Source organism: Lampetra planeri, chromosome 38 (genome assembly GCF_965212315.1).
Source record: "Lampetra planeri chromosome 38, kcLamPlan1.2.h2, whole genome shotgun sequence".
Classification (NCBI taxonomy): Eukaryota; Metazoa; Chordata; class Hyperoartia; order Petromyzontiformes; family Petromyzontidae; genus Lampetra; species Lampetra planeri.
In genome coordinates, this window is record NC_136144.1 from 7,806,272 (window position 1) to 7,950,450 (window position 144,179).

Sequence of the window (144,179 nt, forward strand, 5' to 3'; positions counted from 1 at the left end):
AAATGGTTTAGTCCTAGGTTCAAATCCAGGCGGTCGCCTATTGCCTCTAATAAAAGCGCAGTTGCTTGTAATACACTGGATTTGCAACGGTAGAAAAAACATCACCAGACAATCATTCCTTTCTGTGGCAGAGCAATTGGGAAAGCGCTGCTACACACTGTGTCAAATAGTAGAGGCTGCTTGAAAGGATTTCTGAGATAGCTCTGCGTCATTGACTTTAGCAACGTGAAAGGCGACACTTTGCCGCGAGACATCTGGATGGCTTCTTCGTTAAAAACGCCCATAGCAGTTGGGATAGAATTTGGGCAAAAGACGAGGGGTGGGGAGTGACTTTGTGAAGTCATGTTGGCCACTCAGTGATTGACAGATAAAATGGAGGTACCAATGCATTGCAGACACCCACTTGCCTTGCAATGTTGTACCTGAAAAAGCCAGTACAGCATAGAGCTGCATGGTGGGCAGTAGAGGCAGTGCAGATGCATTGATTGCATTGTATTTATATAATTCCGAGTCACCATATACAACGACGAACACTGACCAGCGTGGTGAAGTATGGTCAGTAATCCTCACGACCGACGTGGCGTTGGGGAGGTCGTCATCTATACTCTTTGGTTTTTTCGGTAAAGTCACGTAGGTGAAAAAACCAAAACCTTTTTTATTTTTTATTTCTCTTTTTTATTTTGTTTTCACCTACGTGACTTTACCAAAAAAAATCTAAGAGTATGGATCCTTGCCGTCATGAAAACTTCAAATCTAGAATTAGGTCGTCATCTAGCATTGGATTGACAAAAGAGCCGTACACACGTGTCCATTTTCAGCTGAAACTTCTAGAAAGAATAAATCTCAGCCTGTGAACGTGTGGTTTATCAGTTTATCCTGAACGCAAGATGCAGGTTTTCAAGGGCCCTTGTTGGGAGCACTGGCATCGTGGTGACGTACTTCACTACGAACCCGGTGACCCAAGTTCGATTCTTGCTCCGAGCCAACCGGTCCCGGGGCCTCCCCAATCTCAACTCAAAAATAATAAAATTAGCACCTGGTGTAGTGCAAACATCAGCAATGGGAAGACAAAGGCGGCTGGCCATCCACCCCCCCCCCCCCGTGTGCCGTGCCGGCCTTAATAGGTGCTCGCCAACACTTGCCCCAACAGTCTGTTTGCAGGTATATTTGGGGGATATTTGTTTTTGAACACACAAGGTGCCCCTACAGATACGAGTTGTCAACTCTCTCGAACCTGAAGCACTCCAGCACGGGATATTGATTTTTAAATGAAAAAAAAAATAATTATCTCATCTTAAGAATGTGGTAAGATTGAATGTTTTAAAGGATGATGGTCTAAAGATGTCAATAGTTCCTGGCTTATATGAGCTTACTGGGGGGGTCAAAGCAGTCAGCCATACATTGTGCAGTGGTTAAGCTTTGAGCTGCATGGACAGGTGTTGCCATGGTTACACGTCACAATATGCTGTACAAAGTTGTTGGCATTTCGGAGAGTGACATAACACTATGTGCAGAAACACAGATATACATGTGTAGTGACGCAGATCGGAAGCAGTAATACTTGGAGTCACTTATTTTATTAAACAAGCACCATCGGGATAACACACACCCTACGTGGGTGCACACTATTATTATTCTTAGTTTTTTTTGGTAAAGTCACGTAGGTAAAAAATTTAAATTAATAAAAGTTAAATAAAAAAACCTAAGAATATGACTGTTTGCAGTCACGAAAGCTTCAAATCTAGAATTCACACTACTATTATTAAGACCGTCTATTGTCGACGGCACTACTTAGAACAGTTGGTAGGCTGTCTGACTAACAGCACCCCGGGATCGTGAAGACGTACACGACGACGAGATGGCGACGACGACGATGACGATGACGATGATCTTGAACAGCACGACGGGGATTCCACTTCCAGCAACAGCCCCGAGCCTCCGCTCAGGGCCCCCTCTTTTACTCCCAGCGTGGCCTTGTTCCGCCCCGGCCACGCCCCCCTTCTGGAACCTACTAGCGGGTTCCCGGCGCTCCCCGATGGGCCCCTTCTGTGACCTTTCCCCGAGATTGTCCCCCTATCGGTTATTTCGTGGCCTTCTGACGCGAGTACTGCCGTACACCGCAGTTACCCTTTTCCGCCAGCAGCCAGCGCTATTCCACTACATGTTCGGTTTTTAAAAAGTAGAAAATATCTATTGTTGATGTGCCCAACCAAGAACTCTCTGCATTACAATCGATGCCCTGGTGGGAGATGCTAATAGTTATAACTGCCAGTGAACGGCGGCATCGACGATGAAAATCGTACAAATTTAGCGTTGTTTTCTTTGGGTCTTTCGGTAAAGTCACGTAGATAGGTTCAAAGAAAATAACAAAAACCAAAAACTACGTTTCGATCGCAACACAAGCGGTCGTCTTTACCGAAAGACCCAAAGAATAGGAATTCCTGCAGTCTCGAAAGCTTTAAGTAAAGATTTAACGTTGGGTTGTACAAAAAATAATTCTCGGTTTACTTTAGTGACTTTGCACTGCTATAGAAATTAAGACGTGGAATGATCCATAAATTCATTAATATACATATCTCTGCTCATCAAGTTTCAAGGTTAAGAAGGTATGTTGTTCAAATAGTATACTAAATGTTGTATGCAATGGCAGTTCACTCAGCCCGTCATCATAAAACGAGTACGACTTTTTACAGAAGTCAAAAGTAGTTGGCCTATGACTCCGCTCCCTGCCATAGGAATTCGAAATTTCCACTACTGGCTCCGCTTCAAATACCACCTGCCGATGACATTCGTTATGACTGAAAATTGAAAACGGTTCACGGGGTTCATAGCGCAGTGCGCCAACCAATGCACCACCATGCCAACCCATTTTCCTTGAGCAAAAATGACAGTATATTAACTCGGACAATAACCGTTAACATATCCTCCCCTCTTTCTGATGTTGAGCAAAGTCAGACATCACCCGCTGGAAGGATTATACAGTGGTAGCCAAACTTATTGTTTAGCAGCACATGGCCAGTATACTGAGATGTAATTGCTTTTAGATGCGATACAAACCAACATCGTATTGGTAATGAGAAAGCAGCCGGAAAATATTGGTGGAAGGTAAATGCAGCCCTGAAATGTTTTGCTCATGCAACTGCTGGTGGTAGGGGTCACCACTCAGAGAGCGAAGCTCAGGATATGCCTCGTGCAAGGCATTTTAGCCAAATTCTACTTTCCAGATGTCTTGGAATTGTCGGGAGTTACCCACTCTGTACACCACGACAAGCAAACCTACCCAGTCTAAATTCATATTGGTTGGAACCTCCTGGTTACACCAGCCCACAGGGGATTGTGTATGTCCGTCATGCAGGGAGGGGCTGGGTGGGGAGGGTAGGGCTGGGTGGGGGGTAGGAGGGGTGGGGTTGGGTGGGGAGGGGCTGGTCACTCCGTGGTGCCCTTATAAAAGTCAACGTTTAACCTACTCACGCCGGCTTGTGCCCGCCCTCACAGTCGGGCATATTTGCGGAATACACCACGCCGCCGTTGACCCTGGCCATTGACCGAGCAACCCAACGTTCCTACCAGCTCCCTTCGCAGGAATGTTTTTTTTAATTAAACAAAACAGATCGGGACATTTCAAATTCGGAGAGAATGTAACATTTTATTTCACACATGCTGTACAAATCCTAAATACAGGGGACTTTTTTTAAACAATGAATAAAGCGATATGTCTATGTACAAGCTTCAAGGTCGACAACGTAGCAGGAAATGCACTGTGAATAAAAGAGAAAAAGGTACCAAGACAAATAAAAATCATAATATAACATCTGAAGAAAAATACTTGTTGATTAAATCCCATTAAAGCACGCACAGGGTTGGGAAAGCCGCTGTCCATGTCCTCATGCGATCAGCTTTAGTGCTGTTGCTCGTCAGGGCAACGTAAGATTAATTAGGCCTAGTGCTTTAATTACGATGAAGGCACGGATCTAGAAAGTAGTAGTAATTGGTAAATTTATCGATTAAATTAAAGACGTCAACAAAAAATATGTATAGAAGGCCAATGACCAGGTCCAAATTTGGTAAAGAAACGGTGCAGGTTCTGTGCAAACTGTGAAAAGTGTTGCTGTTTTGTGTTTTAATAGAAAGAGCTAGAGTGTGCATCATGAAGAGCAATAAAATAGAAAACAATTAATTTGCAAAAACCTTTTCATCTATACAAATATACAACACTGTTATTTATCTTACTTTCTTTCCTATTCGTTTTTTTACACACACGCTGTACACGGATTTTAAAAGAGAAGTCCGTTTGTTTTTATTTCAGCATCGCCGCGGACCTCCGTGCTTTTCGCGACTTCCATCGACGCTTGAGATCCAGAACAGGGAAAACCGTTGCTCTTGTAAAGTTGTCCTTCGACTGGCACTCCATTCACTGCCAGAGGGACATTGTAGGCCTGTAGTGTTGTTCAGTACCGATGTGTATTGTTCAAAGGAGTGATGTTGCAACTGAGGTAGGGGAAAGCATTTCACAAACTGGCTGCAACACTTCGTAGTACCGTTGTTGTCTTGGAAATCCTCTCCAACTGTGAATTCATATTTCCACGTTTTTAGAACATGCGGCCAGTCTTGGCGCTATTCAAGTCGTACAGCCTTCCTATCTCTGCTGAGCAGTACCATTAGTCGTGCTAAGCAAGTACCAGCACAAGTACCCACAATCCAGGGGTCACGCCCTTTGACGTACAAACACTTTCGCAGGATGCCAAGTACTGTTCTTGCTTGCATCGCGCAACCGTTGTGACACAGGCTTGCTGTGCTCTGCAACGCTGAGCTCGCGTACAACTGAAGCCAAAAACTTAAGAATAAGTTACCATCCCAAGAATCCTGGGCCAGGGTATGGGGAGAAACATATAATGCTTTCTTTCTGTGCAGTTTGACAAACCGTGTTTCCTGCGTCATTGCAAATAAGCGGCGTTAACAAGTACCAACTTGCGGTCACGGCAGCTGTTTACAGTCTTAAGCCGCTTAAGAGAAGGTCCGCTACCCATCTCTCAGTGAGCACGATGGGCACGGGGTGCTGCACGTCAGTCCACGTGTCCGAGACGCGGCTCGCCGGCCGCTCTACGTCTTGATTCGTCTCGGTTGTGGCTGCGAGGCTTCCCTCGTTCTCTGTCCGAGTGGTTCGCTGCGGCCCGTCGTCTCGGCGGCTGGGGGAACTGCTGCTGCCGCTGCCGCCGCCGGAGCAGCGACACCGCCGTCTGGGAACGGTGGCTCCTCGACCTGACCCCCGGGCGGGGGCTGGCGGGGGCAGCCGAGCGCGTGAGTGTCGGCCGGGGAGCGCCGCACCGAGCGCGCGCATGCCTCTGTAACGTTGCACGCACACGGAAGGAGAGCGATGTTGGAACGGTTAGCTTCGCAAAATCAAAAATGTGAGATTTGCGGTTCATCTTTGCCCAAAACAGCCAAAAGGCACCGTCATGCTGATGAATTATTCCCACCCCTCCCCACCCGCTGTTGGTGAAGGGTGTGTCGGTATGTTTTGGCCAACATTTTTATCCACACTAATCGAGCCAGAGAGAGGTGCTGGTCTTTTATAGGTGCTCTCACCCAGTGGTGGAAATTGCAGTCTTTCCCAAAGCAGAGCCACTTCTGCCAGTACCCACATGGATAACTACTGCACTGTCCTTGTAGAACCTATGTTAATACACTGTCCAAGGTACTCGTTTTAAGGTGGAGTCAACTTAGGGGAGATCCGCATCAAGTTTAAATTACAATTGAAGGTGGATGTCCATCAGGAAATCTAATCCAGGTTTATGGGTTTTGCAGCAAAATGCGACAGCCCCTTAAGCCACACACGCATACACAAACCAGTACTTCCTATGCAAGTAAGCTGACAAAATGGTATGCAGAATATTTAAACACTCCAGGGTCATCAAAAACATTATACTTGGTTCTCAAGCAACGTCAAGCGTGATTAATACCGCGGCTAAAAATATCTGACCCAGCGATGTCCACAGGCGACCATGTTTGTTAATTCATTATTTTACAGGAAGGCGGTGATTAATCAAATGTTGGCTTCCAGCAAAATAAATCTGCTTTCTCCGGCATCAAGTTCATAAACTGTGGTTCAGTTTCCAACCAAGGCTTGTACCTGAACACCTTTGGTGTTTTAAATTGGGACACCCTGTCTGTGGAGCCATTCATAAATGAGAACTTTTTTTAAATTGAAACAATTCCATCCATTCCCATTAGCTGCGATCAACTGATAATTCACAGGACAATCATCTTCAACTGGTTTACTTAGATGGTGACTGTCCCCAACAAAGGAATGTGGAATTTCCAATACAGCGTCAAGGTATCTAAAGACGGGCGCTTACCCCCATAATGAGGACACTATTTTAGTCATCTTATCGTTCAGTGGTGTAATTTTTTACTATTTGGCGAATGTTGAATTTAGTTACTCATTTTAGAGATCGTGTTTCGTCATTTGAAAAATAGTCGGCCATGGGTGCTGGGAAATTACTTCACCCACTTTTCAACCGCTCACAGAGGCCACTGGGAGTTCCCAAGCTAAACTACAACAGGGCTTTAGAACAATTGAGATGGCATGTGATGGAGAGAGACATTTAGGCACCGGGCTGGATCCAAGAACTCCCTCACACTGCCGTAGTAGTAACCTTGCCACCCAGCCCACCCACTCCCTCACCGGCCCATCCCTTACCGTCGGCGCACTTGGATGGGCAGCCCTTCCAGCTGTCGGTAGGCCCCGCTAACCGGTCGTGGTTGCTGGGATAGATGTGGCTGCCATTGCTGGTGGGCGGTGAGCACGCGGAGTCGGGCTGCTGTGGGGCCATCCCGTCATCCGAGCTCTCCCCGCCGCCATCCTCGTCTTCGCTGATGACGTCGTCGCAGTCGACTGGGTTTCCATTTGGGAGCAGGGCCGCGTCTGAAAAGCGAGGAGACATTAATCATATAAATTAACTGAGTCCGTCCCTCTGCAGATTCACCGTTGATATCCCACAAAGCTGTACTCATGTTAATGACCCCGGACGAAAGGAAAGGATGTGTACGACCCACGATCGGGATTTGAACTGTAGTGTAACGTTGCGATTGCGAGTCATGCACTTGAACCAGAGAAGCCACGCGCGTACCCCTGGTCATGTCGGCGGCTTGCTGCCTTGCCAGATGGCCCCGGGGCTCCCGCTTGCTGTACAGCACCCTGAGCTCGGCTCCGCTCGCCTGCGGCTGGAAGAGGAGGGGCCCGGCCGGAGAGTCCGCGTCGGATTCCATCTCCACGTGGCAGTGACCGCCGCCTGCACGGACGGAGCGAGAGAGACTCGTCAAACGCACGCCAACGATTTCTTTGCGAGGTACCCGTACAGGGTTGCCTCCTCACATGCCCTGTGTGTCCTTCGGCTTCCTCCCACAATGCGAAACACTCAATAATAATGTGGCCAAACTTCTAATGCACAACGCGCTGGAAATATTATTGACAAATCAGTGAAGCTTCCCAGTTTACTTTATTAGTGACAGTCGTGAAAAATGCAAGGCTGAAAAAGACTTATACTGCTCCATATTCTATTTGACAACCATGACCAAAGCATAATAATGTAATTTATTTATCTATTCGCTCACCGAGTCTGAAGGTTCTTTTCAGGAGGGTCCTGCACTGGGATGTATGGCCAATTAATTTTTAACCCTTTCCCGTGATGATGATGTAAGTATACGTCATCGTAACTTAACCGGAAGAAAAAATTAAATAACTTTACTGGTAACGAGGCTTCCCACAAGGCCATGTGGGAGAGCGTGGCACAGTTTGGCACCAGCTACTATAGAGTGCGGTCGTGTCACTCCAGTTCTCTATTGTGAGCACAATGGCTCTATGCCTCTGACTAAAATTAATTCTGAACCGCTTGCGCATTCCGAGATTAGTTTAGTTTTTGTATTTACTCACAAACGTCTCGGACCAGGAAAGGGTTAAGGAACATTTTGCAAGTGGAAGGAAACTAGAGCAACCTGAAGAAGGACACTGTTCTAAGGGTTCACGCAATTTTAATTGATTAAACTCAAGCATCGTTGCGTGCCTTATAAATAACAATGGTGACAGCAGTGAAGGTGAGGACATGGTTGATTGCACAACAGCAAAGCAAAGATTATGTGTTTGCGTGTCAACTCACCTCCACCGCGGTGCTGTGCCAAGTGTCCATTGGGTTGCAGAGCCCCAATGTTTGGCTGGTGGTTGGGACCAACGTCGCCAATCTGCCCCAAGACGTCCTGCCGCTCAGACAGCGCCCCTTGCGATGAGAGGCAGCTGGGCACGTCCGGGGGCACCATCGTCTCGTCTGTGTCGTGGGCGACACGCACGGGGGGGTAAGGCTTTAATCCACTACGATAGGCCTAAGCGAATGACAAAAATCTTCTTGGTTCTTTCGGTAAAGTCACGTAGAATGGAAATAATAAAATTAAAACATAATAAAATAATTCTCACGACGTTTCGGCCACAACACAAGCAGCCGTCCTCAGGTGGAGAACAGGTCTTTCGAGAAGACAGACCTGAGGACGGCTGCTTGCGTTGTGGCCGAAACGTCGTGAGAATTATTTTATTATGTTTTATTTTTATTATTTCCCTTCTACGTGACTTTACCGAAAGAACCAAGAAGATGAATCCCTGCAGTCACGAAAGCTTTAAATCGAAATTGAATGACAAAAAGTCACATTCGTCAACAGTACTGCCTTAAAAGGAAACTGTATGTAGAAAAGGTAATGGAATTGGCAATGGCCATTCTTCATAGCAGAAAAATGGAATTATGGATTTGTGAAACTTAAACCCACATGCCTATGAGGTGGGCAGCAGATGGAATATGAGCAAGTGGATTAATTAGCCCATCTGTGCAGACCCTTGGGGTGTTTATCATCTCATATGCCTGGGTTTAGGATAGTGAAATATTAACAATGAGGCTGGTTAATTTACATTGTTGATTAAATTGTACTTGGCAGTGCTGGATAGATGAAGGTGGAAAGTCCTTTAAATACTGTTTGTTCCCATTAGAGAAAGTGGCATCCAAAAAACAATTGCCACTACACAAACATGTTGGTAGCGAGGTTGTGTGTCCCACATTGTTCAACGTGATTTTCAATCTTCCTTCGTTTAGAAGGCATGGGGGTGGTAAACTTTGATCACTATTACAGAATTATTCGCTTAAATCACATTAAATTATGTAATCACGATTTGCAATTGACCCCAGCTCCGGTGATATCATTGGAGCCCACTTCTGTCAAGTGACAAATGCTCAAATTTGTGATGTTACACAACCTTGTCTATTAGGCGTCATTCACAAAACGGTCCCTCTCTGGCATTAGCGCAAATGAAGTGTGCCTGAGCGCACACACAGGCGGGCGAACGCCGTGTATTGCAAAAGTTAATCTATAATTGAGGGTTTGTAACAAAAAAATCAATCACAGTAACAAGCATGTAAAAACATTTGTATTTCATCGTGCCATTACAAAACTGGCTTGGCTGCTGGATTGCGTGGTTAGCGGTGAGAGGGGCTAGTATAATACATCCTTTGTGCAGCTGTAATCTGTGGTTGAGAACAGCCCAAAGGTCTGATATGTAAAAATCAGCCAAGAGGCCTAAATATTTGCTCACCTGTGTGAATGAAAATTCTCCTATTTCCCTCGCGTCAAAAGCCGCATTGAATTGAGTGCGAAATCAACACTTTAAACACTCGCAGAGCCTTATCGTACCGTTGGCACTCAAATCGATGTGTGCTCTGTGGTATTTTCCTATTCTCTTTGTCAATATGCAGTATTTGCGGCTGTTGTACAGACTACCTGCTCTAACACCCGTGGGATTCTGAAAGTCCCTTTAAAGTAATATTCCCGTTAATAAGGTTGTACATTGATGATGGATGGTCTGAAACTAACACACACTTTATTCCTCACTTATAGACTCAACTGGCTTTCCTTATAGGTTCGTATATTTCAAGCAGAAATAAGTATGGTTTTGATCGTGTATCTAAGTATGCATTTTAATACGTGACTGCAGTGAAGTCAATAGTGAACACAAGGAAGTCACGGGGCCGACTTTTTATCTTCCCAGTGATAATGTTTACACACCACACCAGGTCCTCATTTGAGTCAACGTAGGGGAGGCTCAGGACCAGCCTAGATATTCGTCACTGATATTGGCCATAAGCGGGACTCAAACTCAGGTCGTCGTTTGTATAGCACAGCGCACGAACCACAACATTACTGCACGCGTACCCACACACACGTTCGTTCATACTCCAAACGGTCTGCCCTGTGACAACACCCACGCGCACCTGGCTGGGTTTACTTTAAATCCAAGAACAGAAATTCCAAAGCTTGATAAACAAAGAAGAGAGATTGCTTGGGTCCAGTGCAGCTGGTTACCTTCCTGAGGTCCCACAAGGGTGAAAAATACTGAAGTTCTCAGAAGCAAATTGTAAAGTACTTAACCCAAGCAAGCCTCCATGGAGTCTAGTTTAAATGGACTTGATTAGCATGGTTCTGATTTGGGATATTAAACCAATTTCCTACGTAGCACTTTTTTTGTGAAGGCAGTTGAGCAGTGTCCTGAGGATACCCACTAATATTTCAGGGTGGGGCATAAATTTCGTACACAGGTAGACAATGCAATTGCACTGCCTAATACACACTGTTGTTAATTACAGGTGGATGACTGGTGGACTTAATGTCTTCATCAACCAACCCGAGTCACCACGATAACAACCGTGAGTCCACCACAACCAGAAAACAACGGTTATAGCATCTGTCTTGCTCACCAAAGCAATTGGGGAGAGCTCATCCCCCTGTTAGTGACCCTAAGCCAAAGGGGGAAGATTCTGCATTATCGTGGCAGGGGCCAGTTAGTTTACGCATGGGATGACAATTTTGACACTCTGGGCCCGATGCACGCCTCTTTGTCTGATAGGCACAGAAAATGCACTAATGTCCCTGTCGCGATCATCCGTGTGAAGCTGGCGCTTTTGTCTCGGCTTGAATCTCAGTGGAGAGTCACCAAGTGTGTGCAATGACCCCAAACTGCAGAGGGGGCGACGGTGAAAGCGCTGTGTGTGTTTGCAGCAACGCACTTCTCATCTCACCCGTGTTGGTGGAGCTGTACTCCTCGCTCTTGCGCCGCGTGTGGTAGATGATGATGACCCACACGAGCGAGGTGCCCACCACGCAGCACACCACGGCGATGGTCACGATTCCCAGCACCGTGCTGCCATCGTCAATCTTTAGGGGTGTCGCGGGCTCGCAGTTTGGAGACGGCGTCACTGCGGCACAGAGACCACGCTTAGGTTATATTACACGTCGCGTCCCAACGCTTCCTTTACCATCTGTGGCTACTACATCTTCTTTCGAAGGCAAGAGCCCCATTCATTATTTTAACACTGGGATGAATGTAATGTTGTAGGGGTTTTGGGCTATAGACGTAATAAGACTGTTGGGGCAAGTGCTGTCTGGTGAGCATCTACTAAGGCCAGCACGGCACAGGAGGTGGTTAGTAGTCAACACCGTGCCTTGTTGTCCGCTCCCCTACACAGCGCACCAGGTACTCATTTGAGGCTGAGTTTACAAGACAAATGATCCCTCGTATAGCCTCAGTAGGCTGTTGGGGCGACTGCTGTTAGCGAGCAACTATGAACGCCGGCACAGCACACGATGGGGGTGGGTGGCCAGCACCACGCTCGGCCGCCTTTGTCTCCCCTAGTGGCGATGTTTACACACCGCACCAGGAACTAATTTAAGGCTGAGTCGACCGAGGGGAAGCCCAGAACCGGTTCAGAGTTGACGCACACACTCGTGTTGCCTCCACCTTTGAGCACGATGTCTCCGCGCTCCGTGCCGAGCGTGTTGGACATCTCGCAGGTGTAGCGCCCGGCGTCCTCCGCGCCGGAGCCCACAATGATGAGCAGCTGGTTGCTGGCTGTGAAGAAGTGGCGCTCCGTCACGCTGAGCACGCCGCCGTCCTTGGTCCAGGAGATCTTGGGCGCGGGGCTCCCGCCGGCGATGCACTGCAGCACCGCCGTCTCGCCCACCACCACCGTGCGGTCCTCCAGCGGACGGACAAACGAGGGCGTTTCTAGAAGAGAGGCGGGACAGACATTGAGGGTGAATTACGCTCGTAGCGCGCAAGGGTTTGCTTGTTTGTTTTAATCGACCAGATTGAAACGCTTTCCAACTATGAGGTCGAAAGTGTTCATATGCAGGGTCGCAAAAAAAGTCTTGCGATGATCATCCAATATGAAATAAACTTCGGCGTTGCAGAGTTTGAGTTAATTTCATGTGTTACACAGATGATCCTGATTAGCCAGTTGTGCCGCAACAAAAACGCCAGTATCACAGAGAACGACTCCATGAATATTGCACAACTGACAATGTATTTGATGTCATACAAAAACTCAGTTCAACTAAACTCTAAATTTAGTAAAAGTAACATAAATACACGTGTGACAAACAGACTGATGTTGGCCACAACTCGAGTGGCATGGACAACAAAGACAGATCTCTCGTGTAGCCTGAGCAGACTTTTGGGGTAAGTGCTGTTAGCCAGTACCTTTGGAGGCTGGCATAGCACGGGCAAGGTGGCCAGCACCGATAATAACTTAAGGCAGAGACAATCTCAGGGAGGCCCAGGATCATGGTCACTGGTACTGGCCATAAGCAGGGAAACGAACTCTGGTTGTCTAGTTCGTAGCGCTACACTACCCAAGCGTGAAGTTGCCTTCAGTGTGCGAGTGTGCGTGGTTGACAAGGCCCCCTCACCGAGCACGGTGAGCGTGGCATTGGCGGTGATGGTGCCGGCGCCGTTCTGCGCCGTGCAGCTGTAAACGCCCATGTCCTCAGGCTTCACGTCCATGATGAAGAAGACGTCGTCCTTGGGCATGACGTGCATCCGCCGCTCGCGCGCTGCGGGGAAGTCCGTGCCGCCGTCCTTCTGCCACGCGATCTGCGGCACGGGGTGGCCCTCGGCCGCGCACTCCAACCTCGCCTTGGCCCCCGCGCGGATTGTGATGTCCCTGGGCAGCTTGGCGAAGGACGGGAAGACTGGCGGAGGGGAGGAGGGAGCGGAGATTGAAATTATGCTTAACACGTACACTCCCGCAGCCAGTATTCGTATTTGTTTTTTTGAGTTAGGCCACAATGTTCTGGCCAAATTTGTGTCGTTAAAAGACATTTGCCACCTGGCAAAGATAAAAGGACATCATTCTGGAAGTCATTCTGACTTCCTGGATGTTTTTTTCTGGAATTGGCAAAACTGAAAAAGTTATAATTGACCGGTTACAATTTAATTAGTTTGGCTGTCAGGTGATGGAGGGCCCTTAACGAAACAACCGCACTCCTATTTTTTTAAAAATAGTTTGTCGTAACTTTGACCCCATGCCCCTATTGGACATCTGTTGAAAAAGAGATTCATAACTCATAAGATTTCTCCTCGACAAATAAAGATTCTGAATTGGCCACATCATTGCATGGCCTAACCAAAACGGCAGCAAGTTAAGTCAAGCAGTAAAGTTGACTTAGCCGTCAGTAAATAACAGAAAGGTCGACCCCTGCCCCTCTTTACTCTGAAGGACGACAGACAACAGAAATGTTCAAACTGTTGTACAGCAAAAGCTCTGTTATCCGGTACCCATGGGGAACGGAGGGTGCCGATTAATCAAATATGCCGGTTATCTGAGAGTAATACTTATGGCGCATAAAACTTTTCAAGAAAGAAACTCGGCCTACATTTTAACTATGATATAGGAATTACTGTACTCTTTTAGAGAGGTACTCGCCAGTCAGTTGCAGAGCATCTTAAGTTCATTGTATAGAGAAGCAGTGGGACTGCTTAAGAGTACAGTAAGTACTGTATGTACAGACCGGCGCTACCAGCGTCCTAAATATTCCATAAACAATAGATCTACGAGAAGAGCACAGCAGGATGTCGTACGGACGTCGGAATTTTTCCGGATACGTCAAGGAAGATTTATATTGCCAGATGCCAGTTAATAAAGCATTCCGGATATTGTCTGTTCTAAGGCAGTGTCGGAAAGTGAGCGCCCAGCCCCTTACTATTGACAGTGAGCTTGGCCTTGTTGGAGTAGGAGGCCCCGAAGTGGTTGGAGATGACGCACTGGTAGCGGCCTTCGTGCTTGAAGTCCACGCTGATGAGGTGCAGCCGCGTCGTGTATTCCGTCACCTCCTCTTCCCGCTCGCGCACCTGGGGGTTGGGAGCACAAAGCCGCTCGTTGCCAAGGGTGTTTGGGCGCAGAGAATTCCAACTCGGCCCGGTAGTAATCCCAGCAATTGTAGGGGAAGCGATTGTGACGTGGTGCTACTCGTGTGTATAGTTGTGTGGGTGGGAGGCCGTAGCCTTGTCGCGGACCCACCTGTTGTTACCTTAAGCACAACTAATACTGTCGTCTAGACAAACTGGACGTCGTCAATGTGCATCCAATAATTGACGTGGCATCACATTGCAATGTGATTTCAGAGATCTAAGTTCAAATTCTGAACTTAGATCTCTAATTTCACGGTGGTTAACCCACTGCACTGTTAAGCCGTTTGTTGTCCTTCCCACGCACCTCAGATGAGCACAAGTTGCCTACGTATGGTGCGAAAGAAGTTTAACATACACACGCTCCAAATGAAACTAAGAAGCTGGTAAAGTTATAAAATAATGCCAAATAAGTTGCGCGAGTAAGTGGCGGTGGTTAAGCGGGCGAGTGAAATTGAACAGGTGGCCCCATCTCATTCCTTGCGCAGTGCCAACCACGCCATCAGCTGACGGACCGCCCCTCTCCTCTTCACCTGGGCGTAGTTTTCGACGTGGCCGTCCGAGATGACCTCGTTGTCTTTCTTCCAGGAGAAGGTGATGGGCGAGTCGCTGCTGGAGCGAGCCGAGCACACGAACGTCACGTTGCTGCCTCGCAGCGCCATGGTCGTCTCGGGCTGGACGCTGATCTGCGGCTTGGGGAACGTGTCTGCACACCCACCGCAGCAGCAGAACACGGGCGAGACACAGAAAGGGATTCACTCAGGGCTGGCTCGGCTCGGCAAAAAACCACCTGTTTCCCGCGAAGGACGCTCGCTGGCACAGCTTGGGTGAACCAATGTGAGCTCGGAAAATTCAACACGGCCATCCAAGCATTTCTACCTACCACACATTAACTGAAGCCATTTTCCTGGCTAACTAATCTGGACAGACTTCAACTTGCACGAGTTGTTATTCACCCAGCCACGTGCCGTCGCAAACACTGACCGCAGACGTAGGAGTCAGGCTCCACGCTGAAGATGTCCCTGCCCTTGAGCCACTCGGGGTGAGCGCAGTCGGCCTCGATCGTGTCCCGGAAACCGCGCTCCTCCAGCCACGGCGGCAGCCACTTGAGGGTGCAGTCGCACAGCAGGCTGCTGCTGTTCAGCCGCCTGCATGGCGTGGGAGATCCGGGAAAAAAAAGGCACGCAAGGGCGGTTAGGAAGGTTTAGTGCAATAATTACTAATTAAGCATCAAGCCAAAAACATGCTGCTCCAATCTTGCAAAAAGTTCAAGTCGCAAATTTGTCCCGCGCATTTTTTTGTTGTGTGGTTCAGAGTAGTGAGAAACCATAGACAAGTGGGAAGGCAGCCACAGAATCAGCGCCAAAAACTGTCCCGAGCTTTGGGGCCCTGAATTGGTATATTCGGCCAATTCCATTAATGAGTGATTAGACATATGGGACGAAACCCAGGAGTTTGATGGGGGGGGGGGGGGGCACAACTCTAAATCCACTTGCTCGCTATATATACTGTCAACTCTGCGCGATTAATGGGAAGGGAGCATACATTTGCGTGATTCACAAACCCTCTCCTCCACAGCCTTGAATTACAGGTGCGCGGCAGCAGCAGCACCACCGTGAATTATAAATGTCTACATATGTAGACGTGAGCTGTAACCAAACCATCCAGAATGCACCCATTCTTGTCAGATGCTATTCAGAATTTGAGCACAAGTGGCGGGATTGGCAACCACCATGCACAGCAGGTGATTAGAGACTGGAGGACGATGTCGTAGGCACCAGAGGGCGGTGTAGCATTTGTTGTGCTGTACTCCTACGCTAACACAAATATGCTCTCCACCTTCACCAACCAGCGCTATCGAGCGTGGTGAAGACGGTCAAAATAACGGCCATGACCCACACAGCATGACTAGACGAATGCTACATTTGTAATCATGCATTCGTTTTGGTGCTACCTTCATTTGTACTCACATTTCTGTCAGGGCTTTCAATGAAGAGAAGGAACCGTCTTGGATGGACATCAAAGCGTTGTTGCTCAAGTCCCTGAAAGGACACGCAGGAAGGTTACTTGACCGGTTTTCACACAGCCACACCAACAAAACTACTCAAAAGGAGGTTACTTTAGCAATAAAGACAATTCAACAAAGCTCCAAGTTGTTTAAGTACCCACTTTGTTTCACCGTTGTGCTTCCCTATACGCTATGTTCACTGGGTCCACTGATGGGGGTGGTGATAATTGTGCACGACTTGGGAGTGTGTGGATGATGCAGGTTTGTTAGCCAGGACATTGGCTGTGTTGTGCTGCAGCTGCAAGCATGTTTAACAAGTCTTTGACACTTGTGATTTCTTCAAGGCATCAGTCAATGACAGAGATACCCCATCTTCATAACTTTTGAATGGCAGGGAATCAAATCAAAGAGGTCACCGCCTGACAATGTTTGCTGATGCCACCACTTATCGCTGTCATTTTCTTTCGCGTGACGGATCCCTTGGCTGTTAAACAGTTAACGAGTGATGTCCGAGACCAACATTTGGCTTCAGGTCTTCACTCTGTTTACTGATCCTCTGGGAGCCACACCAATGCCTGTCTTGATAACCTGACCCTCTATCCTGCACATGCACCACCGCCATTACAACTGTCTCTCCGAGATGACAAATACAATGTTTTCATGGCACATGCTATTCCAAGATTTCAAATTGTTCGCACCAATTTTTCCAAAAAGTTCTCATCGTCCATGTGTGTCCAGACGAGATATTTCACTTTGTCTGTACTGCCCGAGGTGGCATGACTTTACCGCTTCCAATTTTACTCACGTGGCAAATTACGGTGAACTATCAAATCATTTAACTCGTATCCGCCGAGTAAATAAATCGGTTACTAAAGTTTTACAACCTTAGATGCTAACGATTTCTGCTCTGGTTCATGGACTGCAAGTATCCATTTACATGCACCTGCACTCAAAGAGAAAATTATTTTCGCGAGTTTTTCATTGTTAAAGTGAACCTCCCTTACCCAGAGCGTAACACGGCCATTCCTGATTCCAAGTTGCTCACCCAATCCTGGATTGCTATTGGTAGCATCCTCCTCTTATACCCGAGGGGCAGAAGCTGATTTTGGATTAATATTGCTCAAGAGGTAGTACATTTGAAATCAAGAGAATGCGGCTTATTTTACAAATTAAAGGCTTATTTTTCCCTATTTTGATCACTGATCTAAAGCACACTTTTTTCTGGCTCTGCCAACGCTGCTAACAAATGACTCACAACCGAGTCAGCCATGTGGTCTCTGCGCTCCCGGCAATGAGTAACGTTCGGCTGACTTAATACAGTGAGTGTTTCACAATTCGTGCCTGCCCACACAGTTATTTTAACACTAAATAGCAGGGTTTTTTCGTGTCATATAAGCTAAACCACAGTCATCGCGTTACATTCTTAACTACGATGTAATTCTTAACGAGCCAAGACCACTCGCGCCACACAATTGCTCATTAAAACTCTGCGCTTACAAAATACGCAGAGGAAAGACCTGCCTCGCAAAAATACACATCTGTCCAGCAATAACTGGCAACAATGGGCGATCTTCGAAGCGGAAACGAACTGGCCAACCATTCAGTCTTATTATGCCACCTGATACACACCGCTTGGAAGTTCCCAATACTCACAATTTTGTTATAAAGTAAAGGTAAAGGTGCAGCCTGACGGCGATCGCTTGCTCCTGCCACTGCTGGCTGCTGGGGTAGGAAGGGCATTCACTAGAGGGAGCTCTGCAGCCTCCTCTAGAGCAGTAGTGTTCTTCACTAACTTTCGCCGATAAGACATCATTAGTGTGAGGGCTGCCACACATTTGAAACCATTGGGGTTTGACAGCAGCACGATGATGATGATGGAGGGGTGTTTTCACATTTGTGTATTGTTGGGGGCCGCGCGTCAGGGGCCGCACTAAAGGCCACCACAGTGGCCTGCAGACCTTGCAGTGAAGGACGCTGCTCTAGAGGCTATTTGGCCTTCTCTCCCACACTTGCCAGATGCCTTGCAAGAGATGGGAGCACCAAAACTTCAACCCCCGCCACATGCGATATGCCGATCGACTAAGTGTGGAGGGCCTATTTATACTGCTGGAAGGACAGCGGATGATGGGGTTTAAGAAAGCGGATGATGAGGTTGAAGCAACATTATTTCAAATGGTGAGTCTGGAGAACGAACCGGCGACCTCTGGACTGCAAGTCCATTGTGCTTCCCGTCACACCGTGGGCAGCATCCCAATAATATGTTAATGAAGAATGCAAAATACAAAAAAAGTATAGAACTCCTACGCTTCGATGCAACACTCTACAGCTGCTGCACGGCTGGTGCACAGAAGTAAAGTGACGGGGGGAGGGGGGGCAGGAGGGGCATCCTTCGGCAATTACGTGACCAGGCTACGTCGTCTTCCAGTGGAGGCTATTGTGGCGTTTCGGTGGGCTCGCAATCGACGCTGTGGGGGAACGTTCGCGAACGCTAACGTACGTGACACCGACGCGAAGAGGGAAAAAAAAAACACAACAAAAAGACATTTGTCCCGCAAGAACTGGAAACGGCGCAACGCTCGCAGAAAAATAACAAATCCAGTCTAGACTCGCAGATGTGGCTAAAGCGAGGGCTGGTTTCGGAGCCAGATTGCCATATTACAAAAGCTATCTGCGCGCTCGTGCAACCGCCAGCCACATGTGTAACTCCTTCCTGGGCTTCGACTCGCTGCCAAAGTAAATGCGCGGTTACCCACGAGCGTCCAAAACGAAAGTGGAAATGTCGGAAGGGCTCCAACTTGAGAAAGAGTCGAGAAAGAGTTGGCGTAACGTGCACAGTAAAGCAAAAGCTACTAAAAGCATTTGCAAGCGGCTGAAGCCAGCAACAGCTGAATACTTTAGCACCTGTTTTGGCCACACTTCTGTATACCCCTTTTATAAGTTTTGGTCGCATTATTGTGATTGGCTTCCGAGCAACTTAGCGCATTAACGTATAATGTGTATTTGCACAGGGCAAACACGTACACAGTAACTCTCACAGAGATGCAATCTGTGGCGGAGAGTCTCTTCAAAGTCAGCCATGCTTATAATGCACTCTACGCGGTTATAGGCGCTCAATATCCAGTCACGTGACAATGTAGTGAGACCAACTTTTAGTCTACTTTATCGTCATCGGTTAATTTTTTTACATTAAAAAAAATCGTGGCAGCGGCAGTATATGTAAGGTAAAGGTGTAGCCCTGCAATTTTTTGCTCGCTCAACTGTTGGCAGAAGGGTAATTTGGCCTACTCTTCCACACTGGCCAGATGCCTTGGAAGAGGTGGGAGTAATGACACTTTCCCCCCTGATGCCCGACCTGCTGATCAACTTTGCTCAAGAATCAATACACTGGGTACCACTTCCACAACGGTACTCAACTCTTGAGCAGAGCTCTGAATCGGCCATGAATTGGGACTCTGAACTCGCGCATGTTTTGACTGCGAGTTGAGCGGTGTAACCACAGGGCCACTCAACCGTATTGTGACTACACAATTCTGCTCATCGGCAAAACAGAGACGAATAGTCAAAAGGCAGTCGGGAGTAACTTACAAGTACTGCAGTCTCTCCAGACCGATAAACGCCTTCTTGGCAATAGACTTGATCTTGTTCTCACTCAATACCCTGGAATCAAAGAGATACACAAACAAGCAGGAATGTTAAAAAGCTGTCCCATAAGTCACATTACCACATGCTTTCCAGAAACAACAGAGCGCATGCAAAGATGTGCACGCCAAATTTTATCCTACAGGGCGCAGTAAAAATACGGTGTGCAAGGTGTGACTGTTAAAAAAAGGTGTCTTTTTGTGGTTAAAAGCATTTAGAAATTTAGCACAAGGCACATGTAAAACAAATTGTGGACTGCGCGTGATAGATTAAAAAAACAAACATCTGTTTTAATACGTAGGGGTTGTCTGTAAAGACAGAAGCAGTTTGAATGGTGGGGCTGAATATTGGGGCTGTGTGAAAGACAAAAGTGTTTGCCAAAAAATGTATATTAAAAAAACACTTGAATGATTTTCGCAATGCACATAACAGAAGCATTTCAAACAATCACACCTGAGACAAAGGCCAGCAGCGCCTGGGACTATCAAATCTCGATACGACGAGTGTTGCCAACACTATGGCAGACATGTGGATGTTTAGAGGGATTAGACTTGTACGATAAAAAAAGTCATACTACCAAGCGCATGTTTTGTCTTATAGGCCCAGCTCTCACTGCTGTACAATTGGATTTTTTTTTTAGTTTCCTTCCCCCTAATTCTATTTTAATTGTACTTGTACTTGCATATAACTAACCAAAAAGCCACAACGTGCTTTTATGTTGATGCGTTTCAATGACGAGATGGCGCTTTGGATGGCAGACTTGTGCCAGAAAGGCACCACGTTTTAAACACCAATAACTTGACTAGCTGTCGGGGTCGTCGTTTGCCAAGTACACTTCTATTCGGAACTCTGCACCTAACCGTGTACCACTGCGTCTCAAAGAACGGCCCCCGAAAGATGACGTCAATTCAGTTACTTTGCAAAAGACCACTTTTAATCATGGGTGTCTGGTCCAGCTTTTGAAGCCAGGATCTCAGCAGTGCCGGCTCGGCAAGCTCAACTCTGAGCCACGCGGACAAATTTGAATACATTAGGGTGCATGCTGGGAGGTGGAGTTGGTGCTTGCTATGAAACAAAAAGATTGCACATGGAATTTTCTGTTTGCAGCATTGGATGCTATTAACTGTCGTACTGCATGGAAGAATCTTGAATGTGTTAGTCCCTAATATATCTGGGGTTCATCAAGGTGCTCCAGCTATCCCACATTCAACATAACAGTTAATAACAGTAAGTTATTTGTAAATCAAGGGCATTGTGAACATACATTAATTATCAAGCAAAGAGCATGAGGCAATGTTCACAACTTAGTGCCTGAACACAGTTTGCATTTAAAATATTTAATTCCTATAAAAATTAACGCTTGCTTCGCTAGCTCCCCAGTGTGCACTCTGCTCCACACACACGTGTCACAATGCAGCTAAACCTGTCAAACCACTTTGTGGGTGTCATGGCAAGAAGTCGCGCTATTAAGTTTTACCCCGGGGACAACGCCCATCCCCATGTCACTGATGAAGACCTCTTCGCTCGACGTGCGTCGACAGGTGCGAACACACCACCCGGCCACTCCATCCATCTCGGCCCCTCGACAAATTGCTTTGCGCGCCTCCGTTTTCCAGCGCCGGTGTTTGTGTGCGTGCACGCGCAGCGATATCCTCGCCAAAGCCAAATTGCTGCCATCTCCCTTATCGTCGGAAGCCAATCGAGCTCGCCGCCGCGTACGCCTGGCGTTGCACGAGGCGCAATCGAAAAGGCAGGGGCGTTCAAATCCCGAGGATTGACTCGGGCCTCATCATCCCTTTGAGGGTTGATAAAACGTCGGACTGATTTACAGAAAGACAACAGCGTCGAGCACCCCCCCCCACCACCATCGGAATGTGGAATTACCAACAAAGTCTGGCGGTGATGAGCATTTTTTATCTGAGCAGCATGACCACTGGGTTTATTTTCCCCCATTACAAATGTACATTGGTGCCTCGATAAATAAATTACCCCATCTTAGGTGTGGCATGATCTCTCCTGGCTATGCTATATTTTAAGTTTGTATTACAGAACACCTTTCTTCCACTGCAATCTTACGGCTTATTATGAATAATAGGTAAAGTGGTCCCTTCTTCATAGCACATACAATGATTCTTCATAGCAAATACAATGCTTCGTCAAGGCACATACAATACTTCTTCAAGGCACATACAATACTTCTTCAAGGCACATACAATGCTTCTTCATAGCACATACAATGCTTCTTCAAAGCACATACAATGCTTCTTCAAAGCACATACAATGCTATGAAGAAAGGTAAGAACAAGCAATCAAGGGGATTATACACCTACGCAAATACAATTTCTTATTGCTGCCTTGTTCAATGTTGACATAACTGCACCAACAACCAAATGGACGATTACAAATACCGCCCTTGTTGATTTGCTATGCATGAATATATATTGTTGAAGATTCAAGTCGGTAATAAATTTAAGCTCGTTTTAAAATGACGACCCCATCACCGTTTTACAACGCGGGAGGGTTAGCGTGTTATATTTCTAAAAGGAAACCGTCTGAAATGCACATTATGGGGAGGAAGAGCTGTCGAAAATGAATAGAGAAAATGAAAGATAAATGATGATGGTGAAGGCATAATTCAATCTAGACACATTAGACTGACATGTAGAAAGCCCTCACATCATCTCAGGTGAGCTTAAGGGCTCTGACATTTCGAGTGGGGCATTTGCTTTCAATGACAGCTAAAATTGCAAGTAGTAAAAATATTAGCAATTCAACTGTAGAAAAGTACTGTGTTACAAGTAAAAAAAAAGGAAAACGTTACAGTTTGCAGTGTCAAGCTTTTCCTTCCTACACCAACGTATGTTACCATCAATAAATAAGGCAATCTTATTTTTGATGTAACTCACTAAACTGCTTTGCTTAGTACTTTTAACATTTAGCATTATTTTGCTATGGTATCCACTCATTGTTATGTGACAATTGGAAGGTTACAAGCTTAAATAACCGGTTTGCGGGCAAACTCAACCCATCATCCCCCCAGGCTCACTAAAAGAGCACCAATTTGTGGAGTGTCATTAGAAGTCCACATTGAGAGACTGATCCCCTGCCATGAGAATGTGGAATTTCCCTCCACTCGCTCAGGGCTGTCAACGGTTAATGGGCGCCACTATTTCCACATTCGAGAAGGGAGACAATAACTTGTTTCTAGAACTCGCATAACGTCTGGTTAACAATGCCGAGCTGTCCACAGCAAGCGATACATATGTAAGAAATGTCTCGGGTCTAACCCAGGGTAATCTTCGCACGACGCCACTGAACAATGGTCTCTTCTCGGCATAAGTGTCAAAGCGAATCCTGAATGTCACAAGTGGACAGGGCAGAATTGTTGATCGATGTCTCTACTGTGATGGGGCTTGCCTTGTGACACCGTCTGCCTTTGCAGCTCACAGCCATGCGTAGCGTCTTATCTCATTGGCACGACTCATCTCAAAACGTGGATTTTGTTTTCCCTCTGCAGGCACTTCAGCCGCACCGAAAGGCGCGAGGATTTTTCAAAGTGGTCCTTTTGTTTGAAACGAAGAGCCGCGAAAAGGACAAAGAAACCAAAACAACACTCGCTGGACCGGCTGAGCCAAGGAATAGGAGCTGTCGACACCCGAGCTTGCCAACACGGCGCTAACGATCGCCCAAGCATGCCATGTGTCGACAAAGCTAGCTCCAAACACCACGTCAACTTTGCCCTCGAGCCTAATCCACGTGAAGCCATTCTTCACGGTGTACATATATACCCAGGTAATTATTCACCATATAATTGTGCAGACTGCAGGGGCAAGTGCTGTTGTAGCGAGCACCTATTCAGGGTATGGCAGACGCTACAGCTAGCCACCTTTAGTATTTCCAGTCCTCATTTTTACACAATGCACGAGGCACTCATTTACAACAGAGCTCACCTACGGGATGCCCAGAACAGGTTCAGAGATTACTGATGATGTGGCGTGGCTGTGGCTCGGTGCTTGAACCGCCGGTCAGTGATTGTACACACACGCACACCAAAAATGTGGATTCCTTCAGTGGGTGGCTGCACCAACTTTTGCTTTAAAATACAAGAATAAACGTGCGTCTTAGAAATTGTGGACTTTGGTAACAATAATCAAACATTCTCGCTCTTTGCCCTTAAGAGCAGGCAGGAAAACGCCTTGATACACACATCCCAATGTTGTCCCGCCATCTAGAAAATCTGTCACATTTGAGATGCTTTATAAGTCCAAACTGTGATGTTGGTAAATATATATTTTCAAGTCGATCCTGTAGATTTTCTTACACTTGGAAAAAACAAAAAAAACCGATACATTCACTACACTAACACATGATGACTAAAGCCGACCAATGCAACTTCACCAGTAAAAAATCTGACCGTTTTGCCTTTGCATCCTGTGCTATTATATATATTCTTACGTATTCCTTCCACACTGGTCTGCTTGCGAGCGCGCCTGCGTGTGTGCGCGCGCACGCAGATGTCCACCCTGTGACAGGTGCTGAAGCAATCTGGAGAATGTTAATCAGTCGAGTTGGTATTTTTTTCTCTGGTTGTTTGTTGAAATCTGGCCCTGCGTGGAGGAGGACGACAGCTGCGCAAAGCCAGTGCTGCTCTCACACTTCCTGCAGGTGCCTGTGCTTACATTTTCCAAGAGACACGGCCAGCCAAGCAGACACAAGAGCTCGCTCAGACACACACACGCACACGTGTTTCCCCACCACCCAAACCACTGCTTTGCCTCTTCCACTGCAAGCCGTCCACCTCGCAGGCATCGCTTTGTTCCCCAAAGACGCGAGGGGAGGGAGACGTGGGGCGAGTGCGTTCACGCAAAGGTTTGCGGTCCGAGCGCGCAGTGGCCGCCCTAGTTAATGCCGCGTGTGCGCATTAACGCACCAACGTACGACTTGATGTGGCAGAGCGGTGGGAGCTTTTGTTTGCCGCTTGCTGTAGAGGTTCGTGGTTCAAGCCTCACGGCCGCCCTGGTTAATGCCGCGGGTATTTTAACCAATAGGCGCCGTCTTCCTCACAAAGGATGTCAAGGTTACCGTGAAGCTCTTCAAAAAAGCGTGGGTTACAAGTGCCGGGATCAGCCCCCTCTAGCAGACTAAAGCCGTCTGAAACATAGCGCCTTAGAGATACCCTTGCATTCTAAGAATCGCACGAATACAAACTGTACTAAATGACTATTATTACAACTCACAAGACGGTTATTTTAAGTTTGCTTTATTTCCTTGTCTAACTTGAAATAACTTCATAGCTTTAGTGTGCACTCTATCATCTTTAATGTATGTTATGATGTTTATAAAACCAATGGATGGCAATTGTAGCGTGGTGGTGTTATGGAAATATAGTATGATTACAACTTCTACTTTGGCTGAAGCATAGATTATGATCGACGGTTATTGTAATTGTTAGGCATTGTCCAAGTGTTGCTAACATACATTCACGTAAAAGGAGTTATAAAAACGTCTTGTACAGAATGCTTCAACATTCATTTCTTCATTTAGACATACGGACAACTGTACTGGAACGGGCGTAACTTCACGAGCATCTATTCGGGCCAGCAAGGCACACGAGGGATGGATGTGAGACCAGCAACATGCTGAATCGCCTCCATCTCGCTCTCCATCCCCATCAAATCCACACCAAAAGAGGCTTTTGGCCCCAGCTGTCGATTGAGGTTATTGCTCAAGAACATTGAACCCAGGTTTTCCAGGATGGAAGGAAGCACACGGTGGAACCACTACACTAGTGCTCCCCCCGTGATCACGTATACACTCGTACAAAAATAATATTCTCTATTCAGCTCTCTAAACCAAAGGGGGCAAAAAGTGCTCCCTCGTGAACACTTCGCAAAGTTCCAGAGTGGCTCAGGTGTGGAAAGGGATGTCCAAATACGAAATTGGCCACCTTTGTCTTTCTAATGCAGACCATTTCACCGAGCGTCGGAGTCTTCCCAATCTTCTTCTTCTTTTTCCGTGTGTGTGTGCGTGAAGACTGGTACTGTAGTTGTTAGTACACTTACGTTTCTATTACAGCAACCAAGATTCGATTCTTGGCCCATGCATACCAGTTCTAAGGAGCACCTAAATTCTGCCCTCGACTTTCCTTCACCCAACTCTTACTTCAACCGATTAAATGTTGCCAAATGTGGTGCAGAATGACTCAAGGCGCACGCCCGAGAAGAGTTGACAATCTGAAAAATGCATCGCTGAGCTAAAGCCGATTGAAAAATAGAGTTTCGATTTAAAGCTTTCGTGACTGCAGGGATTCATCTTCTTGGTTCTTTCGGTAAAGTCACGTAGAAGGGAAATAATAAAATAATTAAAATAAAACGTAATAAAATGGAAGGGTAATAAGTATAACCCGTAAAAACAAAGTTTTTCACTATAAATCCTTTATATGCGTGGCAGCGAACTTAATATAAAGGATTTAAAAATATATTCGCCTGTGGAGGACGCGGGGATCGATCCCGCGAACTTTAGCATGGGAAGCGAGGGTGCTACCAACTGCGCTACTCCGCCACGGCCTGTGGAGGGGTTACGCTCTGGGCTCTTACATTGTTACGTTCAGCCAAAGCCATGAATGAGTTCTATTTGAATATATGTAAAATCATTTTTTTTGCCTATAAAGTGTACAATTTTGGGAATTTTTTTTCACGAACATTCATTGTCTCGCACAACGAGTCTGTGTGGAAAATGTCAGCTCGATTGGATCACGGGAAGTGGGTTAAAAAACGACCGAAATATTTGCACGGTCGTAAGCAAGCAAGCAAGCACGCAAGCAAGCAAGCAAGCGAACTTAATATAAAGGATTTAAAAAATCTATCATCATGTAAACTCCTTTGTCAAGGCGCTCTTCTCCTCCCACCCAGCTTAAATACGCTGCCAAGCTTAGCAGTATTCATTGGAGCGCTGTCTTTCCGACAGCTCTGTTTCTTCACCTGAGGACGGCTGCTTGTGTTGTGGCCGAAACGTCGTGAGACTTTTATTTTTTATGTTTTATTTTTATTATTTTATTATTCACCTTCTACGTGACTTTACCGAAAGAACCAAGAAGATGAAAAACAAAACTTCACGAAACAACAGCTTGAGAACAGGACTGCCCCTTGACTCAACATCAACATAAAAAAGAATTGGGGGCGCAGGTGGCACAGGTGCTGCATTCCTCACGACGGCCCTGCCAAAGGAGGTGGGAGGAGGTCTGGCTACTTCTCCTGCACAGCCGGGTGTAAAGTCAACGCAATTCCAGGAAATTGATTGCTAGCGTGCGTGCCTGCGTACATGCGTCCGCGGGTGGTTTTTTTGGCACCGTTAGTATAATGCTTCGTGCCGGTGCGGTGTGTGAATATTAGTCCTGAGAAGACAAATACGGCTGGGTATGCTTGATCCTGGCCTCAATAACCCCCCCCCCACCACCTTGCGTACCGTGCTGATCTTGCCCCGTTGCTCTGCAAGGTTTAACGGGCAGCGTTTGTCTTTGAGGCGGTTAGTCGTTCCGTGCTTTTATCATGGCAATGCGTATTTGACTCCCAGTCCGAACATCCATCATCATCAGTGGCAAATTTGTATTATGAACCAAGCATACGCCACCCCAAGGTCAACTCAGCCGAAAATCCTGATGTGGTCTCAACATCAGCACTGGGCGAGACAACTGTAGGCCAGGCCATTTATGGTTTTGCCGACGCAGCCCACTTGTGTGTGTGTGTGTGTTTTATTTGAGAACTCACAGTTTGTTGAGGTTTTCCAAGCCTGTGAAGGCTCCGTGCATGTCTTCTATTGTCCATGAGATTTCGTTTCCTGCCAGGTCTCTGTTAACAGGCACACAAAAAAACAAAATAAAGACATAGCAGCAGCAGCAGCTTACTCCCGAGCCAAAATTCCCAGCAGCCTTCCATGGTAATGGTTTCACATGCGATGAATAATGTTGGCAGGATAATGTTTTTGATGGGAAATATTGTCAAAGTGACAAAAAAATCCTTGTTTTATGCATTCAATCAGTCTCACTTTAAATGAGTGCTGAACACAAACGTTACTTTACAAGTTGAACGTTCATACCGTGTTCAGTTACACACGAATTGTAATAATTTAGCAGATAAATCCAAAGCCACCCAACTGTAACTATCGCACGTATTCGTGAGTAAAATACTGTCACCAAAATGTAACTGCATACGGCAAATTGTTTCCATTCTGTAATTCAGTAAAAGCACACTTTAGGCCACTCGCAAAACGTATAATCTCACTTTGGCAGTGGCCTGAGGGGCACGTAGACTGGATGGGATCGCGGTGTGGCATGTCAACTTGTCAGCGAAGTGAAAGGTTACCAGGTAGAATTCTTCTTGGGCGTAAACTCGGCCCATAATCCCCGCCGAGCAGATAAAACAAGAACCATTTGGAAGGAAGTCCACGTTGGACGTTCATCTTGTACCGCAGAGGGATATCCATCATCCGGTGGTCCCCCTCGGCTAAAAAACTGCGCTCCTAGACGCTCATTGCATTACGGTGTGCAATATAAATGCACGTTGTTGTTGTGGTCCTAGATATGTACTTGCCCCCACCGCGGAAATGTTGAATTTCCTGCGTTGGTTCAGGGCCTTTTATCCAAGTCAAATGCCCCCCCCCCATCCCCCCCCATTACTTGTTGGAGAAGCAGGACACTCCGAATTGACTCGACTTTGAATGGAAAACCCCTGAGCAGTAGAAAAGGCCAAACTCGTTTAAGTGTATTCCAGTGGTTCTCACCGTTCGTAGCCCCCCCAATGAAGACCACTAGCACCCCACCCCCAAGGTACTCGGGGGATCACTATTCACTAAGATCACTTGTCCACACCTCTAGTCAACACAGGGTGAATAAGTAAGGGATCTGTAACCTGAAGCATTACACCTTTTGTCGCCGCAATGCGGCGCTGACATTCGCTCGCGCGCAATCAAACATTTCTCCCGCACGGTATCCATACAGCAGCCTGGCACCACCCCCCCCTCAACTACTGTTCTAAACAGTGGCGGCTCTCGTTGTTGCACACGACAAAAAGGGTCCCCCCCCCCACACAACCCCTCTCCTGCCACCTCCACCGCCGCTACCGCAAAACGAAATCCCCACCCCCACCGCGCAAACAAACACGCCCTAATCGGAGTGCCTTCACGGCTGGCTGGACGCAAATGGCCGTGGGGTAGCGCAGCGTTAATCAGAGCCTCTCTCCCCTCTCCAGGGCCGTACGCTGCCCCAAAGCCGACCCCCGGGCCTCAATGGCCGCCTGTCCATGCCACTTTCACACCCACTGCCTCCCGTCATTTCCTCTCAACAATGGCACTTAATCAAAGCAGGCCTGCACCCAATTCTTTTTCCACTCGAAACTCTTTGACACAGAAAGAGGCCCCCCGTAAGGTTCGTGTGTGTCTCTCTCTTGGCTTTCCTTCTCCCCACTCTCTCCTATTTGCTGGCACCAAATAACCACCCCTTCTCAAGAGTTATACCTTTCGGACATTCAATGAAAGCCTTACCATTTCAAGTGATTGGCAAACAACTGTAATGCAGTCGACGAGGAATGCTTGCAGCTCGTGAAAAGACTGTCATTCCACCAAACTACGTTTAGCTGGCCCAAGTTTGTATGAAGTTGAACTTCTTTCGCACCGTACGTAGCCAACCGTGCTAATCGGAGGTGCGGGTAAAAGTTTGACGCTTTAATAAAATAAGCACCACTTTGGGGTAAAGTTGAGTGGTCCACTTTACGACAAGGGTTGACCCCCACTGGAAACGTAGAATTTCCTGCACTGGCTCAGTGCAGCGAGTAGAGACAACACGCACGGCCCCATCGCTCCTTGGAGCAGGAAGACACTGTTTGAATGTTGACCGATTTGCAAGGGCACTTACTGCAATGGCTACGGGCACCGTACAACAATTGGTGAAGGCGAATTGCATGACAATCTGCCAAGGTTGCTAAGGCCGTGTGAAAGGTGATGACAGTGGGGGGGGGGGGGTGGCAGGAGCAGACACGTATATACAGCGCGGCTTGCGGGAAAATGCGACGAGAACTTGGCATTTACGTCAAACGCGCGCAGTGATCGTGCCGAAACGGGGCAAGGCATGCAAGGTATGCGGCTTGCGAAAGAAATATTTCGTTCAGGTGAACACATTTGCTGAACGTGTTGCGGTTGCATGGTGCAATTAACTCACACAATCTTTGAGACCCTGCTCACCCTTATTGCTCACTGGTGCATTAAAGGCTAACAAAAAAGCAGGCGCCACGCTCAAGTGTAAAAACGGTATCTTTGTAACGAGCGGCGATTTTGCGTAACTCGCTATGAGCAATGATGATAACTGGGCGTGTATTTATTTACAGGGCATGTGGGCAGTAGCATGGTGTATGATATGCGAATAGATTTGTAAAGTCTACAGATCATCTGGCCGATGCAACAAATGGCATCACACCTCGCCATCACTTCTTTCCTTCTGCCATACTGCACGGTCCACTGTCACAGTATCCCACCAGCTGGTCTCCTAAGCTCTTTTACGGTGGCGCGATGTGAACTACCTCGCCCGGTATACAGGAGGTCGTGGGTTCGATCCCAACCCAGACCTCTGTATATTCCGAGTTTGGATGTTCTCCCTGCGGTCGCGTCGATTTTTCTCCGGGTACATCCGGTTTTTCCCTCCACATTTACAAACAAGAGTTTAGAGTATTTGGCCGCTATAAATCCCCACACAAGCCACTTCGTTGCAGACAGGTCACTTCTGAAAAAAAGCTTTTTAGCTCAGTGGGCCTTACCTGGTAAAATAAAAATGGTTTCGTTTTTTGTTTAGTTTTCCCCTTGAATGCCACTCCAATGCACATGTATTGACACCCAACCCTCCTCTTATCCTGCACATGTTCCTCACCGATCAGATTGTCCTCTCACCAATTAAAATCTACTACGCCGTCACACACACTCTAAACAATCGCGACTTGAAAGAACCTGTACGGCTGAGACGCGTATGGCCAGCGTGCATGACGCTTGCCCAGACAAAGGTTTTACCTCCTCCCCCTCACCACCTTCCACTCAAGCCATCAACGCACCTTACTGCAGGTAAAGTGAAGTTCAATGTTTATTTATTTCATTTATTCCATATATTTATTCATTTATTCCATTTATTTATTGTGTTTCTTGTTTTTTTAAATGATTTTATGCATGTCATTACTGTAAACATCGTGTAAAAATGCTTTATAATGAGAAATTTCTTGTGTCTGGAACCAATTAATGTAATTTACATTAATTATTATGGAGAAAATGAATTCGGTGTTCGAACAAATCGGTGGTCGAATGGCCTTCTGGAACGAATTAAGTTCGATCTCCGGGGTACCACTGTAGTATGGTAATGTTTGTTGAGTATGTGTATATATGTATATACAGCATAGCTACCTGTACCATTATGCTAGGCTACGTTTACAACATGCAATCGCCTACCCAACGCAGTGCCAATGCCAAGGTTGGCGAGTTTTAATTTGGTAGAGGTCTATGGAATGTGGAGGCAACTCTAGTTTCACCATTGCCACTTAGTTCGCTGCTCCAGGAAGCCACTACATTTCGACTGCCCAGCGGCAGATGCCCCTGCGCGCTTCGGTAATGCGAATTTACAAATGAGTCGAAAAGCGCGGTTCAATGACGACCGTTGAAAAAGCGGAGCACTTACCACGAAAAAAGCGACGTAGACCGTGCAGAGAGGTGGACTTTGAACACCGTGTTTTCGGCGCGCGCGCGTGCATGAGAGCACGCGTACAAAAACATCGCCAGTACGGCTTTGCGTGCGCACGCACACACACAACACCTTAATTGCACCTATGGGAATTTCAAAACGAGCAGTTGCTAAGGGGGCTGAAACATGTTTATTCCTATTGTCGGCGGGGCTGCGGGCACGCACGTAGCCGCACACACAAGCCCTCCTTATTGGGTTGAACCCGGTGAGCGTTAAGGACGCCAAGAAATGCGTCAGCAAGGCCTGGCAAAAAGAGCTATAACACACTGAACCAATAACGCGAGCGGAACGTCACACTTAATCGCCTGCAGACCCTTTTGAGGTGGCAATCGGGGCTAAATTGGCTGCCTTGTAGTTTTGGACTTCACCGCGATGGGTCACAGTGGCACACGCATGGGGAAGAATTAGCCAGCCACTGAGAATACCGTTGAGGTCTCCGTTTGACTCATGTTTGCGTAGAACAGACGTGCGCGATAGTCGATTTTGTCACGCATATGAAATCCGTACGCGATGCATGCAAATCGTTTCGACTGCGTCACGTAACTTAACGTGAGAAGGTCGTGGAATCCATATACTGGTGATGGGTCAACTTAGGTCAGTAAAAGACGTACACTTTTGTGGCAAGTCTACGGTGGTTTGTTCTACAGAAAGACTGGCCTCCCATCACTGTTTCAGGTCCACAGGTAGAGTGGATCACTATCTCATGCTCTATGAAGCAGACACTTTCACGAGACTTTGATGCTTTTGACTCTGTTCCTGTCCATGGGCGGCCCTGGGGCCACTGCTCAGTGGAAATGCTCCAGTCCTTTGGTGGGGAGTAGAAGCACTATACAACAACCTCCGACAAAGTTGAACTCGTTTTATCCATTCCAGACCAAGACATGAACTTGCACGTTTCCGACTTAAGAGCCAAACACTACCCACAGGGCCACGTGGATTGGTTGGAGCTGCCAGACGAGTAAACTGTAACTGCCAAGGAGTTACAGAAGAAGTAACCAAGCTGTGTGCCCATTGACATACGGTGGCCACCTACCCACACGCCAAAAGGTATGTGAACGTCCTATTGAGCCCCTCGGTAAAGTAAAAGAAAAAAAAAGAGGCTCTCCACCCCTGACTCACAGCGTGAGGAGGCTGCGCAGCTCCTTGAAGGCGCCATCGGCGATGTTGCTCAGGTGGTTGTGAGCGAGCAGGAGCGAGCGCAGCATGCCCAGCCCCACGAAGGTGCCCTCCTCGATACGGCTCAGGTGGTTGTGTGACAGATCCCTTTGGACAAGAGGAACCAAGGGGCAAGAACGCACGCGACTCAACGCCGGGCACGTCCAAATACACGGATTGAAATTATTTAAATCGATTCCTGTGATCGTAATACACGCAGAGAGAGAGCGTGAGCAATTTGATGATTTGCGATTCGTGCGGATTGCACGTAAACGTTAAACTTCGGGCGGTGGAACGAGATGGATGAAACAAGACGACGACGACGAGCGAGATGGCACAAACGAAGCGTAGCTCTTCCATCGCATCGTGTCACCAAATCATGACAGAACCGTTGCACGGGAACCGATTCATATCGTCTCGTGTCAGAAGTGATGTGACAGTGAGTGGGGTGGTTAATGCCACGCTGTGCCGCCGCCACCACCGCCGCACTCACAGCTCGTCCAGCTTCTGGCAGAACTCCCAGGCGTCGAGGTCGATGCGCGAGACGTTGTTGTGGCTCATGTTGAGCTGCTGCAGGGAGGAGAGGCCATACAGCCAGCCCTTGGTCACGTTGGTCAGCGCGTTGAAGTCCAAGTGCCTGCGGAGGAAGAACGAGTCGCTGTTTATCACCACAACGTGGGCCTGATACCTATAGTATAGTGTATCGATGGAACCAGATATGTCCACCTATGTATGCTGAACTTCCACACTGCACGTAGCCAACCATGCTAATTGGAGGTGTGGGGGAAGGACAACAAACTAAACACAAAAAAGCAGTCCTAAAGAAATGTGTTTTCAATCTAGATTTGAAAAAACATAGCTCCAGTGGCTTCTTAATATCGGACGGAAGAGCGTTCCAGATGGCCGCGATGCAGTGACTGTCTTTATTCGATTGCTCGCCAAAAGCCGCTGCGAGCATTACCGGAGTTCGTGCGACCAAGACCACCACCACTCGCATTTATATCACGGGGCTCTCACATTGTGGAGATGAGTGGGGGGAGGGGGGTGTCTAGCCTGGCTGCAAAGCTAAAATCACGTGACTTTGACTTTCAATTATGTTTCTCATTCATAAACCCTCCAGGTGTGTGTCAAGACAGCCTTGCGATACGAATCCTGCAAGGAGTGGTGACGCAAGTGTTTGCACCGCACTATGAATCCGGCTGTCTGAGATTGATTGCCGGTCATGGCTAATATCAGTGGCGAGTGATAACGGACGCGTTTTGGCCTTGGTAAACATCAGCACGAGAGATATGAGGGTGGGTGGTGTAGGTGCTTGACTAGACCAACTCATCAATGCGATGTTTTTAGCCTTAATAGGTGCTCGCTAACAGCACTTTCCCCAACAGCCTACACAGGGTAAACAACTTTTGAATATGTTTCCATGTGCATCCATGGTATCTACAACACAACTGCTATTGCATTTCTACTCGAATTATACATCAACAGGAATTGACCAAACAACCCAGTGCATGATCCTAGTGAATACAAGAGTCCCGACACTTGGCAAGGCTTTCTTGGGTAAGACAAAGAATGTTCAAAAAAATCGAATTGACGTTATGACTACGGCCAGCATCAATTAGCCAAACATCTGCAGCGCCGAAGAGGAAAGGAGAGCAGAAGAAATATTGGTAAAACGAGCCCTTTTCGCAGACACTTACAAGATCTCCAGCTTCTCCAGCCGCCAGAAGGCACCGTCCATCAGACGCCCGATGTTGTTGCGCTGCAGACGGAGCGACTGCAGCGACTCGAGACCAAAGAAGCTCAGGCTCTCGATTCGCTTGATGCGGTTTCGCGTCAGCTCACTGCAAGGGTTGGGAAATTCGTGGAGACAATGGAGGTGCGGCGAAATGAGCACAGTGTGAACCAGACCGAAATCCGCATCGGAGATGCTACTGGCATGATTTTGCGTTTCTTAAACGGCTAACTACGTCACACCACAAATGCACACCCTCCTCGCGGCACATGTTCGCGAGACGTAAGAAACGTCGCCAGTCCGTCAGAGAGTCGGTCACGAATGGGCATCTGTGAAAAAGAGGTTCATTTCGATTTAAAGCTTCCGTGACTGCAGGGATTCATATTCGTGTTTTTTTAGGTAAAGTCACGTTTCGATTGCAACACAAGCAATCGAAACGTCGTGAGAATTTGATTGTTTTATTTTTATTATTTCCCTTCTACGTGACTTTACCGAAAGAACCAAAAATATGAAAGAGATTCATGCCTCATCGGATTCCTCCAGTCACGGCACTGCCTCAAAACAATTTGTTGTGCAGAGCAAAGCAAAGGGCTCATGATAAAAATTTGCAAAATAAATTTTGGCAAATTACTTTATTTGGCAATTCGTTAACAACATCCCTCCCTACAGCTAGACAAATGGCAACCTTCACACCCGTGCTGTGTTGTGCCGCACAGGGATATCTTCCATTAGGGGGTCCGCTAGGTGGAAAAATAAAAGACTAAAGTTGGGCATTGTAATGATTGAGGCGGGACGTGATGCAAGGCGCTTTGAGTTGCCGAGGGATTTAGGCAAGCGTCCTTATTCTGACGAGGAACTAAAGCACAATGAAGAGCAGTGTACCACCTATGACCTTTCACCATGACCAAAAGTCTTCACGTTTTAATCCTAAGGGGGTTTCTGAAATTCCTAAACTCTCTTCCCATTACTGATTTTTTTTTTGCCGAGTTGAGAATTGGGAATAGTTTTTCAAGTGAAGACAAATGCAGGAAGCATGTGGGGGACAAATTAAGTCTTGAGAGGGACAAAACCATGAAGTTTCAGGCATTCTCGAGTCTCCTTGCTGTACCCGACAGGGAACGTACCCCGAACAACAAGCTCTATGGTAAGGAAAGCGGTATGCTTTTGTTGTAAAATCGGCATTCAAATGTCAGGGCTTGTGATCATGTAAGTGGTTTTATGTCATCGCCATACAAAACATAATGCTTTAGTCTATCAGCTAAGGGGGCTTACAGACGATTGTTTTCCACTAGCATTGGTGGTTTAAACGATGCAACATATGGACTGGTGTCCACTTCTCCGAGTCTCATCAGCAGGCTGTGGCCTGCAAAAACAAATGCTTGATGTTACAGGAAAGAGCTCTCCACAAACACCATTGGATCCCAAGCAATGTTCAGCAGAGCCGCAATATTGTTACCAATAAGAATGGAAATTTTATATCCCTCATTTCTTCCATGATTAAATAATTGAAACAAATGATTGAATTAAACCATGTGATGATCCCCAGAACAGTCATCTCTCCCAACAGATAAGCTTAAAGCCTATAATGACAATGCCAGGGACCCTATCAAACCGACAAGACGTTGCCTTTGGGTTAAACGTGCACACACTCTGAGCAAACGTCTCCTTTAATTACAGGCATGCGTCTCGCGATTAATGAAAGTGTCCATGGGTATTTAGTCCAAGGCAAACAATCTGCGCGATTGATAGTTCGGTACAGACTGACGAGTACAGGAGAGAGCGCATGCAGTTTTTGCCACAGGACGTTTAACGCCCCCCGCGAAAAATACTTAGGGCAGCAGTCAAGAAATCCGAGACATGTGGTGTGTGTATTCTAAAACACTTCGGCATATCCCACAGCTGCGTGAACAATGAGAAACACGCCTCTGTGCGTAATGAAATAATTGAGGTGTTGGCAGACTAATGGCTCCTTTTTCTCGTTTCAATTAGTTTTTGTCATCAGCATTGTTCGTTGCCGTATCTATTTTTATGCGATTATCGGCGTTTTTCAGATAAACGCAGTTTTGCTGCCTCCTTTAAGAGGTTCCCTGCTTGTGTTTATTGTGAAACGTAGGGTGTCTTTTGTTGCTATCAACTAAATGAGATCGAGGATAGAAAGTTGTTGGAAATAATAAAACACTTTTCTTCGTAAACTTGCAATGAAGACAGCTCGCAAACGACATCAGAGCACGCAATTGATAACAACCAATTTAAAACACCAGAATATCGGCCGCCTTATCCTAGCTCTCGCGGAGGGCTTCTCGCCACCACTGATGTCCTCTTCTTCTCACCCCCCACCCCCCCGCAATGTGTGCAGATACTGCCGACTCAGTAGGTACTACTGACTATATTGTATGTAGAGTGTGTAGGGATATATGACTCTATAGTAGATACTATTGACTCAGTAGGTACTACTGACTATATTGTATGTAGGCTATGTAGGCATATATGCCTACAAATTAAATTTATTTTTTGGGGGGTCCACTATCTATAACTTTGTGATTAAGGCCTTCTGAAAGGCTCTTATATTTCCGTAGATGGACAAACGTAACGCCGGGCTTTTATAAAGGTAAGAGGATGGTTTAACATTGAAAATATTTCCTCTGCTCAAGGCCCTCATGTACAAGAGTGGAAAGCTCATTGATAAAATAGCAACAATTTCCCCAAACTGCTACAGACCCGTCACAGTAAGCAACTCAATGCTCAACTAAGCTTTGGGTCATGTTCATCTGTTGGCAGCCCTACGCCAGCGGTCAAAATTCCACATTCGCGTGGGAAGGAACTCGCTATTCCAGAAGGGCAACCATTATTCACTTCCCCAAAAAGTTGTTCAAATATTACTGACCACAGAGACATGATGGGATTTGAACCTGCAAGTTTCTGAATGAGAGTCAAAAATGTAACATTCATCAACATCACTTCCCACTCCCCTAAAGTAAAACATCAATAATAGGCAATGGCTCTTCTTCATAGCATAGAAATTAAATAGGGCCATTGGACAAAATGCCAACTTTTCCATTTGTTTTTGTGTGTTTTTTTTCCCTTTAAGGGGATCAGAAGTCAGGTGGCTCTTGCCACAGTGCCATCTGCCCGGTTTGGTCAAGATTAAAAAAATAAAATACGCACGTTGTTTTAAAAAGTTGAAATGCTACACAAGTGAGAATGGCTGTTTGAAGACAGGCAGTCGAGCGCCGAGAGAATGAGTGTAGCAGGGATGCTGCGGAAGCTCTCTAACGGGTTTAACACGGATCGGGGCGGAATTTCACGGTCCTGGCGTCACTGCCCATCCGAGGGCACACGTGCAAATCTCATCAGGAGGCCGCAGTAAGGATAATTCTGCTAAAACACCGAGCGAACCTTATTAGCCAAAAACAGCCCAAAGTAGCTGTTCGGTACCCACTCATGGATTACAATTAATTGCTACGCTTTTAATACATGCATGTAATCGTACGTGTAGGAGTTGGTTGTGACCCACAGTCTTCTATGCGGTTGGTTCACGTCAATCCTGCAGCCACTAGAGGTGCTGCATTCACAGCAACGCTCAAAAACATAACTAATCCTTGAATTAGATCGTGATGCTGAATCGCTATGATTCGCATAATTGCGTGTTGGGTGAATCGGTGCCCGTCCTTAAACTACCAACAGGAATACAACTCACGATGTGGACATTCAATTTGGTGGCACAATCAGACAGATAATCGGATGGTTGAGTATTTGAATGCCGGTCAAGGGTCGCCTCAGCCCATCATCCATACAGGGTCGATAAAATAAGTTCCACTCTGCTGTTAAAGCAACGTATTGTATGTGCTCTACATAATCTGTCCCTCGTTATGAGAATGGAGATGCGTGTGCCACCCCATGCTCATTTGAGCACGGAGAACCCCTCCCATTTGATATTTGTATTTCCCTTGGCACGCCGACACAACTTTCCAACTCTTATCAAGCGGACGAAGGAGTGCCAAGCCATGGAAATACTTATAGCATGGACACAAAGAGGCATTCCAAGACCTGGGAATGACTGCGCTAGTTTTTTTTACCGCAACCACTTGCAAAACAATAGGCCAAAAGAAAGAACGGCATTTCAGATTTGAAGACGAACAGACTTAATTATCAAACACAAACGAATAGTGGACGTATTATCGGATGACTTAGATGAGTGTTTTGCAAAAGGAAACAAAACATTGGCAGTAGGGTACAATTAAAACAAAACCCATCTCAAAACTCACCATGTGCGTCGTTTAGACTGACATCCGTACAAGAGGAAAATACATAGTTTTTATTCTGAAGGCCAATTTCCAACAAAATTTGCCTTTCACATGTTTCTGTTGTGAGGCAGTGTTAATGATGAACATGAAAAGATGTTAATATTCATTTTAAATGGTTGTTTATACCTATGAGAAATTCAACATACATATTATGGATACATAACAGATATGTTAAAATAAAATGCACCGGGACCTATTGTAATCGAGAAATTTTAGAATAACGAACATGCAAGCCGTCTAGTAAAAAATAAAGTAAAGAATCAGTCATAACTCGAATGCAATTGAGGTAAACGTTCCAATGGAAATAAATTCCGCTAAGATGCATCACTGTGCAATGAATACATCCGCCAGATGTTATAACAAGCTTTTCAATATTACACAAAATACATAAAAACACGCCAAAAGATTGATGTAAAATTGTTTCTCTTGTTCACAGGAAAAGGGGGTAATGGAGGTTTTGCTCAAATTTTTTGCTTTTACTGAAAGACAAGTTTTACTAGCCGACGGATTCCAAAATAAAAGCCCAACATACGGAGAAGACATTGCTTCACGTGTGCTGCGACATCTGCTAAGGCTATTCATATCGCGATTAACCGGCGGTCACGTGACCGTGTGGAGCTAGAGGTTAAAGGCTGGAGGTCACAGAGAGGCGGGGTGCATGCCTTGTGGGGGAGTTTCGCTTGAGCAGGATACAGGAACGGTCATTTGGGTGATTCTGACAGCGTGAAATTAATCAAATAAAACACCACGCTCGGCTACCTGTTGGCCGATGGCCACTTGACACGCTGATTTTAAATGTGGCGTAACTGCCACCGCACAAATCATACGTCCATATTCTATTTTAAAAGGAATTTTCACACGAACCCATGACTATGGACAGTAGCAGTATCGGGTGGCTTCACTGCTAGATTTCCTATTCTTCTCTTCCTCCTAGAATGTTTTCAAACTCATGAAGGATCTGCCTTCCTACCTCTCTTTATCCTGTTCCGGACCATCATCTCCGCATCCACTCCACAGTCCGTCACATCCTCGCTCACCACTTTGAGTTCCCTCTTTCTAAGCCCACCTCTCAGTCTACCCTCGGGTGCGTCCCTGTTCCCTGCTAAATACATTATTCTTGTCTCGCGTTGTATTCCCAGCCATCTGAGTAGACTTCGGGGCCCGACGGTGGCGAGATGTTAACTATCTCGCCTCGTATGCAGGAGGATGTGGGTTCGATCCCGACCTTGATGCCGGCATATTTGGAGTTTGCATGTTCTCCCCGTGGTCACATGGATGTTTCTCCGGGTCCTCCGGTCTTTCCCTCCACATTTGGCTGCTATAAATGGCCACGTGATAAGCAACTTTGTTGGGCTATTAGTTGTGGCCAGGTCGCTTCTGAAAAAGAGCTATATAGCTCAGTGGGCCTTATCTGGTAATATAAAAAGGTTTAGTTTAATTTTAGTTTCTTTTAGCTTGTCCGAGATAGAAGGGTCCCACCACTCCTGCCTTCTTCCTCTCCTCTAAATATTTGACGCTACCCTGTCTTGTGATCCGAGGTCCATCTCACCATCCTCATTTCTGTGGTGCACAACATCCACTCCTCCCTGGATTTTAGAGTCTAACATTTAGACCCAATGTACAGCAATACCAGTTCCATTACCATTTTATGTCCAGTATGGGTGGGTCAGCAAGTAATATGTACATCGCAGCGTTAACTCGCCTGGCCTGCACTACTGCACTGGGAACTCACACAATACATCCTTGGACACACAGTGTACAGATATTGAGGACTCACAGGTGCTGCAGGTGCGGTAGCTTGAACAGCTTGGGGGCCAGGGACGTTATCCGGTTCTTGTTCAACTTGAGACTCAACAGAGATTGTGAGAGGTTGTCCAGGCAGCCCAACTCCAACAGAGAAATCTTGTTGCCATTCAAGTTTCTGTGGGAATGATGAAACGGAGGTCAGCGATCCTTAAAAGTTGTATTCGTTTAAGTTATTACAGTGCGAAACACGGAAACAGGAAAATGCGGATTCAGGTACAAGCTCAGGTTAATGACACGATTCCCATTGTCAAAAAACGAATTTTTGTTTTTTGGCAGGAATTGTCGCTAAGAATGGATGACAGCCGATGGTCCAGAATAGCAATGGTGAGATAGAGGCAACCAATCAATGGATTTTATGAAAGAGGGCAGCCAACCGCGGAGACGGATTGAATAAATCCGTTCAAGTGCAGGCGCTAGGCGGATTATTTTATTTGAAGATCATGAGAAGTGGTGGTGGCTTTGGGTGGCCATCATCCAGCAGTGAATTGATAATAGGTGGTGACTAAACGAAAACAAACTAAAAATCTACAACCCCATTTAAACCCAGCATATGTAAAGGTGACGTTCCATTATTCTCAACTGCCCTGTACAACTATTCACCTGGCTGTTAAGATGTCCAGCGTAGTGCACCCACATCTTTTTAATAATAAGATATCTGAATCCATTGTCATCTGGTCTTAATTAGTCTTTCATTGAGTACCAAACAAAGATCCCCTGTATAGCCTTAACACTGTTGGGGCATGGTGCTGTTAGCGAGCACCTATGAAGGCCGATACGGCGCACCAGTGGGTGGAGGTCAGCACTATGCCTGGCCGCCTTTGTCTGCCTAGTGGCAATGTTTACACACCGCACCAGAACAGAGCTCGCACACGCACATGTACATTAATTTTATTTATGACCAGCTGAGAGCCCATTGAGACAAACATCTCTTTTTTGCAAAGCAGACCAGGGATGGGGAAAAAAAATATTGAAAGAAAAGTTAAGAGACATTAACAACAAAATCATACAAAGACGAGATAAACTATAGCATGGTCAGTGGTGACCGAGCTGAGATCATTCGCACCCTGCGTTTGAGAACTCATTGAACAAAGATGGTCACCGCATTGCACGATTTCAAATGCGCTTCTGAGGCCGTGTGGAACGCTCTTACTTTCGGCATTAGGAAGCCACTGAAGCTATGCACTTTTAAATCTAGATTGAAAAGGCATTTCTTTAAGAACTGCGTTTTGTTGCGTTTAGTTTCTTGTCCTTCCCCCGCACCTCCGATTAGCACGGATGGCTACGTACGGTGTGAAAGACATTCAACGTCATACGTACGTACCTCAAACGTGTGGCTAATATTTACAGGGTGCTGATGACAACAGTGGGGTTTATATACTTACAGGTGCTTCAGGCGCATGCCCTCTGGAAAGGAGCCAGCCTTTAACTCCGTGATGTGGTTGTTGCTTAGCTCCAAAGACTCAAGCGACGAATACTTGTGGAAGTCCTTTGCCGCAATGGCTCGGATCCGGTTGTGCTGCCTGCATGCAAGCAGGCAAGCGATAAGCACACAAGGGCACCGTCAGCCTATACAGGACCACTTTCAAACAATCGCAGCAGCTCGCACAGGGGGAAGCCAAGGCACTTTGAAAATCATTTGCGTATTTACCGTGGGCATGCGAAGGCGCGACAGTTGAAATGGTCACGTTGACGAGAGATGTGTTGAATTGTGTGTGTAAGCATCGACTAATCGACGATTGATGCAAATTTACATATTAAGGGAGTGAATGACACTTTACAAAAGAGACAAAAAAAAAACAACATTAAATGTAAACGAGACGGTGAAACTACGTAAAAAATATAATCGAGAGTTGCATCAACTCAGAAACATGAAGAGTGAAAATGTTTAAGAATCATGCGGCGGGGGTGCTGAATAGTTACGAGCCTACTCATGCAGATTTTACATTCTTCCACTGGAAACAAAACTTCCATCATCCTGTATGACCTCAACGACAAGGAGTTATCTAGAAAAAGGAGGCTTACATACGTGGCTGAAACATTTTACGTGGGCCGGAGCAGGCCCAAATGATTTTGGCCAAGTTGTGTGTGCACGTGCGAGCGAGCGCGTGCCACACATCCACACTGCGCCCCAAGACGTACAATCAAAACAAATAAGACGTAAACCCAAAAGCAAACACCTCTTTAGTTATATTCTTTGGGTCTTTCGGTAAAGTAACGGAGATAGGTTCAAAGAAAATAACAAAAAACGACGACGTTTCGATCGCAACACAAGCTGTCGTCATCGCGAAAAGGGGGTTAGCTTCTAAAGGCAAATTGTTTATAAAGGTTTAAAATGGGCATAGCCCAAATGTCAGCTGCATGGGTGGGGCAGCTAGAGTTAATGTAAGTGATGGGCAGCGACCACGATTGGCGGTGGGTTTCCACCAATTAAAGGGCTGCCAGGTAAAAATTAGCATGTTCATGTAAGATCGGTGAGCGGCCTCCACGGCGAGTACGCCGAGGTGGCTATGTTAATGTGAGAGATTAGCACGTTAATGTGAGAGATTAGCATGTTAATGTAAGATCGCAGAGCCGCCGCCACGTCGAGGTACGGCGCATCAAGGTGGCTGTGTTGGTGTGAGAAATTTTACCTGTTAATGTAAAATCGGAGAGCCGAAAATAACGACTAACATCGGAAGGTGGCAGGATGGGAACATCACAGCCAGTTATGACTTACACAGGTTGATAACGTCCTTTTAATGATTGCTAAATGTGTACCCATCTTCTCGGTTGAAATTGTGTCTGTGTCTGTATATATGGATGGCTTCATGAACAAATCTTTGTTGATAGCCAGTGGGTTTGCAAAGTACCTTCGTCTTCGAGAAATCAATCTCGTGTGAGCCCACCGCATTAAAACAATGATCAGCCACGGCCGAGGAATTGGTCCGACCGTGTTTCAGATCGGCCTTGTGTTCACAAACACGGTCCGAGACATGTCGCTTAGTTTCCCCAATGTAACTACTGCCACAGACACAGCTAAGTTTGTAGACGCCGGGGTATTGCATGTCAGGGATCACATCCTTCACAGATGGGATCAGATCACAAATTTTAAGTACTGTGATGAATCGGACCTGGATCTTGTGTTTTTTATAAGATGTGTGCCCTCTCACTGTTCCAAATGATTCTGAAGCTTTGTTACCATACACTCTGGACTCAGAAGCAATTTCCCCTGCGCCCCGCCTCGTATTTTAAAGCAAAAGTTGGGGACGTATAATACAATCCGGTAGTCGGTTGACTATGACCTCATAACGTTTTATTTATTTTTGTATTGCCACATGGCCCAAGATTTGGGTCTTACAATCCGGAGAATAAGGTATGTGTCGATTAAGGCAAGACCAGGATTGTCATCATGGACGAAGCCAACGATGCCATCACACCTCTGCAATGCCTTCTTATATTCACCACATCCCACAGCTGCCACACATTACGTGGCCAACTCCAAGAGATGCCCAAACAGTATGCCGCCATTTAGCCGCAGGTCTTCCCATTGGTCGCCGGACTAATGGGGATCACGCCAAGGCCTGTCTCATTAACATTAAATAGGACCCGAGCAGAGCTCTGCATAATGAAACTCTAGAAGCCTGCCTTATTTCAGGCAGGTAGCGGATCCTTTGCACTGGCATTCGTTTGCAGAATGCGCACATCAAATGCTTTGGCCTCCAGCCATACTAAGTCAGTGCGGACCATCTGCAATGCATACCAGTCTCTGTCGTCCAAATGGGGATATAAGGCACACGAGAGGATAGAATGCTTGCATGCATGCGCGCAGACTGCACAGCAAGAATGCAAATGCTGATGCACACGAGCGGATGCACACGCAAAGCATCAAGACAAAGATGTCCCATATAGGCTTAACCGACTGTTGGGGCAAGTGCTGTTAGCGAGCACCAATGAAGGCCGGCACGAGCGGTGGTAAACACAAAGCCCAGCCGCCTTTGCCTCCTCAGTGGCGATATTTTTACACACCGCACCAGGTACTCATTCGAGGCCAAGTCGACCTAGGGGAGGCCCAGGACCAGTTGGCTGGGTTCGTAGCGCAGCACGCAAACCGCTACACTACCGCACACGCGGACACACACGCACCTAGACAAACACAAAGACACTTGCACAAACCGACCACATCTCCCCTGGCTTGCTCGCTCTCGCGCTCTCTCTCAAAGCGGCTTTGTGAAATCTGCTCCAACTGCAGGCACAGTGACAGTATTGATGTGGGTGATGTTTACTCAGGTGGGAATTAGGGCCCCTCTCTTGGGGTAAATACATTAGCCCTGGCCTGTATTAAACCCAGTGGTATATGGAAATTCACTGCGTTCTCATCCTTGCCACCATCGTCGTCATCTGCTTCTTGCAATATAGCTCTATAAAGTAAACAATTGCCATGTAAGGTTATTTTCATCCGCTTTGTATTTCTGCATGAGTGCCTTGATTCCTTTGTTCCATCTATTCTTGGGTTATCCCTTTGTGCTTGCACCATGTCTAGCTGCCCATGTTAGCATTAATCGAGAGCCACTGGTTGCCATTAATTTAAATGATGCATCATGCCAAATAACTCGTGGTGTTCTTGTCAGAGAAAACACAAATTTTTAAAGGCATTCATTTTCTGTATCCCTCTATTTGTCGATCATCATAAGTGTAAAAAAAACAATTAATCATCTATTAATTTGCAATGCAGTCTCTGGGAAAATAAAGTTAAACATATCAAAAGGAAGCCACCCACTTTAATTGAGCACATCAAATTTGATAAATTCCGGGGTCAAAATAATTCACTTTCTACTTGTGAGTGCAAATAAAAGTGTGTGTGTGTGTGTGCATTGAAAATCTAGGTTTTTTAAGTTACCTAATAGTGTTGCTCTTGCTAAGGAAGAGGGCAGCACAGCGGCTGCTCCGGCGCCATGACGGGCAGCGATAAAAGTCGCCCGTCATGGTCATAGGCTGGCCAGCCACAGGCGCTGTGATTGGAGCAGACGTTTGCCGTCGTAGGTGCGCGCGACCATTCGCAATTTCAACAAGGGGGAAGTAAAATGTACGATTATTAATTAGTAAAATTTAGTCAAAACCACGAATAGGACCACCATGGCCGGGACCTGGACCGATTTAAAAAAAATGAAATCTTGAATTGGCACGCGATGCGAGTCTGCGCTGAAAATTTAAGCTTGCTAGGCTTCGTAGATCCGAAGATATTCAGCGTCAAAGATTCCAAAGAATATAGACAGACAACACGGCAAGTTCAATAAAAGTGTGTAAAAATAAACTGCTTGATAGGCGAGCTCTCTTACCTGGTAGGAAATAATATGTATCTGTATTAACAATAAAGCGAACTTCAGAGCAGTAGTCTTTTCCTATTTAAAACAATCAACCGCATATGTTCCATGGGAGTGATTGTAACCAGCTGTCACACCACCACACTGTAAATATTTTCACACTTAAGCCGTCCCGGGAACACACACACACAACCGTACATAATTTAACAAGATCCAAATGTTGCTGTTTGTTCAAATTTCTTGTTTATTTTTGATGTTTTTTTTGTCTTGTTGTGCAACTCACAAACGTGTTTCCATCTTTTAACAAAACAATTGCTCGGCACCTGCAACTTTGTCACTCTACTAAATACTTTATTGAATGCCATTAGGTGAGAAAACTCCACCGAGTCCCGTGGCATTTGGGCTACGTGCTTTTAGATTTACAGACTCCTGTTGGTTTTTTTACGGTGCAAAGTGCATTCAAATGCCACGACTGGCACACACAACAGCACTGCGAGTTCTTTGGCCTATGCGAGAATACAGTTTGGACCTTGGGCTCAGCATCCGTTGTGCTGGAGAACAAAACACATGCTCTGATTCAATGGTATAAGATGCTGAACTGAGAAAAGTTAATCTTAAAAAAAAACACGATTGAACCATCAGTTTTCTATTGCCCGAATGCAGCAATGCCGACAATCGGGCAGTAGAAAACTGATACACTGGTGTCAGAACAGAGGGTTTTGTTGTCATTGGAAAACCTAACACTCAACCATTCATACAATGCAACAGTCTGCAAGAGTTCAACGCCCCTTATCAGTGACCATGTTATTTATCAATGTTATTCTCTTTGGAAATACTCAACCACAGTTTTTATGTTCTGCTTCAGCATTAAGGTGAACTGCTTTTGGTATTTAATGAAAGGCTTAATTCCAAATCAGGTGCGAGGCCATCAAGACAATTTTTTTTTAAGATCTGGGGGTAGTGCAGTTCGAATGCCAAGGATCGGGTGTAACATGGCACAGGACAATACAATATAACAAATGGAATACTACACATGTACAAATAAGGTTATGGCCTGCGACGGAACTGCAATGTCAGAATTTAGGAAAAGGAATGCTCGTTTCTTTCAGTGTTAATTGTCAGGTCCACATGTTTGACAATCGGGGACAATTAATGAGGGTTAAGGGAAGCTCTCAAAGGCCAGTTACCGCACGTCAAACTTCAAAACACACGCAGCTGCTTCATCGCGGAGGCCCATACTCCTTGCCGACACTGATTAATCTGTAGCAGATGCAATGCTGCGAGTGCTGAAACTGAAATAAATTTTGCACGCTCTGCCAAACACTGTAAATTCATTTTTCAAGATTCTGAAACACCTTGGTTAAAACATTCTTGCCGTGTTTGAAAACTCAAATTTCTCGGCACACAAGCTGCCCAAAACTTGGCACAGTTGCGCTGTGTGTGACCATCCACTTTTGGAATTCACTTGAATTAGTTGAAATCTACAGAAGGGATATCCATTTACAAAAATGTGTTGACTTTGGAACATCTAGAACTAGGCAACAAGCAGTGGCTATTTCATCAACGTTGGCAACATTTACTTATTCTCAAAAAAGAGTGGGGTCTCTTAGCTGAAAAAAGTATTTTTAATTTGTGGGAATTAATCTAGACATCAGCTGCAAAAATCCACCCTTAACTGCCACCCAGATGTCCTACTTTTACTGCCAACTTGCACTCCATGTAAATCTTTATAATCCCAATAAACTATTCACCGTGCAGCAATGTAGGATATTCAGACGTACCTCGTAAAATGCTTGCTAAGAACACAGCGGTTCGTCCCCCTTTTAAAGTTCCAAGAACAAACTCTTTGCAAAGGTATGTAGTGGCTATAGGCCTGGTAAATAACCAAATGTAGACAATGATTCCACTGGACTGTTATCGGACACCCTGCAGCCCCTGCTCAGGCCAAACTGCATGAAGGCCCTCCCCCCTTTCCTAGGCTGTAAACCATACATCCACCGGGTCCTATTAAACAATGTTTACAGCTTCCAATGTTATCCTAAGTTAGCAAATACGAGAACATACTGTTCCCCAGAAGCCCTTTCATGTTTCTGATTTGCAGGAACACTTAATAAAAAGGTTTATGTATGCTTTTTCACACTCAAACACAAACACCGTTCTTCACCGATCGTGTCAAGTCAAATTAATCTCAGAGTGTCTCTCCGCTCATATCATGAATGCGCATCCATTAAGTAGTAAGGTTTACGTGACAAACCTTACCGGTTAGCTGTGTCGGGTGGTGGCGGGTTAACGACACATTTACACATACACGATCTCACCCAAAAATCTTTATAAATGAATAAAATTGGCCACGCAAGTCTACGTGTCAAACTGCTATAACTTTGATCGACACCAGACAAACGATAGTCTGGGTTGTCCCCCAGCGGCAATTTGAGCTCCCCCCACACGAGCCAGCTCCAAGCACAGCACCAGAGTTCTTCTGAACCTAAAACTGTATATACCCCCTCCCCACCAACATGGCTTAATACAGGGGCACCATAGTGGCGAGATCTTAACTACCTCGCCTGGTATGGTGGAGGTGGTGGATTTGATCCGACCCGGATGCCTGTATATTGGGAGTTGCTATTTCTCCTTCCCCGTGATCGCATGGATTTTTTCTCCGGGTCCTCCTGTTTTTCTCTCAACATTTAGAAACATGCATTTAGAGTATTTGGCTGCTATACATTTCCACTTGATAAGCCACTTCGTTGAGTTATCATTTGTGGCCAGGTCGCTTCTAAAAGAGAGCTACATAGCTCAATGGGCCTTACCTGGTAAAATAAAATAAATGTTTTCATTGCTAATGTGTCTGACGAAACTCAAACGATCCCCCGACAAGACTCCTTAGCAAGACAGCCGAGCAAGTAAAAAAACCCCGGCATAGATAATGCTTGTTAATGTGGAGTTGTAGCTTCCGTTAATTATACGTGTGTTCGGCACGCTGACATGTTTTGCGGAGTGAAAGGGGGTGGGGGACTCAATTTGAAATTCATTCAGGCAGCCCATTTTTACAGCACGGGAGGATCATATCTATTTCATCCGCTGACATTACATAACCACAGGCCTGCCGACTCCAAATCTCTAAATTACAGGCTTGCATGGATATCCAATAAACAGACGTAAAGATCATTGCAAACCTGTTTCACCACAAAGACACGTCCTGGAAATTGCACAGAGAACTAAAATAAACTATTAAGGTACTCGATGTGCAGGTGGAAGGTTTTTTTTTTGCCAGTCTTATCCTCTCGAAACCGGTATTAGTTACATGAATTCATTCCACACGAGTGTTGTTGCATAAGGTTCGGAGTAGCAAAAGTGTTTGTTTGTATCTACTTACATTGGTTCACGGGTTATATGATGTATATTTTCTAATGAGAACATTTCAGAAAGTGTTTAATTAGTTCCATAGTTGTACAATTTTGCTGGACCGCAATTAATATGTTCATGGAGGCTGTTTGTCTCGAACTGCAGGCATTGAACAAGATCAAAGTCAACACCTCTAGAGTCTTGCTTGCTTAAATGTCGGTGAAATTATGGTTGCTTACTTTATTTCATGGTGGTGTATGTTTATTTAATTTACAGACATTTTAATATTCAGTTTTGCAATCACCTAGCCAAGTGAATTACTGCACAGATTCACTGAAGTAGCAACACTTCAATGCCACGTGTATGTGTGATGCACAAGACGAGCAATTTAGACGCAACAATGTTAAACGAGAAGCACGCAATAATAATAACAATAGGGGTTTTCCCCTTTTTTCTGGCAACAAAACTCTAACCTTTTTACAAGGATTCATGTCTGCATTAACCACAATATGTGCAGTCAAAATGGAAACAAAAAACACACTATGATAATATATGCATTGTCCTTGCAACTGATTGGTCCACACCAAGGCACGGCTTTCTTTTGAGCCTCGACTCAATTGGTGCTCGACCAGAGGACGCCAAAAGGCAGACCAATCAGTTTCAAGGACAATGCATATATTATCATAATATGTCTTTTGTTTGCATTTCGACTGCAAGTATTGTGGTTAATGCAGACATGAATCCTCGTAAAAAGGTTTCAGTTTTGTTGCCAGAAAAAAGAGGAAAACCCCTATTATTATATTTTGGTACTGGCAAAGGAGGTCTAATGATGGAGAAGCATTCACTTACAGCGAGAGCGTGGTGATGCTGCCTGTTGCACTTCCGAGGTCGGGAACTTCCAAGAGGTGGTTGTGATTCAACTTCCTGCAATGGACAATTTCAACAACGCACATTTAGCCGCAAGTTTGTGCTCCGGCAACGACAGAAAAACCTCAAGATCAAATATTAATGCAATTAAAGCGCTGTGTTTTGTTTTGCAAGTGAGCACCAACAGCAATTATGGAACCTGGCAACTGACTAGCAATTGAATGTTCAGCTGCAATAATAAACCACTGTGGTGTTTACCAAATGAGCGTTGTTATATCTAGAAAGCCAGTATATGTGTGTATATATATAAAAAAACATGTGTGTGCATGTGTGTGGGTAAGGATTGAGAAAGGAAACATTTCAGCCATTCATGAATAGAGCATGGTCTAATTAAAACCGATCACATTGTAAGTATCAAGCGGAGCGCATGACCAATGTCAAATGCATATAATACATTACTCTAAAACACAACACTGTTCATGGTTGAAGATCAAATCGGTATGCACATTGTTTGCCAAGGTTACATTTTACAATAAAATATTATTTTTGGAAAATTCACATTTTTGTTTTAATAATAATCGAAATGTCACGTTTACTTTACTTTTTGGATTTAAGTTAAAACTAAACTATTTTTTATTTTACCAGGTAAGGCCCACTGAGCTACATAGCTCTTTGAGAAGCAACCTGGACAAATGACAGCTCAACAAAGTGGCTTATCACGTGGAAATTTATCGCAGCCAAATACTCTAAACTGAAATCTTACGTTCACAACACTCAAAACTCATTAACCTGTAAACGTGATAATCGCTTATTATGGATTATGAAAATTCCATGCAAGTGAATGCAAACGTGACATTCAGGCTAGTTGAACGAGAAAAGTGCAAGGCAGAAAATACCAAAACCAGTACGAACACAACGACCAAATTGTTGAATCGTGACTCTGATCATGACAGTTCATCGAATCGCAAGGTTTGGAGGAGGGGGTGTATCGTTACACGCTTATTATTTACTGCGCGAACGCTGCGGCAGCACGGAGGCGAGCGACGCAAACCCACGAGCAGAGCAAGGGCTTCGGGGCTCCCGATTTCGCTCTCTCCTCTCTGCAGCCTCACGCGGATGGCGCAGCTTCACACACCACCCACCGTGGGCCTCCTCACTTAGCATTCACACAGCTGTCCCGCCTGTCTCACGAGAGCCAGTGGGGGGGGGGGAAGGGGGGGTTACCATGCTCAAATGAACGCCCCCTTTCCCCCCGGCTGCCTTTCCCCTCCTTCCCCTTCCTGCCCCGTCTGCTTGGGCCCCATTCAAACTCCTCCCCGCTGGCTTGAAGTCAAAATGGGAGCACGGCGCCGTTGCGTTTCACCGCTGCCGATTATGAATGGATGGTCGATGCGCGCTACAGTGCACGAATCTCAATGGGCTTCAAGCTGGTTTTCACATGCATACAACACATATGCAGCGCCTATGACCAATTCACCCGGAATGCACCCCCATCTCATGAGATTTTGGAAGCCGAGCAGATTTCGACCTGGGTTGTTGCTCGAATGGGTGACCACCGTACATAGCAGAGGTGTTACGGGCTGCGGCGCTATGTGGTGGTTCAGCAGCAAGTAGTGCAACAATATCGAATGATGGAACTGCACTTTACACTCACGCGTCTATGTTCCCTATCTTCACCAATCCACAATGCCTAGCATGGTAACGTACAATAATATAACCACCACGACCCGCATGGCATGGGAAGACCCTCATTGCAGCATGCAGCAGTGGAGATTGACAAATGGCTCTACATGCCGATCCATATTCAACTGTGGTTTTCACGATCGTACGTGTGCATTGACTGAATGACTTCTGGATCGACTACAAAATGATACTGGGAATGTTTTTTGTCGGAATCTGAAAGCTATAACAACCTTGGAATGCCACGCGCATTGAGCAACTGCGCTCAATTTAAATTGCATCCAAAGTGGTCACAACGCTTTTGTGGTTTTATTTTTTTTCTGGTGATTTCTCTTCAGAGCGTGTACAACTTTCGCTCTTTGGGGTAAAAGCTTGGCAATTGTAAAGTCAGAGCGATTCCTTGTTCAAACGGGCATTGAGGCATGGTGCTCATCTCCTGTTACCAGCCCTGAGCCACTGGTGCAAATTCCACATTTTTATGGCAGGGGCGAGCCCCCACACATCGGTATGCATCGTATCGAGCCCAGAAGGATGGTGAGTTGAGTCAACCCCCAACCAGGATTTGAATTTGCAACATTCCAATTGCGAGCCACTCGCTTTACCCCCACGCAACCTCAACTAAACTTAACGATTTTATTTTTAACAGGCAAGGTCCACGGAGCTATATAGCTTTTTATCGGAAGCGACCTGGCCACAAATCATTGCCCAACGAAGTGGCTCATCACGTGAAAAAATGTATAGCAACCAAATACTCTAAACGCACGTTGATTCTATTTGTGGAGGGAAAAACCGAAGGAACCTGAGAAAAATGCAAGCGACCACGGGGAGAAAATGCGAACTTCAAATATACAGCAGCAGGCATCAGGGACGGGAACGAACCCACGACATCCTGTATACCAGGCGAGATAGTTAACATCTCCTGGCCACCGTGGCACCTGTCTGGTGTAACACTGTACGGCATCAAGACTTAACGTGATACTCCCGCGCGGGTTCACTGTAACCATGTAACGATGCGTTGACTAACACCGCCATCGATCGAGCGACAATTCTTCCCGCCAAAGTGGCAAATCATTTGACGAGCTGCACGCTCGGGGAGCTGTGTGTCGCACACACACATACACACACGTTGGCCGGGTCGATGTTTGAAGGCACAAGAGGAGGCGGAGGGCAAGTGGCAGGAACAGGCGCTCAATAGGAGCAATGCCGATTCGTCACCCCATTTGCGCGATCCGTCCATTCCATAAAGGTGGGCGCCGATTGGCTAAGCTACCACATGGGAGCATCGGCGTGAATCAATTCTGAATGCTCTGCTGCTCAAGGCAACAACGGGACGGAGGCAGACGGGCGGACAAACTGTGTGTACGTCGCGACCCTCGCTAATAGGCTGTAGCTAAAACTAAACTATTTATTTTTATTTAACTCGGTAAGGTCCACTGAGCTGTATAGCGGCGTGGCCACGAATGATAGCTTAACGAAGTGGCTTATCATCACGTGAAAATTTATAGCAGTCAAGTAATCTAAACAGAAATATTACGTTCACAAGACTCAAAATTCATTAACCTGTAAACGTAATAATTGCTTATTATGGATTAAGCAAATGAATGCAAATGTTACATTTAGGCTATTTGAAAGTGAAAAGTACAAATCAGAAAATACCAAAAACCAGTACAAACAAAACGACCAAATTGTTTAATCGAATTGTGACTGATCATGACAATTCATCGAATCGTAAGGGTTGGAGAGGTGGGGGTGTATCGTTACAGGCCAAATACTCTAAACGCACGTCGATTCTAAATGTGGAGGGAAAAACCAGACGACCCGGACAAAAATCCACACGATCACGAGGAGCGAGAGACACACGCAAACTCCAAATATACAGCAGGCGTCAGGGTCGGGATCGAACCCACGACCTCCTGCTGCTGCTGCCCCCAACAGTCGTCGTGTTTCAAGTGCCCGATATAGACCCGTGATTGGATGGCTCTAACGCGCGCGCGAATCTCCATGCATAAATCATGACCAATATATTGAAGCACGATCGATACGTACACTTCGTGTAGGTTTACGAGGCCATCCAAAGCTTCGGGATTTACGGTCGTTAGCTGGTTGTAACTCAAGTCCCTGCAAGAGAGAAATCAATACACATTACAGTTAGCGCGATCATGTCAAACAAATAAAACATTACATTTTGACGCTTTTTTGTTTAAAACTGTTAGCGGTGCAGCCCGCTTAACATTATTGCTGGCACACCACCGCTTGTTTATTTTCCCTCAATTTAAATGTAAATAAATTACGCTGACCTAAACAATAACGCACTTTGGGCGCATGTGAAACGGTAAATTACATTTAAATGCTACTGTAAACAGCTACCGAAAGTTTAATGATTTATTTAAACAAGACTCATTCAATAGGCAGAGCACAAACAAGTGTTTTTGGAAGTGGGTAACAATAACTTGCGACGAAAAAAACAAGGCCATTCATTTACCCAGGAGAGCTTAACAAAGTCCAAATACTATTTTTCAGGAGAGTCCTGCATTTAAGATGTTGGGAAAAATCTCATTAAAGAGCAATATGTGCTGACTCCGAGTTACCCAGAGAAAACCCACACAGTCACGAAGGAATCACACTCGCAGCTTCCCCAGTTAGAATCAAACTCATCGCTGCACTGCCATCGCGTCCATTAAATTAACTAGACAACAGGTGAAGAACAGTGGTCCTACAGTAGAACAGCTCTGACGAAGAGCCATCGCCTGAAACCACGTATACAGATATTTCCATTGTATGGCAATACTAATTCGGGATGTGGTGTTTCTGGCGACAGATGTAGGCAGTCCCTTCAAAAATGTTATTTCAGTGCAACTTTTAGTTCCAACAGAACCAGATGTGAGGTGCTCATCCCCCACCCTCGCCCCACCAGGAGATGCAATCCCTAGTGCAAGATAGACCTGACTAAACTATAAGGAACAATAATAACTCGATGTTCAATATTAAAACTGAACACAGCTTGTTTCACAGCTGAGGACTATTTGTTTTCAAATAACCAAGCGGTGCTATTAATAAGTGGGTCAAAATGCACTTTCAGGAATGCCAACAATAAGTGAAGTAAGGGTCTGATTAGTTGTTTTTTTGCACAGGCATAAACATTGGGTTGTGCTCGCAGTGTTTTCCCCAAGTCAGAAAACAAAAAACTTCCTTGGCCAAACTTTGTCTGTGACAGCCAATTCCCAATAGGGGATTGGGCGTCCGTGGCAGGCGTGTGTCAAAGTATAAAGCAAACAGGATAACAAAATAAAATAAAGTCCAACTCAAGCAAAAAAAATCTCAGAGTCAAGCAATTCAGGTTTTTTTTCAGCAGCCAGCAGATAGCATCAACGACTTCCTTCCACTGTGTAATCTTTATTGGCAAACCACAGCACTTCTCTCAATAGCAGAATACCCTTTTAAACCCCCCCCCCACACTTCTGCAAACACTAGCTACATTCACACCCTTCTGGACACAGACCTTGCAGTTATAACTTGAACCAATACAATGAGCAGAAGCACAAAGGTGCTTGTAAATGTTGTGCCCGATAAAGGAGTGCACTTTGGCACCTATCTAAACACCGACAGCTTTGTGTTCTTCTTAACGTGAGTTTGTTATCCTCACAGCCAGTACCGTATATTTATCTCGGCGCATAAACGACTACACAAGATAAACGCGGAGTGCATGTGGGCCCACGAGATAGATTGCAAAGCCACGTGGAGACAATAGCTCTGACATGGAAAAGACAAGGTGGGGCGCCATATGTGAAGCGCATCTTTTCCAAAGAGTGAAATGAAGCTTCCATTAACCAATGCCAAACGTACAGACGAGTTTACGGTTCGGTTATGACTACACTGAGGACAAGGTTACTGCCAGGAAGAGGAAAGGTTGAGTGCCACCTCTTTGCGAGAAAGCAACAGTTGTCCAATAGTGACTCATCGTCCCCATTGTAGAAATGTAAATTCTCTAGCAGGAGCTCAGGAGAGACATTGGACCGCTCAGTGTCCATTGGAATGGGAAACCACTTAAGACCACTGACTATTGGCTGTAAATTAGAGTAATGATACAGTTCGAGCAAGTCCAGTCGATATATACTATAAGGGATACGGTTATCGTTAAGAATAAGGTTTAATTCATTGCCCTTTATTTAGCCAGCTGAAAACTCATTGAGATTCATGACTTGCTATACAAGAGATGGATAACTGTAGTAGCTCAAACGCGGTTCGACGGGCCAAATACCCTCAACTGTTATTTATTTACTGCACAACAGAAAGGGCGGACGAAAAAAAAATATTGCCATGTTTAGCGGTAGCATATAACTACGTGCAGAATGCAACCGGCGCTGGTCAATTCTTGGCTGGCGACCAGGCGTCTGTTTATGCAGGTGGCAGAGCACACTTGCACAAATCCATCTTCGCCAAATTCCCCCTACGTACGTAGGAGCCACAGCCGGAGCTAAGACAAACGAATGAGTTCATTCATTCCTGAGCGGCCCGGGACACAGCTTCCACGATTTCTTTGCCGCTGCCGGCGTTATCAAAGTTAACCATCGATTGCAGTTTTTTAGTACGGAAAAGCTCTCGGGTAGCCGTGAACAATTTGCAAGCTGGCAATTGCTGCGAAGCACTGTGGAAACTGCAGGGCTCGTTTCTCTCACGATGTCAACCAACCAGAAAAGGCCCCCAACAACCCTGCCAGATTAGAAGTCAGCCTGGCTCTTGTGGTCTATTTGAAGTGCATTATGCATCAGTGGGGACTGACCAACAGAACGCGTGTGAATATGGGCAATGGGAATGGCAGTGCAGAAAATCCATCCCACGAATCCTCGGCCAGCAATGGCCCACACGCCACAGGAACCGGGTCCGTATGCAAAACCTTTAAGACAAAGCTCATGCATCAGCAAGCTCTTGAGTGCAACAAGCTGGAAAGCCATAATAATGAAGGTTGCCCCAAAACTTTGTCATGTGATTTCACTGTACAAAAACAAAATACGTTCACAGACGTTCGGACACTACATTGGTGCCGATTGTGTTAAACCGGCTAATACGTTGCAATAAATAATTGAAATTTCTTTAAATATAATCGGTCAATCAATTGGGCCAGCATGACAGTGAAAAGAGATTGCAAGGAGGATATCGTCAATAACGGTGTATATTTACTTAAGTCTTGTGTGTGGAAGCTGCTAATTTAAGTAAATTATGTGAAAATTGCATACAATTTTTTATTACATTAAATGGTGCAATACCGATAAATAGATTAATTGATTTATTTAAATAATCGGCAACTGCAGTGCTTCACTGTATAAAGCCGCCAGGCTGTGTTTTAACAGTGCCAAGCGGCCTCAAACTGAAAACACTCGAGCAATCCTCAAACTCCCTCCATAAGAATGAGCAGTCTCAATAACGCCACTGCAATCCTAATTAATTACAGCCTGTTACTCGCTTTTAAAAGGTCACGACAAAAGCTTTGCAAGTTCAGCACAAGTTAACCTCCCCAAGCCTTTGTTCTGCCTACAACGCAATCCGAGAGCCTACACACACAAAAAAAACAATGCCGCTCAGCAGTTTTTTTAAACTACTGTCTTCGGGGGCTCTCCTTACAAGGTCACTGAGCCAGAGCAGCTTGCAATGATATAACTGGGGCAACCCTGTTTTCAAATGCGCCAACCCTCCACCAATAAAAATGCCCTTACAAAATAAATGTTTTAAACAGAAAGAAATACACTATTCCCATGTTTCTACAAAAAGTTTTAAGTGCGCCAGATCCAGGCCTGTGCCAAAACCATTCCGAGTGGGCGGACTTGGGTCCCAGAGTTGTCCCTCGCTCACCCCCCCACCCCTTCCCTCTTCGCATTTTCACTCTTCCTTCTCCCCAAGTACACCCTAGTGTCCGACCCCAGAAAGGTGGGCCCATTTGCCAGGCAGGAATCTAGGTGACGACGGACAGGTTGGGCAATGGTTGGGAAGCCGTGCCTTAACAAATACTCTTTAATGAAACCATAGTTTAGGTGAGACTGAGATACATTGTAGTCAACATCATGAGTGATATTTTGCCATGTTGATTTAATGTGAGGAAAAGGCAGTTGTAAGCCATGCAGATGGATAAGGACAGGAACCTGCAGTGGCAACCGAGAGGTCAGCAAAAACAAGGGGACACCTCAAGGAGGTGGTGGATGAAACTTAGAGCAGAATTTTCCAGGACGAGTGTTGCCTTTGTAACTATGGGATGGCAAGTTGCATTGGCATTCATTGCATTAACCTCAATGGCCTCTTCTCTCTTGTTACCAACATGGTCAGGTGGGTGAAGAAAGGTACAGTCACCCCGTGACATCACAAATGGTTCTGGGATTGGCCCGATTAATTCCCCTCCGACGTACATCGTAAGCGAACGCTTCAGTATGCATTGGTCATAGATCAATGTCCACCGAGATGCCATAGAGAACACCGGCTCTGTTTCAGCCAAGTCTGACAATTCGGAGGGATCATGAAAGCAAACCGGAAAAAAAAAACTCAAACCCTAAATATTTCAAATGAAGTCGTCTTCAGACCGCGCATGTTTTCTTTACAACAAAGGCTCCAACTAAGCCTTCTTAGCGCAACAGCGCCAATGGATTGACGAGCGAGCCATCGATTTGGTCAAGCGGCACGACACAGGTGAGCAACGAAGCACGGGTATCGATCCCGCAAAAAGGGGGTGGGGGGGGGGAGCCGCCGCGGAATCTTTGAAGTTGGCGAGCGAAACCGGACATTGGGGCTCAACAACCGCACGCTTTGTGAGCGCTGCAGCGATGGGCACGCAACTGCATCTCTGCGCCCCGGATTGGGTTTCGACCCGAGGGGAGGCGATCCCGCTAACCTCCACGCGGCGTAGGCCAGCCCACCCGCCATTTAAACGCGGCACAACGAATGCCCTGACTTTCGCTGTGCCTTGGCGGTGGTGGTCAGGTGACAAGGGCTGGGGGAGATGGACAATAAGCCGTTGATTGGATCGCCGACGTTGAGGTCTCGGCAGTTCACCCGCAATCCGCACGCAGTTCCTGAGCTGTCAACAACTTAAAGTTCACGAGTTTCCATGCTCTTACGAAGAGTGAAACTGTCAAGGTGTTGTGTGTATGCAGGAACATTTTCAAGCACGTTATTATCAACACTCGCAAAGCTAATTATGCAGATATATCAGCTTGGTCATGTGCGTCGATTACACAATTTACAAAACATGACCATCGCACTGGTAAGCTGACGATCAAGCTAATCCTGGAATTTCCCGACATTGGAAGGAATAAAAAACTTCAGCACTGCTCAATGAAGTCTTACTTGCTTACAACTCAACAACAGAAAGAGCAACTTCTTAACAGCTCACTTACCAATCAATATTGCCTTGTGTGAAAGCTTGTAGGCACACATTTTTAACCACTTGGTATGGTAGCCCCCCAATTAAAAACATTGGTCCTCATTAATCCCCCCCCCCCAGGTTATCTAGGCCACAATACAATAGAGATCACATGTCCACGCTTCTTGTCAACGAGGTGTTAACAAGGTATTTGTTTCAGGTTGTGTAATAGTGTCTTATTTTGACGCAACGTGGCACTGACTGATGTTGCCCCGAGTACGTTCAAAATTTATCCTGCACGGTAACCAAGCCATAGTCTGAACTGCCCCTCCCCGCCGCCCCAAGGGAGGGGGGGGGGTGACCCACGCGTTAATGACCGCTTATTCTTGGTTCTTTCGGTAAAGTCACGTAGATGGAAAACAAAATTAAAGATAATAAAATGTTAAATTATTTTTTTCAATAATTAATTTAAAATAATCGCAACACAAGCAGTCTTCAAGAGTCCTTATGAAGACTGCCTGTGTTGCGATCGAAACGTCGTGGGTTTTTTGCTTTTATTATTTTCAATTTATTATTTTTATTTTATTATCTTTTATTTTATTTTCTATCTACGTGACTTTACCGAAAGAACCAAGAGAATATGAATTCCTGCAGTCACTAAAGTTTTAAGCTAAAATTTAAGGACCGCTTCTTTAAGAGTTAAGGTCGGAGTGTGTGGTGATAATTCTCAGAGGCAGCCGACGAAGAGCCTGTTCCCTAGTACAGCCCTGTGTTGGCACAGGCTGGGAAAACTACATCACAGAAATAACAAAGCCCACTCGTGTTTGTTTACACTCGTTTGGGTCACTCAAGTTGGGCTTGGTTTTTAATTAGCAGTACAAGCTCTTCTAACAACGTCCTCATGGTCGTGGTGCAATGGAAATAGTATTCGTTGCGGGCTTATTTATGAAGCAGGCTAAAATCAAAGATGAAATGTTAGTGGCTGCTGGTAATATGAATGGCAATAAAAAAGCGTTTATAAGAAAATCACTACCTCTAAAGGCCTGTCCATTAACCACACCAATTGCTTGGCATTAACAGTTAATAGTTAATATGGCTGTACGTCACCGACGACTGTAAAATGCTATTTTTAACACGTTAAATATCCAGAGGATCAATTGCGGGAAAAAAAAATCCGAACACGCACGCACGCACATAGCCAAGACCCTACATCGAATGTCTGCTGCTAGCGTGTGCAGTTCAAATCATCCCGTTCAAATAAATCGCAGGAAATTGCCTTAGCAGCAGGGGAAGCGGAGTGCAAACTCAAACAAATGCTAAAAGCAAAGCCAAACACAGTTGGTGGGACAACTAAACCACACCTGGCTACTGGCCCCGACTAAAATCTCCATGACATGAAGGCAACACCGAGTGAAAAAAAAACGCTCACGATGGATTCCTCCTCAGTTAGCCGCTCACCTTCCAAACCGATCTGGCTACCCCACGGGTGGGCAACCAAAACAACTAGAGCCATTTTGCTTCCAATTTCAAAAGCCGCACTGCAGTCCTTAAAGAGCCACCGCATGCGGATTCAGAGCCACAGGTTTCAGACCGCTGGGCTAGCCCTACACTCGGGACTTTTGACTCGAAGCAATTTCACTCCTGCCCAACATCTCTGCTCACGTCAACCTTTACCACCGTCTGTCCATTCCATCACCGTCCCTTGTGATCCTGTGATGGCAAGAATCCATCTCACTTCTGCACGATATCTCGTCGCTCTATCCTCCACCAGCGGTCAGCCTCTCGGGGCAAGGTTCTCTATGCTGGCCAGCACTGTCACAAGTGCTGTCCACTGGCCTTCATCCCATCCAGCCCAAGCCCGCTTTTTCTAACAATTCTGCTAGGGTGACCTTTCATTGCATTTGCAACCCGATCTACGTGCTCCTCCTATCACTCTGGGTAAATACCAGGACGCATCTCTCTGCTGCTTCCTTGCCACTGCTTTGTGATTCCAGCTGGGTTCCCAAAAAGGGAATATGGCTTAGTTGGCAAAGTGGGAGAGACCAGTGACGAGATCATCATTATCAGAATCAGTCATGGTTAATTCACTGCTGGATTAAGGCTTCCCCCAAAGCCGCTGCCATCTCTCATGATCCTGCGATGAAATAATCCACGCAGTACCTGTACACGAGCTGATTTCATCGCGTAACTTCCACAGCGGACATCCTCTGGGACACGACAAGAGAAGGACAAGTGTAAACGCTGGCCTATCCAAGTTCATCCCCTCTGGGATCGACAAAATGAGCACGAGACATTGACCACTCCTAGACAACATCGGTTGTTCTCTGACCAGATTGGTCTGTGCTTTTCAAATGGTTAAATGTCATCCATCACTCACTGAGAACCGCTAAGAAATGAGCACTGCGCAACCGCTCATTTGAGCACGGAAACTTTTTCAACACTAAAGCGGCTTTTGCATTAAATACAGTTCCGCCAATTTGTCTCGTGCTATCCTTTGCAATGTTTAATACAAAGGTATTTACGTAACCCTGGTGTGCTCATGCTTTCCCGAGTCATAATTCTCAACAAAATATTTATGATGCAATTGAATATATTGAAATAAATAAATATCCATTGCACAGTCGGACTGAGGATATAGGAAGATTCAACACACAAAAAAACCCTATCTTGTTTGATGACCGACTTTAAATATTTATAATTGCAAAACAAAACCTTCAAGCGATGGTCAGATCCTCCATTATAGCACAATGGTGACATCATTGCGACGCCTCTCTCATTTGACGCGAATCGCTCTCACAAGAGTGCTGCGGTCGTGACTTTCACATTTCCTTTGTTTTTTTCCTCGAAACAAAGCTTAAGAATTGTGTTTAACAGCCCCAGGATGTATAGCCGAGGTCTTGTATACGCAAGAACCCATTTATTTCCTGACAAGTGCCTTCCTTTAAATGTACAACACACACACGCGCGGCAATGGCCGACAACTTGCGTTTCACGGGACAAGAGTGTGTGAACGTTTAATTTCAATTTGCGCTCAAAATACGCGAGATATACATTTGCGCGACTCAAATAGTCGGGTTTGCAAGGCCTGTTGAGTAAAGACTCTAAATCAGTTTGAAAAGCGGGGACTCCATCACCCTCCCCCCACGGCGTCGGAGGCAAAAGTCACTTGAAGTGCCCCCCGGCCCAACCGGGGGGGACCTGCGGGCCATTTAAATGAGCTACATTTACACGTCTGCATAACAATGCACTTGGCCTGTAATAAACGCGCAGTTTTCAACAAAAAAAAACGCTAAAAACATTCTGCCCATATAAAGCAGTCTTCAGTGCTGCATCGACCCAGTTTTTTTTCCCCGCAACCGCCTCGCGTTCTGTAGTTTTCTGCCAAAAAGTCTCTGTCGGGACTAATATAGCACTACCACCTGGAACAGCGACCATCTCATCTTCAGCACCACTTTAATGTCCTTATAGAGCGCCAAGAGAAACAATGCATTACGTAGTGGTGACTGATGAACAGCGTAAAGAAAATCAAGTTCCTTCTCAACACGAAACTGTGTTATGGTATACTTGAGCTGGACTAAACATTTAAAAGGGTGCATGAAGTAATGACTGATTTTTTTCTCTCTCTTTAAATCGGACTTAGAAAAGAGCAAACGCATGTACGGAAAATTCAGTCAAAATATCCAGACAACAAAAAAGCCTATTATTATATTCGAGGCTGCATATCGTAAGCTATGGATGGGGATATGCCAGATTTCCCTTGCAAAACAGATTGTTGTGTGAAAGCTCTTGCACGGGGTTATACAGTTCATCATGTTATAGTGACCATAAGTGAGAGATGAACATTTTATTGTCTTCTGGAAGGGCTAGAAGGGTAGTTTATTTTTTTTGCACAAACATAGTAAGAGTCTATGCTTATTCTAAAAAACAATATCTGAAAACCAACGCTTTGAATTGTGGGTCCCAAAAAAGTATAGCCTGGCGATGTATCGCTTTTCACACATACAGCAGCTTCAGCCTCAATTCCTAAATTGCTTAACTAAAAAATACACAATCTCCATCATCAGTGAAATAAGTAATTCACCTACTTTGGAGTGCGATACTAAAGCCGATAAAAATGCAACCATGCCTGCTACCATTACAACTTAAGTTCACGTTTATATTCATGTATATATACTCACGAAGTTGGCTGAAAATAGCAGGTCTACATGTTGCCAAAAGCAAAATGAGATTGTTTGAGAGTATCATGAAAGTCAATGGATTAAGGTAATAGGTTTAAATAAAGACCTCTCAACTACACCACTTTAATTTGCACACTTGGGGAATTGCCAGTGGTGCTAACCATGGTGTAATGGTTAGCACCAGTGCATTTGCAATCCAGGTTACTGGTTCAATTCCATCTACTGGAGTACATTTCTTATAATCCCCCCCCCACCTCTGTCCACCCAGCAGTAAAAATCCAGCTACAGTAAAACCTTGGATTGCGAGTAACTTGGTCTGCGAGTGTTTTGCAAGACGAGCAAATTTTTTAAAATAAATGTTCATTTGATAAACGAGCGAGTTCTTGCAATACGAGTAGTTCGTGTATACGCTTTGTCTGCCGAGCGTCACGTGATCACAACTGATATACGAGTGCTTTGATATACGAGTGCTTTGGATTACAAACACATTTCCGGAACGAATTATGCTCGCAATCCAAGGTTTTACTGTACCTATAACAGCTCTTTTTCAAAGATGTCCACCAGTAAGTGCGGGTCAGAAAGTTACAACAAACATAATGAAAATACGATAGGAGTGCAAAGTATATAAAAGGCAAGAAAATCAGAAAAATAACTTTCCATGTGTATTTTAATGGGTGAAGCGCAGAGATGTTAGCTTATTTTTCAGAAGCGACCTGGCCACATATGATAGCTCAACGAAGTGGCTTATCATGTGGAAATTTATAGCGGCAAATTAATATAAATAACCTAAATGCACTACTAGCTAGTTAATTGGCAGATCATATGTGGTGAGGGAAGGTGTGGGTTACACCATGCCTTCCTAAGACATCTTATCAGCATGCCCATCTGGTGGAGGCCGTTCTACCAGCAGCATAAGAAAGCACTTTCAGGGCTGTACCTTTACCTTTTACTACGAAAGAGCAAGCTGAATATACGTATGCAAAACTCGATGACAAGAAAAATGTTGCTATCAATAACACATATAGTCCTCAAAACGCTACTACTTTCTTGTCCCGATAGCTGACTGCATGACTATCCAGGCTGTTGATAAAATAAGTACCGTTATGGGAAATCAGCAATGCTTTTCTGATGGATACCTGTTCCCCTGCTATATAATTCATAATTTCCAATACATTTGAGCAACACAGCACTCGTTTCAGCAGGAATTACTTGGGGAATTATTTCATAATTACTTCTTACCATTAAAGGTTTGTTAACATGGATGGTAAATGTGAGTCTGTCCAATTGGCGCTATTGCCCGTGCAATTCCTAGGAATTTGTGAGACACCAATAAACACTCTATGGTCATGTTATTGCAGTATAATCTGATATATCTCAAGCCCTACTGGAAGCCATATAAACAACATCTTTTGGAAAGCTGTTAAGATCAGACTGATTTTCTTCTTATAAACACTGACCTAATGTTTGTTCTATTTTCACATCGTCTGCCAAGTAGTGGGGCTGAAGGCAAATCGGAGGAATGAATTGAACACACCTTTGCCAAAGTAAAAAATTATTGGCAGTTTACTTTCTACTATACAAATACTCCAAGCACTGCAATACCCCGTTTCGTAGAAATGTGATCAGTATATAATAAATCAAAATACTTTATCCAGTTGATGATTTATTTTTTCAATTAAAAAAATGCTATACTTTAAAAGCAACAATGGCCTTCATGAAATATGTAAGTTTAAATGTATTAGCATTACCCCATCTCCTTTGCAAAAGACACTTGAGTGACAATTAGAACGGATGCTGCGTAGGCTCGCCATTTCAAGTGTACAACTAACAACCAGAAGAGGTTGCCGATTAAGATCCCAGTCAGACAGTGTTGCTGGACTGCACACCTCTGGGGCTGCTAAAACGAGAACCAATTTACACTATGAGACATCTCCTTTACCAGTGGCAAAATATAGTAATAGGTTTTTACCCTTTCAACTGGTACAAAAACTGACACCTTTATACAAGGCATCATGTTTGCAATAACCACAACACAAGCAGTCAAAATGCAAACAAAAAGAAACAACTCTGATGACGATAATGATATGCACTGTCCTTGAAGTTGATTGGTCCACACCCGAGACAGCTTTTCTTAGAGCCTACTCTCCATTGGTGTTGGACCAGATGACGCCAAAAGGCATACAACCAATTTGTTGGAAACCAAAAGTGTCTGGCCCTGGGCACCGCGACCTGTCTCCATCAAGGGGAATGTGGAATTTCCATCAATGGCTCAAGGCTGTAAACGGGAGATTGAGCTCATTTGCATGCGAGGGAAGCCATTTTTACTTTGTTTTGTATGCATCGTCAGCCATCATCTATCCACTGCTGGATGAAGGTCTCTCCAAGCTATCACCGCCTCTGGAATGTTTCCTCCTTTAACTCTCACTCCATTAAGTCTGGACCGCCGCCGGTCAAAATCCCTTCCACGTGACATGTCATACGCAAGGCCACTTTTATTTACAATTAATGCGATGTCTCTAAATTGCATTTGCTCTATAATCCACGTGTTCCTCATTCCGTCTCTCAATGCAATATCAAGCATTTTCCTACCACTCCCAATTTGCCACATACATTAATTCCGAAGCACAAAAACACACAAAGCAGATCAAATGCGCTTAGATAGGATTTGTTAGAAAATTGTAGAAGTTCACATTGTCCAACGGCTAAAATTTGGCAAGCCAGTATAAGGGGGATTTGCAGAGAGACCATTGCTCAACTTGAAATGTCTGCCAAATAGCCCTATCTATGGAACAAAGCACCACTACAAAGCAAATGTTCCGCCTGAGAGAGGAGCAGACAAAGACAGAAAGGAATTGTTGTACAAGTGCCAACAGCAAAGCAAGCACAGCTGTGGCCCCCACAGAAATTCATTATCCCCCAGCAAGGGGCATCAACACCACAAACTTCACACGCTGGTACTTAGAAACACTGTCAATAGGCTACGGCCGTTGTCAACCCTTTTTTCCTTTTAAGCTTTCCTTTCTACGGCCCCCTTTTTTGGGGGGGGGGAAGGGTGGTGGTCAGAAACCCTCCTAAGGGCTCCCACCGTCCAGGGCTCTTGCATTGTGAGTGAGCCTGGCACAAAGGTGATTATCAATTTTAAAGGCCACGCAGCACGGACAAACAAAAGGTGAAGGCCGTACGCACGAACGGAGCGTCCCTTGCTCGCGCTCGCTCGCCCGCCGTGAGCACGGGCGGCCCCAAACGGATGTGGGGATGAACGGTGCACAATGACAGCCTTGTGAGTGTGAGCACTCCGTGCCTGCAGGGCAGCTGCCCCCCCCCGCCGACCTCTAGAAGCGCTCGAATGCCAACAGATGGGACGCACACACACATGTGTGTGCACATGCGCACACACATGGGCACACAGACAAATATCCCCCATATAGCCTAAACTGGCTGCTGGGGGGTAAGTGCTGTTGGCAAACACCTATTACGGAACAGCGTGGGGCTCGAACCACTCCCGACTGCTTTTGTCTCCTCGGTGGTAATGTTTTAAACGACGCACCGGAAATTCGTGAAAGGCTGAGTTGACCGAGGACCGGATCCGAAAATAACCATTGATATTTACGCGATCTAACCCAAAAACCTCTATTATGGATGATATTGGTCGCGAAAGCCTGCTACGTGTTAAACTAACCATTGATATTACCCAAGACCAGGGGAATCAAACTTGTGACTACAGGGTTTGTTGCGTAACGTGCTAAATACTACACTGCAGCTCCCTGCATGCACACTTGAGGGTCAACCCCCATTCTAGGTGGCTAAATAATTATAAAAATACCCTAATTTACATGTCTACATAAACCACTTCTTTGTATCCATGCCACAGCTCCCTCCATTATGCACTTGGCTGAGAGATGACTACATTCGAAATAAGAGCTATTACTTTATTGTCTTGCACATCTTTCAAAGCAAAAGGCTTCCATGTGAGAGTTCACTCGGTTGTTGTTGTTGCTGAAATGTCAGTCCCCATGGAATTAAGAGTGACATCAGCGCTGTTGCTTCAAGCCCCCTGTGACTGGAGTCTGAACGCGCAGGGTTCCCCGCTTACCGGAGCAGGCATGCGTGGGGAAACGGGTTCACACACGTTGCTCACAAGTGAACCATTCTGTGCTTCCTAGCCCGAAGAGAGCCTCGCACAGATCCACGCGCAGGCACGTACCACACCCGGGACCCCAGACGTATTTGGACAACTGGAACACGTTTGTAAACCAATTGCTCGCGACATCCAATCCTGGGGCTCCACTGTGCAACTATGCACCGCCGCTAAAAGACACAGAAACAGCTACGGAGAGATTAATTTCACGTGGGTTTCAAAACTGACCACTTGCTGATGCAATAGTGTTAAAACATTTTCATGAAAATCATTAAAATATTGAAATGCTTTGGGAATAAATATAAAACTTTTTTTTATGCTTCATTTTTGAACTACTTTGGTGTGTTTATATCGATCAAAAAGCTCAAATAAGATAGGCTTGGCAAAATATTATGAATGGAAGTGCTCAATTCTGATGTTAATTGGTCTCCAACCGTTAGAAAGAAAAACAAGGTAACAATTAAATTGTCCTTGAGAACCATCAATTAACTACTGAACATGAAAACACTAAAACTAAGTACACCTATGCAAAGAATAAAGAAAAATCTGCTAAGTTAGTATAATAAGATGTCTACAGCCTTTTTTTAGAACATCGTCTTGGGTTTTGCATCAATTCTGTATAAGCGCAGGACAATTACCTTAATTGAAACAAATTTTGTACCCCGAGTTTGGAACAAACTTTAAAAGACTAAAGCACGCATTTCCTACTCCATAACTTTCCATGTGTCTACACTTTCAAGTGAGCCAAAACTGGGTTGGACTGCACATAAGGCCAAGCATTGTGTTTCTGTACATCCTATGTAAAGCTCAGTGCAGTAGTTCATAACCTAGGGCTTGTGACCTAATGGCAGGTCACGTATGGCTGCCAGTGGGGTCAATGATGTCACCAGAACTGGCGGATCAATGTCAGTAATTGCATACAATAATGTCATTTATTTATCCAGGAAAAGTCTAACCCAAGTCTCAAAACTATATTTTTTTCAGGAGGGTCTTGCGTAGAGAAGTTTGTCAAGTTCCTTTAATGAGCATTTGGTATGCCTGAAGAATCCCACGAAGACAAGGGGGATAACTCTAATTTCCACACAATCCGTAAGGGGTGACTGCCAGAGGCTTTTGTGGTTTCACAAATCTGTGCGATCCACCAACCCTTGCCTCTGAGATGTACCAACTAAAGGTATGACCTGCCACGGATGTAGTGTCATCGGTAATGAGCAGGAAGGCAGTAAGTGACATCATCATCAGCCAAGATCACTCCATTGCTGGATGAAGGCCTCCAAAAGATGATGGGAGTATGTCGGTACCATAGTGATCTTAAAACATATTTCAAGATACTGGACATGTTCTGCATTTACCCTAGCAGAATATATACATGCACTAAATTTAGTTAGACAAGTATAGTTCACAAAACCGATTAAAAAAAACACTGCACCCACACAAATTGTATAAGGAAAATCGCTTTCTTTACAAGAATAACATAAATAAAACATTTGACAAGAATAAAAATAATATTACTGTGTTAACTCTATTAGTGCTCTCTCTATATCACAAAAGATGCAACAATACACACCAGGATTTTAGGCAAATGAAAATACTGTTTAACCATATGCACAAGTGTGACCAGCGATGACTTCAAATGCAATGGTCTCCCATGTCCGATTGCTCACGTTTCAGAGCACACATAAGCTCGCAGAATTAGCATACATCAAAACCTGGCTGGGCAGCTCAGTGGGCCAAGAATCTGCCTTGCAAGCAAAAGGTCGAGAGTTCAAATCCTACCACGTGGATATGCTCGCCAAGTTGAAACACTCCTGCGCTAAACTGCCAGGCTAATCTGGATTTAACTGCCACAAGGCAACATTTGGCATGCACACAATATAAAACATTTACATATTGTACCGGCTCAGTGAATGCTATTTGAAGAGCACATCGTTTGGTCATGAAACATGGTCATGGAGTGAAACTTACAACTTTTGCAAGTTGACCAAATGTCGGAGCGCATCTTTCAGGATGTTGGCAATCTGATTGTGTTGAAGTTCCCTGGGGAAGTATGAAGGAAGGAGGGATGAAGAAGAGTAAATTGGCTCCATCAATCACATCATTAAATGCAACAAAGCTCAATTTTCTTCAGGTAATTATAGCCTGTTTGTGGTACTTCAAATCATGTAGGCTACAGAAAGAAATTCGACCTCCGCAGACCTCATTTTTTTTATTGCCCGCTTTGATGATGGCCGTGAACTTAATCAGGCAAAAGTATTTTGTAATATGTTGACAAATTCAACTCGTATTAAGATACCATTTGCAAATAGTGCTCTACATTATGCGCTTATGCAATACGATTTTGTCTTTAAAAAGCACTGCACGTTCACAAAATGGAACTGCGTTGTTTACCAATGTGCATTCAGAATGGGTAGGCGCAAGTTCAACAAGCAACAAATGCAAACCATGAGCTAAAGCCTGTGCAAAGCTCAAAGAATCTACAAGGAGTGGGTGTGTTTTCCAGGCAATAATCATGCATGTAAAATAACTTAAATCAGTGTTCCGTTGAATATAAAAACAGTCAGGCAGGCAGCACACTACAACAGTCGAGGCAATCATCCAGTACAGTACACAAATATAAAAGCTCAGACATGCTTTGCTCAAAACAAAAACAATTTTTTGGGAAAAATCCACAAACAATGCTGTATTTTAAAATCACAAGTGACAAGATTTGAGCAAAGCAACATGTGGGATGTGAATCCCAGACACCTGGGTTTATAATGGAAGATCAAGATGCCTTTCAAAAATGTGAATGCTCAACTATGGCTTGTCACCGATACTTATTTTCTAAGGCTGCACTTTCCTCAAAAAGCCTTACCACTGCCAAAAGCATGCATACTTTTACAGGATGATGTACACGTTCTTTGTCAATCCACTCCTGGATGAGGGTTTTCCCAAACTGCTCAGGCCATGGGGGTTATCTCTCCATTCGTCAGTTCGGGTTTAAAGACACGGAGGGTGTATTTGGTAGCATAGAATTACAGTACAACAACGTGCTTTGCTGCGCTACCCTCTGCTGCCCACAACATAGCCCCAGAGCTGGCTTACTAAACCTGGCGTTTTCTGGTACAAGCACTAAGTCAGGTTGTATGGAGCTTCTGAGATCTGATGGGATCGGGCACATGACCATATGTAGGAAGGAGATATGCAGTTGTCAAACCATACATCAGTGATTTGGGCTTGTGAAGTATATACCACCACTTCATGATTCTATGATCATTATTGGGGTTTGGAATTTCAATTTAAAAAATGTACTTATCTTTATGCCATTGTGGTGCATTAAGAACCTCGGTGGCTCTGATTTAGAAACGTGCGCTTGGAGCATTTGTCTGCGATACATTTCCACATGATAAGCCACTAAGTTGAGCTATCATTCGTGTCCAGGTCGCTTATGAAAAAGAGCTACATAGCTAGGTGGGCCTTACCTGGTAAAATAAAAAAAATTGTTTCAATTTAGTTTACAGGAACCAGTTGCACACAAAAATCTTGACTTAAAGCTTTCGTGACTGCAGGAATTAATATTCTTTGGGTCTTTCGGTAAAGTCACACAGATAGGTTCAAAGGAAATAACAAAACCTATCTACACGATCTTCTTGGTTCTTTCGGTAAAATCACGTAGAAGGGAAGTAATAAAATAATACAAATAAAACATAATAAAATAATTCTCACGACGTTTCGGCCACAACGCAAGCAGCCGTCCCTCAGGTGAAGAACATGTCTGTCGACAGAAGAACATGTCTGTCGACATACATGTTCTTCACCTAAGGACGGCTGCTTGCGTTGTGGCCGAAACGTCGTGAGAATTATTTTATTATGTTTTATTTTTATTATTTTATTACTTCCCTTCTACGTGACTTTACCGAAAGAACCAAGAAGATGAATCCCTGCAGTCACGAAAGCTTTAAATTTATCTACACGACTTTACCGAAAGACCCAAAGAATACAGTTACATACAATATATTGAAAATAATCGATTCTCACACACACAATGCAATGTATGTATGTATGAGTAAAGTAATCGGTTTTGATCACTGAAACAATTCATCAATACATGCCCACCACTTGGGCTGTTGCATGGCCCTTTAGAATGAAGTCGAGGTAACACTCGGCTGCTTTACATTGAACATTTCTAAACTAAGCCATTAGCCTATAGGTGTTCAGAGGTATAATTCAGTGCTGTCTTGAACAGAAAACTGTCCTGTTTAGTTGTGCGGCTCACAGTCGCGACCACCTCCAGTATTATAGTCCTTGTAGGGCATGTTTATCACCTACTGCCAAGTGAAATAGCCAAGCTTGCTGCTTTCATTTTTATTTGACATGTGCAACGATTGTGAATGTGAATTCAACTGCCAAGATGTAGAGAGGAAAAAAAGAATATCTAGATTGATAACTACCCAGCTTTCAACACAAATGTTCCTGGTAATTCAAAACAATACTTGTTCTAAATACCACAAACTTAAGGCGTCAATGAAGCAGGGCTTAAGAGAAGCAAATGACAACCTTTACATTGAAAATGCTCACAAAACGCATGTCCATCCAAGGGGAAAACTAGAAATCTGTATCTTGTTAATTCGTAGCAGCAGCTACCCGTGAAAGTGCGGCCAAGCCACAAGTGGTCCTGCATACTTTTACCATTAGGGTAGTTGTTTATCAAGCTCAAATTCCTAATCATAGAGCCGTTACATTTCGCTAACTTCACCACTGCAAATTCCAAGTCTATGTGCCTACGAAACGCAAGCCCTCTGTTGTTCCGAGCTCAAGTTTGCATTCTATTCGGCCCAACTCTTTTGACATTAGGAGGCAAAAAAAATAGTTGTTTTGCTCAAATGAGCATTGGAGCAGCAGTCATCTCTTGGTAACAACCCTGAGCCGGTGTTTGAAATTCCACATTCCTCGGGCGGGAGCAAGTCTATATATATAGGAAAAGTTTTGTCCGACATATATATTTTAGATATCCCGGAGGAATGATGGGCTGAATCAGCCTCAAACCATAATTGAAACTTCGCAAACCTTCCGATTACAAGCCGATTGCTCGACCGCTGAGCCACCTCAGGAGGCAAGCTATTCCTAATATTAATAAGCACGAAAATAAATCACGTGAGGGTCTTCGCTGTGGCCAATGCCATCAATTGGACTCCAACTCAACTTGGATGCCAAGTCGAGGAATTACAGCGTTTGGTCCATTTATTTGTAACAATTATAAATACAAGGGTAGGCAGCAATCGTAGAGAAAAAGGATGCTTAAAAAAACGAGTAACACATTTTTTCAGACACTGTAGTGTGCATGCATTCTGCCTCATTTGTCAAATATAATAGCCACTTGTTCTCTTCAGCGTCTACCTAAGATATTCTTTTGACAAAGATGTCGGTTTTGATTTAGTGCAGGGGAATATACAACCACAACAATGGCAGCGTTCACTGCAATTTTGACGACACCTGGGAACTTTCAACCATTAACTTGGCTTCTAAAGAAAATGCATAAAAAACTACAGCCTGTACTTTATTACTTCTCACTGTCCCCTGTGTGAGCACGTAGGTTCTCGGTGCAAAGTGGTGTAAACAACCAATGCACAAACTGACGAGTTGTTACCAGAACACACTTGATGTGCAGCCACTTTAAAACCTTCACCTTGAATACGAAAGTGGCCACTTGTCGTCTCAATGGATGGAAACACAAACCACCAAAATAAGTCTAGCCCCCTACCAGCACATTACGCATACTTCATTATAACACATACGAGGGGGTGGGTGACAGCACTACGCCCGGCCGCCTTTGTCTCCCCAGTGGCAATATTTACACACCACACCAGTTACTCGTTTGAGGCGGAATCGACCTAGGGGAGGCCCAGGAACGGTTGAAATAATCGTCACCGGTGGTGGCCGTGAGCGGGAATCGAACTCAGGTGGCCGGGTTCGTAGCGCAGCGCGCTAACCACTACACTACAATGCGTTACGCTTCCACATGCGCGGGTCACATGACAGATTTGACGTCACAGCTCACTTGCATTATTGAGCTCCCCCCCCTCCCAAAAAAGTGTATTTTTATAATTTTTGCATGGTGTACAGTCTGGAAAGTACTCACATGGCAAATTTCAAATTTGTTGCATGTCGGGAAGTACGCTAAACATTTTGAACAGACACACATAATCACAACTTTGCCTTTTTTATATATATATGGAGATATACCGCATTAACAGAATTTGACCGAATCCCCGGATGCTAAGCAGGCTTTGGGGCTGGACAGAGTGCTTGAGAAATTGTGACAACCATGTGACACGACAGTTCTAACAGCCGTTGTGAGAAATAGAGGAGTAGCGGTGCAGCAAAATCGATTTGTTCTACTCTACCCACCCCCAAACCGACATTGTAAAATGTGGTGAAGTATGGTCAAATTTCTCTCGGCGTGGGGGGGGGGCCCTCGTCCAGCAGTTGATTGCCAAAACGCGCCGTACATGTACAGTATACACATAACATGAAATGCAACAGCACAGAACTCATTCTATGCATGACATAGTGCCGTGCACTGTATAGGCACACAATGCCCCCCATTTACCCTACACACAGCGCAATTGTGTACCGTTCCTACACATATAGGCACGGTAAGGGTTTGGTAAGAACATCGCATGCTTTTTATGGCACGCGATATATACCTAAGGAAGGCAATACTCCCCGTCAGAATGAGGATTGATGGACCCTAGGAGGATGAAGGATACCCTGGGAGATAGGTGGAAAGAGGAAGGCCTGGGGGAATAGTGAGTGGGAGTGTTTGTAAAAGGGGGCCTCTGCAGAGATACGGTAGGGATATCCCAGAAAGTGTACGCATGGGGGTTCTAAAAAGATGGAAAGCTGCACGAAGGGGGGTAACAAATTTTGTGGATGGAATTACAGGGCAATCGTTTTGGGGAGCCGATGGCCCTCCTGGTGGGTTAGAGAAAGTGGGTCCTGGCAGAATGGACCTTGACAGTGGACATAAATGGGTCTCGAAGATTGTAGAGGGTTTAATTAAATAATTAAAATGCCCCTGGAGGGTGCAAAGTTGAAGATGCCTGTGGGGGTGGATTGAAAGCATAGCCCGTGGGAGAGGAGACTGTGGCAGGTTGAACTACAAAAAAAAAAGACCCTGGGAGGTTAGAGAGGGGGGACACCTTGACCCTGGAACGTTAAACGTGGGGATCATGAGCAGGTAGAGAAAGGAGGCATTATTCAAGATGAAAAACCATGACCCTGGCCAGGTAAGAGTGGTGGAAATCGCGTGAGGCTAAAGAGAGAGAGGGTGTGGGGGTGTTTACGAAAAGCGTAAAACGACTCAGGAGAGTGAAGACTTGAGGCGGGCAAGCGACCAAACTTGCGATCGCTGACAGACAAAGAAGCCAACGATGGAGGGGTAGAGTGCACGAAAGTTGTGTTTATGAAGCGAAGACTACTACTGGACACAAATGCACGCACACATACACACATATTGTATACACAAACCCATACACAGAGGTACCACACTAACGCATTCACAAAGGGAATGCAGTACACCGACAGTACTCTTACGTACATGTATATCGTACGGCAGATGTGTATAACAGCATACACGTTAATGCATAAACACACAAACACCCAAAACAAATATTTCGTTATGAAAATGCTGACGCAAAGACGCACGCATACCCAAATACAACATACATTTATGCAACTTGCGCTGGCATCTTTGGAGAATATACCAACCCGTGTATATGTTGCCTTGGTCTGCCCGGTGTTGACGTTTATAAATACACGTATACCCACATTAAGTAAGCTGACATAGACAATCACAGACACACATACACACATAAACTCACACTGATACAGACGAACACGGTACACATACATATTCATGCAGTATATAGACACATATACACACATCCCGACATATACTGAACACAGTATATATACACAGAAAATTTCAGACACATAAATGTATCAACTTGCACACATACAATCGATACCTGAAGTCACCCACATTGCCGCACATACATATAAACACAGACGCAGACACACAAAACCACAGGCAGTACACGGACAAAGTGATACATTGTTGCACACAGCCAGACACATACAATCATTCATACAGTCGCAGTCAGACACAGAGGGACAGTCACATGCCAAGACAAAGATCCCCCGTGTACCCTTAACAAGACTGCTGGGTCAAGTGCTGTTAGCGAGCACCTATGAAGGGCCGCATGGCACACGAGGGGGTGGGTGGCCAACACCACGGCCGGCCGCCTTTGTCTCCCTCGTGGTGATGTTTACACACCGCACAAAGTACTCATTTGAGGCTGAGTCGACATAAGGGACGCCCATTATCGGTTCAGATAATCGTCACTGGTGTTTGTCGTGAGCTGGAAACGAACTGGGGTCGCCGGGTTTGTAAAGCGCGTCGCGCTAACAGCTGCACCACCGCTCCCCATATACAGACACACACACAGTTGTACACATTCAGACAGGGAGATGGGAAACTAGAAGATATGTGGAGGCCACTCATAGCTGATTCTCCACACAGTGACACACACACAAACAAGCAACTCTCACAAAGTCGCACACAGCCAGTCAACATACAGTCTTACACACAGTCACCCAGACAGGCACCGAAGGGTAACACAACAAGCGGCCACAGCTGCATCCAACGCAGTCGTCTCCTCAGTCTCTCTCACACGCGTCCACACAGGCGATGAGAAACCATGAAGCAACTCACCGAGGCCACTCAACAGCTGCCCACAGCAATCGGGGGGGGGGGGGGGGCACAGCGTACTTGACGCATTCTCACACACACACAGCAACCACACGGCGCCTGTGACGAGGCCACTCGCAGCTGTCCACGACATCGTCAAGGCGTACGGTGCCAAAGCAGGTCCACACACACACATTACAGGAGACGCAGCAACACACAGAGAGATGAGGAGAGATGATGAGGTAGAGGAGATGGAGGAGGAGGTGGAGATGGAGGAGGTGGAGGAGGAGAGATGATAAGGTGGAGGTGGTAGAGGAGGTGGTAGAGGAGGAGGTAGAGGAGGAGGTAGAGGAGGTGGAGGAGATGGAGGAGGAGGTGGAGGCACTCACAGCTGTCCCCGACATCGTCAAGGCGCCAAAGCAGGTCCACACACATCCAAGAAACGCAGCAACACACAGAGAGAGATGAGGAGAGATGATGAGGTAGAGGTGTAGGAGGAGGTGTAGGAGGAGGTGGAGGCACTCGCAGCTGTCCCCGACATCGTCAATGCGTACGGTGCCAAAGCAGGTCCATACACATTACAAGAAACGCAGCAACACACAGAGAGATGATGATGAGGTAGAGATGATGATGAGGTAGAGGTGTAGGAGGAGGTGGTGTAGGCACTCACAGCTGTGCCACTTCGCCCGGGAGCCCCGCGGGAATTCTCCCCAACGCCGCGCGGCCGCAGTCGGCGCCGTCTCCTCGGCACGAGCAGCCGGGCGGGCAGCGCGGCGACCCTTGCGCTTGCTGCTCGGCTGACGGGAGCAGAAGCAGCAGCGGTAGCAGCATCATCAGCAGCAGCAGCGAGGTCGACGAGAAGAAGCTACGGACGTTGAGATGATAGAACGACGACGATGATGTCGATGATGTTGATGAGGCGAAGGAGAGCGGAGTAGGCGCCATTTTTCCCCCGTGGCGGCCCGGACTCCGCTCCCTCACTTCTCCTCACGAGTCTAGGCAAAGAAGTTGTTGTTGTTGTTGCTGCTGTAGGTCAGGATTCTTCTGCTGCTGCTTCTTCTTCTCGTCTTGCTGGAGCGGGTGTGAACCGGAGAGTGGTTTTGCTGGAGTCAAGATTCTATTGGTGGCACCAGCTACCCCGCCGCGCTCTCTCGCCCATCGTTGTCATTGCTAGGCACGAATCGGTGTCCTCAAACACACCGTGTCTCTCTCTCTGTCTCTCTCTCTCTCTCGCGTGTCCGAACGCTACACAACGAAAGCAGACGACGCGAACCGCTTTACAAACACGCAGCAGTAGCAGCAAAAAAAATGAACAATGCGTTACGTGTATATACTGTATAGACACTTACAGTAAACGCGTTATTAACACGGGCGGGCGTTAAACGACGAGCGAAAACGGCGGCAGCTCATGGCTGCAGAGTTTAGACTTTTAGAAATAATAATTATCCAAACAACAACAACAACAAAAGGAAACTGTCTTATTAGAAAATTAAAATCACAGCCGCCGCTCGCTGCCGCCGCTGCCTCTCTCTGACTCCATCTCCCGCAAACTCGGGAGCTGCATTCCTCGCCGAGCCAGCCCTGACTCACACCCCCCACCACCACCCCCACCGTGATCATCGCGGGCCATCTTGGTAAGGGAGACCCTACCCCATCACCCCTCAGCGGTTACGTCATCGCTATAGCCCCACCCCCCTATCGCCTCGCTCTGCTTCGCCTATCAAGACTCCTGTTGACGAGTGAATATCCTTGACCAAGATGGCTGCTGCGACGTCGTCGTCATCAGACGGTCACGTGGTTGGGATCCAGTTCCCTCCCCCCCCCGATAACTTATCCCCCTCCACCCCTTTAATCCCCCCACGTTCCCACTCTCACCCCAGGCGCGCGTCTCGATTGGTCGAGAACCCGTGCACGTGACCAGTGTGTGAGATTCACCCCCCCACCAACCCCCCCACCCCCGCCTCTCTGACGCCTCGTCAGGCGATTGGATGAAGTGGCGCGTGACGTCACCCCGCATTCCTCAGCCGGCTGAGCGAGAGGGGTGAGAATGTGTCCAGACAAATGTGTCAAAGTTACTTTAATATAACAAAAAATTATAATCATTTGCCCGAATAATGTACACGCTACAAAGCACGGCATTGTAATTAATTCAAACCATGCTCGTATGCCAACAACAAGGAGCAAAAGAAGAATAATTCGATAATCCCACAATTGCAATGCTAAAACTTGCATCTGAGAAGGGACCTGTTCATTCAAAATCATGGAACCTCTGTCGTGATTTCGCCTTTATTAGTGATCATCAGTGTTGTATAGCCACATCTTCCTCCACAGCAATTTCCCCCCCTCCCCCCACTAAATGGTTTCACCTTTCTTAGTGGTCATCAGCCCAGTGTAGCCCTGCTGAAATGTGCCATGTGATAGCTTGAGACCTTCAATCAACAGTGGATGGAACATGACTAATGGTAATGAAAGGAGCAATGCGATTTTAATCATCTCCGCTAGTGATATAGACTAGAGTCTAATCACTTATACTCTCGCTACTTAAAGTTATACAAACAGAAAATTAACTGCATATTGGCACAATTGGCACAAACCATTGTACAGCTACTTGATGTTAACGATTGCTGCTGGGATTATTGGAACGATAAAATGCCCATAAATGACGTCACGCAATTTTGGACGATTTTTGACCCCCCCCCCCCTCGTCACAGGCGTTACAAAAAGTCAGACCCCTCTCAAATATGACGTCACAAAGCTCTGCCCCCCCCCCCCCCCCCAATTTTTTTAAAACATGCTTTAAATCGCTTTAAACTATTGCCATTGTAGTGCGTATTTAATGTGACACTGCACTCTGATGTTGTAGGGGAAAACATTTATTAAAAAGTCTATTTAATTAAGTAGAACGTGTTGTCTATATTTATTTAAAGTTGCGCATTTTGATGTGACGTCACATTTCTCACCCCCCCCCCCCGTCACACATCGTCACAAATGTCTGACCAACCCCCCCCCAGGTGCGTGACGTCATTTATGGACGGCCCCTTACCCAGTTACCCATTTGCGGAGCCACACTGGGTGAGCAAAAATTTCCTATAATCCACGATTATCCGTGAACTTTTCTATGGGAAAGTGGAGTGAAATCGGGGAGAACCTTTGCGGATAATAGCAATATGCAATATTGATCCTTAACATTACCGTGGATAAGAGGAGTTCCCAGTAAATATGTAACGTTGGGCCAATGTTGACTCGTGGTTGGAGCCGTTGGACCACTTTTTTGTGTTATTGGGCCAATATATTCCACGTTTACTGGATTCGTATGTACCGTATATACGAACCATGGGTTAAGAGAATTTGGCTGATATAAATTTCCATATAAGCCACTTCGTTCAGCTGTCATTTGTGCCCAGGTCGCTTCTGAAAAATAACTAAAATAAAAACATGTTTAATAGTTTTAGTTTAATACGATGCACTTGAACAGTATGAGTTTAAAGAATGCGTCAGAATGTCTATCTTTGCTAATGACCATCAGCATACCACAACCTGTTCAAAAGTCTGTCAAAGCACATGTCCTGTTTAGTGTCTGCATATGGGGCATGTCAATAGACCACCTCGGCCAATGGACCATCAAAAGGACTAAAATACAATTTTAAAAGGCCCACTTGTTTAATGTTTTCAGAAACATATTTAGCCTTCTGTGTACCGCAGCCAAACTTGACACATAATCCAACTGGACTGGCATGCCTCCAGCCTGTGAGTCCAAATAACCCAAGCTCACTCACTGCAGCAATTGTATCCCAGAGCTGAGTATGAGATGAACGCCAGAAATCCAAACATTTTCACAAACCTTTTTCAAAATCCTAATTTTTGTGGACACTTAAGCTCTGGTTGGGTCCGAATCAATCCACCATCTATCTGAAGTGGATACAACGAGTACTGCTTTGTGGGAAGTCCTTCAGAAAGACTGCCCCCATCCCCTCCACCAAAGTACTGTATAGGTCATCGCAGTCGACGCCATCGATACAACTACACCTTGCCATCGCTTCTTTCTTTCTGTCAGGTGCCACAATTTCATAATCAACGTTTTTTGTTGAACAGTCAAATCAAACTTTCATTGTTTGCTCTTACATTATCCCAACATGTGGCTCTAGGTCTCAACTTTGGTCTCTGACCTCATGACGTCACTCCAATGCCCATCTCAGTAACCTGGCCTTCTCCATTCTGCACATGTGCCCCAGCAATCCAAGCCTCCTCTCTTTCCCATCATGTTCACAATACTTTATTGTCATATTTTATTCTGAACTTTGAAGCTGATTACTCTATCCTACCATGCTATATATAGCAGCCTCCACATGTGCTCGTATTCAAAGGCCAGATGTTTTGCAAAACTCAGAATTTCCACGACATGCATAGTGGCGCTAAGATAAGTGAGCCCTGCTTCATTGGTCTTGGAGCGGGATACATTTTGAATTTCACTCTCAAGGTCTCGCTGCTATATATTGCCTATAACTGAATCAACTGGAACACATCCAATCTCATCAGATGTCAGAAGCCAAGCAGGATTTGGGCCTGCCCTCGTGCTTGGATGGGCGACCACCATGCACAACAGCAAGTTATAGGCTGTGGGGCAATGTGGCAGGGTAGCAGAGGATAGGGCAGCAACACCCATGGCTGAAATGTACTTCTATGCTGCCACAGATATGTTCGACACCTTTGTCAATACACACTGAATTGTGTGTGCGTTGGGCATATATAAATATAATAATATTCATAAAAGGGCCTTTTGTACATGGTCAGATAACTCCCACAAAGCTGGGGAGGGACCTCATCCAGAAATGGATTAACAAAGGGCTGTACATGTACTGTAGATGTAGATTTTCATATTTGTACACTCCACAAGAGAGAATAACAATTAAAACATGGATAATTATGAGTTTAGCTTAATTCTGCTTTCATTCTGTGTAGATTGCAGACACCTTCATTTGAGCTCACCCATCACATCAAGCATTTTTTGATTTGTAATAAAATGCACTTGTAAAGCATGATTAAAAGACCAACAATACATTATGGGTGTTCTTTAAAAATAAATATTTAATGTGCTATGAATTTCAGCCAAAGGCAAATCTCAATAAACTGTAATGCTTTTATATAATAGCACGTGCAATGAGAGAGTACATTTGAAATATATATAAATATATTTTGTTTTCTCAAGGGACTATTCAGTACTCTGTGGAACAAAACCTCGATTTTTGCATACGTTTCAATTTGAATGTGTAGCATCAGCTGTTGAAGTGCCATGAACCATATTTAAAATATAGGACATATCATTTTCTCTCCAAATAAGCCGGTTTTTTTCAAAATCTAACTGAGGATTAATGTTGACATGCATGTGCTGTACATCTTTAACAACGAACATCATTCCAGAATTACAATTCATAAACATTTGTCAATTTTTTGTTATTACAAATCCACTGCTGGTTGAAGGCATCCCCGCATAATGCGTTTCAAATTACGTGACCACACTTCATTACCCTGGTCAGTGTGGGAAAGTGAAGGTAGGGAGCATGGATGTCAGAGCAAAGTACAGTACAACAATTTTACTATCCTGCTCTTGACTGACAACATATCATTTATAGTTCCTCACCTCTTGCATGGCGCATTGGGATCCCTGGATGAATTGTGCCTTATAAATGTCAATTACTATTAGACCCGTGGTCACTAATTCAGTATTGGTGTTCGCCCATCCAAGCACTATCAAGCTTCAACCTTGCTTTGCTTCTGAGATCTGACAAGATCGGGCTCGTGTTCAGGGTGATTCGGGCCAGAGGCTGCTAATGGCAACATACACACACTAAACACATGCAGTAGTTGTATTCTTTATTTATATAAGCATTGAAACAAACAAAATCCACTTCCCTTGGAACTAACAGCAGCTCAACATATGTTTTTACTGATATGCCAGTAATGGGAATAAGTAAACATTTTTGCTCGCTGGAGCAATTCACATGCACATGACAGTTTTGCCAGATCGCAAACCTAGCAACCATAATCCTTCTGGGCTGGGAGTGCACACCAGAGCAATGCTCACACTCGTACAGCAAAGCCCAACGCCGACCCTGCCAACAGGCCAGTCAAACAAGCAACGTCCTTGTCTTGGTCAAAACAAACCCCATCTGGGTCTACATGTTGGACTAAAATCCAAATATATTGCTCCGAATTCTAACAAATTATCTTTGCACGTAGTTTTGGAACGGCTGGATGCTAGGCTGAGTAGATATGCCATCTCATCAAGGTGTGTTCAGCTGTGTCGTTTTTGGGTGCCTTTCGGACCAAAAAGCTTGAATGGCCGCAGTCTGCCGATGAGACTCGGAGAAGTGGAAACCAGTCCAGAGTTTAATAGCTTCAACAAATGCTGGTGGAAAACATTGTTCCAGCTGGCGTTTTGGTTGATGGCATTAGGAGCTGCTTCATATAAGCTTGCAAAATGAAACAGACCTCTTGTTGTTTTTATTGTTATTTTGGTATCCATAACCAATCAAGATGGGTGGATTGTAGGACCAGTGGTTTGCGCATTGTGCTAAGCACTGCATGACAAAGGTTATTTGATAATTATTCATACAATCAGCCGAAGCAAAACACAACAAAAAATAATAATTTCAATAATATGCTGTAGATGTTTTCTACACCTTCAAAGCCACTGAAGTAAATTTTGACTCTTGATTCACAGACATAATTAAATTTGACTGAAATAACTACGTAAGCATCTGAAGTTTACGTGCACATTTTCAATCAATCAAAATATTTAAGTCTCCTCACTTTGCAGAACGCTTCCCTCAAGGCTATGAGGGATAAACGGGGGGGAGGAGGGGGCTGTACATTTTTAGCTTTTATCGTTTTTTTTTATTTGCTGTGACCAATGCTGAATGCGAACTTTGTCCACATGAATTCAAGAAATTCTCAGTGTAGCAGGAACTGCCACCCATTCGCCCCGTGGGAATATTCTGAAAAGAATGGAGCGGGAGCGAGAGCGCAAGAAAGAGGGAATATTCAACTAACAGTAACCTCGCGAAAAACACGTGGAGGAGAATCGAGTAAAGGCAAATAAAAGGACTCGAAAATGCATTTGCATTGGGATGTTTTATCCAACTGCAGTTTGCTGGTGAATGCACCCAAAGATTTCTTCCAGCCCAGAGGGCAATAAGCACACCAACACACTGGCTCTCACATATTAATCTAAGGAAATCAAAGGGACTCTTTTTTGTGTGTCGTTTCTTTTGCTTTCTTTTCTCAGTAAATGGATCACAAGGTCTCTCTTTTGGAAGCTGTAGATCAAGGGAGAGAGAGCTAGCAATGGGGGTGCTGCCTATATAATATGACAAAGGACAGTTATTGTGGGAGGTGTGTGTGTGTGTGTGCTCGGGGTACGTGTGACGTGTGTGTGTGTGGGGAGCGGTAGTGTCGCGGTTAGCGAGCTGCTTTACGAAACCGAGTATCTGAACCGGTCCTGGGCATCCCGAAGGTCGACTCAGCCTCAAATGAGTACCTGGTACGGTGTGTAAATATCGCCATTCAGGAGACAAAGTCAGTTGGGCATGGTGCTGGTCACCCACCCCCTCGTGTGCTGTGCTTACATAGGTGCTACTCGCTAACAACAGGCTGTTAAGGCTTTACTGGGGATCTTTGTCTTTGTGTGTGCGGTGAAGAGGGGTGGCGCAGTGGTTAGCATGCTGCCCTACGATCTTGGTTGAGACCTGGGTTTGATTCCCAGCCATACACAACATCAGCGGCTAGCGGGATTTCAACTTTCCCCCCTGAGCCTCTCCTACCTAGATCGACTCATGGGTTAAATGAATACTTGATACGATGTATGAACATCTGCGCTGGTGTTGCTCCTACCACAACTCGTTATGTGCCATGCCGGCCCTAATAAGTGTTCACCAGTGGTTAGTACTAGGTTTTAAACAAACTACGCAAGTGTCTGGCCCCAAATAAATTCTCGGACCCAAATATATTTAAAAAACCCCACGAGTAATATAACATTGAAAAAATAATTGCAATTGTACTTGGTATGTATTACATTCATTATAGCAATGCAGCTTTTCCACAAGATGCAACTTGCTGATTTTTGTCCCGATTGGAAATCTGTGAAAAAGAGCTTCATAGCTCATCGGATTTTTGTCCCGATTGGAAATCTGTGAAAAAGAGCTTCATAGCTCATCGGATTCCTCCAGTCTAAATAAATATTCTGATTCTGGAATAATGTTTGTAGTAAGGTGATGCATTCAAAAATAATTTCTGCTTCGGGCCTCCAGTGGGCTAGCACCATCCCTGGTGCTCACTAACACCATTTGCCTCTACGGTCTGTAAGCCTTAACAAGCAAGGGATCTGTCTCTTGTGTGTGTGTGTGGTGAGGTGGTTTCTGACAGCATAGCAAGGCGGTTGGGGTGTGGGCTAGCCTGACATTGCATGAACAATAGCCATTGACCAGCGGCAATGTGTGTTGGATTGTGAATTGGGCACAAAGTATTGGGAGTGGAGGCAGCGAGCTCGGCTCTTTGTTGGACACTTCTTTCAGACTAAACTCACTAAACGATGCACCCCCACCTCCTCCTCATCCCCACCCACCCACACACGTTTCGCCCCACTGCCTTTTTGCCCTCTCTGCCGCAACATTTTGTGCACATTTAGGGCGGAGAGGTAATACATTTTTCATCTCTAATAGCAGAGAATAATGGGTCTTTCAGGAGTCGCTTTGCAGGGACGGGTATCCGACCATAACCCAAAAGTGCTGTACTCCAGCAGAGTAATGTCCCCCACACCCCCCACCCCCCACCGTGTGCCCAGCGGACGCATACATGGACAAAATTATGCATGCGTCGAGGGCGTCTGAGACTCTTTGCATATTTTGGTTCGCTTTGAGTTGAAATCACCCAAAGTGTGACCTTGGGCGCGGAGACTCTGGCCCACAGCTCGGTCGGACTCGAATGATCGAGCGTGGGTAGAACATCCAGCCAGCGCGCGGGTGCCAGTGAAGGAGAAATCGCACGCGCGGAGGGAAAAGCACCTGCGCGGAGGGGGTGGTGAAATATTTTCTGAGCTGGGAGGGATGTGAATCAGGGTTCCAAAATAGATATAAACCCCCCCCCCCGCCTTGCTCGATGGCCAATGAAAATATATTTTTTTCCATTTGATTTATTAATTCACTTAGTGCGCATGAATACCGCGCTGTGCAGCAAGAGCTTCGACGGCTGAGGACGCCCTGTAATGGAAGTTATAAGTAACACTGGCTTCTCTATTCGAAAAAAAAAAACATGGTGCAGTGCTCATCCATTTACAGACCTGAGCCAGTTGTTGCAATTCCACATTTTTATGGCGGTCTCTCTGGAGGGCAATCGCTGCTGACTTCCCGCAAACGAAAGTGCTCATTCTGTCTAAACTGGACATCGACCGTTTGAACTTATGACCTTCCGAATATGAGTTTTATTACCCTGACCGCATCGCAACACGTGGCTGGGTGTATTCTGGACATTTCATAATACTGCGTCACACTGCAAAGCACCCATCTTGCAGGGCTGCCCGACAAGGTGGCTTGAGCCTAAGTGAGACTTTAATTGATAAATGCAATGTTTAATATTTTTCAAAGTATTATTATGTTATGTTGTCTAGGGCATGGCTCGTGGATAACTCCCTATGCATAAACAAAGTACGTGTTAATTGGTTTTTTACCCTTCTATCTGGCAACAAAACTGACACCTTTTTTTACAAGGAGTCATGTTTGCATAGACCACAATACCTGCAGCCATAATGCAAACAAAAACATAACTCTGATAATATATGCACTGTCCTTGAAGTTGCCAGATAAAAGGGTAAAAAACCAATTATCATGTTTTTTACTGGCAAATGAGGTTCCAATGGTGTAAATGCTTACCCCGAGCTCTCATACTCTGATGGTGCATTGTCTTTGAGTTGTGCGCCTTTTGGCGTCATCTGGTCCAACCCATGTGAGCCTAGGCTCTAAGGAAAGCTGTCTCGGGTGTGGACCAATCAACTTCAAGGACAGTGCATATATTATCAGAGTTATATTTTTTTACTGGCAAATGAGGTTCCAATGGTGTAAAAGTACGTGTTACTTCTAAAGGGGCTGAATTTTATGCAGAGGGGCTACATTAATTCAAGTATAAATAAATATTCTGATTCTGAACTGGAATTTTCCAGTGTGGATCAGCAACATTCTCGAAGGAAATTTTCTGGGGAGCCTGTTTTTGAGCTCACCTCTATCTGTACACCAGTAAAAAAAAAAATCAAGGTCATATTGGCCAAAGAGGCTCATGCCACCACACCATCCATCATCACATCGTTCCTTCTACCAGATCACACGACTGTTGCACGGTCATCATCTCACCTCAAAGATCCACTCTGACAGTATCCCACCATCTGGCTTTAGGCCTTTCCTTCGGGTGTCTGGCATCTGGGTGCTACTCCAATGCCTCTCTTGGTAACCTGCCATTCTGCATCCTGAACATATGATCCATCATCCTCTCTCTTCGTGATTATGTTCACAATGCTTTCTTGATCTTCTTGGTTCTTTCGGTAAAGTCACGTAGAAGGGAAATAATAAAATAATAAAAATAAAACATAATCAAATCATTCTCACGGCGTTTCGGCTTCCGCACCTCCAATAAGTGCAGTTGGCTCCGTACGGTGCGAAAGAAGTTCAACATACATACAACCTCCAAGCTGCCTACCCTATTCTGTAATGGCATTTATAGAATTTCATGAGAGAATAGCACTCTCCACAAGCACATACACACACAAGCAAGAGCTGTACATGAGTACATTTCTCTGAGTGACACAATCGTATGGTGTATTTAATACTCGTATGTTGGTCAGAGAATCATATTCTAGAAACGCAACCACCATGCCGCAGTGAAGAAACATTTCACCTTTGGGTAGAATTACTTTCCCGAATAAAATGTGGCAATTTTTGCGATCTGTTCACAAGTAAATCCTTGCAGATGAAATGCATTGTGAGGAGGCGGCCAAACTGGAGAGGTGAGGTTTGTCGGGGTGTGGTGTCAGACACCCGTAATCCAGGAACTTGCGGTCGTTAGCTCACACAGAACAAAAGCCATAATTTGCATGTGAGATACAGACACACACACCTGCACGGTAGGTAGAAGGCAGTATAGCAAGTAGGCTTTTAATTTATCATTACAGAGTTTGAGTGTTGTCCACTGATTTCCCTTGGTTTTTTTTTCTGGGCACTCCGTTTTCTGACCACACAAAACTAAAAAAAAAATTAAAAATGAAAATGGTTTTCCAACCTACGTAGGATAGAACTGTCGTAAGACTCAAGCGTTGCCTCGCTGGCTGGATGAAGAAGTTATTATTTACGTGAAGTAAGTTGAAATAACCCCCCATGACCCTCACAGCGTGAATTGTCAAAAATAAAGGCGCACCGTGGAATCATCTCGACATGTATTCGTGCGCGGCAACACCGTGTGGGTTCGGTGACAAGCGAGTTGAGGCCTTCATCCAGTAGTGGATAGACCATGGCGGATAAATGATGACAGTGATATTATTCGTACGACCGATAATTACATGACCGTGAATGCACCAGGTTGTGTTACGTTTCCTTCTACCGTCCACATGGCTCGCACCGCAAAACAAATGAACGAGCCCACACAGTGGCGGTTTTTCTTGCTCCATCGCCTGGTACGCAGGAGGTCGTGAGTTTGACACCGGTGAGATGTTAACTCCATCGCCTGGTACGCAGGAGGTCGTGAGTTTGACACCGGCGAGATGTTAACTCCATCGCCTGGTACGCAGGAGGTCGTGAGTTTGATACCGGCGAGATGTTAACTCCATCGCCTGGTACGCAGGAGGTCGCGGGTTCGATCCCGACCCTGACGCCTGTGTATTTGGAGTTTGCGTTTCTCTCTTTCCATGATCGCGTGAATTTTATCTGGATTCTCCCTCCACTTTTTAGAGTTGAGAGTATGTGGCCACTATACATTTCCTACACGATGAGCCACTTCGTTAAACTATCATTAGTGATTGCCAGGTCGCTTCTGAGAGAATATCTTAGAAACAGCTCAGCGAGGCCTTACCTGGTAAAATAAAAAAAATAGTTTTGAAATACATTTATTTCTCTCATAAATATACAGGAAATGAAGCCACGTGGGCAGGTGTAGCCGTGGTCTATTCGAGAAACTTGGCAACGGGAGATCCTCTCAAATTTGCCCACCACTTGGGGGTTTGGGTAAGCACGGTGTGAACAATTAAAGCATTGCAGCTCGTCGCCTCCCTGGACTTTGCACGATTCAAATCTTTGTGTGCGGACCTGGGGAGCAATTTTTTTTTGTTAGCCACTGGTGTTCAAAACGGTGCTCGGGGTGGTAATCCAAATCGGAACACGGGCTCATATAAGTCGATCATCTTATAAAAAAAGGTGCCAAGAGAAAAGCTCACGCACCACACCCCCCCCCACTTCCCTCATTTCCTGTGGTGTAAAAAAAATCACCGCATACTATGCATGCAGCAGCGTGGGACGTGGGATTAAATGTGTGGGAGTGGGTTTCTGTTACCCTCTCTCTCTCCTCCCCTTTCTTTTCGCGGCCCTACGGCGCGTGTTTATTTAATAACAGCAACTCTCGTCCGAGTCTGCCACCGCATGCGTTTAAAACGTTACGCGTTTTGGGGGGGGGGGTTAAAAATTGCGGCGCTGTAAGGGGCTCGGTGTTTGTTAAAATACGACTGTGTGGGGGTTGTGGTGTGGGTAGAGTGATGTTTAATGATGTGGTTTGAACGTGCCTACCAAAGGTCTACGGTCAAATCGCCCGCGACGACGCTCTGACCCATTTGTGCTGTACCACGAACTGGCGGTGACGTCCACACCGCGCCTGTGCCAGGCTAGGTGCACGTTAAGGCCACGTGAAGGTGTTGAACGCCCGCTGGCAGGAGTTCACGAGAGACACACGGGTGCCACATGGGTCGACTGACTGAGATGAGTGGCCGATGCGCCACCTGTGCCCCCTACTGTGCCAACTCCCAGCCCAGACCTTCAATAACCCTCACTGCATCAGTGCGGTGAATTGTGGCGAAGTATGGTCAAATAACCCCAAATGACACGCGCGGTGTGTGGAAACACCCCGCCCACGAGTGGATTGACAACTCGGCTGTGAGTATATACGAGTCCAAGTTACCGCGTCACTTTGCTCAAATGGCTCTGGGCTAGTTGTGGAAATTCCATATTCCAACCTCTGTCGACCTTCCCATATGCCCCTTTTCCACTGTGCTAGATCAGGACCCTCACACCCTGAGTGATTTTCCACTGGCTTTCTAATAATAATTATTATTATTTGCCGAGCAGAGCCAAAGCCAAAACGTGAAACTCCGACCTCACATCTCAATCTCAGGCTCGGGCCAAGGAGAGCCAAGGGGTTGGGATTAATATTTTCGTCGTACGTTGCGTCAGCGAGTACGTCCACTGCGCGTGACTTGAGTGGCACGGCTCGGGTTCTGCAGTGGAGAAAAAACCCGAAGCTGACTCCTCCTGAGCAGTGCCGGGCTCGGGTTGTAAAATAATGGGGGGGGGGAAGAGAGAGATACACATGCGCGTGACCCTGACTTGGATTTGAACTTGCAGCATTCGAATTGCAAGCAGCGTACTCTAACCACTGTACCATCTGGCCTGCATGCGGTGTATTAAAACAGCAATAAACGACGTAGCACCCGTTGTCAATCCACTGCTGGATGAAGGCCTCCACATTTCCGTGTCGGTCGCGGGCCTGTTTGACCTTAACTTCAACACGCCGGTCACTGTGGGTTGATGACGGGACCCCGAGCTGGTTCAGATATCACTTGAGACTGATGTTAGCCGTGGCAGGGAATTAAAATCGGGTGTAAAGCTCCTTGGTGCAGTCCACTAACCACTGTGCCACCGTCTCCTCGCCGTGCATTGAGGCTGTGTCAATATTTTTGAAAAAGACAAATCACGGCTTATGACGACGACGATATATAATTTGCGGTGGTGACAGAGCGTGAGAAGGGTCAATCAATTACCTCTTCTTAGCGGCATAGTTCTCGAGTGCGGAGGAGGTGCACCTGCACCGATGCCCACGGGGACAGAGGGGGTCCAGGCACTGGGCTAGAAAAGTTGGTGGGGAGAGGAGGTCGGGGAGCAATTGGACAGGGTGCCCCCATCTCATGCCTCACACCAGGGTCCGTGCCCACCACGCTACCACGCCGCTGGTCTCAGTTGAACGCTCACAGCGCTGGACATCGTTTTAAATGACGTTAAGAAATGGTTTAGCCCCATGCCATGAAACGTGTGAAAACCCTTTCGGATTAAGGCTCATTTTTAGCGCTTGTTCATCCGTGGAATTAAACACGGTGCTCGTGGCTTTTAGTCCTGCCGAATTACTTTGCCTCCTTTAAATTGCATCGTCCTAGTTTTCTACGCCAGCTTTTAACCTCACAATGCGTCATTTGTGCAGGCACACCGGTTTGGCCGCGCAGCTGAATGAATTGTCAACAATTATAACAGTGGCACATTACACATTGTACAATTATCTGGGTCTGTCGTGAGGAATTCAGTCGAAATGTGCCCGATCTCGTCAGTTCTCAGAAGCTAAGGAGGATTTTCGAGCCTGTACAGTTCTTGGATGGGCGGCGATCACACATAACAGGTGTTATAGGCTTGGTGAGGACAGTGCCGCAAAATCCGCCGTTCTACTTTATCTCGACGCTCCCACGTCTATCCATTCTCCCCTTCACGAGACCTGCACTGACCACCCGTGGTGTGAAGTCTGTCGTATAACCCCTCACGAACCGCGCACGCCTTGAGGGAGACCCCTCCTGCAGCAGCAGATTGACAAAGAGCTGCACCTATACAACGACAAAGGTCCCCCGTGCAGCCTGCAGCAGACTGTAGGGCCAAGTGCTGTTAGCGAGCACCTATGAGGGCCCGGAACGGCACTCGGAAGGGGGTGGGTGGGTGGCCAACGCCACACTCGGCCGACTTTGTCTACCCAGTGGCGATGTTTACACACCGCACTAGGTACTCATTTGAGGCCGAGTTGACCTAGGGGAGGCCCACGACCCGTTCAGATAATCGTCACTGGTGTCGACCGTGAGCGGGAATCGAATCCGGGTGGCCGGCTTCGTAGCGCAGTGCGCTAACCACTACGTCACTGCTCCCTACATACAAAGATCCCCCGTATAGCCTTAACAGACTGTAGGGGCAAGTGCTGTTAGCGAGCACCTATGAAGGCCGGAACGGCACACGAGGGGGTGGGTTGCCAGCACCACGCCCGACCGCCGTTGTCTCCCCAGTGGCGATGTTTACACACCGCACCAGGTACTCATTTGAGGCTGAGTCGACCTATGGGAGGCCCAGGACCGGTTCAGATGATCGTCACCGGTGTTGACCGTGAGCGGGAATCGAACCCGGGTCGCCAGGTTCGTAGCGCAGCGTACCGCTAACCCCTGCACTACCGCTCCCCACTTACATACATACATACACACACGTACAACCACAGATAATATTAATTAATTGGACAACTTAGTAGGCTGGAACTTAATATGCTACCTTAGTAAGCCGAAGGCCTTTAAAGAACACTTTCTTTTAGAATGTTATTTAATGCCTCAGCTTGAGAGGATCTTTTCTACAATTGCCTTGCGCCATTTCCCCTCTAACTAATTCAGTCCTCTTGGCGCTTCTCTCCCAATTCCTTGCCACTTTATTGTTGTGTTATTTTATTCGGCTTGTGTTTCTCACACCATTTATCAAAACCGCGTACAAAAGCCACGATTCCTCGCCAAAGCCTCCTGTTATATGTGTTTTTTTTTTCTTTCAGCAAATGCGGCGCACAAAATGAAGGGGGTCCGGCAAAAAAAGAGAGAAAGAAAGAAAAAAACTGCAAAGGTTGATTCTCGCTTTTCTTTACCCCCCCCTCCTCCTCCTTCTTCTTTTAGCCTTCCCTTCGTGGTGAGTAATTGGGGGCGGCATAATAAGGCTTTATTGTAGCTATTTTCCGATTTGGGCTAATTCCAGTAGAGAGGGGTTGTGGTTTGTCAAGGGGGGTTTGGGGGGCAGGGAGAGAGGTTGGTCACAGGCAAGGGAGAGAAGGGAAGAAAAAAAAACCCTCCCCTGTTTCTTCCACAAGCACAAAGCTCGTGGAATAAAAGGTTTATAAAGGGACCATAGCAACCGTACAATCATCCGTTGCAGTGAATGTGCGAGCCACAGTCTCGGCCTTTGAATGGCGTCCTACTGTGCAAAGCTGTTCTGCATGTGAATTAAGAAGGCCCATTACTTGCGGTTTCTCGTTGGCGCATTCAAGGGATGGAAACGCTGTTGCTGCACAGTCTACCAACTTTGAGCGCGACGACCGTGTCACGGTATGAGAACTGGCCCACGGTTTGATGCGAGCGTGCGTGAGTAAAATCGGGTTTTCGGTGAAACTTGGCGAGACCATGGCCGGGGCAGAGACGCCTTCGGTGAGAAAAGCGAGGAACGCCGCTGATCGTGAAAAGTTGTCATCGCCGCGTTTCTCCACCCCCCCCCCCCCCAAAAAAAATATGAAACCCCTGGTGAATAAACAAAGCAGCTGTCGCGTATTTGTAAACAGAGGAGTAACTCGTAGTAATGTTTATCAAACTCGGGGCTCTTTCACTAAAAGGCTACGACTTGTTTGTAAATAAAGTCAAGGGCCCGATTTCACGGAGAGAAAAAAAAGAAGTGTCACTATGTGACACCAATACGCGTGGCGAAGCCTTGTTTTTTTGTGCACGCTTTAGGGAAAATGAACCGTTGCATTTCAGAAAGCGTCATTGTGCTTAGGACGGGGTGAGATTATTACGGACCGTAGCATGTAACGATCTGTTTTGCCACGCAGAAAAATACAACGAAAGATAATTTTGGTCCATCAGGCAGCAGGGCTTTTTTGTAGCAATGCTTTTTCGGTAGCATTTGAGTGAGAAAAACTGCGAACTTGTGTTCACCTTTCTGAGTCTCGTCAGCAGGGCGTGACTCATCTGTGGTCCGAGAAGCGGCAACTATGAAGCGCACTCAAAAACGACACGGCTGATAAGATGATACAACCGCTACCATTCGTCCGATACACGTCACAGACGCATTTCAAATCGGCACTGGGGAAATCCAATTCCACGTCTTTATGAGCTATTTGAAATCCCCAAAAAATCATACTCTCTGGTTCTTTCGGTAAAGTCACGTAGGAATATAATAAAATAAAAATAAATGACGACGTTTTGATTACAACACAAGCAATCATCATCAGGTGGGAAAACCACAGCAAGAAATTGTTTTGCTGAAGTGGAAGAGAGATGCCGTGGTAAGAAAAAATACATTTCTTGCTGTGGTTTTCCCACCTGATGATGATTGCTTGTGTTGCAATCGAAACGTCGTGATTTATTTTAATTTCATTTTATACCCACGTGACTTCACCGAAAGAACCAGAGGGTATGGATTCCTGCAGTCACGAAAGCTTCAAACCCCCCATAAATCATTTCAGCATCAAGTGATGATGTAACCACATCCTAATAAATACGGAGTGATGGAATAGTCCATGGTTTGACACAGAAATGGATGAGTGACATTGATGCAGCTCTGGGCTAATAATCTCCACGGAGCCCGTTCATGTGCAAGGCACTTGGTCCATTGCTGCTCCAATCCCTGCATGGAAATAACTCTGACCCTCTGCGTTATGAGCTTTGACCTGAAGATGCCTGACGCAGTCTCAAGCGAAACTTTGTATCTTTTTGCTAAATTTGGTTGTGAGAATTGTTTACCGACTCACTTACCAGTGAGCTGAAATAGTAGAATGATTTGCTTGTTAAACACTTGTACATGGGACATGTACAAGTGTTTTAATTGGCTATGTCGGGTAATATATGTGTCCACAACATAAATGTGCACGGAAAATTACTTGGCCTAATCCAAAACTCTGTGATGAGTCGTATTAATGGCTGTGAAGATCTCGACATTAATTTAACTCTCCTTGCTCAAACGTTTAACATTAACAGCAAGCTTTTCTTCATTGTCGTCTGCAGATGGCTTTCCCAACAAGCGATTCTTAAAGTGTGGACACATGTGGAAGGCGCTGGGACCCGTGTTCGGTGAGTATCGATTTCTTAAAACATGTTTTAATAGATATCCTCAGATTTTTTTCTCTCCAGAGCTGTTCGGATTATTCAATTCCCTTCCTTCATTCTTACATCCGAGCACGTGAAAAAGATGCATGAAACACATGTGGGAATAACATCGTATATTCTAACCAAGTTTGGAAATTACTCCACACGGTGACCTTGTTTTTCCTTGACCGATCACCCAATTTTGCTTCGCCACTCCTTCACCGAGGAGGGTGCTACCAGGTTTCTGTTGCAGGAGGGGCGACGTTGCTGCTGCTGCTGCTACTGCTGCTAAGTGTAATACCAATTGAGTCATGTGCAGGGAAGTTTCAGCATCGCGATGTTTGGTCAGCGCCAGTTGAAACACTCAATTCTGTAGAACTGCTTATTTTGTGTTTTTAGTTTGTTGTCCTTCCGCCCGGAAACCTCCAATTAGCGTGGTACGGTACAAAAGAAGTTCAACGTACATACAGTACAGTAACAGTGCAAGTTATTTTTTTTACCAGCAGGAACGCGAGAAAACCGAAGAATCCGTGGGAAACCCACGCAAAACAAGGGACAGAACACACAAAGGCGCCCGTGTTGGGAATCGAACCCAGGACCCCCTTTTTGTTGCGACGTGTGGCACAAAGCGTTACTGCTGTGCCACCCCTCGAATGCCACAGACGACGACCTCCTCCACAATCTGCTTTGTGCCAATGCCACTGTCGGATGCGTCGTCGCCGGCGCGGTTATGCTTTTGGCCACCGTTCCAGACTTGCAAGAGGAACACCGCGTCCATCTTTCTTCTCTCTCCCACCGCGCAAACAACACGTGGACGCGTGCCCAGCTTTTGGCGCTGACACTCAATCGACGAGTCGCACGTGGCACCTCTTGGGTCGTCTTCACGGCCTGCGAGCGAGCTCGTGCGCTTCCACTTCTTGGCTCGGAGGGCCTCATCCTCGATCCGTCAGCGAGAGAGCCTCACGGCATCCTCTGGGCAAACTGAGATCCGTGGGAAAATGCTATCTGGGTTTTTTTTTTAATCCTTTATATTAAGTTCGCTTGCTTGCTTACGACCGTGCAAATCTTTCGGTCGTTTTTTAACCCACTCCCCGTGATCCAATCGAGCTGACATTTTCCACACAGACTCGTTGTGCGTGACAATTAATTTTCGTGAAAAAATTTTTTCCAAAATTTTACACTGTTTAGGGAAATTTTTTTTAATATTTAATTACCAATTGCTTAATGTTGGCAGACAATAATCTGACCCATAGGTGGCAGCCATCTCAAGCCAGAGGACGAGAGTACTCTAGCCGCCACGCATATAAAGGATTTAGAGTGAAAAACTTTGTTTTTACGGGTTAATTTTTCTCTCTCCCGAAACCCCACCTCTCCTATGAAATGTGTGTGCATGTGTACACAGTGAGATATTGCCGAAGCGAGTGAAGACTGCTCGACTCACCGTCCGAAAGCGTGCGAGTTCAAATCATCCTGTGTTGTGTGGGTGGGTTGATTAAGCCCAATGGGGGATGTGGGGGAGGTTTGGGGGGGGTGGTCGATAAAATAAGTACAACTTTGTGTGAAGCCAAGAGTCGGTTTGCAATGGCAAATCAGGCGAGGGTACGGGGTCCCCAGGAACTCAACAAGCCCCGGATGCATGAAAAAAATAATAATAGCAGTGCATTAAATCTGGTCTTAAATTCACATCCTAATCAGCAAAAGCACGCTAATTAGCATTTTAAAAAAAAACGTCATTTAGTCTCTCACATCCTCTATCTCGTCTGCATCTCTCTTCTTTCATCACACCTTTATCTCTACGTCTTTATTGATCTTATCTCACTACAGCTATATCTCGTGTCTATGGCTCTTCTGTCATCTCGCTAAGGTTGTATGTTCTGACAGGGAGGCTTCCTACAAGTTTTCTGCATAGGGGCCGTCCATAAATGACGTCACGCGATTTGGGACGATTTTTGACCCCCCCCCCCCTCGTCACACGGCGTCACAAAAAGTCAGACCCCCCCTCAAATATGACGTCACAAAGCTCTGCCCCCCCCCCCCCCCACAAAACCATATTTCAATTTTGAAAATAAATCATGCTTCAAATCGCTTTAAAATGTTGTCATTTAATGTGGCGCTGCACTCTGATGTTGTAGGAGTGTTGTTATAACAATTCGTTTGTTATAATTTTTTTTATATTTATTTAAAGTTGCGCATTTTGACGTGACGTCACATTTCTCAACCCCCCCCCCCCCCTCGTCACACATCGTCACAAATGTCTGACCCCCCTCCCCCCTAGGTGCATGACGTCATTTATGGACGGCCCCATAGCCACCCCCAACCACAATGGGCGAGCATCACCACTGCCAATAGTGGTCGACCCATGGATATACTGGCCACTGCCATGGGAATGTGGAATTTTCACAACTGCTTTGGGGTCACCAACGGATATGGGAAAGGATAGCGGCGCAGCTCCGTTTAGCGGGGGAAGCACTTTGACCTTTTGAATCGCGTTCTTGTTTTAGCTGCAGTCGTATTCACGTGAGGTTTGCACGACATTCGCTCTCGTGCGCCATCTGGTGATGTGGCGGTATTGCACCCACTTGAGAAACTAAGGTAGACTAAAAAGTGTAACAAAAATCACCGTTTTTAACAAGCTAGATTTGAAGTTTTCGTGACTGCAGGGATCCATACTCTTTGGTTCTTTCTGTAAAGTCACGTGGGTAGAAAATAAATTGAATTAACTCTTTTGTCTGGTCGTCCTCTAAACGTTTTCGCAGCACTCCCCTACCCCACACCCCCCCTCTCTATCTCTCCCCCCTTGCTCCTCCCCCTTCTCTTACCTATATAGCCTCTTGTTACAGCAGCCCTTTTGCCCACTTCAGCAATTGTTTCTTGCTGTGGTTGTCCCACCTGATGACGGACGCTTGTGTTGCGCCCGAAACGTCGTGATTTAATTTAATGTATGTTATACCTACGTGACTTTACTGAAAGAACCAAAGAGTACGTTTTTAACAATATTTTACCAGGTAAGGCCCACTGAGCTATATCGCTCTTTTTCAGAAGCGACCGGAAGACACGTGGTAGCTCAACAAAATGGCTAATCATCACGTGGACATTTATATCAGCCAAATACTCTAAACGCATGTTTTAACATGTGGAGGGAATAACCGTATGACCCGGAGAGAGAGAGACGCAAACACCAAATATACAACAGGCGTCAGGATCGGGATCGAACCCACGACCTCCTGTACACCAGGCGAGGTAGCTAACATCACGCCAACGTGGCGCCCCATCTAGTACCTGCACACGAGATAATTTCATCGATCCATCTCCAAAGTGGATGTAGTCTCGGGAGCGTTCCCTCCTTTGGCTGATATTCCATCGTTAGGAATCGACCATTGGCCATCATCCCTTGATGGGAAATGCCCTACACAGGGCCACTTATGTTTCTTGAAGAGTCAGTGGGATGTCTCTAACTTGCATTCGTTCTATTTTTCTGCTGTAGTTTGTTGTCCTTCCCCCGCAACTTCGATTAGCATGGTTGTCTACGTATGGTGCGAAAGAAGTTCAACATACATACATTCATACGTGTCCCTCTTCCTGTCTCTCATTGTAATCGAAAGCATGCATCTACCCACACTTCTTTGCACACTTCTCTGCTTTGGTAAAAATGTTTTATGTCAATGACCACTTTCATTTTCGTATGTTTTTAATGATCGAATGCTCATTGGCTTGTTTTTTTTATCAACTCAAACATGCCAAAGCAAAATACCAATGTGCTCCCTAATATAAAAAAAAACATACTTACAAACATCGTAATGTAATATACACAGTCAATATTCATATAAATACTGTAGTGGTTATGCTCTCTGGTTCTTTCGGTGAAGACGGCCGCTTGTGTTGCGACCGAAACGTCGTGATTTATTTTATTATTTTTTCTACCTCCTTAACTTTACCGAAAGAGCCAGAGTGTATAGATTCCTGCAGTCTCGAAAGCTTCAAATCAAGACTGTAGTGGTTCATTGTACCATGGTTCAGTTGTGAACTATGTTGGGACCTTTTAGCACACAACACTTCCCATCCTCAAATCATCTGCCAAAGCCCAAAATCGGCTGCACGTGCAGACCGTGGCAGGCCCTCGAATATTTTAACACTTTGCGTTCATTTTTCTTGGGCATGCGTGATGTCTACAGCCACGAAATGTGAGTCCACAAGCCATGCCAGTGTTGACACTGAGAAAAGAAGGCCCCCTTCTCTGGCACGGTCTGGCACTGCTGTGACAGACGATAAAGGAATCTCTCCAATATTTTTGAAAATTTAATTTATCCCATGCAAATAAAGTGCACCCTGATCCATTTACCCCTCCGACCTGTCCACTGGGGGTTTACTAGTTTAGAAGTAGACTTCAATTTAAAGCTTTCGTGACTGCAGGGATTCATCTTCTTGGTTCTTTCGGTAAAGTCACGTAGAAGGGAAATGATAAAATAATGAAAATAAAACATAATCAAATACAATTCTCACGACGTTTCGGCCACAACGCAAGCAGCCGTCGCTGTCTTTCTGACATACCTGTTCTTCACCTGAGGACGGCTGCTTGCGTTGTGGCCGAAACGTCGTGAGAATTGTATTTTTATTATTTTATGGTAGTAGGGTTACTAATTGTCTGGCAGTAGGGTTACTAATTGTCTGGTAGTAGGGTTACTACTATGGTAGTAGGGTTACTAATTGTCTGGCAGTAGGGTTACTAGTCTGGTAGTAGGTTTACTAATTGTCTGGTAGTAGGTTTACTAATAGTCTGGCAGTCGTGTTACTAATTGTCTGGCAGTAGGTTTACTAATTGTCTGGTAGTAGGTTTACTAATTGTCTGGCAGTAGGTTTACTAATTGTCTGGCAGTCGTGTTACTACTCTGGCAGTAGTTTTACTAATAGTCTGGTAGTAGGGTTGCTAAATGTCTGGCAGTACCGCAACATGAATTCAACTGCATTGTTTGATGTTCGTTGTTGAACGTGTACGTTTGAAACATTCTGTACAGATTGTCAGCCTTGTTTGAGAAACAAAGACTTGTTGCACTTGTTACACAATTGCAGGCAATCTGTGGCAGATAACAGAGACGGCAGATAGTCATTGTTTAACCTCCAACTGCAGTATGGACACCAAGGACACTGGAAATTATTGAAGCGCATTGTTCATCACTCCGGCATAGGTTGCCATCGTTGCACTGTATCTCGTATGGTTTCTGGTGACGCCGCGTGTCATTCGGCACGATGTCCGACGTTTCACTCCGCGTGCTTCTTAAGCACATGGAGCGAACCGTCGGACGAACCGTCGGACGTTTTGCTCCGCGTGCTTCTTAAGCACACGGAGCGAACCGTCGGACATCGTGCCCAATTAAAACGCGTTGCAAAATCTAAAACGCACCTCACGGCTGCGCAGTGTTTGTGAACATTTTTAGATTTAAAGCTTTCGTGACTGCAGGGATTCATCTTCTTGGTTCTTTCGGTAAAGTCACGTAGAAGGGAAGTAATACAATAATAAAAATAAAACATAATAAAATAATACAAATAAAACAGAATAAAATAATAAAAATAAAACATAATTAAATTATAAAAATAAAACATAATTAAATTATACAAATAAAACATAATTAAATTATAAAAATAAAACATAATAAAATAATAAAATTTGATTTAAAGCTTTCGTGACTGCAGAGATTCATCTTCTTGGTTCTTTCGGTAAAGTCACGTAGAAGGGAAGTAATAAAATAATAAAAATAAAACATAATAAAATAATTCTCACGACGTTTCGGCCACAACGCTGCTTGTGCTTGCGTTGTGGCCGAAACGTCGTGAGAATTATTTTATTATGTTTTATTTTTATTATTTTATTACTTCTCACGACGTTTCGGCCACAACGCTGCTTGTGCTTGCGTTGTGGCCGAAACGTCGTGATAATTATTTTATTATGTTTTATTTTTATTATTTTATTACTTCCCAAGAAGACGTTTATCAACAGTTAAGGAACAATGTATTGCCTAACAAGAAAGGCAATTATACAGTGAAGATATAATGAACGTTCAAACGCACGAACATTTTAGCAATGCGTGAATTTGCTGCAATGTGTTAAAATTGTACAAAAGGTGAAGGTTTGGTGAAATGATAATTAAAGTGGAATGTCTAATGTGGTTGCCTGCGCCATCAACGTCTAGCATAGCCTCATTTTATAATTTCCCATCAGTCGTGGCGAGCGCGTGCAAGCTCAAGGCCAGATTTATTTTTGGAAGCTAAACACCAACACTAAGGGAATAAAAAATTATCTCTTGTCACATGCGGCGTTGCGATTGTTTATTCCTTGTGCAACAAACTGGACACGTGCTGTAATGACGAAGAAACAACGCGCATAGGATAGCGCATGCCACGAAGGAAATATTGTGGGGTTTGTTTTTAAATTACGGAATCAAAAGAAAACATATTTTGGAAGAGTATAATGTGAACTTGTGTGCTCAAAGCTGGGTGTTTAAGGCATATGTTAGGCTTTTCGTTCAGAGAGCTGGACTTGAACGACAAAGCAACTGGGGAGAGGGAAACAAAACATAGTTCTGGCGTTTGAGAACAACTACGTGGTGGGTTCCAGCGATTTCACAGAAGGATCGGCAACACAACGTTCAAGGTTGGAATAGACCATGGCTCGATAAACGATCCATATTTGTTTTTTTTTGGGATGGGAAATGTGGTAATTTCACGCCAACATTCTCGTCATTGATATGTCTTCGATGAGATGTTTATATGTGATCATATACATTGCGTGCCGCGGTGGTGAGATGTTAACTATCTCGCCCGGTATACAGGAGGTCGTGGGTTCGATCCCGACCTGACGCCTGCTGTATATTTGGAGTTTGCGTGTCTCTCCCCGTGGTCGTGTGGATTTTTATCCGGCTCTCCAGGTTTTTCCCGTGCGTTTAGAGTATTTGGCTGTGAAAAATCTCCACGCGATAAGCCACTTTGTTGAGCAATCATTTGTGGCCAGGTCGCTCCTGAAAAAGTGCTATACGACTCAGTGAGCCTTATCTGGTTAAATAAAAAAAAATCGTTAATAGATGGAGAAGAGTAGGTTACAGAGACGAGCATTTGCACAGCACCCAGAGCTTGGAAGCCATGTGGAGGTCTTAAAAGCCAGACGCTGGCCGTGATGAGACCATAAAAAAGTGGACCTTAAACAGCGTGTCAAATATCAGAAGTAACAATAATGTAATAATGCCCTATATTACCTCGGTAATTCCTCATTGAGCCTAAAGACTCTATGCTGGAGGGTCCTGTATTGGGGATGTTTAACAATATAATCGGTCTTTGTTTTTGGCACGTGGGAGGAAAAGCAGAGTTCCCAGCCTGAGAAAACCTACACGCGCGAGAGGGATAAAAACAATCAAAGCTCTGCACAGATGGATTCAAGAATACATTGCTGTGCTGCAACCTGACGACAAATACGTACAGCACAGCGAAGTCAAATGCAATACCCCCCTTGAAATTACACATTCTAAAACATTATACAAGCACGGGGTAAGAGGTGGGGGGGGGGCGGGGGAATTACAAATACACTCTGCTTTTTAAATAATATATTTTTTATTTGCAAAACTTTCCGAAGAAACCCCTTGTGGGAAGATTTTTCTTTTCTCCCATTAGCATTGCAGACGGAACATCTGCAAGCTGCGTTATAAAATCACACACAGCTTGCTCTGAATTTAGCCCTTGCTTGGGCCCGGACAGCGCACAAACACACCCATCACGTCTTCTCCTCCGACTCCTGTCAAAGTGTTTAGCGGGGCTGTACCCTGCTGGGCATTCGTTTTTATTACAACGCGCCTCATGTTTGAGGCCTCATTCATTGGTCTGGCACGCCAAGGCATCCATCACCAAGCCTCACAAATCATCATCGAGCCATCGTACCGAGTGAGCGGTGTGGGTTAGCGGTTCGTCAACGGTCGTTTTACACGCCTACGAGCACCGACTGTGAATGATCATTTGAATGAAGTCACGCATTTATCTGGGAAAAGGGCGAGTCCCAATGCATTTATTCAGGAGAGTCATGTTAAATTTAGATTTGTTCTTCACCTGAGGACGGCTGCTTGCGTTGTGGCCGAAACGTCGTGAGAATTATTTTATTATGCTTTATTTTTTATTATTTTATTATTTCCCTTCTACGTGACTTTACCGAAAGAACCAAGAAGATGAATCCCTGCAGTCACGAAAGCTTTAAATCGAAAAGACGACACCATTGAAGCGCTTTCTCTGCCCTCCTCTTGAACGCACACGCCGACGAAGCTGGGAACGAGAAGACTTGTTGCTTCGGGAGTCTGGAGTTGGACATGCGGACGACGTGGCCGGCCCAGCGAAGCTGATGTCGAGTTATCATGGCCTCAATGCTCGCGTTGTTTGTTTGCGAGAGGACTCTGTTGTTGTTAGTGCGTCTGTCTTCCCACGTGATTTTAAGGATCTTCCGCAGGCAGTGTTGATGCTACTTCTCTAGCGCTTTGAGATGCGTGTGCGTGTGTGATACTACTGCGTTGGCAGTAGTGCAACGGCAATAAATAACAAAACGAAAAAACTGAACGCGTCCGTCAATAGCAAAATATCTCCCCACAGACAGCTGACAGGAAGCCACGTAGCCGATGCATTCTGCATCCTCTCCGTGTTCATTCAACACCCAGCGGCACGGGGCATCGTGGTGCAGCTCGCGGAGGGGGCTCGGAGCGGTGGGAACATCTCCTGTTGGTCGTGGCTGATCCAAGGGGGAGTGGGGGTGGATGTGGGCGATGCCCCGCCCTGAGATCCCGAATGTTGGTATTTGTGTTGATGTTCACCAGCAGGGCCGGGGCTGGCGCGGGGTGCTGGGTGGGGGCTGCACCAACGAATGTCGCTTTGGCCCCCCAGCCAGGATCACTTTCCATAACGGGGTATCACTGGGATGGCCCCCCTTCCCCCCTACAGCCATACTGCCCCCCCCACACTACAGCCCTACTGCCCCCCTCCACTACAGCCCCCCCCCACTACAGCCCTACTGCCCCCCCCACTACACTCCTACTGCCCCCCCCACACTACACCCCTACTGCCCCCCCCCACTACAGTCCTAGTGCTCACGGGCAACTCGATGGCAATGAGTGCTCTTTTTTAGTTTTTCCCGAACGCGCACTGAAGTGCACAGTAACGTCAATTGGGCAATAGAGCCACAATCAGCCGCTGTTCTCACAGCCGGACTTTCACCCCCGGTGAGTGACATTTGCGGTGACTTGCCCCTGGTGCTGATTGGTAATCTTTTTAGGTGATAAAGATGTGTTCAGATGCTTGACAAAGTCGTCATCATCATGCTTGACAAATCATCACCCGACATCATCATCATCGTCGTCGTCGTCGTCATCACCCAGGCATGATCAATCCATGACTGGGGGAAGGCCTCCGCCAACCATTGCCATCTCTCACGGAGCTGTGATGCAGATATGAATCTGGCACTTGCGCACAGGTTGACTTAATCACCCCGGTGTCCCGTATGTACGTTTGTTGAACTTTGTTCGGAATTGTACATAGCGTACCATGCTAATCGGAGGTGCGGGGGAAGGACAACAAACTAAACATAAAAAGCATTTCTAAAGAGATTAGTTTTTAATATCGATTTGAAAGTGCATAGCTCCAGTGGCTTTCTAATATCGGAAGGGAGAGCGTTCCAGACGGCCGCAGAAGCGCATTTGAAAGCGCCACGCGATGCGGCGAGCGTCTTTGTTCGAAGGCTTAGCCAATAGCCGTTGCGAGGATGACCGGAGCTTGCGTGATGATGGTTTGTGCTCCTTGCCGAGATCGGCAAGGTGTTGTGTAGTGAGCGTGACCTCGTGATATATTCGTTCGGCAACCAGAAGCCAGTGCAGCTCGGCGAGCACAGGGGCAGTTCCATCTGAAATTAAGCACGAGGTACAATTATAACATTTTTCTACAGGCCCTTAGTTAAACCAACCAACCAATCAACCACCAATACTGAAGTCGACATCAACTGTGAGTAGGACATTGAGCAAGGGGAGATTGGTGGTGGCCGTGCTAAAAAAAACAGTTTGCATTATAGTCGCAGGTGCAAGATTAGTCCAAAAATCCCTGCATCACAGTGAATGCAAACAGCTCACGCCATACCCCCCCCCACTCCCGCCCGCCCCCCCTTAATCCTGGTCTGCCGTTGTTCGCAACCACGGTGCCTTTGTCCAAACTTCCCTTGTGCACGGCCCCCGCGACTGCACGCGGGGAGACCGAGGCCACGGGGTTACGGCGAGCCAAGCGCGGTGAAAGAAAGTCGCCGCCGCGGTCGACAACTCGTCCTCCTGTCGCCCGCAACCCAGGTGCGGAGCAACCTCGATGGAGAGCGAGCGCGTCACGTGCGTGCGACGCGCTCGCTCTGAGGTCTGTGTATGCGACGACGCGCGCTGCCTTTGGTCTGGTCTAACGCCGGTGATGAGACAAGGCCACAAAGTAGGATGTCTGTCTCTGGTGTAGGCCGGTCAGTTTCGAAGAGAATGCATTTATTGTCGGAGCTTGTTTGTCTGCATGCACGGTTTTGCCACAAGTACGTGTGGCTAATGCAGACATGATTCCTTGCAAAGGGTTTCTGTTTGGTGTTTTAACATCTTAACGCCTGTTTTATTTCCAGAAAGGGTAATGCCTAGTCTTTATTTTTTTCATAATTTTCATACTGGCAAAAAGGTCTCATAGGTATGTCCACTTTGTTGTGCTGCAGTATTAGCAGCATGTATTTGAACTTAAATGTCCTAACAGTGGATGCAATGCATTAGCAAGGGGTTTCCACTTAAATGTCCTAACTTTCGACACATTCATCACGTGTTTACGTGGAGCATTATGGGTAAAAGCAAATACAAGCAGAATTCAGTTGTGTGGTTCCATATGTAATGACGACTTGACACACTTCTCTTGAGACTAGCAGAAGTACCCGGCGTTGCCCGGGTGAAAAATATATTTCTTAATAACCTTACATATATACACACCCTCACCACTCACCACTCACCCTCACCATTCACCCTCACCACTCTCCCTCACCACTCTCCCTCACCACTCATCCTCACCAATCACACCCTCACCAATCACCACTCACCACTCACCCTCAACACTCACCCTCACCACTCACCCTCACAATTCACCCTCACCACTCTCCCTCACCACTCTCCCTCACCACTCATCCTCACCAATCACACCCTCACCAATCACCACTCACCACTCACCCTCAACACTCACCCTCACCACTCACCACTCACCCTCACCATTCACCCTCACCACTCTCCCTCACCACTCCCCCTCACCACTCATCCTCACCAATCACACCCTCACCAATCACCACTCACCACTCACCCTCAACACTCACCCTCACCACTCTCCCTCATCACTCTCCCTCACCACTCATCCTCACCAATCACACCCTCACCAATCACCACTCACCACTCACCCTCAACACTCACCCTCACCACTCACCCTCACCATTCACCCTCACCACTCTCCATCACCACTCTCCCTCACCACTCATCCTCACCAATCACACCCTCACCAATCACCACTCACCCTCAACACTCACCCTCACGACTCACCCTCACCACTCACCCTCACCACTCAACCTCCCCTCACCACTCACTAATCACCACTCACAATCGCCACTCACAACCGCCCTCACCATTATATTTTTGGCCCAGTCAACGCCGGATATTTCCCATTCGTAGCAGTTTATATCAACTCTATAACCAACTTATATTAAAGAGGAAGCGCGATCCTAAAGTAATTTACAACCTTCGATTAGACTGATTGGCCGTGTCGGGTGGTGGAGGGTTACAACACATTAATAAATAAGGCGATCTAAACCCAATAACGTTGTTTATGAATAATGGTCGCGAAAGCCTACGTGTTACAAATTGACAAACTTTACTTAATAACCAGGCTACTGTCTACATTATAGACTGCCAGTACACCCACCCAGCTTAATAACCAGGCTACAGTCTACATTATAGACTGGCAGTACGCTCACCCAGCTTAATGACCAGGCTACAGTCTACATTATAGACTGGCAGTACACTCACCCAATTTAATAAGCAGGCTACAGTCTACATTATAGACTGGCAGTACACTCACCCAGCTTAATGACTATTTGTACAGTCAACATTTAAAGAATCGATTCTTGGCGCGTCGGGTTTAAAAGTAATTAGACAGTTGTTTTTTCATTGGTATGTAATGTTTGAAAGTTTTCATAAGATTTTAAATGTATTTTCCCCCCGGGCAACGCTGGGTATATCGAGTTTATACCACAAAGTCGTCGCTTGACACGGGTGGGGTGTCGAGGCCTAGTACCATGCAGAGCCTCCGGCCTCGCCTAGATTGCCCACCCGGCTGAGGCTGGGTACCGGGGCCGTTCCCCCCCCCCCCCCCCCCCCCCGCGCTACAATAATACTGTGTAATCGCTATAATTTTATTATCTACCGACCCTATAATAGTAATTGCACACATTGTGGTGGGGGGGGGGGGAGTGAAGAGGACGTGAAACTTTGATGAATTTACCTCAGAGTCGCGTGGTGGGTGTCGAGGCCTAGTACCGTGCAGAGCCTCCGGCCTCGCCTAAATTGCCCACCCGGCTGAGGCTGGGTACGGGTGCCGTTCCCCCCCCCCCCCGCGCTACAATAATACTGTGTAATCGCTATAATTTTATTATCTACCGACCGTATAATAGTAATTGCACACATTGGGGTGGGATGGGAGTGAAGAGGACGTGAAACTTTGATGAATTTACCTCAGAGTCGCGTGTTAATGCGTGCGCATATTTTTAACGGGAATTAAAAATGGCGTCCACCCCGCTGCGAATGCGTCGCTACTCGTTGCCAGGGGCAACTGCCGTCCAATGAAACTGCGTATGGTCCGGCGACACACAGACACAAACACAGACAGACAGACAGATTTGCGATTTTATATATATAGATGGCACTTCATTGAAGACACGTCCACTTGACATCAAGCGGAGAGCCCCATTGCAACAGCCCCGAGTTTCCTGCGCATCTCCCCCTTATATACCAACCCAGGCCACGCCCCCCTTCTCGATCATTCTCGCTTACTCTGGACGCTCGCTCCACCGGCAGACTCCACCATCGTCTTCCGTCACCTGACCACGCCCCCCTTCTCGAACATTCCCGTAGCCACCAGTCCCTTCATACTCACAACTGACTCCCCTGTCATTACCTCCCGTGGCCACCAGTCCCTTCGCACTCACAGCTGACTCCCCTCTCATTACCTCCCGTGGCCACCAGTCCCTTCGCACTCACAGCTGACTCCCCTGTCATTACCTCCCGCGGCCACTAGTCCACTCAAAGCACACGTAGGCTCTACTGTCATGACACATATAAATATAAGAGATATTTTTTAACGTCCATCAGTCTATATTGGCTGAATGAAGTGCCATAGCTTAATTGGGAGTGATCTTGCCAATAGCATCGAGTAACCCAGCAGCATTTGTTTAATAGTTTAACAAACCTGATTATTAACGAAACCGACAAACCCTGCTCGATAATAGAAATGTGTTAATTTACATATAATATGTATTTATTCTTGTACATATTTACGAATGATAAATGAGCGAGTGAGGTAAGACAAACGAACACAGTGAAAATGAGGCTGGAAAAAAAAGTTGATTCTTTCATCGAATCGTGATGACAAATCACGTGTAAGATAGTTACAGCAAGTTGGTTGCCACACAACCTGGAGGGATACTTCAGTGGCATCTCACGGTGTCTATGGGATTTCTCCGAGTGATTCGTGCTTTTATTTTCCCTCCCCCACTTGCAAAGGTTAAAACACAAAAATCTAATTTGGAATTGGCAACAAAAAGCAAAAAAAAACCTCGGGAAATGTTTTTTTTTTTGACTCGGTTGAAGGTTCCCCACGTAAGTAAGTGACACTTAATATTATTAAAACAAACTCGAATGCTATCATTAACCCTCGCATTAACCTCATGCTATAACACAAATGCAAAACACTAATCCCAAAATTAGCCCGCACACAGGCTGGTTTGGGCAGCAGGTGTCTCAAGGCTTAAGCAGCGGGTTGAGGCACAAGGAAGTTAGGAATGCGATTGTGTGAAAATGACACAATTCCCTGAAGCCTTCACTACTAACTACCGTAGCCTCCAGATTATAATACCCCCCCCCCCCCCACCGCTGCACAGTACTGCATTGCAAAGTAGAAGTTGGGGTGGAGGGGTGTGTGCATCTTCTATTACGGTACGTGTGTTCATGTGTGGGACATCAGCCTAGTATAACGTCATCAACACTGGGCCCCGTCAACAAATTAATAGCCACCGATGCCACTATTATTACCGTATTCTCCGGGTTATAAGGCACACGACATTTTCCATCCATCCCAACTCCATATTCCTTATCGTTGTATTTTACACCCTTGTGTGTCGTTTTTCTGAGCCGACCTAGGGAAGGCCCATGACCGGTTCAGATATACGTCAATGATGTGGTTAATGCAGACATCATTCCTTGCAAAAGGTTTCTGCTTAGTGTTTTAACATTTAAACACAACTGTTTTACTGCCAGAAAGGGTAAAACTTATTCTTATATTTTGATAGTGGCAAGTGAAGTCCCATGATGTAGCTGCTCAGCCCGAGCTCTCAATGCCCTAATAGTGGCATGGTCTTTGTGCTGTTCGCCTTTTGGCGTCCTCTGGTCTAACACGGTTTGAGACTAGGCACTAAAGAAAGCTGTCTCTGGTGTGGACCCATTAGTTTCAAAGATAATGCATATACTACCAGATCATGTTTTTTTTTGTTTGCAAATTCACCACAGGTGTGCGGTCAATGCAGACGTGATTCCTTGCAAAAATGTTTCAGTTTGGTGCTTGAACATGTCGTTGAGCGGGAATCGAACTCGGGTCGCCGGGTTCGCAGTGCGTTGCGCTAACCGCAGCGCGCCACCCCTACACACAGAGACGCGTCGCACGCAACCGTGCAAAGTTGATGAAGGAATAAAACAGTGATCGCTTTACTGGCACCGAATAAACTTTGAATGCTAGATAATTGCCGAGCAACAACGAGACATGGGGGGATTTGATAGGCGTCCCGCAATGGCCAAGTGGCTGAACGGGGGGGGAGGGGGGGTGCAAGGTACATCACAGCCAAGTTTCAAGTGTCATTTGTTTAACGAGGTGAGAACTCGAGAAACCAGGATTCAGTCTCATTCGCAAGAGTGACTGACTTGGGGGTTGATGATCGTTTCTCTGTGTATACATCGTGAGCAATCATGAATCAATGAATAAATTAACGAACGATCACAATTTCGATTTAAAGCTTTCGTGACTGCAGGGATTCATCTTCTTGGTTCTTTCGGTAAAGTCACGTAGAAGGGAAATAATAAAATAATACAAATTAAACATAATAAAATAATTCTCACGACGTTTCGGCCACAACAGGTCTTTCGGGGAGACAGCGTCTGAATTCTGGTCTTCACCTGAGGACGGCTGCTTGCGTTGTGGCCGAAACGTCGTAGGTTTTGTTATTCTTTTTTAAGCTATCTACGCGACTTTACCGAAAGCCCCAAAGAATATTAATTCCTGCAGTCACGAAAGCTTCGAGTCAAGATTTGACCCCTGAGCGTGTCAGCTCAATGTTCGAGTGCTTGCAATGGTTGGCGTGTGGGCAGCATTGGTGTAGCGGTTAGCGCTACGAACCTGGCGACCCGGGTTCAAGTCCCGCTCACGGTCCTGGGCCTCCTCTAGGTCGACTCAGCTTCAAATGAGTAGCTGGTGCGATGTGTAAAAACATCGCCACTGGGCAGACAAAGGCGGCCGGGCGAGGTGTTGGCCACCCACCCCGTTGTGTGCCGTGCCGGCCTTCGTAGTTGCTCGCTAACAGCACTTGCCCCAACAGTCTGTTTAGGCTACACGGGGGGATCTTTGCGTGCGTGTGTGCTACTGTTCACGTTATCGGTTTATGGCGGACACGTGGTGGAAAACTTTCTGTTTTTCGAAAAATAAAAATTGCAGCAATCGCCCAAAAGGCGCAAGGTCCAACGAGGGAGCGTGCGTTTTTTTATTTACAGCCAGCCGAGCCCACGGTGTCAGCGAGCAAGCGATCTGGTGAGGTCATAATGGGTGCCCAGTGCTCACGGTGTCGTATAAAATACATTAAAGGAAACAATCTGGTTGACCTGATAGGGTGGCGGACCGCCGAGACCCAGGGCCGGAGTAGGGTTATTTGAGCAGGGGGTCGGAAAACATGCAGATCTTCATGGATGCGAAGTGAAGTTATACTGGTAGGAACCTCCTGGTTACACCAGCCCACAGGGGATTATTGTGTCCGTCGTGCAGGGAGGGGCTGGGTGGGAAGGGAGAGGCTGGGTGGGGAGGGGAGGGTGGGGAGGGGCTGGGTGGGGAGGGAGGGGCTGGGTGGGGAGGGGAGGGTGGGGAAGGGCTGGGTGGGGAGGGTGGGGAGGGGCTGGGTGGGGAGGGTGGGGCTGGGTGGGGGGTGGGAGGGGTGGGGCTGGGTGGGGAGGGGCTGGTCACCCCGTGGTGCCCTTATAAAACTCAACGTTTAACCTACTCACGCCGGCTTGTGCCCGCCCCTCACAGTCGGCCATATTTGCGGGATACACCACGCCGCCGTTGACCCTGGCCATTGACCGAGCAACCCAACGTTCCTACCAGCTCCCTCCGCAGGAATGTGTTTAAGAACCACCGTCTCGTATTCACATTGTATTGCGACTCTCGAAAAAAATTGCTCGTTATTTTGGTTGCCGACCTCTGGTTATGAGGCTCCTAAAGCTAACAGGAGGAAACGTGATGATGGGCGCTTGTGTTGCGCCCGAAACGTCGTGATTTATTTTATTTTGTACCTACGTGACTTTATCGAAAGAACGAGTATAGGAGGAAACGTGTAAAGTATGTTAACATACTACAAAAAGTAATAAAACATGTATTTACTTACCTTTGTAAAAATGAACACATCTATTCGACTCAAGGTAAATTCATAAAACATAAGTAACTCACTGCACCCACGCCTTACAAACATTCCGAGCTTGAGCTGTGGCATAATCATGAATGAAGTCACCGTAATTCAAGGACAAACAGATTCTGATAGCCGCTCAGCTGTTACTTCAACACGGATTGAAGGGCCTAAGGCCCTATTAGCCTTTGGGTTAATCCGGCCCTGCCAACACCGTGTTTGGTTGGCTCAGAAATCCCACAAGCCCCTTGCGTGCCCTACGCCTCTGTGTATGCGTGTAGGGGACATAAACTAAACGAACGAAACTTTTTATTTGACCAGATAAGGCCTACTGAGCGATGTAGCTCTTTTTCAGAAGCGAGACTGGCTATCACTAATGTATAGCTCAAGACGAAGTGGCCTTATCATGCGGGAATGTATAGCAGCCAAATACTCTAAATGTGGAGGGAAAAACCGGAGGACAGGGGAGAAAAACCACACGACCACGGGGAGAGAGAGACACGCAAACTCCAAATATACAGCGGGCATCGTCAGGGTTAGGATCGAACCCACGACCTCCTGCACACCAGGCGAGGTAGTTAACATCTCGCCACCGTGTCGTATCCATAGCCTCACCGACCACTAACAATAATGCCTGCTCAAAATACAGATGCATATGTTAACACGTATTTCTCAGATTGGTGATGGGGTTTCAACCGAATAACCCCCTTGCCTGACCCAACATGTTTCTGAGACTTAAACGTATGAATAATTAACACCAATATCTTAATTTTAGAACTTTCGTGACTGCAGGAATTATTATTTGGTTCTTTCGGTTAAGTCACGTCTAAAGATAAAATAATAAATTAAATTAAATAATAGAATACGACGTTTCGATTGCAATCGAAACGTCGTATTCTATTATTTAATTTATATTGCAATCGAAACGTCGTATTCTATTATTTAATTTAATTTATTATTTTATCTTTAGACGTGACTTAACCGAAAGAACCAAATAATAACACCAATATATTCACCAATTGCCCATTTTGCAAGGAATCCCTCACTAGCTCGTAACTGAAAGAGAATAAAACAAAGATTCAACGGACGGTCTGCATGCGTGAGGGGCCGTCCATAAATGACGTCACGCACCTAGTGTGGGGGGGAGTCAGACATTTGTGACAATGTGTGACGAGGGGGGGGGGGTTGAGAAATGTGACGTCACATCAAAATGCGCAACTTTAAATAAATATAGACAACACGTTCTACTTAATTAAATATACTTTTTAAAAAATGTTTTCTCCTACAACATCAGAGTGCAGCGCCGCATTAAATATGCACTACAATGACAATCGTTTACATCGATTTGAAGCATAATAATAGGGTTGTTCCCCTTTTTTCTGGCAACAAAACAAGGATTCATGTCTGCATTAACCACAATACTTGCAGTCAAATGCAAACAAACATCCCTATTATTATATTTTTGTACTGGCAAAGGAGGTCTGATGATGATTTGAAGCATGTTTTATATTTTATGGGGGGGCAGAGCTTTGTGACGTCATATTTGAGGGGGGGGGTCTGACTTTTTGTGACGCCGTGTGACGAAGGGGCGGGGGGAGGGTCAAAAATCGTCTAAAATCTCGTGACGTCATTTATGGACGGCCCCTGAGGTCATTTGTTCACGCTCGCTCATTACTCTTGGAAGCCACGTTGTTTAAGATCAATTAATTTTAGAAATGTTTATATATCGTTCTCGATTGCCAAATGGATTTAAATGTTATCGTCGTCATTTTATATAGGCAGGTTTAAACATGATTATTCACCAATGACTCCCATGTATGATTTAATTTCACACATTTATAAATCACCTCACGTACACCCTGGGACACTGCCATGTTCCCTCCAGGACTCCGCGCACCCCCTGGTTGAGAACCACTGGCTTATATCCTGAATACTTGTTCATAATAAACGGAACACGTCTTTTCTTGGTGTCCATTGATTGCAGGGATATTTAGCTTTAATTACAATCCTGATTTTAATACAACTTTGGTTGCGAGAAGTGAATAGATGGGCACATTCTCAAGCGCTTGTAAACGTGACAATTTCATTTGTTTGGCTATGCCATGCAGTGAAGGGGTTTTACGACAGAAATTCCGTCAGATCATTTACGCGTGGCCTGACCAGTGCCGGATGAAGCTAGTGCAGGGCCTTAGAATATGTTGTAAAGGGGCCCTAAAGAAAAAACATTTATATTTAAACACCAATTTTTTAACTTGCATAGTAAAGTAATTGTATTTTTTCATTTGCTATACAACCAGATAATACGACAAATCGCTAACCTTAAACGCTCAGTCGTTCATAAAAGTTCAAGGCGGTATAGTACTAGAGTAATAGAGCAAGTGCAGAATCACTGAACCGGAGTTGATAGCTTGAAAGCATTTAGCGCGGAGCCCTTGAAAGTGCGGGGCCCGTAGAATTTTCCACTTGTGCTACCAGGATAATCCGGCACTGGACCTGACTCCCCACCCCCCCCCCCCAAAATAATAATTTTATGAGTCTATAATATTGCCTGGGCAAACCTATGTGTCGCTGGCATATTCGATATATTGGGCCTGTTCCCAACAACTGTGATTATATATATAAAAAAGGAATAACCTTCCCCATGTTAACTCATTTTCCAATGCCCCACCACGCCCCGCGCAAGCTGTAAACAATTTGACTGCGATGAAGGCGTCCGTGTTATATGTGTGTGGTGTGTGTGTGTTGTGTGTGTTGTGTGTGTGTGGTGTGTGCGCGCGTGTGTGTGTGGTGTGTTGTGTGTGTGTTCGGTGTGTGTGTTGTGTGTGTGCGCGCGTGTGTGTATGTATGTGTGGTGTGTGTGTGCTGTGTGTGTGCTGTGTGTGGTGTGTGTGTGTGGTGTGTGTGCGGTGTGTGTGTGTGTAGTGTGTGTGCGGTGTGTGTGTTGTGTGTGGTGTGTGTGTGTTGTGTGTGTGTGTGGTGTGTGTGTGTGGTGTGTGTGCGGTGTGTGTGTGTGTAGTGTGTGTGCGGTGTGTGTGTTGTGTGTGGTGTGTGTGTGTTGTGTGTATGTGTGTGGTGTGTGTGTGTGTTGTGTGTGGTGTATGCGTGTGTGTGTATGCGCGCGCGTGGGGTTTTTTCTCCGTCTTCTTCACGGGCTTGCTCAGCTTTTTAGACGGACGGCCTCAAATAGCTCCCAGTGCGACTCGCTCTCAAGGGGTGAGGCTGTTACTTCGGCGGTGGGAGGAAGATGAGGAGGAGGAGGAGAGAGAGGAGGGGGGGAGTTAAAAAAAATGTTGCAAGAAAAACAACGCGCTTGGCTGTTCAAGCTGTCACTGGCCGATTCGTGCCAAATTACGCAGTGGCAAAGGTGACGGGGGTTGCAATCGCATCGAGTACACAAGTCGCCGTCGCTCTCAGTGTCCAAAGTATGAAGAAGGAAAAGAAAAAAACGGCGTGGAGGAATTTCGCATCATTGTAATTAACGTTTGGCAGAGGACCAGCCGAAAGGTTACGGACAATTTGGGACGTTTCAACGTTGAGGGTTCGAGAAAGTTTTCTCGGAAAAGCCGCGGGGACACGCAACGAGATTGACGCGCGGGATTGGGGCGAGGTGCGTTTACGTCTTTCTGTCGATGTTTTTTTTTCGTTTTCATGAAAGAGCATTGGCTACGTCTGCCCGACGTTTACTGGAAAATAAACACAACCTTTAGGCGTTGTCCGTTTTTGTTCCCGTAGAAACCAATCACTCAATCATCAGTGACCAGCCTGGCGAAGTATGACCCCAGTGAGCAAGGGGTGCAGCACTCATCTCCGTCGGCGGCCCTATGTCAGCGATGTAAATTCCACATTCCCATGGTATGGGCACGTTTCTCCACTGATGACGACTCACAAAGTGGTACTAATTTTATTGATTGGTGAAAGGATGATGGGCTGAGTCAATTGTCGTGTGGGCATGATGTTCGTCTGTAAGTGCTTAAAAAGTTCTTAAAAAGCACTTGCAGACTTACAGACTTACAACCCAACGGGAACACAAACACGCCACGACTCGTGCACCGAACGTGACGTCTTAACGAATGCACGGCGACATCAAGACAAGGGGCAATTAGGAACTGACACATCTAACAGAATGATGCACTTCGTGCGCAAACCGTCACACAGAACGCAAGAGTGTCAAATAAAAAAACCGCGTTTATTTAGCTAAAAAAAAATATAGTCCGCTGAAACTAGCAAACAAACGATGCATTGGGAACAAACACGTTTGAAAATAGATATATATTTACAAAGTGCTCCTTGTTATGGTGTTGCCGTGGTGTTTTAAGGTCGCCGGTTCAATCTCCGGGCGCGGCAGTCGAAGCATCATTACAAGCTTCCCAAAATACCCCCCTCCACCACCAAGCCATCTCGCGCCTCTCTCCACCCATCAGCATCAATGGGTGACATCGGAATGAATGAGTCGATCGTCAGGCCCACACGTGGTGGGTTAAAGTATGGGTGGATTCTTCCACCTCATCCACAACGGTGTGGAAGAGTAGGCCAAAATATCCTGTAGAAGTGGAGAGGATGGGCGACAACGATGACGAACTCCCCCCCGCCTCCCCACATCGCTCGTTGTAGTGGACGCTCTTCCGTCGGCAAGTGGCGTAGGCGAGCAATTGCAGGGCTGCACCTTTACAATGAGCACTTGCAGGTGTCGCTTCCTGTCCCCCACAGAGGCTTTGTTGTGTCGGGGGTGCGAATAGGAAGGAAGTGGGGGGGGGGGTTAGAGCTGCAGGTGCAGAGAGAACGCAACCCTGGCAGGCATTCCACGGCGATGCCTTTGGGTGCCGGGGCAATCTCGCTGAGACTCTCCAAATCGCTCCAATTCCGCAGATGGATCTGATGGGATGAGGTCGGTCGTGGGGAGAAGGTAGGGGAGCAGGGGAAAGGTGGAGGGGGGGGGGAGAAAAGTGGGGGGGAGGTTGGGGGGGGAGTTGGGGGGGGGAGTTGGGGGGGGGGAGATGGGGTGGTGGGGGGGGGATAGTGGGGGGGGGAGAGGTGGGGGGAAGGTGAGGCGGAGGAAGGTGGGGGGGAGGAAGGTGGGGGGGGGAGGGAGGTTGGGGGGGGAGTTGGGGGGGGGAAGTGGGGGGGGAGGTGGGGGGAAGGTGAGGCGGAGGAAGGTGGGGGGAGAAAGGTGGGGGGGGGGGCGAAAGGTAGGGGGAAGGTGGTGGGGAGGAAGGTGGGTGGGGGGGACGTGATGGGGGTGTGTGAAAACAGCGCTGCTTTCTGTAAACAGCGCACACGGGCGGTGTGCGGCCAGCCGAGTGACACTGCCGGGGTTGTTTTTTTGACCCGCGGAGCATCGAGTTTCGGTAAACACGAGGATTGAAGGGAACTTGTGTAGCGAGTCTTAGAGTCGCAGAGGAATGTTCAACAACAGCTGTTGCGGGTGTGTGTGTGTGAGCACGCTGCGGGGTGGCGGTGGCGGAGTGGTTAGCGCACTGTGATGTGATCGTGACGAGCCCGAGATCGATTCCCGTATCACGGACAATAATAGTGACGAATATTTGAAGCGGTCCCGGGACTCGCCCCTAGGTAGACTCGGCCTTAAATGAGGACTTGGTGCGGTGCGTAAACACCGCGCGCTGGGGAGACAAAGGCGGCCGGGCGTGGTTACTTTTGACACCCCTTCCCTCCCCCGCCCGTGTGCCGTGCCGGTCTTCATGTGCTCGCCAACAGGACTTGCCTCAACAGTCTGCTACAGGCTATACGGGGGAGCTTTGTCTTGATGACTGGGGTGCAATAGGGGTACAATAGTTTGAACACAATAAAGAGGTTTTACATTTTTTTATCGAATTAATTACCGCATTATAGGACGCACTTTTTCCCACCCGTGTTTTAAAGCAAGACGCGTCCTATAGCCCAGCAGGTGCGTGCGTGTGTGCGACCAGAATCCCATATGACGTCATTGACACGTGACAAACATTTGGGATGTAGATTATACTTTTTTTTTTAAATATATATACTATCATTAAGGTGCAACGTCATATTACGTTAATGCCAGCAGCAGCAACAGAATTTTGGTCGACTTCATGAACATAATCTGTATACCCTTGCGTCATGGTGGCGAGATGTTAACTCCCTCGCCTGGTATGCAGGAGATCTTGGGTTCGATCCCGACCCTGACGCCTGCTGTTGTATATTTGGAGTTTTGGTGTCTCTCCCCGCGGTCGCGTGGTTTTTCTCCCCTGTCCTCCGGGTCTTCCCCTCCACATTTAGAATCAACATCGCGCGTTTAGAGCATTTGGCTGTTCTACATTTCCACACGATGATAAGGCCACTTCGTTTCGAGCTATGCATTTGTGATAGCCAGATCCCTCCTCCCAAAAAAATTAAGCTACATAGCTCGGTAGGCCCTTACCTGGTCAAACAAAAATGTAGTTTAGTTCATAGTTTAGCTGACTATACGCGCGTCCGCTACAATCACGGATGGATACTTTCCGAACGTATCTCCACTTTCACAGGAGGCGGGCTTCCACGGCCACATGTCCGGGTGAGGGGTGGGGAGGTGAGGTGAGACACGGGCTGCACCCAAGGTGCTTATTTACATTTTCCCATACTTTAGAGGTCAGCTTCGCCTTTTGTTTGCTTTCGAACGAAAACAAATTGACGGTGCTCATAACAGCCCACACATGCCAGCCCGCATCAACAGGCCACGAAAGCAACACTGGGTTATCATGAACTTTACCCTCCGACAAAAAAAAAGAGAGCCTCAAACTGAACGCCACAATAGCACGTGCGCTGTTTTCTCGGTTTGTGGCCCAGTGCCGACAATCCATGGCCCATCGTTCATCATCGTTCGGCTCCAGCAACCCTCTCCACTTGCGGGTCCCTTCACCGTATATGTGCACTCCTAATTGCTTGCAGGCTGCCTCCTCGATTGTTTTGACATCTCCACCAGACACCGTCCCCGCACACAACAGCGACGGAACATATTCGGGCTCAGGTTTGGAGACCACACGTTTTGTTTGTTGTCGCTCAGCATCTTAGCCGTGGCGTTTATAAAAGAAATATAAATATAAAAATATATATGAAAAAAAAACCATATAGAAACATGTTTATAGGTTCCAGTCAGTGTTACATTTTGGGGGCTGTCCCCTGATGATGCTCGTTGTAATTACTGGCGAAACGTCGTACTCAGATTGTAAATGTTGTGGATTTACTCTCCAACACACCGGTGTGCTGTTCTATTAACGAATTGACACTTTCTGTTGACGTGACAAACCTCTTACTAATTGGCTGTGTCGGGTGGTGACGGGTTTAACGACACATTTATATTTACGCAATACAACCCAAAACACCTTGATTATGGAGTGTTAATTTGTAAAAAAAATCAGTCAGTTTTGTTGACGAAATTAACATGTCAATTAAAAAATATATTATTATTTGAGTCACTGGTGACTGTCTTTGGACGAACATCATCAAGCACGGTGATGACTATGACTGCTGCTCCCAAAGACACAACGCTCTGGGCTACACACAGGCGATGAGCATGGCCCTATTCTTAATTTTTAGAACTTTCGTGACTGCAGGAATTATTATTTGTTTCTTTCGGTTAAGTCACGTCTAAAGATAAAATAATAAATTAAATTAAATAATAGAATACGACGTTTCTCTAACCCCCCTCCCTCGCTCTGCGTCCGCCCTCCTCTGTGTATTTAAGGCCACCCCACAGAGACGACCACCTCTCTCTGTTACCTGTGTTGCTCTCTCTATGTATCTTGGTGATATCTGTCTGCTAATATGTCTGTCTATAGTTTTCTGGTTAGATTTTATGTCGCTATTTCATTATACCTGATGATGATTGCTTGTGTTGCAATCGAAACGTCGTATTCTATTATTTAATTTAATTTATTATTTTATCTTTAGACGTGACTTAACCGAAAGAAACAAATAATAGGCCCTATTCTTTTTAGTGTTCGACGGTTCCACCTGAAGACGGAAGCTTGTGTTGCTTCCGAAACGTCGTGATTTTTATTTTATTTTACTTTTATTAATTTTAATGTTTTACCTACGTGACTTTACCGAAAAAACCTAACAATATTTAGTGTTCGAGTTTCTTGTCCTTCCCCCGCAAACTCCGATGAGCACGGTTGGCTACGTACGGTGAATAAGAAGTCTGACATCCACCCATATTTTTGTGTCGAGTAGGAATCTCGATCTCAATCAGACCAAGCCTCCTCCCGAAACTCGTGTGACTTCTGTGTGGCCTCCTCCACTCTGAGTCCGTTCCCGCTCCACGCCCCCTGTGAGAACAGACGCTGCTCCATACAGCTCACTGCTGCTTGCTGTTTCCATCGCCCTCTCTTCCATCCCCTCTCATCCCCAACATCTCGGCCCGGCCATTCCTTCTCCTCCTCCTCCTCCTCCTCGTCATGCCCTTTCCCGGTGCTCACCTCTTTATCCGTCTCGGGAATTTCCATCCCAGCGTTCCTTCCCTTTTCCCGCTGTCATCTTCGCTCCGCAGCTACGATTAGCACGGCTGGCGATGTACGGCGCGAAAGAAGTTCAACGTACGTACATCGTGTCCCTGCTTGTCTGCCACGCCTTGTATGCAACTGACTCTACCGGACCTTATCGTGGTGTGCCGTGGGTACAACGTTTTATCTCGCACGTATCGACTCCGTCATCACTCTTGACCATAGGTCCCGTGTCCTGTTTACTAGAAACTAAATATAGAGGGCTGTAAAAAAAAGAGAAAAACCCCAACATCTTGATAACAAAAACATTACTCACGCATTCTCACTTCGATAAACCTCGTTAGTGGCAGTGGCACCGAAGCCAAATGATTGATTAGAAATCGTTGCTGCCATGATAACTCCTCAAATAACGTTTTTGCTTTTTGGCAGTCAGCACAAGGAAAGCTGCAGCAATGGTAAATGTTATAAAATGTTACAAAACACCCCAATTAATACACGTGGCACTTAGGTGCGGAAGTAAATAACTTTTTGTTAATTATTTATAAATGCTCAAACCGTTACGGGGGGCAGGTGTGCGGGGTTGTGTTGCGGTAGAAGGCTCGTAAAAGGGACGCGTGATCGAAAAGGTTTAGCTGCTTTTCCCTTTAAAGAAACTCGAAGCAGCGTAGGCAAGGGCAGGTTTAAGTCGGGCGGAGCTGGCTGGCCCAGAGGTCAGGTCCCTCAAACAAACGGGAACAGATGATCCATAATACAGGGGTGGTTTTCTGGGGGGTTAGATGGTGAAAATATATAAATGTGTCGTTAAACCCGCCACCACCCGACACAGCCAACTAGTGAGGGTTGTCACGTAAACAGAACATGGACAATTCGTCACTAGTACAGCACATCCGTGTGTTGGAGAGCCAAGCCACAACATTTACAATCCGAGTACGACGTTTCGCCAGTAATTACAACCAGCTTCATCAGGCGACAGCCAGATTTGTGGAGAAGTCCACCTGTTTCGTTCCTTAAATAGAGGCGCAGGTAGCAAGTGTGAAATGTTGGGTGATACCTTTAAAAAGTCACCAGGTACGTGTATATACACATAGGATGGGTGGTAGATAGTTTGCAAGTTAGAATGGTAGGTAAAAAGTTATATTATATTGGAAGGTAGATAAGCGGCAAGTTAGGATGGTAGGCAATTAGGTATATGAGGTAGGTATGTACACAGGTAAGTAGGTTGAACAGAACAAAGACAAAGATCCCCGTATAGCCTTAACAGACTGTTGGGGCAAGTGCTTTTAGCGAGCACAAATGAAGGCCGGCATGGCGCACGAGGGGGTGGGTGACCGCCTTTGTCGATGTTTACACATCGCACCGGGTACTCATTTGAGGCTGAGTCGACCTAGTGGAGGCCCCGGGGACCGGTCCAGACAATCGTCACCGGTGTTGCCCGTGAAAGGGATTCGTGCTCGAGTCTCCGGGTCCATCGCAGCGCGGCGCGTTAACCGCTACACCGCCGACACACAGAACACAGCCCCAGCACACCAACATTGGTGCCGATGTCGTCAGCATTGCCATGAATGAAAACTGCCCACCGATTGGGTCAATGCCACCAAATCTCCGTGCCTCGCTGCTCCGCGTGTCCCTTGTCATCGCCACTTGGAGAGTGAACGTCAATGGGGCACGCCCTTAACAGGGCCCACTTGGGCAATCGTGCTCATAATCAGCTGTTAATCAAAGTCTGCACTTTGGTCCGGAGGCGATTGACACCACTGCTTGTTTGCCCAGGGGTTAGTGGAGGGTGGACGGGGAAATGAGAGGCTCTGAAAAACATCTCGACAGGAGACTCTCGCCTCGATTTATTTCACGCCCGCGCTTTTCAGGGGGGGTCAAAATAAGAATCGAATAATAATAATTAACATTTATTTTGTAAGGCGCCTTCAGCTAACGGCTCAAGGAAAGGCCGAGAGAGACGCAGAAGCTGAATAGGATAAACTGACTCAAGACGATGTGGGTTTAAGGCGAGAATTACACGTATACACATTATCGGACGAGCGAATGTCCAAGGGGAGGGAGTTCAACAAAGGGGAGAATAACACTCTTTGGTTCTTTCGGTAAAGTCACGTAGATAGGAAATAATAAAAATTAAAAAAACCACGAGAGAATGTTTTGCAAGGACGGGCGGCCGACGGAGATGGAGTGATGAGATCGGTTCACGTGCAGGAGTTAGACGGATGGTAGCAAGCACTGATCTGTGTGTGGGGGGGGGGGGGGGAGTTCCAACAGTCCGGGGAGGCATTCATCCAGCAGTGGATGGACCACGCCTGATGATGATATTTTACAAAGAGTCAAGGAGTCCACCTGCTGAAATAATCAATGTGGCAGTGCTCCATTTCATCTTTGCAGTTTTGAAGCAGTCGTGGAAATGTCACATTCACATGGCGGGGCCCAGTCTCTCCATGTGTATTTATGTATGTTGGACTTATTTCGCGCCGTACCTATAGCCAGCTGTGTTCATCGGAGGCGCTGGGGAAGGACAACAAACTGCCCAGTAGCTCGCTTCGATTTACGTCGTTTCGATATGCATCGTCGCAGCTTTCAGGAAACGCATCCCCGTGAACCGGGGCGGGGGAGGGGTCATCGCTGCACCGTCGCCTAACAGGTAGGCGATGCACCAACGCTTTAGGGAGGTCCCTCTCACGACTATTTTTTTGGCCTACTCTTCCACGATGGCACAGGCATCTCGGAAGAGGTGGGGGTAGTCACGTTATGTACCCCCACCGGCACACACGATCCGTCCAAGGACGAATTGCGGTGGAAACACGTTCAGTTTTCATATCGCCCGGTGGACAGAGGCGCGGGGGGAGAGATTCAAGAATATTCCCCATTGCCTCGAACAATTTCTGCGCCCAGGGGATTGAAAGTCCGGCGTGCTGGGCATTAAGCCGCGGCTGCAGCCATCCCATTGAAACAAAACATAAAATCAAGCGCTGCTGAATTTGTACTGCCAAAAGTTCCAACCAATGGAGGTCCGTGGGCCTTTCTTTCGTGCCTTTCGTGCCTTTCACTTCTCCGGCTGCAATAATTAACTGGGCTGGTAAAAGCAGGCAGTTGAGCAACAGAGAGAGAGGGAGAGACGTGGGAGTTTCCCTCTGCTTGTCAATTAATAAAATGTCTAATTAATTCAGGTCACGTGCGCCCTTGCCTCTCGGCGATTCTGACTGCGCTTATTCCGAGCACGGAAAGCGATCGCCGCTTCCATCTGGTCCCGACCACAGGGCAACACAGACAGCACCCAGCCCGTTTGATCGCACTGGTGTGCGCATGTGTGCGCATGTGTGTGTGTGAGTGTGTGGGGAGTGGTAGTGTAGCGGTTAGCGCGCTGCGCTACGAACATGGCAACTCGGGTTCGATTCGCGCTCACGGCCTACACCCAGTGACGATTATCTGAACCGGTCCTGGGCCTCCCCTAGGTCGACTCAGCCTCAAATGAGTACCTGGGGCGGGGTGTAAACATCGCCACTGGGGAGACAAAGGCGGCCGGGAGTGGTGTTGGCCACCCAACCCCTCGTGTGCCGCGCCGGCCTTTATAGGTGCTCGCTAACAGCACTTGCCCTTACAGTCTGTTAAAGCTACACGGGGGATCTTTACCTTTGTCTTTGTGCGTGTGGGAGTGCGTGTGGGAGTGCGAGCTCGGGTGTGTTTGTACAAGCGTGGCTGGGGTGTTCTTCGTCCGGTGTTTTGGTGTCCGCGTGCGTGCCCCAAGTTTTACCGCAGCACCACAGCTGCACAATGCTGGCGAAACTCAACAATTTCGATTTAAAGCTTTCGTGACTGCAGGGATTCATCTTCTTGGTTCTTTCGGTAAAGTCACGTAGAAGGGAAATAATAAAATAAAAAACATAATAAAATACAATTCTCACGACGTTTCGGCCACAACGCAAGCAGCCGTCCTCAGGTGAAGAATTCTTCACCTGAGGACGGCTGCTTGCGTTGTGGCTGAAGAAGAATTCTTCACCTGAGGACGGCTGCTTGCGTTGTGGCCGAAACGTCGTGAGAATTATTTTATTATGTTTTATTTTTATTATTTTATTATTTCCCTTCTACGTGACTTTACCGAAAGAACCAAGAAGATGAAACCCAACAAGTTCGAAGGGCATTTGCTCGCGATCGTCGCCCCGTAGTTCGGTGCGGCTCGAGACGTGTCTGTGCGTTCGTACGCGCGCGTGTGTGTGTGCTCGTGGCACGGCGGAGTAGCGGTTAGCGCGCTGCGCATCGAACCCGGCGACCCGAGTTCGATTCCCGCTCACGGCCACCAAAGCCCAGTGATGATTTTCTGGACCAGCCGTGGGCCTCCCCTAGGTCGACTCAGACTTAAATGAGAATCTGGTTGCGGTGTGTATGAGCATCGCCGCTAGGGAGACAAAGGTGGGCGGGCGTGGTGCTGGCCACCCACCCCCTCGTGTGCCGTGCAAGTTTTTATAGGTGCTCGCAAACAGAAGTTATCCAACAGTCTATTATGGCTACACGGGGGATCTTTGTCCTTGTGTGTCCATATGTACGTGCAAATTTGTAGCTTAACCACAGATGTCATGGTTCTCTCTTCACTGCTATTCACTTGACATGGACACTGATTCATTTCGTCGACTTATCTCTTCGCACAGTTCAATGTACACCACTAAAATCACCAGCCGTTCATTGTGACACCTGATGAATGTGAACTGTTGTCCTTCCATTCGCATTTCATGAAGAAAAAATCAACACTTTGTTTGGACCTGCAAAAACGTTGTCCTGCAGTGTTCCATATTTTTCAATATAAAAAACACACGTTTACCCATAAACATTTATAGTTGTGTCTATTCCATATTTCAATGTATTACCCTACTAAAATGTTTCGCTTGTAACAAAAAATGATACTTATAAAAAACATAGGCGTTGTGTTTACTTATTATTATCATCAGAAAATTTACGAGTTGTCCAAAATAGGCATCGATGCCACTGCACTTGGTGAAATTATTTTCCCGAACCTCTGATTTTTTTCGTTAATTTTAATAACCTTGTTTCGTTACAAAAATTCTCAGCAAGTTCGGATAGGCAAGGATGTTTTTTTTTAAGCAAATAAAACCCAGAGCTTTGAACTATTTTTCAGAGGCGACCTTGCTCAACATGATAGCTCATCGAAGTGGCTTCTACCATCATCGCATGTGCGAATTTATAGTTGCCAGATAATCGAAACGCAAGTTTCTCAATGTGGAGGGCAAAGCCGGAAAACCCAGAGAAATCCGCGCAACCACAGGGAGAGAGAACACGTGGATCACATTGAACACATGGACACCCCAACGTGCAACAGGCATCGTCAGGGTTGGGATCAAACCTACGATCTCCTGCATACAAGGGGAGAAAGATCTCACCACCGCGGCGCACCAATTCATAATGATGTTTTGATCGATGATAAAGCTGACGATGATGTTCGACCGATGATTACGATGACGATGATGATGAGACGAACACAAATAGGATCGAATCTGAGTCGCGTACTGTGCTAAAGATTACTTAACACGTTGGTTTTCGCAGGCAATATCAGGATTCACAATATATTTTTGGATTAGTTCATGCAATAATCTGGTGAAATGTGTGTCATCAAGACCCTCAACCACCCGACGCGGCTAAACAAAATGTAGCTGTCACGCGTGCAAGCGTTGATTGACGCGTCAACAGTTATTGTTTCGGTTCACGAGCAAATTTGAAGACCCAATTTTCGCAACAAAATTGAGCGATTAGATACTCAATCGTGAAGACGTCAGAGTGCGCGTGGATTTTGGGGGAAACTGGCCGGAGGTCGAGAGGAATTCCGTTGAAGGGGCGTGCGATGGGACGCAGATTTCGAAGGCGCGCGAATCGCGGTATTCACCATTGCGAGACATTTGAGTTGCGCGCGTGTGTGTGTGCGTGTCTTTCTCCTGCTTTCGTCATTTTCTGCAGAAGTCTTCCCTCCCACCGTTTCCCTCCCAAAGCTCCAACGGGCTAATCACTCCCACGTGGGGAAGAGCGGATGGAGACACTGTTTCTCAAGGCCACCTGCTTTTTTCCTCCCCCCCCCCCACAAACTCCGGGCTTCGTGTCAGACCGGCTGGCGGGTGCCGAGACCCCCAGCAACAACAAAAAAAAACACGACTCCGAATAATAAAAAAAATGTGAGCGCAATACGCCACGAGCAACAATTGCCACGGCGGTCACGAAAAGTCCGCGCATCGGTCAGAGTTCAGAGAAAACTTGGGCCACGACATGACGCTTTGACAAAACAGCTCGGAAACAATACCCACGCACGCGCCAATATTTCGCGCATCCACTCACACACGCGCAATCGGAGGTCAAATATAAATGAAACGTTTAATTTTATCAGGTAAGGCCCACTGAGCTACATACATTTTTTTCAGAAGCGACCTGGCCACAAATGATAGCTTAACGATGTGGAAATTTATCGCAGACACATACTCTATAATGCATGATTCTAAATGTAGAGGGGAAAACTCCGACGACCCGGCGAAAAATCCACACGATCAAATATCCATCAGGACACGCAAACTCCAAATATACAGCAGGACACGCAAACTCCAAATATACAGCAGGACACGCAAACTTCAAATATACAGCAGGCATCAGGGTCAGGATCGAGCCCACGACCTCCTCCATACCAGGCGAGGTAGTTAACATCTCGCTACCGTGCAAATATATTCACAAGATAGTTGAGCACTGGTGAAGCAAGTCATATTTCATAATGACAAAAGAAGGTCTGGATGTGTAACCTAATAAAAAAATAATCATTTAGAACAAAAACATTTATAATCTGAAATTCGAGCCCGGATATGAAATTTCGGATTGATCCGAAAGTATAATGTCACGTGAAATGACATCGCGTATCTTTACTCACTTGCGTGTTGTCACGTGGCATCAGGTGCCATTGCTTTTGTTTGCACGGAAATCGGTGAAGTTGACATTTTAAACTATCCAATTTTTTATAATTATCCCAAGTCGCCTTTAAAGACCTGAAATATTTACATCTGAAAACAATCCCTATTCATGGGATATTGACGGGAGATAAATGACAGCTAGGAAGGAGATAAAGAGATGGATTTTAGAAAGGTCTGCATCTAATGGATTTTATCCGGGTCCTCTGGTTTTCCCCTCCACATTTAAAAACACGCGTTTAGAGTATTGGCTGCTATAAATATCCACGTGATAAGCCACTTTGTTGAGTTATCATTTGTAGCCAGATCGCTTCTGAAAAATAAGCTATATAGTTCAGTGGGCCTTACCTGCTGATATAAAAAGTTGAGTTGCGTTAAGTAATACATATATTCCAGGGTGACGCTTTAAATAGAAACTCAGACCTAGTCATAGATCAAGAACATTATGATATTGATGATGATAAAAAATGGTAAAGGTGCAGCCCTGAAATTTTTTGCTCACATTCCTGCTGGCTGAAGGGCCTCCACTAGAAGGAGCTCTATTGAGTATTTAGCTAGATGGACATTTCGTAAGGGGTGTGAGTACTCACACTTTACTCCACCACACATGCCGACATGGACAAGGTATCCACAAGAGGAACATGATTGGTCTTCGATGGTTAAAAATGAAACAAAAGTCACCACCACCTTGGGCTTATTTACCACTTTAAGTGTGACACAAACAATAAACGCGAGCCCACGCAGACACGTTGCTTCAGACCGTATTCTGTCTCGAGCCGCTCATGTCTACAGCTCTGCTTGCGTGCGTGTGTGTGAGTTGAGTTGTTCTCCACCCCACGTCCGGCCAGCACGTTTGGCTACGCACGCTTGCGGAAAGAAAGTTCCAAAATACGTGCAGCCCATGCCACACTGGATCGAGCGGGGAGGACCCTGGAAGCTCTCAAACGTTGTCTGCCTGCAAGAACTTCGCAAGATTACCGGAAGAAATGATGCCAGCTACGTTTAAGTCTAGATTGAAAACTCATTTCTTTTGAACTGCTTTTTGTGTTTAGTTTGTTGGCCGTCCATCGCGCCCTCTGATTAACACGATTGGCTACGTACGGTGTGAAAGAAGTTCAACATGCATACATAGAGACTGCTCCACCAGCATGTAAATGTGGAATGTCCACCACTGCTTCAAAACTGTTTGATGACATTGAGCACTTCCACATTGAGTATGCCTGCCACATACAACGTGTAAATGTAGTTAAAATATTTTTTTTAAAGTTACATTTAGTTTGTAACAGAAACCTACCCGAGGAGGAGCAGTTCCGAATCAGACTATTTATTTATACTGCAAGAATCCGATGAACTTTCAAGCTCTTTTTCACAGTTCACTCGGAGCATCCTCGACTCAATCCCCATGCTCAAAACCTCTCCTCCCCACCACCACACCACCCTTCCATCAACACCGCAGCTCACCGCCGGGGCAGATGTGTGCGTCCACGTGTGGAGGGAGCCTTGCGTTTGTCCCCAGAGAAGGAACGTCTGGAAATGGGAGAATCTGTGTAAACACACGCTCCCAAAGTCTATGCCTTGTTTGGAATCCAAACAAGGCCGCTTGTGCGTGCCACAAATGGAAACAGAACTTCTTTCTTGCTTGCAGTCATCGTGCGCGAGTGTGTGTGTGTGTTTCGCGCGTGCTTGTGTGTGTGTTTTGTCAGGGAGCGGTGGTGTTGCGGTTAGCGCGCTGCGCTACGAACCTGACGACCCGAGTTCGATTCCCGCTCATGGACAACACCAGTGACGATTATCTAAACCGGTCCTGGGCCTACCCTAGGTCGACTCAGCCTCAAATGAGTACCTGGCGGGGTGAGTAAAAACATCGCCACTGGGGAGACAAAGGCGGCCGGGCGTGGTGCTGTCCACCCACCCCCCCGTGTGCCGTGCCGGCCTTTATAGGTGCTCGCTAACAGCACTTGCCCCAACAGTCTGTTCAGGCTATACGGGGCGTCTTTGGTTTGTGTGTTTGTGCGTCTGTGTGGGGAGCGGTGGCGCAGTGGTTAGCGTTCTGCTGCGCTACGAACCCGGTGACCCGAGTTCGATTCCCGTGCATGACCAATAACGGAGATGAATATTTAAACTGGGATTGCCCCCCTCTCTCCCCCCCTCCGAGCCCCGAGGTCGACTCAACCTTCAAGTGGGTATCTAGTGATGTGTGTAAACATCGCCACTGGGGAGACAAAGGCGGCCGGGCAAAGAACCCCATATAAGTACTAATAGGGGTTTTCCCCGTTTTTCTGGCAACAAAACTGACACCTTTTGCAAGGAATCATGTTTACATTAACCACAATACTTGCAGCCTTTTGGCGTCATCTGGTCGAACACCATATGAGACTAGGCTCTAAAGAAAGCTGTCTCTGGTGTGGACCAATCGGTTTCAAAGATAATGCATAAATTATCAGAGTATTGTTTTTTGTTTGCATTTGACTGCAAGTATTGTGGTTAATGTGTAAGCATGATTCCTTGCAAAAGGTGTCAGTTTTGTTGCCAGAAAAAAGGGGAAAAACCCTATTAGTATATTTTGGTACTGGCAAAGGAGGTCCCATGATGAAACCCCATATAAGCCTACAGATACTATTGGCACAAGTGCTGTTGGTGTGCGCCCATCAATGCCAGCATAGGAGGTGGTGTGACCAACACCACGCCCGACTGCCTTTGTCTCCCGAGTGCTTGTGTGTGTGCGTTTTTTTATTATTATCCACCACACCAGGTAGTCAATTCAGGCCTGAGTCGATCTAGGGGAGGCCCAGGCGCCGCAAATCAGACATCACGTGACGTCACCCCAATACATTTGCGATCACGCAGAAATCTTCAGACGCGGTCACAGGTATTTGCATCTGCGCGGGAGGCAATGCGAGCGAAAGTTTTTTTTGATAGGAAACCTTTCACTCAAAGGGTCCGACGCCGCGCCACTTGGAAGCCTCTCTGTTTACGGAGAAACAAGCCAACCCAAAAGGGCGACTTCACTTTTGCCACTTATCCACAAGGGTCCCCAACACCCTCCACTCTCTCTCCACCCACCCCGCCCCTTGTTTGCAGGGCAGAAGGCAGCAGGATTCCGCGCGTTGTGGTGTGGCCGCGACTGTAATCTTGGATTGCAAAATTCGGAGGGGTGTGGGAAGCATGCAATCGGCTGACTTCCTCTTCTTCTAGGGATTGCGTTCATATTTAAAACGAGTATGATACAAAAAAATTAAAATAATGATGATGATTCGAGTGACAATTTAAAGGGCAAATAATAATAATAATACATTTGGAATTTGCGACAATTTGAGAAATTGCTCATTATGAACGCAATTCTAAGTCAGATCACCGTTCAGGTCGTGATTTTAGATCATTACTTTGCCAATACCGAATACGGTACTGCGCCGTATTACTCCTACAACTTTTGAATGATCAGCAATCCAGACAAATGCAACCCGGAATGCGCCCGGATCATATGTTAGGCCGCTGACCAGCGTGGTGAAGTATGGTCAAAACGTCATCACTGCCTGCACGGCGTGGTGGGGAGACCTTCATCCAGCAGTGGATTGACAGACTGCCCACAAAACAGACTGCCCACAAACAGCAGAAAGCCACGACTCCCATGATTCCTTGCATGCATGTCATGTGACATGCATGATCACCACATTTCATGTACGATGCTCTCAGCCTTGTTTAGACTACCAGCTCGGAAGAGCTGAATGTGTTGCCATATTCTTGTTTATACCACCACCATCATCATCATCAACCAACAAAGATCCCCCGTATAGCATTCAAAGACTGTAGGGGCAAGTGCTGTTAGCAAGCACCAATGAAGGCCGGCACGGCACACGAGGGGGTGGGTGGCCAACACCACCGCCCGGCCGCCTTTTGTCTCCCAAGTGGCGATGTTTTTACATACCACACCAGGTACCCATTTGACTCTGAGTCGACCTAGGGGAGGCCCAGGACCGGTTCAGATAGTCGTCAGTGGTGTTGGCCGTGAGCGGGAATCGAACTCGTGTGGCCGGGTTCGTAGTGCAGCGCGCTACCCGCTACACTACCGATCCCCACACCATCATCATGGTGCCCTGCATGTGAAAGGGTCGCGTGGCATGGTGTTAACTCCCTCGCCTGGTATACAGGAGGTCGTCGTTTCAATCCCGACCCTGACGCCTGCTGCTGTCTATTTGGAGTTTGCGTGTTCAACTCCCTGGGTCGCGTGGAAGGGACGGGCAGAAGAATATACAGAGGGGGTGGGGGGCTACGTGAGCACAGGGCCACGCTGTGGGAGGGAGCTTCTTCCGAGTGTGCCGGTGTGGAGCTGTGTTGCTGGAACAATAAAGTTCCCTTTCCAGGACCACTCGGGTGGACGACCTTCCGCATGCGTCCCGCATGGATGTGAGTCGTGCCTTGCTGCCGCTGTTTGTTCCGTCGCCGCAGCAACAGCAGCAGCATCAGCAGCAGCATCAGTAGCAGCATCAGCAGCATCAGTAGCAGCATCAGCAGCATCAGTAGCAGCGGTAGCAGTAGCATCAGCAGTAGCAGCAGTAGCATCAGTAGCAGCAGTATCAGCAGTAGCAGGAGTAGCAGCAGTAGCATCATCAGCAGTAGCAGCATCAGCAGCAGCATCAGTAGCAGCATCAGCAGCAGCATCAGTAGCAGCATCAGCAGCAGCAACGGCATCAGTAGCAGCAGTAGCAGCATCAGCAGTAGCAGGAGTAGCAGCAGGATCAGCAGCACCAGCAATAGCAGCAGTAGCATCAGCAGTAGCAGCATCAGCAGCATCAGCAGTAGCAGCATCAGCAGTAGCAGCATCAGTAGTAGTAGCAGCAGCATGAGCAGCATGAGCAGCAGGAGCAGCAGGAGCAGCATCAGTAGCAGCAGCAGCATCAGCAGTAGCAGCAGCATCAGCAGGAGTAGCAGGAGCAGCAGCAGTAGCAGCATCAGTAGTAGCAGCAGCATGAGCAGTAACAGCAGCATGATCATCAGCAGCAGGAGGAGCAGCAGCAAGAACAGCAGGATCAGCAGCAGCAGCAGGAGTAGCAGCAGCAGGAGCAGCAGCAGCAGCTGCACCCCTTTGCGTGTGGTCGCGTCTCTCTGTTGCCAGCCTGCAAAGGCATTCTCCGATTGCGATGGGGGGCGGCGGGGGGGAGTTTTCTCATCACTTTACAGAAAGTGTTGGGTTTGAATAGCGCACGCACATGCGCAGTCATCACCTCGTGATACGGCAACTCGTTGCAACGGTAGCCTCATTTACTTGATACAGCTGTCGTGGCTGTGACGGTTCCACCTGAAGACGGAGGCTCGTGTTGCTTCCGAAACGTCGTGAATTTTTTAATTTGTTTTATTTTACTTTTATTAATTAAAACATTTTTTACCTACGTGACTTTACCGAAAAAAACCTAAGAATAAAAAAAACGGTAGTTTGCTTTTCGGACAATTTTTCAGGACACGTCCGTTCCGCCTACCGAGGGATGCACCTTCGATTAAGCACGGTTGGCTACCTCCGGTGCGATGGAGGTTGAAGATGCATTATGTGCATGCCCGCAATCGGCGTACGGGATCGCTTTCGGGAAAGGTGCACAGACATTGGGCCAAGGGAATCACTTCGCTGCGTGTTCTTTGTCCTGACGGTGAATTAAGCACAGCAGAGAAAAAAAACTTGATTTGGAGCTTTTGTGACTGCAGGAATTATTCTTTGGTTCTTTCGGTAAAGTCACGTGAAATGTAATGCAATGCAACACAGAGGGTCGGTCAACACACAATTAACGCATAGCCTGGTTGATTACGTTCTTCCAAGATTGCTAAATTAGAAGTTAAGTGTGAAATTTGAAAAAACACAGACACGAAGACCGATACACAAGCAGAGAGAGAGATAGAGACAACGAAAAAACCCAGAGAGAGAGAGAGAGAAAAAACTAACTTAAAACTTCCCCGTAGAAGTGCTTCAAACTTGATTTGGAGCTTTCGTGACTGCAGGAATTATTCTTTGGATCTTTCGGTAAAGTCACGTGACTTTACCGAAAGAACCAAAGAATAACACAGCAGAGAAAGTGAGCGAGTCAGAGACACGGAGGATGGGGGGGGGGGAGAGACTTGTTGGATATTGCTGGGATCTGTTTCAGGGAGGGCTGATTGATGACTGCCAGGTGGGTGTGTGTCCGTAACCACCCCCCCCTGACCCTCGCTTCAAATCTTTTGTCCACCGGTTGCCTCCGTCGCAAGTGTTTGAGGATCAGTGTCAGGCCGAGGAGGAGGAGGAGGGGGAGAAAAAAAACCGAGAGATCGCGTTGGCACCTGTTGGTTCGGCCTGGCCGCAGCAGCGGGCTTGTAAACGGCACGAGTGATGGTGAATTTCACGCACCCACCCACCACCCCCCCTATCTCCGAATGACCCTGCACCGTTCACAGTGCCGGATTAAGCTAGTGCAGGGCCTGTAGCGTATCTTATAAAGGGGCCCTAAATAAAATAAAATACAAAAACACGATTTAATTTTTGACTTGTATTGAAGAGTAATTGTATTTTTAAATCCTTTATATTAAGTTCACTTGCTTGCTTGCTTAGGACCGTGCAAATCTTTCGGTCGTTTTTTAACCCACTTCCCGTGATCCAATCGAGCTGACATTTTCCACACAGACTCGTTGTGCGTGACAATAAATGTTCGTGAAATTAATTTTTTCCCAAAATTTTACACTTTTTAGGACAAAAATATTATATTTAATTACCAATTGCTTAATGCTGCCATGCAATCATCTGACCCATAGGTGGCAGCCATCTCAAGCCAGAGGACGAGAGGACTCTAGCCACCACGCATATAAAGGATTTATAGTGAAAAACTTTGTTTTTACGGGTTATACTTGTTTCATTTGCTATACAGCCAGATAATACGACAAATCTCTAACCTTAAACGCCCAGTCGTTCATAAAAGTTGAAGGCGGTATAGTACTATAGTAATAGAGCAAGTGCAGAATCACTGAACCGGAATTGATAGCTTGAAAGCACTTAGCGCGGGGCCCTTGAAAGTGCGGGGCCCGTAGCTGCTACATATGTAGCTGCTACATGCGTAGTAGCTATTACATATGTAGTAGCTGCTACATGTGTAGTAGCTTCTACAAATGTAGTAGCTACTTTTGCTACTACGATAATCCGGCACTGCCCGTCCACCCTCCGATCCTGTGACTTGAATCAACGCCGTAAACGTAGCCTCGATGGCCGGTTCACTCAGAATTTGCCCAATTCCCATCAAATGTCGCAAGCTAAGGAGGACCGAGTCTGGATAGCGCTCGAACGAGATGAGCAGGGTGCGTAAAGCAAAAATGAAATGTGTCGCAGGCCCGCCGCCTGGCCAACCAAACAATACGCACATCGAAAAATATGAACAGGTTTTAGCCTCTTCTTGGTTCTTTCGGTAAAGTCACGTAGAATGGAAATAATAAAATAATAAAAATAAAACATAATAAAATAATTCTCACGATGCTGTCTTTCTGACAGACCTGGTCTTCACCTGAGGACGGCTGCTTGCGTTGTGGCCGAAACGTCGTGAGAATTATTTTATTATGTTTTATTTTTATTATTTTATTATTTCCATTCTACGTGACTTTACCGAAAGAACCAAGAAGATGAATCCCTGCAGTCACGAAAGCTTCAAATCGAAGGTTTTAGCCTTTCTGGCAAATAAACAGGTTAAATTCCGATTTTAAGCTTTCGTGACTGCAGGAATTCATATTCTTGGTTCTTTCCCTTCTACGTGACTTTACCGAAAGAACCAGGAATAACAAAACAGGTGTTAAGATGTTCAAACACCAAATAGCCAAATAGAAACCTTTTGCAAGGTGGGTGGGTGGGGGGGCTGATATTGCACAGGGAGGGCCCCATTAACTTCCTTTCATCAGGAACGCATGCCAACCAAGCAACATTCCTTGTAATGACCGGAGCCCAGCCCGACAGAGGCAAACGTAGCGCACGATCAGCGACGCTTCATGCAAATGGCCCATTGAGGTATGGCGACAGAGCAACCTTCTAGTTTTTTTTTTATCCCCCCCCCCTTCTTTCCCAAGGGCGACTCGGAAAAGTTTGGGAAGGCGCGCGTGTCACAATCTCTCTCTCAGTCCCATCACGCGTGTCACCATCTCTCTCTCAGTCCCATCGCGTGTCACAATCTCTCTCTCAGTCCCATCGCGTGTCACAATCTCTCTCTCAGTCCCATCGCGTGTCACAATCTCTCTCTCAGTCCCATCGCGTGTCACAATCTCTCTCTCAGTCCCATCGCGTGTCACAATCTCTCTCTCAGTCCCATCGCGTGTCACAATCTCTCTCTCAGTCCCATCGCGTGTCACAATCTCTCTCAGTCCCATCGCGTGTCACAATCTCTCTCTCAGTCCCATCGCGTGTCACCATCTCTCTCTCAGTCCCATCGCGTGTCACAATCTCTCTCAGTCCCATCGCGTGTCACCATCTCTCTCTCAGTCCCATCGCGTGTCACAATCTCTCTCAGTCCCATCACGCGTGTTACCATCTCTCTCTCTTTTTTACGATCAGTGGAAACAAGAAGATGCTCGGTGTATTCGGAACTTTGCTTCGTTCATCATTTCGTATTTTTTTTTTAAATAACGTTGCTTCATGTAAACCGCCACCTCTCGCTCACTCTCTCGCTCTCTCTCTTTCTGCACACAGCCCTTCTCGCAGTCCGACGGCCTCCGACGGGTAGCTCATATCAGCATGCAAAGCTCCCCGTCATCTGCCACCGAGCACACGGCCTCCTCCATCACCCACTGCTCTTTGAATGCCGGCACGGCGTGGGTCAGCCGCGCATGGCGGAACTCCAGCCAACACACCCTGACTCCGACCAGAGCGCGGAAGATGCCCAGGCTGAAAAATATGGAACGCTTCACGAATTTGCGTGTCATCCTTGCGCAGGGGCCATGCTAATCTTCTCTGTATCGTTCCAATTTTAGTCTATGTCCTGCCGGAGCAAGTCCCATCACGCGTGTCACCATCTCTCTCTCAGTCCCATCACGCGTGTCACCATCTCTCTCTCAGTCCCATCACGCGTGTCACCATCTCTCTCTCAGTCCCATCACGCGTGTCACCATCTCTCTCTCAGTCCCATCACGCGTGTCACCATCTCTCTCTCAGTCCCATCACGCGTGCCACCATCTCTCTCTCAGTCCCATCACGCGTGCCACCATCTCTCTCTCAGTCCCATCACGCGTGCCACCATCTCTCTCTCAGTCCCATCACGCGTGTCACCATCTCTCTCTCAGTCCCATCACGCGTGTCACCATCTCTCTCTCAGTCCCATCACGCGTGTCACCATCTCTCTCTCAGTCCCATCACGCGTGTCACCATCTCTCTCTCAGTCCCATCACGCGTGTCACCATCTCTCTCTCAGTCCCATCACGCGTGTCACCATCTTTCTCTCAGTCCCATCACGCGTGCCACCATCTCTCTCTCAGTCCCATCACGCGTGTCACCATCTCTCTCTCAGTCCCATCACGCGTGTCACCATCTCTCTCTCAGTCCCATCACGCGTGTCACCATCTCTCTCTCAGTCCCATCACGCGTGTCACCATCTCTCTCTCAGTCCCATCACGCGTGTCACCATCTCTCTCTCAGTCCCATCACGCGTGTCACCATCTCTCTCTCAGTCCCATCACGCGTGTCACCATCTCTCTCTCCCTCTCTCAGTCACATCGCGCTGGGGTAGGGCGGCAGCTAGGGGGCCATCCATTCAGTACGTACGCATGGAGGGGTGAGGAGGGGGGGGGGGTTAACCCAAATGCGTTGCTTGCGTATGGGGAGTCTACTCGCAATGGGGGGGGGGGGGGGTGAAGCCTCGAAAATAATTTGTCTACATTGGCCCTCAATAGAGTTAGATAGTCCGGCGGTGGACTATCTGTTTGCTTAAACACGTCAATATTATTAATCCTTGATCGTTTCTGCGTAGATTAAATATCGGCCGTTCTATAGGATTCGGGGGAGGAGGGGGGGTTGGTGTAAAAAGTCCGCGTGCGGACAGGGAAGGGGGGGAGGGGGGGGTCAAGCTTTGACAGATTTTTGCGCACCGACTAAATGGATGTCCCCCTTGCACGCATGGCCAACATGTGTCAAGCCGAGTGGTCGAGTGTCTGGGCTGTGAGACCCCTGACGATGCCGCCTTCTCCACGCGATTGTGTTCAGGGCATGCGCTCCTCACGCCCCGACAAATGCCTCCCCCCTCCTCCTCCTCCTACTCCTCCACCGCCCATGACTTTACACGTGTCCTTTACGTGCCGACACACATGTCACGATGCCCTGACAGGCATGGTTAGGCCCTAACACGTGTTCCCCGTGCGCTGACACGTGTATTGTCCGTCACACACGTAAGTAGATATTGCTGCCACGGCTCTAGCCTGTGGGCAACTCGACTTGTGATGTGCCACGTCTAGTGAGATCATGGTAGCTGAGCCGGGTTGAGCGTGGGCAGCATCGCTTTTCTTTTTATTTCTCAACGAGTGCCCTGGTTTGGGCATGTTTTGCCAATTTCTTTCTGAGTACGCGTACAGCATTTTGAATGTGTGCAAACATAAAAACAGTGTCTGCCTAAAACCCGCGGTACACGATGGGGGAAACGCTTCAACTCCACGTGTACTACTACCATTACTACTTTTATTTGACCAGGCAATGCCCACTGGTATATGCTGCTCTTTCGCAGAAGCGACCCGGCCACAAATGATAGCTGAGCGAAGTGGCTTATCATCACGTGGTAATGCACAACCGCCAAATACTCTAAACGGCGTCTTGATTCCACATGTGGAAGGAGGACACCGGAGGACCCGGAGAAAAATCCACACGACCACGGGGAGAGAGACACGCAAACTCCACATATACAGCAGGTGTCAGGGTCGGGATCGAACCCACGACCTCCTGTATACCAGGCGAGATCGTTAACATCTCCTAGCCACCGTGATGATGATGATGATAGTGAGAGACACGCAAACTCCACATATACAGCAGGTGTCAGGGTCGGGATCAAACCCGCGACCTCCTGTATACCAGGCGAGATCGTTAACATCTCCTAGCCACCGTGATGATGATGATGATAGTGAGAGACACGCAAACTCCACATATACAGCAGCAGGTGTCAGGGTCGGGACCGAACCCACGACCTCCTGTATACCAGGCGAGGTAGTTAACGTGGTTAATGTGCTCAACAATTGAACGTGCGTTTAAGCAATGGGCATTTATCCTCTTCCAAGTGGTTGTAGTCGATGTGGTGACGTTGAACGCAATTGCTGTTGATTGTTGATGTACCTAATTTAGTTTGTACTTCATATTCCATTTGTGTAAACGTGTTGCTTCTCTTCATGGTGTTTGTTGATGTTTTTTTACATCAAAGCAGTTTATTTAATTTTGCGGTAGAACAGTGGCGATTGGCGCATAGCTGTGGACCTATTCAGTTTAACCCAAATTCGTGTCCAGGGAAATTGAGTTGTCAGCTCCATTTCAATACGGACACCATTTTTTGTCTATTTGTTTGTCTTTCTCCCTTGTGATGGGGCGAACGTTTGTGTAGGACGAACGTTTAAATTTCTAAGGGCACGGGGTGACCAATAAGGTCTGAATTGTCGCGTAATAAGGTAGGGCACTGATAAGATGTTCATGGGTATGGTGGTGCAATGGTCGGCATGCTGCAAGGATAAACCCAACAAAACCATCGTTCCGTTTCCCGGCCACAGCTAACATCAGTGGGCCTGGGCCCAGACCTCACGAACCCTTCACTTACCAGCGTGGTGAAGTATGGACGAAACAAAAAAAGCCGTGGGTGACATGGCTTCGGGAGACATTCGTCCAGGAGTGTCCTGACAAAGGGCAGCGAATGAATCAAATGACGTTGCACGTTGATGTTGTACAAGTTGCTTATTTAAAACATTCACGAGTTTTCCCTTGTCACCCAGGCCTCCCGAAATAAAGACGCCTGTAGCTTCTGGAAGGGACCAATGGAAACAGACTGTTGCATTCATGGCACTGCACGTGATATTTTGACCATAACCATATTGACAAAATAAATACTAAATATGTTTTTAATGTGGTTCCAGCTTGAGATGATTTACAGATCATTTGCTGAGTATGTTTTACTTGAGAGGAAACCAAAGTGTCCAGTTAAAGCCTACAAACACCGTGGAATAACACTCACACTGCACATAGAACATTGCGCAACCTACTTACTGAACTGCCTCATGTGCGGTTATCTGGCTTGACCACCAGAATGTGAATTTGCAGTTGATGCTCTGCATCTACATCAGCCGTACGAAAGAAGAAGGTTGCCCAATGACAGCAGCCGCCATTCGCCACTAAGTGATGGTGCTGTCACCACACTGCCTGTGCCAGGCTAGGTGCACCATGAGGCCACGTGAAGTTGTAGAAGGCTCGCTGGTATGAGGTTAGCTGATGAATAGCCAGTCTGTATTGCCCAACAGGTGTGGATCTAACACACATCATTATGAACTCCATATCTGGATGCTTCGTCTACCTGGTCACGTGACAATAAACACATGCATCAATGTAGTCCACCTGGTTATCCCAGAAGTCTTCTCAGACCGAGCCGTCGTCTGGGCAATCTCCACTGATGCCAACGCATTTCACCATCGCTTCTTTCCTTCTGACAGATCCCGCAACTGTTGCATAGTTGACACCCGACCTCCGTGGACCGCTCTTAAAGTATCCCACCATCTGGTCATAGGTCACAGACCTCTGGGTGCCACTCCAAAAGCCTCTCTCTGTGACCTCCTCCTCCGTCCTGCACACGTGTCCCACCCATCACAACCTCCTCGTCCTGATTGCGTTTGCAGCGCTTCGCTGTCACGGTCTATTCCAAGCATCCTGCTTAAAATTCCTTGCATCTTCTGCACGCACTTACATTCAGAGTCAAGCTCTCTGACCCATGCGGAGACACGTACTCCTGTATTGCTTGTTACAGTTTTTCTAACTAGATGCATGGAATGCATTGTTTTTGTATCTATGTGTGCCCAATCAGAACTCCTGAAAAACAGTGCCATCGCCCTGCTCTTCGTGAATGGCCCGCAGAAGAGATTATCACAGAGCTACTTCCAAGTGATGTCCGGTACCCAGACGTATTAGGGGGCACGATGGAGAAACAGTTCATTGCACGACAGTCAAACTCATACGTTTTAACACGTAGGGCTTTCGCGACCAATGTTATTCATAATAAAAGCTATGTTGGGTTAGATCGTGTAAACGTAAACGTGACGTTAACCCACCACCACTACCACCACAGCCAATCGGTAAGGTTTGCCACGTAAACAGAATGTGCCAATTAGTTACTACTTCAGCACACGGGTGCGGTTAAATTTGTCGGAGATGGGATTTGGTAAATTAAGTGTGAATCAGATTCAGCACGAAGGGTATTGTTTCTTGTGCAGTCATTGGTGACTGGGACGAGACCATCCAATCACTTTGCTTGAGAGCCCGTCTTAATCACGACGCGGCTAAAACCCAGATTCAAATCCAGAATCTCAGTGGTGCCAACTCAGCGCTTCGACTCCCGAGCAATCTGGCCCACCTCTCCCCATGCTTTCCGAAATAAACACACGTGCGTACGTTGAACTTCTTTCGCACCGTACGTTACGTAGCCATTCGTGCGAATCAATAACCGTGCTAACGAATACAACTCAATGCGTTCGTCGATAACACCGCGGCCTTACAAGAATGCACATTTAAAAATGCGACGTTTTAAGGCAATGGCTCTTCTTCGTGACATATCAACAGAGCCTTTGCCCCGTAACGTCACCTAATCACGCATTTTTCCATCCAAGGCCACGGTTTTGTTGACGAGTGCGTGGAGCTCCACGTCATCCATTCTCGTGTACCGCTGCCAACACAGCGGCATCACAACCACCACCAACGATGGTCTGATGTAGTCCTTGCAGTGTTGTCGAGAATAAATGAACGCAGACTCTACGTTACACGTATATTTATATATATTTATAGTGCCTGTTTTGCAATCCTATTGAACTGTTGTTTTTAGAAACCGCCGGATAATGGAGGCTTAGTGGCTATTTAACAGGTCGGAACATTTAAAAACGTCGCGGCGTATGGATTGCAGAGTGGCATTTAAAGCCTCTCGCAAAGTGGCCGTCGTCGGGAGAGCGCGGAGTGTGTGTCTCTCCTCGAGAGCCGTGGCAGGAGGTTGCTTTCGTAACGCCTCCTCCGCATTAGGGGCGCGGGAAATGGCTCCTAACGAGCGCCGCGTTGGTGAATAATGGATGGCCGTAAAGAATCAGTCAAGTGCAATCGCTCCAGCCACGGCGTGTTTTTTTTTATGGCTGCATAAAGGTGTTAGTGCTGGGGTTCTTTGAAAAAGAAGAAGACAAAAACAGCGCTCTTTTCAATTAGAGGGTGCCTAAATAATGCACGAGCAGCGCTTCTGGGTCGAGGAGCTCAATAAAAGACTTGACATGCATCAGCGTCTCCATTGTCTTAGTGGCAGATGATGATTGATGATGATGACGACAAAGACGACGATGGCAATAACGATGATGGTGGTGTGAAAAAGGAAAATAAGCGAGGATGCGCCGATGGCTTGTTGGGTGGTGTTATTTCTTTCCACTCTCCCGCCTCTTACACTGGTCAACACACGTTTTCTGGCATAAGGTATTCCAACGGTTGTAAGGTAATTTTTGGGTGATGATTCCAAATCTGGCATCAGTTTTTGTCTATCACATCAGGTTTTTGAGATATCAAATATTGCATTTTCAATAAAAACTGCAGAAGAAAAATATTAAATAAATGTGGATATCTACATAAAAATACAGCACCATATTTTAACACTAAAGCAGTCACTGACTCGCAACAACTTGCCATCATAAGTGACAGAGTTAATTTCGGGTAAAACCAATGAAAATGGGGTATGCCGATAGCATAAAAATGAGATGTGATAGAGCAAATCTGAGATCAGATTTGGAATCAGCACCCAGAAATTAGTCTAAAACAGCTGCAAAAGTCCAGGCCAGAATTTTTAATTTTTGTTGACCAGTGTTATTGACGTGGGCCCTGCTACGCCTGCTCGTGCCGTGTGTAGTTCGGCACGGTGTCCGACGGTTTTCCGCCACCACGAGTTCAGACCCCCCCCCCCCCCCGATGGTCCCGGCACGCGGGGCGAAACGTCGGGACGTGGTGCCGAACAGCGCGTCGGAGAAATTAAACGCCCGAAAAAAAAAACGACGTCAACAAAATAATATAAATCTAGATTTGAAGCTTTCGTGACTGCAGGAATCCATACTCTTTGGTTCTTTCGGTAAAGTCACGTAGGTAGACAAATAAAATAAAATTATATATTTTTTGTTGCCACGATTCAATTTCCGCTGGCGCGTGTCTGTGACTTGTCAGAATTTGGCTGCACGAATTGTACGCACGTACGTGTGTTGAGTTTCCATCGCAGCGTACGGAGCCGACCGCGCTGATCGGGGGTGCGGTGCGTGACTCGTGCCGTAGAAATCGCCACGTTCATTCGTCCGTTATCGCACACACGAGGGCTTCCCCATATGAAGTCGCGTCCAGTAGTAATGGGAGCGAGGGACGCTCCTCACGCCACAGAAGGGATCTTTGGGAGCGTTGTTGTTTTTGCTTGTGATGCTTGCCCGTCTGGAACCACAGTCCTAAATCACGATTTAAAGCTTTCGTGACTGCAGGGATTCATCTTCTTGGTTCTTTCGGTAAAGTCACGTAGAATGGAAATAATAAAATAATAAAAATAAAACACAATAAAATACAATTCTCACGACGTTTCGGCCACAACGCAAGCAGCCGTCCTCAGGTGAAGAACAGGGCTGTCGGAGAGACAGCGTCCTAATGTTCTTCACCTGAGGACGGCTGCTCGCGTTGTGGCCGAAACGTCGTGAGAATTTTATTTTATTACGTTTTATTTTTTATTATTTCGCTTCTACGTGACTTTACCGAAAGAACCAAGAAGATGAGTCTTAAATCATTCGCAACAATTTTTTTTCATATTTAGACGTTCGTGGATGTTGATCTTGCAAGGGCAACAACGATAGTTCTAAAGCTAGAGTTATTGTTAAAAAATATATGTTCTTATATTTCCACCAAATCTTGCTTTGGGAGTCATGTTATGAGGCTCAAGCAGCGGTTTTAAACCTGGGAGAACAGCGCCTCTCTGGATGGGCGCAGGCTACTGGCATGGATACCGTGCAGGGGAAAATATTAATGCAACGCTCAGTAAATAGTGTGCGTATATATGTAGCCTCATTTAGGCTGATGTTGTGTTACTTTACAAAATCCGAAACTTCAGCAAGATTGAGCGAAGTGTGGGGTTTATCAGAGGGGCATCCCAACATGTGTAGTTATCTATGCAGACAATGCCGCTACTGCAGGTCAATATAATTTCTAGACTTTTGAATGATGCCCAACGGAAGCTGCCATCGGTTTTAAGTGTTAAACCTATGATGTTTCTTGGCTTTTGGTCATAGTGGTTGTCCTATGGAGAGATGCCCCCCCCCCACTCCCCCCATCCCATGGTATATTCACCACAAGCCCAGAGCACATCTGAACCTCATGGCGGGACCCCGGGGTCACGAATAAACGGAAGTGAAAATCGTAATTAATTAAATCTTGACATAAAACTTTCGTGACTGCAGGAATTCATATTCGTTGGGTCTTTCGGTAAAGTCACGTAGATAGGTTCAAAGAAAATAACAAAAAATATAAAAAAACAATACGTAATTAATAAATGTATTTTTCCCGACTCCGTCCCACCGCGCACATAAACGCCACGACCCACCTGGCGAGGATCATTCTGTTGTCATGTCCAAGCACAGCAGCGAGGACGAATGCGCAGAAGAGCTGAACAAGCGAATGCACTCCATGCTCGGGTATGGGCAGGATCATGAGTCTTATCCAAAGCTGCTCAAACTGCCTACACGACTTAAGTCCTTTATTTGTCATCACGGTCTGCATAATAGAGTGAAACTGCTCTCTTATCTGCATTATTATTTGAGACCTACCAATGTCTGCAGCCAGGATCAATCGATGACAATCCTATTACCTGCAGATATTTAACAGATGAGATGCGTTGCACCGTTAATTCCTCCTGTTTGATAATACTTATCTTGTCCGTATGCATCTGTGCAGATTTTGTTGCAGTTAAGCCATAGTCCCCACATACCGCTCGTATCAATGCGGATAAGAGGAGCGGCGACCCACTACTCTGTAGAGTAACATTTGCATAAACGCTTGTCACAATATAGACTTAAAGCTTTCGTGACTGCAGGAATTCATATTTTTTGGGTCTTTCGGTAAAGCCACATATCTTCTCAGCAGCTCTCCCGCGTTATTTCTCAC

At 46.3% G+C, this 144,179-nt stretch overlaps 1 protein-coding gene and 1 non-coding gene across 4 annotated transcripts; both read right to left on the minus strand.

Moving 5' to 3' along the window:
- Window positions 1-3,626: 3,626 nt before the first annotated feature.
- Window positions 3,627-77,829, minus strand: LOC144731267 (leucine-rich repeats and immunoglobulin-like domains protein 3). 3 transcript variants are annotated; one of them, XM_078612309.1, is made up of 22 exons: window positions 76,941-77,829; window positions 69,505-69,576; window positions 53,925-53,996; window positions 50,181-50,255; window positions 42,069-42,206; window positions 40,658-40,801; window positions 34,542-34,685; window positions 33,338-33,481; window positions 32,809-32,952; window positions 27,689-27,769; window positions 19,869-19,940; window positions 16,246-16,317; window positions 15,260-15,423; window positions 14,809-14,981; window positions 14,071-14,218; window positions 12,778-13,059; window positions 11,828-12,094; window positions 11,109-11,285; window positions 8,157-8,321; window positions 7,131-7,292; window positions 6,701-6,925; window positions 3,627-5,342 (listed from the first exon to the last, which is right to left on the minus strand). In XM_078612309.1, exons 1-22 carry the CDS (start codon window positions 77,213-77,215, stop codon window positions 5,101-5,103), a joined length of 3,438 nt encoding a protein of 1,145 aa, XP_078468435.1. In that variant the 5' UTR covers window positions 77,216-77,829; the 3' UTR covers window positions 3,627-5,100. The 3 variants fall into 3 exon arrangements, with proteins under 3 accessions (XP_078468435.1, XP_078468434.1, XP_078468437.1); XM_078612308.1 differs by having other exon boundaries at window positions 11,097-11,285; XM_078612311.1 differs by lacking the exon at window positions 69,505-69,576 and having other exon boundaries at window positions 11,097-11,285.
- A 57,866-nt stretch (window positions 77,830-135,695) lies between these two features.
- Window positions 135,696-135,801, minus strand: LOC144731326 (U6 spliceosomal RNA). The gene has a single exon (XR_013587948.1). It is a non-coding gene; the product is annotated as a U6 spliceosomal RNA (small nuclear RNA).
- Window positions 135,802-144,179: the final 8,378 nt, after the last annotated feature.

Excerpts from the sequence above, each read along its gene's own strand:
- LOC144731267 (XM_078612308.1), bottom strand. The coding sequence starts at position 77,215 with ATGGCGCCTACTCCGCTCTCCTTCGCCTCATCAACATCATCGACATCA. Across the intron at positions 40,802-42,068 it reads GGCATGCGCCTGAAGCACCT|AAACTTGAATGGCAACAAGA; the intron begins GTAAGTATATAA and ends TCATTCCCACAG. Across the intron at positions 34,686-40,657 it reads CTACCGCACCTGCAGCACCT|TGAGCTGACGCGAAACCGCA; the intron begins GTGAGTCCTCAA and ends CAACCCTTGCAG.